Source organism: Aotus nancymaae, unplaced genomic scaffold (genome assembly GCF_030222135.1).
Source record: "Aotus nancymaae isolate 86718 unplaced genomic scaffold, 86718_ANA_hifiasm-v0.15.2.pri h1tg000089l, whole genome shotgun sequence".
Lineage (NCBI taxonomy): Eukaryota > Metazoa > Chordata > Mammalia > Primates > Aotidae > Aotus > Aotus nancymaae.
Window position 1 is genome coordinate 21,593,557 of NW_026988504.1, and position 139,460 is coordinate 21,733,016.

General features: G+C 52.1%; 4 protein-coding genes, 3 long non-coding RNA genes and 1 other non-coding gene across 18 annotated transcripts in view; 2 read left to right on the forward strand and 6 right to left on the reverse strand.

Annotated features, from left to right (window-relative positions):
* The first annotated feature begins 4,735 nt into the window (after positions 1–4,735).
* On the forward strand, positions 4,736–57,034 carry MAP3K14 (mitogen-activated protein kinase kinase kinase 14). The gene is made up of 16 exons (XM_064369326.1): positions 4,736–4,817; positions 31,409–31,684; positions 33,122–33,191; positions 34,734–34,944; positions 35,051–35,719; positions 37,146–37,283; positions 44,927–45,056; positions 45,280–45,411; positions 45,928–46,032; positions 49,070–49,233; positions 49,678–49,828; positions 52,423–52,776; positions 52,982–53,088; positions 53,507–53,651; positions 54,921–55,021; positions 55,355–57,034. Exons 2-16 carry the CDS (start codon positions 31,429–31,431, stop codon positions 55,517–55,519), a joined length of 2,898 nt encoding a protein of 965 aa, XP_064225396.1. The 5' UTR covers positions 4,736–4,817; positions 31,409–31,428; the 3' UTR covers positions 55,520–57,034.
* Positions 44,705–46,608, reverse strand: LOC110568996 (uncharacterized). The gene is made up of 2 exons (XR_002479139.2): positions 45,895–46,608; positions 44,705–45,175 (listed from the first exon to the last, which is right to left on the reverse strand). It is a non-coding gene; the product is annotated as an uncharacterized LOC110568996 (long non-coding RNA).
* On the reverse strand, positions 50,839–57,997 carry LOC135271658 (uncharacterized). Of its 4 annotated transcripts, none has more exons than XR_010339793.1 (4): positions 57,415–57,997; positions 52,726–55,479; positions 52,044–52,440; positions 50,839–51,049 (listed from the first exon to the last, which is right to left on the reverse strand). It is a non-coding gene; the product is annotated as an uncharacterized LOC135271658 (long non-coding RNA). The 4 variants fall into 4 exon arrangements; XR_010339794.1 differs by having other exon boundaries at positions 52,044–52,177; positions 52,330–55,479; XR_010339792.1 differs by having other exon boundaries at positions 52,044–53,938; positions 55,292–55,479; positions 57,415–57,996.
* An 84-nt stretch (positions 57,998–58,081) lies between these two features.
* On the reverse strand, positions 58,082–76,917 carry LOC135271659 (uncharacterized). Of its 2 annotated transcripts, XR_010339796.1 has the most exons (4): positions 76,832–76,917; positions 66,307–66,664; positions 65,347–65,430; positions 58,082–58,867 (listed from the first exon to the last, which is right to left on the reverse strand). It is a non-coding gene; the product is annotated as an uncharacterized LOC135271659 (long non-coding RNA). The 2 variants fall into 2 exon arrangements; XR_010339795.1 differs by lacking the exon at positions 76,832–76,917 and having other exon boundaries at positions 66,307–67,135.
* Positions 63,348–66,355, forward strand: SPATA32 (spermatogenesis associated 32). The gene is made up of 4 exons (XM_064369327.1): positions 63,348–63,427; positions 64,162–64,201; positions 64,495–65,450; positions 66,024–66,355. Exons 1-4 carry the CDS (start codon positions 63,423–63,425, stop codon positions 66,061–66,063), a joined length of 1,041 nt encoding a protein of 346 aa, XP_064225397.1. The 5' UTR covers positions 63,348–63,422; the 3' UTR covers positions 66,064–66,355.
* Positions 76,918–77,488: 571 nt separating the features above from the next.
* On the reverse strand, positions 77,489–103,202 carry FMNL1 (formin like 1). 5 transcript variants are annotated; one of them, XM_064369632.1, is made up of 28 exons: positions 102,833–102,906; positions 94,206–94,289; positions 92,460–92,543; positions 91,612–91,685; positions 91,180–91,263; positions 90,712–90,840; positions 90,133–90,150; positions 88,733–88,841; positions 87,304–87,380; positions 87,035–87,128; positions 86,081–86,155; positions 85,657–85,767; positions 84,199–84,348; positions 83,577–83,678; positions 83,170–83,422; positions 82,641–82,937; positions 82,313–82,437; positions 81,453–81,655; positions 80,795–81,029; positions 80,576–80,644; positions 79,913–79,993; positions 79,704–79,833; positions 79,394–79,557; positions 79,080–79,181; positions 78,840–78,935; positions 78,483–78,603; positions 78,188–78,287; positions 77,862–77,941 (listed from the first exon to the last, which is right to left on the reverse strand). In XM_064369632.1, the coding sequence occupies exons 1-27, from the start codon at positions 102,875–102,877 to the stop codon at positions 78,196–78,198; spliced, it is 3,204 nt and encodes a 1,067-aa protein (XP_064225702.1). In that variant the 5' UTR covers positions 102,878–102,906; the 3' UTR covers positions 77,862–77,941; positions 78,188–78,195. The 5 variants fall into 5 exon arrangements, with proteins under 5 accessions (XP_021529371.2, XP_064225700.1, XP_064225702.1 ...); XM_064369631.1 differs by having other exon boundaries at positions 92,430–92,543; XM_064369633.1 differs by lacking the exon at positions 102,833–102,906 and adding an exon at positions 95,649–95,670 and having other exon boundaries at positions 92,430–92,543.
* A 19,966-nt stretch (positions 103,203–123,168) lies between these two features.
* Positions 123,169–123,332, reverse strand: LOC135271744 (U1 spliceosomal RNA). The gene has a single exon (XR_010339878.1). It is a non-coding gene; the product is annotated as a U1 spliceosomal RNA (small nuclear RNA).
* A 15,063-nt stretch (positions 123,333–138,395) lies between these two features.
* HEXIM2 (HEXIM P-TEFb complex subunit 2) overlaps positions 138,396–139,460 on the reverse strand; it is a 9,864-nt gene continuing 8,799 nt past the window's right edge. For all 3 annotated transcript variants that reach the window (XM_012444054.2, XM_012444056.2, XM_012444055.2), the window contains exon 3: positions 138,396–139,420. In XM_012444054.2, coding sequence (XP_012299477.1) covers positions 138,626–139,420 — 795 coding nt within the window. In that variant the 3' untranslated portion in view covers positions 138,396–138,625. The remainder of the gene's footprint in view (positions 139,421–139,460) is intronic.

Sequence of the window (139,460 nt, forward strand, 5' to 3'; positions counted from 1 at the left end):
CCAACTTGGCCAATGTGGTGAAACCCCGTCTCTACTAAAAATAAAAAAATGTAGCTGGGCATGGTGGCGCATGCCTGTAGTCCCAGCTACCGACAGGCTGAGGCAGGAGAATCACTTGAACCGGGGAGGCGGAGGTTGCAGTGAGCTGAGATCACGCCACTGCACTCCAGCCTGGGCAACAGAGCCAGACTCCGCCTCAGAAAAAAACAAAAACACAACAGCCAACTCGGGGGATGAGTAGCCCTGATTTATACTGTTTGCCAACTTCCATGGTGTAAACACTCCTAGCATGTCCAATTTCAAGCCACCAATATGAGATCACTGATCGCAGACTAGGAAGAGAGAATGGATCACACTTCTGCCTGCATCCATTTCCTCTCTGCCTCCCTGACCCCTCCACAGACCTCTGGGCTGACAGCAGCAATGGGGCAGGTCCGAGCTGGAAGGGCAGCAACAGCACTGTGGCTGCAACTTCAGGCAGTCCCGAAGGGGAAAAGAAAAACTGCTCTCCTCCAGGAACATCTCCCCCACCCACAGTCCCCAGTCATCTCTTATCTCAGCCTCACATCTGAATTCTCAAGTGTAACTTCAGAATCTCATAGTAATTTGGGGCCTGCGATCTAGAGACATTCAGATGACTCATCAGCCACTTTCTCGCTGGACATGGCTCAGCACCGTAAACCTTGCTGACTAAGGCAATAAAAACCAGAATATAACTTCCTTTCTTCCAAGGAAACAGAAGAGGAAAAACGATCCAAGGATAGTTTTCTCTCACTGATTTACTCACTCTTCATCACTCTCCTACAGAACTGTGGGGCAGTTGGCACGCTGTAAGCCTGAAGTCTCTCTGCAGAGCCCACCATGCAGGAGGGCGGGGGCTCTGGAGTCAGACCTGGTTTGAATCCTGGGTCTCCTGTTACAGCAAAGTGACACTGGGCAAGTTACATCCGTCTGAGCTTCAGTTTGCTCATCAGTGAAATGGGACAGTAATACTACCTGCTCTATGGGGTTAGACTGTAAGCGTTCTCAACTGGGGACAATTTTGCTTCCTTGGTGTGACATCTAGCAATGTTCAGAGACATTTATTGTCACATTGGGTCGGTGGGCAAGTGCTATGGGTATCTAGTAGACAGAGGCCAGGAAAGCTTTTAAACATCCTCCAATGATACGGTTTGGCTGTGGCCCCACCGAAATCTCATCTCGACGCCAGGTGCAGTGGCTCATGCCTGTAATCCCAGCACTTTGGGAGGTCAAGGCAGGTGGATCACTTGAGGTCAGAAGTTCAAGACCTGCCTGGCCTACATAGTGAAACCCTGTCTCCACTAAAAATATAAAAATTAGCTGGGCGTGGTGACACACACCTATAGGCCCAGCTGCTCAGGAGGCTGAGGCAAGAGAATCACTTGAACCCAGGAGGAGGAGGTTGCAGTGAGCTGAGATCATGCCACTGCACTCCAGCCTGAGTGACAGAGCGAGAGTCTGTCTCAAAAAAGAAGGAAAAAAAAAAATCTCATCTTGTAGCTCCCATAATTTTCCCATGTTGTGGGAGGGACCCCGTGGGAGATCACTGAATCACAGGGGCAGTTTCTCCCATACTATTCTGGTGGTAGTGCATAAGTGTCGTGAAATCTGATGTTTTTATGAGGGGTTTCCCCTTTCGCTTGGCTCTCATCATTCTCTCTTGTTGGCTGTCATGTAAGACATGCCTTTTGCCTTCTGCCATGGTTGTGAGGCTTCCCCAGCCACGTGGAGTTGTGACTCCATTAAACTTCTTTCCTTTATAAATTACCCAGTCTCAGGTATGTCTTTATCAGCAGCGTGAAAATGGACTAACACAAGACCCCTCCCCCAACAATGAATTATCCAACCCCAAATGTCTATAGTGCCAGGTTGAGAAACCCCAGCCTAGAGGGAACATTCAGTGGGATTATACACATGAAGTACTCTAAGTCTGTCTGCTTACTTTTTGTAAGCTCTCAGAAAACAAGCTGCGATTCTTTTGGAATAGCACAGTCTCACCCTTCTATTTCCAGACCTGAAATGGATGGGATGTGAAAACCCTTGAGTACTGAGAGCCTAGTTCACTACTCCAGGTGTGAGTCATCTTGCAAATGTCAATTCCTTGTATTTAAAGCAGAGCTGAGACTGCACAAGTAACTCTGGGCCAGAAGCTTTCCCAAGTTGTCTCGGGAAACAACCTTAGGCTGAGAGGGAATAATTTTGTCCCGAAGCTCTCCTTCCAGGAGGTTCAAGCATTTCAAGACTCAGAGACACCACACTGCTCACTCTGGGTGGGTGTATGGTTTCCACCTCACCCACTCACAGTGGGGCTTGGGAAGACCTCAGAAAAGTAGCTCAAACTCAGAGGCCTTGCTTATCCCAAATATCTTCCTTACCAGTGTGCAGTGGTTTGATCCTCCCCTGCAACCTGATGTGACATTCCTTCTCCAGAGTTGCAGTTTAGGGTCAACACAGTTCACTCTCTCCGATTAATACACATTAGTGTTCGTGGATGGATTTAGAGGCAGATCATCTTTATGGGGTAGGTGGGGGTGTGCAGGGGACCCAGGACCAGAGGTGTCAAGAGAATCTGGGCAAAGTACCGAGGCACTGGGTGTTTTAAAGGAATGTGAAAGAGAAAAGGCAAAGGCAAGTCAGGGAGCGTCTGCAGAATTTGGAGGTATGCCCACGTCTTTCCTGAGAAGTGCTGTGCCCAGAGGCAAACAGGTGGTGGGAGAGACAATAAGGGCATCCAAGATTGCTGATACCAACCTGTACCTCTGGCCAAGCTCCACCTCTCCTGAGTCACTGAAATGCAAAACCTTGGGGGTGGAAAGAGATTTGGGGGCCACCAGTCCAGCTTCTTTCTTGCCTGCCATCTCCCAGCTGGTCAGTGGCAGAGCCAGGGTGGGAACCAGAGACTGCTTGGCTCTGAAGCACGGGTTCTATGGGAACCGCAGCCTCAAATGCTCCACGGGCCAGACAGGTGACATAAGGTTAGATGGTTGGGTAAAAAACAGAGGGGCGGGAGCTGTAAGGAAACACAGGCTCTGCTCTAAGGCATTCAAATTCAAATTTTAAAAAATATTGGGCCAGCCAAACAAAGCATATTTCTGGCCTGGGTGAGTGGATGAGGCCCTCAGGTTGTGAGTTTTTGACCACTGCCTAATAAAATGGTCTTCCCTATCCCCCCAGCAGAGATGACTGGCACAGGTATCCAGAAAACAGCTTTCAGCTTTGGACTGTCTATAAAGTAGTCCCAAGCAGATGGTGGTCTTCGCGCACACACTTTCAGAGATGGGGTGTTCCTTTTCCAGACGGCCTTAGGTGGGGCCTGCCTATCACTGGACTACAGCCACTAACCACACCTGCCACGGACCCTTGATGGAAGTGGGATGCCCAGGATAGGAGCACATCTTTTATTTTGCAAGCAAAAAAATTTAAGTTTTGATTTATTTTAAAGACTGCCTCACTCTGTTACCCAGGCTGGAGTGCAGTGGCATGATCACGGCTCACTGTAGCCTCAAACTCTTGGGCTCAAGCAATCCTCCTGCTTTGGCCTCCCCTCTAGCTGGGGCTGCAGGTGCAAACGACCATGACCGGCTTATTCTTTCATTTTTTGCAAAGATGTGGTCTCCGCTATATTGCCCAGGCTGTTCTCCAACTCCTGGCCTCAAGCGATCCTCCTGCCTTAGCCCCCCAAAGCGCTGGGAGGAGTGAGCCACCACGCCCGGCCTGGAATTTATTACAAATAAAATACTAGCTCAGTGTGGAAACACTAGGTAATTCAGATGAGCAAAAGTTAGAAAAAATTTCCATACCTTCCCTACTCCCCACCCCCGACCCCCATTCAGAAAGAAGCACTGTTGACACCTCGATGCATATTCCGAACTCCAGGTCCTTTCTTTGCATACATTAAGCTCTCAGCCTCTTGCCGCCTTTATGGTCTGCAAACCCATCGAGCAGATGCTTTGCTCAGCGCTCGTACCACGCTGCTTCTCCGGCGGTGGAAGGGGTGTACCACGCACCCACACGCTCTCTTTGTACCTGGGTTACAACCCACAGGTATGGCCCATCTAGGCCCTTGGCTCCCCAAGCTTCTCGAGGGCAGACACTGTAACCTTCTTTACTCATTCCAGGAACTCTACAGCACCAGACACACAGTAAGAGTTCAATAAAAACGTCTCTACCCCTACCAGCTCCCGCCTCAGCCGCCACCGCCTGGCTGCAGAGAGGAAGCGGAACGCGCACGACCCGCGAGGGAGAGCGCCTCGCTGTCTCCAAGGTAACCGAAGTCAGAGGCTGGGAGTGCCCACGCATGCGCACACTTGCCCTTCCTTCCCGTAACCTCGAGAAGAACGCAGCCGGTAAGACTGCCAGAAGCCGAGGGCGCATGTGTGGTTCCACCAACACCCGAGGCGCCTCCGCCTTCTGTCAGTCCGCCCACCCAGCAGCCTCCCCTCTACAAACATCGTCCGGAAATAGTGCCCATTTCTGGAAACCAGACCTCGTTAACCAATCATTGCTAGGGAGTAGGAAGACGGGCTTACCAGGACGGGCCGTCTCATTGGCTGGCTTGGGGAAGTGGGCGGGGCCACGGGTCGCAGTGCGGCCAAAGAGAGGCGCGAAGTGAGACAAAGTTTCAGCCGTCGGGGAAGGCGTGGCCCCAGCGGCGACCTAGAAGGCGAGGGGGCGGAGCCCGGGGCCGGGGCGGGGTGATCGCGGGCCCGGAGCTCAGCGGTCGGCTGCCGGCGGCGGGAGATCGCGGGCGAGCGGAGCGCTACACTCGCTTGGTTGGGGAGATCGGCGCTCGGCCGGTAGGTGACGGGGCGGGACCCTGAGACCCGGAGCGGGCGCCCAGGGAGCGGCGGGGATGGATCACCCTTCAGCCCTGGGATGGGCTGCGGCCTGGCCCCTCGCCCCGGAGCAGTGGGGTAGGCTGCCGGGCTAGCGCAGCCCGACGTACCCCGTTCGACCCACTCGCCGCGGTCCGCAGGCGCGCCCTCGCACGCGCTGCCGGCGCCGCGCTCGCCCCGGGCCTCCAGGCCGCGCACTCCCGCCAGCCACACGTTGGTCCCGAGCGCGCGCAGAGGCGGCCTGCTTCCCCTTCACTAGCTCCCCGCGCCGCCGCCAGGGCCGTCTGCGCTGCCCGCCTGCTGTGCGCCCGTGTGCTCCCAGGATGGGGCTCGCCTGGCGCGGGGAGGACGTATCTGCTACTGGAGTGCGTCCTCTCATCTGCCCTGGCGTGAAACCCTCCTGGCCTTTCCTGGGAAGTTCTCAGGTCACACACCTCAAGGCAGGGAGCAGGAGCTGACTGAGCCTGTCCTCAGCAAGCAGCGGGGCAGTGCGGGGCGCCCGCAGCATCCTCCCTCCGCCCCCTAACCCCAGTCCTCTTCTGTAATTCTTCTGGGCTCTCCAACTCGGGACTTTATCTGTTGGTTCAGATATAATATTCCCATCTTGGAAGCCCATCGTGGCCCTGGCATCTTGCAGCCACCGGGCAACAAGCAGACAGGGGCCACTTGTACCGTTTCCCACCTGCCCAGGAGACTTCTTAGTGCTGGATAACTTCAGAAAAAATGAAAAAATGTTTCCTTCCTAGTTGAGGTTAAAAAGTTGCTTTCGGCCCTAAAGGGTGGACTGGAGGTATGAATGAAGGAGAGGATAACTGGTGAAAATGTACATACATCAGCAAAGTAAATGGCAAAATTACTTTTGATCACTGGAGACAATGAACACCAGTGACTTAATTAAGGACTTTAAAAGCACGTGAAATTAAATGATGAGAGTGAGGTCACGATATAAAATAGCAGTCTGGAGTTTATTCCAGGAAAAATGTTGAAAACCCCTTGACTAGAAACATGGTCGTTTTGAAAGATTAGAAAGAGGTAGTATGTTAACATTAGTGATGTATTTTCTACTTAGTGTCTTCATACCTGTAACAGCGAGGCGCTCATACCTGTAACCTCTGTTTTTTTTTCTTCAGATGGCTGTGTGGTAAGATAGATTGTAGTGTCCTGTTTTATAGGTGAGGCACCTGAGGCAGGTGTGAATGGAGGGGAGTGGTATATATCTTGCCTGATCCCCCATAGCTGGGACTAAGGATGAGTCTTTCCCAGGATCCTAGATCAGGACCACATTATAGAATTCAGATGCAGATAGGAGGGAGAAGTTTTTGGTGTGGTTTTTATACTCTTAAGGTGAGAGGACACTTCAAAAGTGGTTGCCTTGCTTTGGTTGTGTTTGGATTTACTCTTGGTGTTTTTTAAGTGATGTCAATCAGTTCCTTTGGAGCGATGCCAGACCTCTGAATTTTTGACACCTTTCAGACATCCTCATTTATTTTGAAGGGTGTGGAGAACTTCTCAGAAGATCTCAAAATAAAAGTAATTGTCTCTGACTCTAATTTTAGAGATAAGTATCCAGGTATATGTACCAGCACTTTGTGAAATCAGACAGCAAGACACTGCCAAGCTTTGGGTCGTCTTCTGAGTGTTTTCTGATGATGAGGAGTAGTTCTGAAGGGGAGTTTTTGCCACTGGTATTGTCTGTTAAGAGTTTGTGGGAGCGGCACCACAGAGACCCTGCCAAATCAGTCTCCCTCTATTAAACAAAAATGTCTGGTTGGGCTGTTTCGCCTCAACAGATGAAGGTTTGGTTCCTCATTTTGGTTCTCCTGTCGAACACTGACTCCTTTGTGATCTGCCTGGAATGTGTGTATATCATTCATTGCTGAGAAGATGGCTTGCGCTGATTGGTTGTCCAGCCCTAGGCAACTGTTGTGATTTTTTTTGTTGAGTGATAACAGTTCATCCCTGGCTAGGGTCTGGTGAGAGATCTGTGGAGATGTGAGAGTGAAAGCTTTATCCAGGGTTGTTTTCTTCGTTGCTGGCACCTTCTCAACAGTGTTGTATCACTTTGGCCTGTGAAGGCACTTTTAACTTCCTATTTTTTTTCCTGTCTCAATGGACAGCACATGGGCTTTCCTAACAAGCCTGCCTGCCTCGATGAAGAGCTGACAGATTCATATTGGTTGGTTTGACAGATGTCTCTCTGGGGGGAAAGTTCAGAAATCTTAAAAGCAAAATCAGTCCTCAATAAAAAGTCTATGTCAGCCCGATATGCATATAGGCAGCGTATTTCTACTGATGGCTTCCATCATCTCAAGGTTGTTGTTTTTTTCCTGGCAAAAGGTTAAAATGCAAGTAAAATTCTGCTTTCGTGATTAATAAGTCACTACCGCAGTTGTGTCTGATGCTTCCTGTTTGCCCCATTTTAGTATTTCAGTTAAACTGGAAACATCTGAGCATTATGGGCACTGTTGATGGCACCAGTGTGAAATTGGTGGGCAGGGGACAATTTGATGTCAGTGGATTTAGGGAGCTCTAAGGATGTCAGCCCCTCTGGTCTCCACACACCAGGATTCCCTAGTAAGGGAACAGAATGAAGCTGTGCATATGCAACAGCTGGGGTGAGCATTCAAAGTGATGCATGTGTGAAGGTTTTGCATTTACTGGGTGATGCTGGCTGAAATGCTAAAAGCAGTAGCCTAGAAGGGGAAGGTCAGACGTAGAGCAAATTGTAGCGGAACATTTCTGTTGAGCTGAGCAGGACATTGAAATATAAGATCCTTCGTTCTGGGCTTAGGACTGCCTGAATGACAATTCAGAAAAAGTCATTTTTCTTCAGTGGCCGGTGCGCTCTTTGTCTTCTACTTTAAACGAGCCTCTTCCCTTCTGCTTTTCTACATTTCTTAATCCCTCAGCTCCCTGATAGAAATCCCTTGAGATTATGTGGCATCAAGAATAATTCTGTGGCCAGTCTTTGTATTTTTACCCAATACTCATGTGAAGACAGGCAGGGACAAAATCAGAAAAGTGAAGCCTCATAAGGAGAAATACACAGAATTGCTCAAAATCTAAACCCTCTTTTCTTGACATCTAGATCACTGCTTTTATTACTAACTTGTTCATGAAACGATAAGGATTTTCTTCCCCAAACATGCCAATTTTGAATATAACAAAACCAGGGTAGCAGCTGTATTCATTTAGTGTACCAATCAATTATTAATTGATATTGATTGTTACTGAATAAAAGGCTAAAAGATGAATAGCCTGCTGCCTGGACAAGTATGCTTGTGCCCATTTTCCAGATGTAGAAACGAAGGCAGACAGCCCGTGATTTGTCCAGAGCAACAGCGCAAGTCCATGGTATCTCCGTGTCGCATGTGGTGGCTGAGGCTGTCAGGTCAGAGAGACCTGGGTCAGGTCAAGGTCTGCCACTGTCTGCCTGTGTGCCCGCAGGCAAATCACTTCACTTCTGTAATCATCAGGTGCCTCGTCTGTGAATGGGATCAGAAGTACTTCGTGGGGCTGTTTTGAGTAGAAAATGAGAGGATATATGTAAAGTGCTGACCCCAGTGCCCAGCACAGAACATAGCGGCTGTAACTGTTGTTGTTATTGGTGGTGGTGGTGGTAGTAGTAGTCGTAGTAATAGCAGTAGTAGTTGCCAATTACTGCATTGTGACTAAACCTGTTTTCTGTAAGATGATGTCAAGAAGGGTCAGACTGCCTGACAGCCCAGAGTCATTTTCTTGTGGGACAGTTCTTCAGTCTGAAAGTTTCAGCTGTCAGGTTCTCCCTGTCTTAGCACTATATACTGCCCTCGCCGTACTCCAGATGAGCCTACCAAGGGCCAGGCTCTGCCCAGTTGACAGTTTCAACTCTGAGCTGGAGACACAGCTGGGCCTGTCTAGGGGCTTCCTGCATCCCACATGTGATCAAGTAGGTTCCTGCATTAACCCTGGAGGTGAGGAAAGGGAAAATACTGTGTGGCATGTAGGTCAGCAAGGACTTGTTCTTTGGGGGATGAAGAGGGAGCATTTGGTTCTGTAGGGTAAAGTTCCCACTACCACATGGCATCCCCAGCTCACCACCCTTTCTCTCTCATAAAGATGTCTTTGTCAGCTTCTCTCCAGGACTATGTCTGGGGCCCAGAATCTGCAGTCAGAGACTTGCAGATTTCCCTTTAAATATCACAAGAAGCCAGGTGTGGTGGTGTACGTTTCTATAGTCCCAGCTACTTGAGAGGCTGAGGCGGGAGGATCACTTGAGCCCAGGAGGTCAAGAAGCTATGGGCAACATAGCGAGACCCCATCTCTCAAAAGAAAAACATTTTTTTTTAATCTCACAAGGGGAAAAAACAGTTTCATATTCTATTTTAAAGGCTTTTTTTTCCCTTTAAAACAAAATAAATATATAGGCTCTCACCAGGCTGCCGTTCCCTTTAAATAACATTTTGTTTTCTCTTGGGGAAGCTGACTTGATGGCCGAAGAGTCATTTCTAAAGTGAAGCTAGTTTTTAGAAAAAATAGATCACCGGATGTCAAGCCTCGTGTGGAGCTCGGTTCAGATGAAAATGAAACCAGCAGGCCTGGCCTGGCAGCTCTGCACTTGACTTCAGGCTGGAGGCGACAGGCAGAGTGTGCCTGGACCTTGCTCCATAACTGGTTGGCCCCACAGACTGCATTTGATAGATGCCTTAGTCATTTTCCAAGCAGCTTTGCTTAGGTGAGCAGAGCACTTTCCCTGGAAGGTGAGTCACCCATGCAGGGGTGTAGGTGACAGGCGATTTATTCCCCAGCACAGTTGCAGAGAAAGTCCTTGGTGAGGAGCCCTCTGCCAAAGATCACCCCCATCCCAGTCCCACGGCTATGGAGGGAGAGGGCAGGAGGCAAACAGGAGGCTTCTGGGGCCTGCAGACTGACAGCGGAGGGGGGATCGTGGATGGGGTACAGAGCTCAGATCAGCAGTGTCACTGACTCCTGAGTCCACCCACCTTGAGGGTAGAAAATGGCCTGCTTCCAGTGACAGTCAGCAAAGAAGCAGGACGGGAGCTTTGGCCCCGGGGAGCTGGGAAATCCCTTGGCAGAGAGCAGAGAGACACAAGCCCTATTTGGTGTGAAAGACCTTTTGGGAACGCTTTTCCACCTGCCTCCTTTTCAGCCACCTGAGTTGGAGGCTCTGCAGAGCTCCAGTGATTGGAAGGCTAGATTAAACCCTGGATTTCAAGAAGCTTCAGGAATTCCAAGCCTGCCACCACCTCAGTTGTCTACACTTCTAGGACCAGGATTTGGACCCAGAAAGAAGCAGCAAGGGAACACCTGAGCCATCCCCCCGCCACCCGCCCCAGTTTGTGGTTACTGCGGCTTCTCCTGGCCCTCTTTTCACTAAAGCCACTATCAGGTGCCCATTAAAGCAGAGATTTCCTTCAGACACTGTTCTGGACTAGTGCAGTTGGTGTTGAACTTGACCACTTATGATTGGGAACACCTACAATGTTCAGGACCACCTTCAAGGAGGGCTTGACTTGAATGAAGCTGCAGCAGAGAAATGGTTATTCTCTTGCAAATGATCTTGTTCCCTGTCGTAGGCAGACTCCCCCCGCCACTCCCCCAGCTCCTGTACCCATACCCCATCACTCTGGACCAACCAGCAGTCGCTTCCTGCTGGCACAGCTAAGTAACTTTAACCCCACTGTCCAGAGAGAGCTATTAGGATTACAGCCTGGACATGATTGTTCCCATTTTTTGCAATAAGAAAATGCAGAAGAGAAAATGGTGGCCCAAGAAAGGCAAGTGGGTTGCCCAAGCCCACTCAGCTAGTTAATGGCAGAGCCTGGACTGTAAAACCCAGACTCTTTTCATTGTGCTCTGCTGCCAGGGGATGAAGGAACTAGTCCTGTAGCAGGACTTTTTCTTTTAGTAGCTCCTCCCTTTATTCCCTACCCCAGCCCTATCACTCTCAGCCTTTCTGCAAGCTCTGCCAGGCCTGGGAAGGGTGGAGCCACAGCAGCTGCTGCCCTGGGTCTAAGAAAAAGTAAACAGAAAGCTATTTGTTTACGCTGTCTTATACCACAAGGTTCATGTAATCAGAAGGAGGTCAAGGTTGATAAGAAAATACAATTCTGGGCAGGGTTACCAGGAAGTCTCAAAGGTTGCCCACACCTTTAGGGCACTTTCCTACCAAGCCAAGCAGTATCTCACCTAGCATGGTAGAGTGGGTATTCAGTAACTTTCAATGATTGATTACAGGGTTCCAAACCCACAGTGCACGAAACTCTTCTGCACCTTTCTTCTGTGCAGGAGGGGCATGCAGGTGGCCAGAAAGTCCAAAGTAACTACTCTGGGTGTTATCCTAGCCCGTCTGCCTGGCTCTCTTCTCAGTGAGAGGCTCTTCCCTGTGGGCGAAGCGTGATGTCATATCTGGATGGTGGCACCTGTAAGTGCAGAGAATTATTGTAGCCGAAATCCACCACCCACCTTCTACCGACATTGATGTTTACTTTTACTGGGCCAGAATTAAAAGGTAGGTGTTTCTGGTCGATACTAGTGATAGCCAGGAGGCTTGGGAGAAAAAGGAGGCTTAGCCAGCCTCCAATGAGGATGTGGTTGCCAATTAAGATTACAAATGGAGTCCTTCAGCCAAGGGAGTTAATTGGACAAACCAGGCTCCTTGAGTCCTGCCCATCAGTCTCCACTGGCAGATACTGTGCCTGGAGAGGCAGGAATAGCTTTGTAAAGGTCAATGTGAAGGGTAGAGTCCTGCACCACCCCCCTCTAGCTTGTATTAGATACATGCAAATATATGCAAATCTGAGCCCACTTGGGTGTTGTCCTGTTCAGAAGGGTTATCGTCTCAAGCCATTAGAAGTAATTGGATCTCTAGGTCAGCATTTGGGAAAAAGGATGGCAGGAGCGGCTCTGCAGTCAGTTTGCAGGGCACCTATTTATGGGAGTGCAGTTAGAATATAGCCACCAAGCTGTGACTCCCTCCCCTCTAGCCTGCCAGGTGATTGGACAGTGTGGACACATGTGTTCCTGTCCAGCCAGGCTTCAGAGCCTGTGGCACTCATTTATTCCTCAGAAGTGTGTCTGTCCTTTCACTCAGGAACACTTACCAAGTGTGTCAAATGGGCTAGCTTCTGCTAGGTGCTAGAAAACCAAACACAATTGAGGCACCACCCTGGAGGACCTCACCACGGCACGGGGAAGCTGGGCATGGAAGCAGACACCTCACGGCCCTGCTGCTGGGCAGGAGCCATGACTGTAGGAGCTGGAGGGAGCGAGGAGGCCACCATGCACAGCCCAGTGGCCCTCCTTGTCCAGCCTGAGCCAGTGCTAACACAGGTGTAAGCATCTCGGATTCTGCAGGTGCCTGGGTGGAACCCCCTTGCCATTTCTCTCATCCTGGGGTCCTGTACCACTTGTCAGCTTGGAGTGGGAGCTTGGTAACAATTGGGAAACTTCAGCACTCTGGGGGAAAGAAGTACATTTTCAGAATCCGAGGGACAGTCAGGAGAAATGTGCTCATATGTCACTTGGGCACAGTGGCTCATGCCTGTAATCCCAGTGACTTGGGAGGCTAAGGCAGGAGGATTGCTTTTTAGCCCAAGAGTTAGAGACCAGCCTGGACAACATAGTGAGACCCACCTCCAAAAAAAATTTTTTTTTTGAGACGGAGTTTCGCTCTTGTTACCTAGGCTGGAATGCAATGGCGCGATCTCGGCTCACTGCAACCTCCGCCTCCTGGGTTCAGGCAATTCTCCTGCCTCAGCCTCCTGAGTAGCTGGGATTACAGGCATGCGCCACCATGCCCAGCTAATTTTTTTTATTTTTAGTAGAGACGGGGTTTCACCATGTTGACCAGGATGGTCTCAATCTCTTGACCTCGTGATCCACCCGCCTCGGCCTCCCAAAGTGCTAGGATTACAGGTGTGAGCCACTGTGCCCGGCCTCCAAAAAATTTTTTAAAAACTAGCTGGGTATGGCCAGGTGCAGTGGCTCACATCTATAATCCCATCACTTTGGGAGGCCAAGACAGGCAGATCACTTGAGGCCAGGAGGTCAAAACCAGCCTGGCCAACATGGTGAAACGCTGTCTCTACTAAAAATACAAAAATTAGCCAGGCATGGTGGTGGGCGTCTGTAATCCCAGCTACTTGGGAGACTGAGGCATGAGAATCACTTGAACCTGGGAGGCAGAGGTTACAGTGAACCATGATTGCACCACTGCACTCCAGCCTGGGTGACAGAGAGAGACTTTGTCTCAAAAGAAAAATTAGCTGGGCATGGTGGTGCATACTTGTAATCCTAGCTACTTCAGAGGCTGAGGTGGGAGAATCACTTGAGCTCAGGAGTTGGAGGCTGTAGTGAGCTGTGGGCGACCACTGCATTCCAGCCTGGGTGACAGAGCAAGACCTCTTCTCAAAACAGAAAATATGGTTTAAAGTAGAATCAAACAGTGTGTAGCCAGCTAATAGACATGACTGGCCACCTCCCAACCTTCCAGGCAGGAATTGAGAGGGCAGTGACCACACTGGCACGTCCCATGGGCTTGGTACCACTAGAGAGTTGTGGGCAGGTAGATCAAGGCAGTGCTTCTAGGTAACTGGGTTCAGCATTCCAAGAAGGCCTTTCAAGGGTTTCAACAGCAAAAGCTCTTGGTCATCCTCATATTCCTGCTGGCCAGCACAGTTCCTGAAACACGGTAGCCACTGGTTAAGTATTTGCTGTTGAGTGAAAGTACAAGACTTGAATCCAAACTCCTCCTGCTAGGCCCCCTGCTGGCCTGGGGGAGGACAAGACAGCCACAGGCTGTTTCATGGTTTACCCTCTTTTACCAAGGAATCATGTGAGATCCTCTGAGAATATTGCTCCTCATGCCCCATGTCCCCAGCCCTTTTCTCCCTTCCCGGGGAGGACAAGAATATGACCCCTTGTTACAAAGGGACCCCTCTTATGTCCTCAAGTGGCTTACTCGGGCCAGCTTGTCAAGGAGCATGTGGGGCAGCATCTGAAACGAGGCCAAGGTCAAGGTTCCCCTGCCGCAGGGTGGAGCTGGACCTGTGCCTCCTTCCATGCGCTGGAAGCCTTCCGTGGAAAGCCAAGCTCTTTGGGTTTCTTGTTTATTCTGAAGTTCCTCAAACTAGTTCCTCAATTTCAGAACCAGTCACCAGTGACTACAATGAACTTGAATTCTCCTATACAGGGAGCCTGAGCCTGTCTTCATCTCTGAACACAGGTAGACGCTGCTTGAAGCCACTCCCATCTCTGAAAACCAGATTTCTAAACCCAGAAAAGAGCGGTGGGTGGTTGTATTTCAGCAAGATTGACCGTAGCCTAGGGAACTTCTTGCCCAGAATCTACCCTGAAAGGTTAAATAAGGAGAGTTGTTTTTCACAACCAAAATGCTACTTCTAACGATGATCTCAAAGCTTGGCAAGATCACAAAGTACGTTTTGACTCATCAAAGAAACTGGCTGTGTTTCACATGATTTTAGTGTCAAGGGCAATTTATGGCCTTGTAATCTTCGGAAATTGGTCATTGTTAAGTGGTCTACATGGCAGGCCCCACTTAATCAGAATATTCAGTTACACAAAATACCCTAACTTGCAGATTTCAATGACACTTGAAAAAAAATTTTTTTTTTTCTTGAGATGGAGTCTTGCTGTGTCGCCAGGCTTAAGTACAGTGGCATGATCTCAGCTCACTGTAACCTCTGCCTCCCAGGTTCAAGTGACTGCCCTTCTCAGCCTCCTGAGTAGCTGGGACTACAGGCATGCGCCACCATGCCCAGCTAATTTTTGTATTTTTAGTAGAGATGGGGTTTCTCCACGTTGACCAGGATAGTCTCAATCTTTTGACCTTGTGATCTGCCCACCTCGGCCTCCCAAAGTGCTGGGATTACAGGTGTGAGCCACCACGCCTGGCCGACACTTGAAAATTTTTTAATTTTTCTTTTTTTTCTTTTTCTTCTTTTTAGTTTTTGAGATAGAGTCTCACTCTGATGGCCAGGCTGGTGTGCAGTGGTGCGATCTTGGCTCACTGCATCCTCTGCCTCCCAAGTTCAAGTGATTCTCATGCCTCAGCCTGAGTAACTGGGATTACAGGTGCCCACCACCACGCCTGGCTAATTTTTGTATTTTTAGTGGAGATGGCATTTTGCCATGTTGCCCAGGCTGATCTCAATCTCCCAACCTCAGGTAATCCACCTGCCTCGGCCTCCCAAAGTGCTGGGATTACAGGCGTGAGCCACCCTTCCCAGCCTGAAAATTTTTTTATACAACATACATTAAACATTCCTTGCTGCTTATTGTATAAAATTAAGTGCACACGTGGCAAGTTTTTATCTCACTACTACTTTGCCCCACTTGTTGTCCTGCATTCCAATTCCATGTTGGGCCTCTGTGGACCCACGATGCTCCCTGTGGCATCTTTTCTATTTGCTGTTGGCTCTCTCTGTGCAAAGGCTTTGAAGGTTGAATTGAAAATACCATTGTAATACTTCTCTTTTAAAGCTTATAAAATGCCCTATATCATGGGCCTGGGGACAAAGTACTGATAAAATCTATGAAGATAGCAAATGATGCTCAAGTCTTTGTTATAAAAAGAATGGTAAGTAGGCTCAAGAAGCCTGGGGCCAGACTTTGTAAAATGAATGGCAAATTTGCATTTGTTGTAGAGTTTCTCCTTGGGATGGGCTCGGCTTTGCCAGGCCTGGATAGGCTGAGAACACAGGCCCACCGCAAGTCCCCTTGTGTCTTTTTCTTCCCTGTTGTCATTTTAAAGTTGCTTTTTCTGGAACACAGGCTGGCTGTAGTTCATTCCTCCTAATGAAGGTGCTTCCTCCCAGGCCAGTCCCTGGGTTTCTCACTAACAAACCTTTGACTTGTGACAGCTTCTGCATCTGGGTCCCAATTTTTAAAGCTTAGATCTTTTGGAAGTAGATAGAGTGTCATGGTTAAGAGTATGAGCTTTGACATAAAAGTCCCTTGTGCAAATCCTGCTGCTACCACTTCCCTGCTACATGGCCTTGGGCAAATTACTTGGCCTACTGAGGCCCAGTTTCTTCTTCCTTGTAGAGGGATAACATTAGTGCCTTGTGCACAGAGTTGTGAGGATTCGAGAAAAAAATGCATGCATTACCTAATACATAGCAAATAATAATAGCTGCCATTATTCATTTGTATGATTATTAGCAACCAGCATGTAATTATGTGTATACAAATAGCAGATTGTTGTAACACCCAAAGATGACCACAGGACAACTAATTTCAGCTTTAGCTGCCAAGGAATTGTGGGTTCCAGTTCTTCATGGAGAGCTGAGGCACTGCCAGTGGAGACAAAAGCCAAATGGGGTGTGCAGAATGCTCTTCAAAGAACATCTTCCGCCGGGCGTGTGGTTCATGCCTGTAATCCCAGGACTTTGGGAGGCCGAGGTGGGTGGATCACGAGGTCCGGAGTTCGACACCAGCCTGACCAATATGGTGAAACCCCTTTTCTACTAAAAATACAAAAATTAGCTGGGTGTGGTGGCGCATGCCTGTAATCCCAGTTACTCAGAAGGCTGAGGCAGGAGAATCGCTTGAACCCAGGAGGTGGAGATTGCAGTGAGCTGAGATTGTGCCACTGCACTCCAGCCTGATGACAGAGCAAGACTCTATCTCAAAAAACAAAACAAAGCAAAAACAACATCTTCATGGGTTCTTGCCGACCTCTCTGTCCCTCTGCTATCAGGATTCTCCTCTTTCTCCTTTGACCGCATCTGTTCCAGACTTTCTATCTGATGTCAGGACTGCTAGCTAGAAGCTGTGGGAGGTGGGTTTCAGCTCCTCATAGCAGCAACTTTCAAGCAACTTATACTTGTAGACTGTGGCTCACATCTATAATCCCAGCACTTTGGGAGTCTGAGGTGGGCAGATCACTTGAGACAAAGAGTTCGAGACCAGCCTGGCCAAGATGGCAAAACCCATCTCTACAAAAGAATAAATAAAATTGGGCCGGGCGCGGTGGCTCACGCTTGTAATCCCAGCACTTTGGGAGGCCAAGGCGGGTGGATCACGAGGTCAAGAGATCGAGACCATCCTGGTCAACATGGTGAAACCCCGTCTCTACTAAAAATACAAAAAATTAGCTGGGTATAGTGGCGCGTGCCTGTAGTCCCAGCTACTCAGGAGGCTGAGGCAGGAGAATTGCCTGAACCCAGGAGGTGGAGGTTGCAGTGAGCCGAGATCGCGCCATTGCACTCTAGCCTGGGTAACGAGTGAAACTCCGTCTCCAAAAAAAAAAAAGAATAAATAAAATTAGCCAGGCATGGTGGTACATGTCTGTAATCCCAGCTACTTGAGTGACTGAGGCATGAGAATAGCTTGAACCCGGGAGGTGAAGGTTGCAGTGAGCCGAGATCGTGCCACTGCACTCCAGCCTGGGTGACAGTGAGACTCTATCTCACAAGAAAAGAAACAGAAAACAGAAAAACTTTACACTTCGGTCATGCGAAGGTCTGACTACTCATCTTGTAGCAGCTTCCGTCTCACTGGAGGTTCCGCTGCTGTTTACAGAATGCCCACTGCCTGCCAGTTACTGTGCTGTGTAATTTAAACATCATTCCTTGCATTGAGTCAACCTGTAAAATTCTGTCATGTAGGTTTAAGGATCCCTATATTACAGATGAGACTCCTGAGTCTCAAATAAGTGACCTGCCCATGGTCACACACCAGAGTATTGAGAAACTTAAGATTCAAACTCAGATCTTCTGATTCCAAGGCCATCCTGTCATGTAGCTGAATGGCCATTCCTCAGGATTAGTACGTAATATGTTGGAATAAATGGGCTTTTCTGGTCCTAAGGTCATTTTGATTCCTTTATGATTTATCTATCCATCTACCCATTTTCTCCTCATCTAGACTATAAGCATGTTGAAGGCAAGGATAGCATCTTCACAGCGAATAACTACTATAATGTTTGGAAACCACCCATGCTTAACCTCCGACGCTGCCCGCTTCTCTGACACATAGAAGCAGGAGAAAAGAGAGAACCCACTAACAAAAGATCACCCAGAAATTCTAATTCCAGGAGTTTACCACCGAGGATTCCTTCTACAAGTACACATAAATGTGAATAAGAGTAGGGCTTTTTGCATTATTACTTATAAGTGAAAAATTTGAAACAAAGTTTATTCATAGAAGAACAGGTGGGAAAATGATGGTGCATCTGTACCATGCAATCTTATGGAGCCTTAAAAAGAATGAAATAGAGACCGGCCATGGTGGCTCATGCCTGTAATCCCAGCACTTTGGGAGGCCAAGGTGGGTGGGTTGTTTGAGGTCAGGAGTTCAAGACCAGCCTGACCAACATGGTGAAACCCCATCTCTACTGAATATATAAAAATTAACCAGGCATAGTGGCAGGCACCTGTTATCCCAGCTGCTCAGAAGGCTGAGGCAAGAGAATCACTTGAACTTGGGAGATGGAAGTTGCAGTGAGCCGAAAACAGGCCACTGCACTCCAGCCTGGGCAACAGAGCGAGATTCTGTCTCAAAAAAAAAAAAATAATAAGAGAATGAAATAGATCTCCATGTGCTGAGATGAAATAGTATTCATAATATCTTGTTAAGTAAAAGATGCAAATTGTATGATATTACATCTGTATAAATCCCATATTTCTTTTAAAAATAGTCCCAAACTATATGTTTGTATATGTATAGTAGTTAGAGCTAGAAGGATTTACGTGAAACTTAAGTGTTTTTTATGTTGCAAGGAGGAAATGGTGCTGGGATTTTTTTTTCTATATACAATTTTGTTTACATTTTTATAATGAACAAGTATTATTTCGGTATTTGGAAAAAAGAAAAATCGGGACGGAGTTTCACTCTGTCACCCAGGCTGGGGTACAGTGGTGCAGTCTCGGCTCACTGCAACCTCTGCTTCCTGGGCTCAAGCGATTCTCCTGCCTCAGCCTCCCAAGTAGCTGGGATTACTGGTGCCCACCACCATACCCAGCTAATTTTTGTATTTTTAGTAGAGACGGGATTTCCCCATGTTGGCCAGGTTGGTCTTGAACTCCTGACCTCAAGTGATCCACACGCCTCGGCCTCCCAAAGTGATGAGACTACAGGTGTGAGCCACCACACCTGGCCTGAAATAAAAATTGTAAGCAAGGTTAAAGATCATATATAAGAAAGATAGGAGAGGCTATTTAGGACAACTGGCCTCCCTTGGGTTTCCCAGACTGGAACTAACCCTGTGCTCCCATCCCTTTGTGCAAGCAGTTGAGGAAGGGCTGGGTTTTTTCTCTCTGGTCCACTTCTGCTGTTTTTCACTCTTTATGGGGCCACTCGTGCCCAGGGGCATCCAGTACATCCAGCACTAGTGAGGGCCTGTAACCACACATGCATTTGCCATTGGATAAATCAAAGCAGGAAGCAATGCCCATCTTCTGAGCACCTTCCTATGTCTTGAGTCACAACTGATAAAACTCTCAGTCCCCAGTGGAGAAGAAGGGAGGAATGAAATGAAAACCAAAACCAGGAAGGGCAAGCTTGCCCATCTTGAGCCTTCCGTTTTAGCAGCCCAGCTGCCAGAACTCAGGGACCAGAACAGAAGAGCCACAGACGTTCTGTGAAGCTTCCTGCCTGCACATGGGTGTGTGCTTGTGTGTGTGTGCATATGCATGTGCAGGGTTAGAGAAAGCAGCTCATTACGTATTTATAAAGCCCCAGTATCAAGTGTGGACCCAATGCCTCCTAAATTCTCATCCCATGCATGCCAAGAGATTCTTCTTTAGTTACAGTTGTTTTCATGATAAAAAGTAATACTTGGCCCAGTGCGATGGCTCACGCCTATAATCGCAGCACTTTGGGAGGCTGAGGCAGGTGGATCACCTGAGGTCAGGAGTTCGAGACCAGCCTGGCCAACATGGTGAAACCCTGTCTCTACTAAAAATACAAAAATTAGGTGGGCATGGTGGCAGATGCCTGTAATCCCAGCTGCTCAGGAGGCTGAGGCAGGAGAATCTCTTGAACCCAAGAGACAGAGGTTGCAGTGAGCTGAGATTGCGCCATTGCACTGGGTAACAAAGTGAGACTCCATCTCATAAAAAGAAAAACAATAGTAAAAATAAATAAAAGTAATACCTACAGAGTAAATCAGTGGAGGGAGATACAAGAAACTGTTAACGGGGATCTCCCTAGAGGAATGGGGGAAGGGAGGGAAGGACTCATGCTTTTCACAACACCGTTCTGTATTTTTTTTAAAACCACTTAGAAACATTACCTGTTAAAAATGAGAACCAAGGCCGGGCGCAGTGGCTCATTCCTGTAATCCCAGCACTTTGGGAGGCTGAAGTGGGTGAATCTCGTGAGCTCAGGAGTTCAAGACCAGCCTAGGAACCATGGCAAAACCTGTCTCTACCAAAAGTACAAAAAAGTAGCCAAGCGTGCTGGCACGCACCTGTCCCAGCTACTCGGGAGACTGAAATGGGAGGATCACTAAAGCCTGGGAGGCGGAGGTTACAGTGAGCTGAGATCGTGTCACTGCACTCCAACCAGGGTGATGGAGTGAGACTGCATCTCAAAAAGAAAAAAATGAGAACTGAGAAAATGAATACATGCTCACTGAAAAAGTGGAAAAATTAGAACAGTATAAAAATAAATATTAAACCATTCATAAGGCCACCACCAAAAAAGAACCATTGCTATATGACTGTGCTAGGTGTCTCCATTTTTATAAATGTCATTGTAATATACAGACACGTGTATATAGGGTCATACTTTAGATATACTTCTGTATCTTCTTTCTACTGATATAATATCCCATTTTTCCATATTGTTAAAATGATTTATAAACATTTGTAATGATGTTCCATGATTTATTTAATAATTATTCTTCCCTTGTAATTATACTTTTTGTTGTTCCAGTTTTTTACTGTTATAGAAATACTGTGAACTTTTTTTGAGACAGGATCTCACTCTGTTGTCCATGCTGGAGTGCAGTGGAGTGATCATGGCTCACTGCAGCCTCAAACTCCTAGACTAAAGGGATCCTCCCACCTCAGCCTCCTAAGTAGCTAGGACTACAGGCACATGCAACTGTGCTCAGCTAATTTTTGTATTTTTTTGTAAAGATGGGATCTCACTATATTGCCCAGGCTGGTCTCAAACTCCTGGGCTGAAGCCATCCTCCTGCCTTAGCCTCCCAAAGTGCTGGTATTACAGGCATGAGCCACCACGCTCAGCCCTGAACATCTTTGATTATGCTCTTTTCTGTTTTTTTTTTTATTTGTTCCCTACCGAGATTGCAATTCTGTGAGTTGTGCACCCAAAAAGTGGGTGTCTTTACTTGATAGGATGCTTTATTGTGCCCGGAGTTCCTTCATCTACATTATTTCCTTGAATGAGTAAAAGGGAGTGGGGGCGTGATTAAGGAGCAGGAGGAAGGTAAGGAGAGTGGAGACCAGGTGCTGTGGGCAGGCAGAAAAGGAGGCGGTTATGCAGCAGAGCTGATGGGAGGGGCTTCCTGGGTGGAGGCTGAGCCTTGCGTCTGAAAGACAAGCAGGATGTATGGGGTGGCCCACACAACAGCATGGCACACGTCGGGCCCAGAGACTTGAGTAGCCAAGGGGTTGTGGAACAATCCGATTGGCCAAAGCCAAACTCTGTGTTTGGGAAAACAGTGGCCAGAAAGATTATGGACAACAGAGTTGGGACTGAGCCCATAAGCAGTGCAGAGCCAGCAGATATCTTTGAGCTTGAGGTTGTCTTAAGCACACAATGTTTCAGGATTCGCTCAGCACTCCAGGATGGGAGGGCAGAGAGAAGCTGGAAGTGGATAAGACCAATGCCAATAGAATAGTTGTGAGAGAATTGCCCTCACATCCAAAGGGGACTTGTAGACAGTAGTTTCTGTACGGCTAGGGCTGGCCAGCCATCCTCAGGCATTTGTTGGGAATGGAGGACAGTCGGAAACTTCACCCCATAAATTGTACTTACCCTGCAGTTTGACCTGTGGAATTGGCAGCAAGACTGAGTTTTGTTGTTGTTGTTGTTGTTGTTGTTTGAGATGGCATCTCGCTCTGTTGCCCAGGCTAGAATGCAGTGGCGTGATCTCGGCTTACAGCAACCTCCACCTCCAGGTTCAAGCGATTCTCTCACCTCAGCTTCCCAAGTATCTGGGATTACAGATGCACACCACTATACGTGTATTTTTAGTAGAGACGGGGTTTCACCATGTTGGCCAGGCTGGTCTCGAACTCCCAACCTCAAGTGCTCCGCCTGCCTCAGCCTCCCAAAGTGCTGGGATTACAGGTGTGAGCCACCACGCCTGGCCAAGACTGAGTTTTGGAGGGCATATCAGATTTGTTTCTTTTTAATAATTGATCTGTAAGATTTTAATTATTAATGTACCTTCACATTTCATATCCTCCTTAATGGGAAATGCTTATGCAGAAATTGCTCTCTTGGGAAGCAGGCTTCAAGCTGGCCACTGAGTCCAGTTTTGCGGTTCCTCCGGCTACATTTCACTCACAATGCCTGAAAGCAGGCCCCAGTAAGGCCCCTTCCTCCTTCCTCAGACATCTGTTTCTATGTCCCAGTGATCACGTGGCCACCCTCCCTCAAGCCTTTCAGAAGACTGTCACTTGTCAGATTGTTGGTTCAGGCCGGCGGGGGGGACGGGGGGGGGCTCTGTACCAATGGCAAGATTTTCTTTTCTTTTTTATTTTTCTTTTCTCTTTATAAAGATGCAGTCTTGTTATATTATACAAGCTGATCTCAAATTCCCAGGCTCAAGTGATCCTCTTGCCTCAGCCTCCCAAAATGCTGGGATTACAGGGATGAGCCACTGTGCCTGTGGGTTCTGTCATCTGGAACTTAACCCCCAAGAGTCTGTGAGGAATGTGGAATTATACCCCCCTCACTCATATGAGAATTTAAACCCTGGGGGTATATGAGGGCCAAGTGTGTGTCCATGGTCTGATACCTGAACTTCATCTGCAGCCTCCTTTCCTGGGAGTGCCTGACTTACACTTACAGTGACAACTTCAAGCTGCTAGTGATTCCTGCATAGACTCACCTCTGTGCCTTACCTTTTGCCATCCCCTCTCCCAGAACACCCTCTCCTTTTTCTTGGGCAGGTCTTGCTCACTGCTTGAGACTCAGCCCAGGCATCACCTCCTGGGCTGGACTAGGTGTCCCTCTGTGTTCCCGTCCCATCTGCTGTGTGTCTGTGTCTCTCCCTGCATCCCTGTATTGTACTCAACTCTTCTAACTTCTTATCTCTTTCCCCCAGTAGACTGTAAGATCCTCAAGGGACAGTGTCTTCTTCCTCAGTGTATTGCTAGCACTTGGCACAGGGCCCAACACCTAGCAGACCCAGTACATACCCAGGGACTGCCATGCATAAGATCCTTGCTCTGCAGCTAAACAGGACACTCTGGGGCCAAGACCTTACTCAACATGAAGCCCCAGCCTGCCTCCAGTCATTGGATTTGGAGGCGCTTTGTTGGGTGCCTAGAACTCTAGAAGTAATTATATCTTTTTGTCTTAAGTATTTTGTCTGATAGGAATATTACCTTTTTTTGGTTAATATTGGCCTGGCACATCTCTTTCTACCTCTTTTTTCCAACTTTTCTGGATAATTTTGGTTTGTTTCTTTTAGTCAGCATCTAACTGGATCTTTTAAAATCCTATCCAATTGGCTATTTTGTAATCTACTCACGTGTATTGTAGTTAATGACATGTTAATATTTTGCCTTATTTCTGCCATCTTAACTTGTGTTTTTAATTTTATATTTATTGTCCGTTTTGCATCTTTTTTCCGCCTTTCCTTGACTTTTATCAGATTGAGAGCATTTTCTATTTTTCCTTCTTTACCCTTCTGGTCTGAATTCTATTTCTGTTATTTTAGTCATTACTCTTAAATCAACATATATATTTAACTGTAATTTTTTCTAATAAAATTTAAACGTTTTTCTACATAAAGTCCCCAAAAAGGCAGGATCATATTACTTTTTACCTACTGAACAATCCATTTTACCCTTCTTCCTTATTATTAGTGTCTAGATTCTCATGTTTTAAAATTATTTAAACTGGCCAGGTGTGGTGGCTCATGCCTGTAATCCCAGCACTTTCAGAGACCAAGGCAGGCAGATTACCTGAGGTCAGGAGTTCAAGACCAGCCTGGCCAACATTGGGAAATCCTCTCTCTACAAAAAATACAAAAATTAGCCAGGCATGGTGGTACATGCCTGTAATCCCAGCTACTGGGGAGACTGTGGCAGGAGAATCACTTGAACTGGCTGAGGTTGTAGTGAGCTGAGATCACACCACTGCACTCCAACCTGGGCGACAGAGCAAGACTCCATGTCAAAAAAAAAATAAGATTTAAACTAATTTTTCATATTCAACTATTAATTATATTGACCAACATATTGTATGAGTTCCTGTGCCTACCATTGTTTGTTTTTTTTTTTTCTGGTTTACTTTTCTTCTTTGCAAAGCATATCCTTCAGTGGTTCTTTCAGTGAAGGCAGTGCCACCTTATCCAGAACTCCTGTTTGTATACGTGTATATTACAGGTGGATTTGTTTGATCATTTCAAGAAAATGAAATGACCTGTTAAAACTAATCAAGTTAAGTCATAACACGCCAGGAGGATATACTGATGTGACTGAACTAGAAGTCTGACAAATTGATGTCTGATTCAGCCCTGAATGATGAGACCCCCTCGTCGGTTAGGGGTCTTGTTTTGCTTCCTGGCTACATGGGCTAAGAAATTATTACCAACAGTAGATAGGCAGATGCTAGGGGTAGTAGTATCCACATGGGTAATAATACTGCTCAGTTCCTGGATGTTCTAGATGCCTCTGCCAACCAGATTTTATTCTAGGAAGGAACTGGAGATCCTTGGGTCCCAAGAGAATGGGCCAAGAGTGTCCTGGCTTGAGTCCATCCAACTCCATGTTGGATGCTCTAATTGTATAAATTAAGCCTCATTTGTTCCTGTAGGTAATGTAGCTCTCTAAGCCTTAATTTTTTCATCTGTAAAATGGAGATAATATTGCCAACCTTGCAGGTTTAGTGTGGAATGCATCAGCAAGGCAGATAAAGTTCCTGGCACAGTGCCCCATACACAGAAGACATTTATGGACAGTAGTGGGCTGTTACATTCCCTGGCACTTGGGAAACACTCATTGAATATTACAGAGTGGATGCAGAAGCCTACCATAAAAGGCTTCATTGATAAAGGATAAGTGAGATCTGGGCAGACACTGATAAGGAAGGAAGACAAGCAGGCACTCCCTGTGCGAGGAACAGGGTGGACAGAAGAAGAGAATCGGAGGCTTGCTCAGTGACAGTGATGCCCTGTTCAGGCAAGTGAGGGATCAGTCTGGAACAAACTGGGGGAAGGGCTGCAGGAAGGGCAGAGAGGGTAGAAAGGGGAGTGAGCATGTATGGGGACTTCTAGGTCCGCCTGGCCAGATGGCTGTTTTGCCAGGCCAGCTTGCTCTGCCTAACACTTGCCCTTAGTTCCCTTCCTTTTTTTTTTTTTTTTTTTTTTGAGACAGGGTCTTGCTCTGTTGCCCAGACTGTGGAGTGCAGTGGTGCAATCATAGCTCACTGCAGCTTTGACCTCCCAGGCTCAAGCAATCCTGCTTCAGGCTCCCAAGTAGCTAGGACTACAGGCATGTGCCACCATGCCTGGCTTATATTTTAATTTTTTGTAGCAATGAAGTCTCACTATGTTGGCCAGGCTGGTGTCAAACTCCTGGCCTCAAGTGATCCTCCTGCCTTGGCCTCCCAAAGTGCTGAGATTACAGGCGTGAGCGACCATGCTGGGCCCAGCCCCTCGCTTTGGATAGGTAGAGGCTTGCCTAGTGTGACCTGGTGGCCAGGCAAGCTGAAGGTTTAAAAGAGGAAGTCGGGAGAAGATTGGTTTTTAACCAATATCTTATTAAGGAAGTTGAGTCATTCTACTTCTGCTATTTATCCCCTCTGGGCATTCTGAGAAGGACAAGTTTTTACTTCCAGATGAAATAGTCATGAGAGGGATTTGCCCTGACCCCTTGCAGGCATTTTCAAGATGGCCCTATAAGACAGATTTTTATTTCGCTTTTGTGCATGGAGAATCAAGCCTCCAAGTATTGAATGAACTAGGTAAGGCTCAAGATACCTTGGCTATTTGGTGCTGAACAGAGAAGTCCCATCGTCTCAGTGATGGCTTTTAGTAGCCTGGTGACAGACACAGGAATGAACATTCATTTAGCCTCTTCTGTTGGCCAGTCAACCCGATTGGCATTTCATGTACTCTTCTTCATTCGGTCCTCAAAACAGCACTGAAGAAGCTAAGAGAAGAAACTCAGAGAAGTGAAGTGGCCAGCTCAAGGTTTAGATGTCGGCTTCAGAGGCAGCAGCCTACATTCAGCCCCACCTCTGCAACCTGCAACTGCATAACTCTTGGTGTGCTATTAAACTTCCCTAAGCCATATCTTCATGTCTGAAAATGAGATGACAGTAGGTGCTTCGTAAATATTGACACTTAGTGTTCTGAACTGGAGTCATCCGGTCCTCATAATCCTGACAGATGGAACCTCATTCTCAGAACTTGAAGGTTCCAAAAGATTTCCTAAGCCACTGGTTTCCAAACTCTTCTTGGAGAACTAGGATTTTGTAGAGGTTCTCGGTGGATGAAGGGACACTGAGCGTGTGGAGCTCTTTCAGCTAGGGCAGCAGTTTCTAATGTGAGTTACATGCCAGTTGCATGCATCTAGTTCTTTTAGTTGTTGGAAGTTAGGTATGATTTCATTTGACAAAAGTGGCCCCATTGCTCTTATTAAAAAATAAAACAAAACCATACTTGCTAAGACTAGAACCTATAACTTCTGGTTCTCAGTCTGGCATTTTTACTATGATGTGTTTGCTGTTAGGTTATCATCTTTGAAGATCAACATTTATGCTTTTGTACTTTCCAGTGAATCAAAAATTTGTTTACCATAAACCCCATTCCTAGGAACAGAAATTTTGCTGTCAGAGAAAACATCACTGTCATCACCTCAGAACAGCACCGTCCAGGAGAACGTTCTGCGGTGCCTTCGGCACTGTTGGGTGTGGTAGCTAGTGTAACAGGAACTGATTTTAAAATTTTACTTCATTTTAATTAAATGTAAATGGCCACATGTTGCTAGTGGCTACCATTTTGGACAGTGTTGCCTTGAGTATAGAGCAGGGGTCAGGCAGCAGTCCCTGGCCCTTTGGCATCGGAATCATCCAGAGAACTCGTCAAAAGTACAGATTCTGGGCCTAATGCCCAGTGTCTCTGGTTCAGCAGGCCTAGGAGGAATGCATTTTAAGAACTTATCTGGTTATTATAATCTGTGGTTAGATTGAAAACTGCCCCATAGGAGAGCTCTTCCTCGGAGTGGAAGAACAGAGCCAGAATCAGGCTCTATTTAGCCCCAACCCTGATCTTCCAGGGAGACTTGAGCAACCTTCTGGAGAATGGCAGTCCCTGGGAGAACCTGTTGAAAGCTATGGACCAAGTCTTCCCTGGAAAAATGCAAATTATATTTTCCTCCCTGAATCCATCCTTGAACCCAGATTAAGAACTCCTCATACAGCTATGCCCAGGGGTTGATCCCAGTAATTCCTGTCCCCAGCCTTCTCTAGGAGGTCATTGAGGCATCACAGAAGAAAGAACCAACAGTGTCTATGTATTGGGCCTCAAAGATTATGGGGTGAATTCTGCTCCTTTCCTTTCATCTTCTGTTGTGGTAGGCTTGTGGGTGAGCCAGGTGGGTTTGGCTGTTGCCACTGCTCATGTCCTCAACTCATGCAGAGAGCAGAGGGCCCAATGCATCTGGAGCCTGAATGAAGCTGGGGAGAGTGGGCTGAGGAATGGATCAGGAGTTTGACTTGCCTTCAAAGGTGGAGACATAACTGGCACCCACTTCGTCCTCCCCACACGCTGCAGGAGGTAGAAAGGGCAAAGCCCCAGGGCCACGAGCTGGGGTGACAGCCAGAGGCCAAAGTCCAGGGCTGGGCAGGCCCCCTAGCCAGCAGTCCTGGGCTTAGTACAGAAACATGATTTTTATAGACCCGAACGCAAATTGAAGTGGGGAAGGAGGAAGGGAGCAAGTGCGCCTGTGTGTGTGAATGTCTGCATATGTCTGCGTATGCATGTGTGTCTGTGTGTGCATGTGTGTCTGTGTGGGAGGTGGTGTTTGGGGATAGCCACTGTCAGGCCAGTGTCCCAAGAAGAGCCTCTTGAACTCGGAGGCTGTCGGTGATGGTCTGAGTCATGGTGATGTGGCATAGGAAAGCCAGCCACAGGATGGCTTTACAGCTCCCAGGCTGTGATTTGTGCCCCTGGGAGGTGAGGGTCAGCCTGTTTTCCCCATGCCCTTCACAAGTTCAGCTGCCATCTGCTGGGTCAGCTTCTCAGCAGCCTCCTTGTTACTGTCTGCCTGCCAGGCTGTGGGATGAGTCATTGGGGAACTGCAAAGGAGGCTCTGAGTGTGGCTGCCTCACCCTCAGCTTCCACTTCTCTGGGAAGAGGGAAGCCTGGTGTGCTCACTGAGAGGGGATCAGGGCCCTGGGCAGCTGCCCACCTAACACCAAGATGAAAGGACAATCTGGGACTCGGGATGCCTTGCAGCCCCTCTGGAGCTCTAGCTCAGGATGACCTATCCAGAAGCCTCAGTTAGGCCATGCCAGGTAGAGACAGGTTATCAGAGCCCCCGCACAGCTGGATCTTCAGCAGCCACGTGCCCTCAGAGCAGCGACTGCACCATCTGGCCTCATTTTTCTCATTCATCAGGCAGGACTCTCTCTTCATCCTCAGCACTCAGGATCATCCTATCTCCAAAGGTTATGGAAAAGCACTCTTTGTCCTTTTAGTCCTGCGTTCAGCCAGTGTCCGCTGCCTGGTCTGTGCCCCCTGTGCTATGCGTTGTGGAGGCACGGTGTTCAGAGCCCCTCCACTGCCCTCAGGAGCCTGTTGACCAGGGAGGACCTTAGTGTCCCCTCCTGCATTTGCCTGTAACCCAGGAGCTTGGGGAGTGGGCAGCATAGCCTAAAGAACCTGGGGTCTGGGTCCTGGCCATACCCCATCACACCCAGGCTGTGTGACCTTGGGCAAATCTCCACTGAAATAGGCCTCAGCTTCTTCAAATAGAAATGCGGAGGTCAAAGTCACTTCAAGCTCCCTGTGAGCATTCCAGACTGCTGTTAGGTTTGGAGACTTTTTGGTCTGTTGTTAAGATCTCGTTTCCCCTGGTGAAGAGGCTGAGAAAGGTAGGATCGACTCTGGGCTTAGGTCAGTTTCTTTTTTGGAGGTAGAGTGGTTTGGGGAGGTGTGTGGTGGGATGAAAGTACAGTTACAGGCCGGGCACGGTGGCTCAGCCTGTAATCCCAGCATTTTGGGAGGCCAAGGTGGGTGGATCACCTGAGGTCGGGAGTTCAAGACCAGCCTGACCAACATGGAGAAACTCCATCTCTACTAAAAATACAAAAATTAGCCGGGTATGGTGGCACATGCCTATAATCCCAGCTACTCGGGAGGCTGAGGCAGGAGAATCACCTGGGAGGCAGAAGTTGCAGTGAGCCAAGATGTCGTACCATTGCACTCCAGCCTGGGAAACAAGAACAGAACTCCATCTCGAAAAAAAAAAAGAAAGTATAGTTACAAGAAACATAGCCAGCCTTGAAGGACTTTTGCCTAATTGGATGTCAGAACACCCCTTAGACTTTTATTTTCTTTTAGAGACAGAATCTTGTTCTGTCATTCAGGGTGGAGAATGCAGTGGTGCAGTCTCAACTCACTGCAGCCTTAACCTCCTGGGTTCAAGCATTCCTCCCACCGAAACTTCCAGAGTAGCTGGGACTACAGCCACATGCTACCACCCTGGCTAATTTTTTTGTATTTTTTGTAGAGGTGGGGTTCCACCATGTTGCCCAGGCTGATCTTGAACTCATGGGCTCAAGTGATCCTCCTGCCTCAACTTCCCAAAGTGCTAGGATTACAGGCATGGGCCACTGTGCGCAGCCCCCTCAGACTTCTTAAGATCATCAGCTAACAGTGAGGCCACCCATTCGACCTCCTCAGCATCTGGCCTTTGGAACTAAATCCAGGCGCCCTTGCAAAAAGCTGGAGCTGCTCTGAGTTCAGAGCCAGGAGACCCTTGAAGACGGAGATGCAAGGACTAATCAATACTGAACAACAAACCCCACCGCAGCCCCCAGTCAAGCTGGCAGAGCCTTTCATAGCCATTGAGGTGGGAAGACCAGTGAGGCAGATTCAGAAGGAGGAGGGCTTCAGCCTAGTGCCTCAGCTTCCCACCATCTCACTCAGTCCTCAGGCCTCACAGGGAAAAAGGCCAGAGGCCTTAGAGTTCAGCTTCAAGTGGTAAGTCTCTCTGCCCCAGAAGCAGAAAGTGATCCAGGGTTCACAGAGTTACCACAGGGAAAACCTCTGTTAGTAGCAGCTGTAAGACAAACCTACCATCAGACACCAATTATTAAAAATCTGTCTGCATTTGGGACCTTCTCAGGCTGTGTCTAAAGCAAGTCACGCCTGAGAGGGGCCCCTACCCTTTAAAAACTCTCAGTCTTTAAACAGGTTTCCAAATGGTAACCGTCTCAAATCAGTGCTGTTCTCTTTTTTGCCAGTTCCAGTCTGCAGGCTGTTTGCACAGATTGTCGGCAACTCCGGGCTGCTCTTCTTTGCAGCTTCCTGGGGCTGGGCAAGACAGAACCCAGAGAGAAGTGAATTCTTGTGCTTTGTTCTTTATTTCTAGAGATATAGGTTGGTGTTAGGACCTTTCATATAAATTCTACTCCTGATGTTGCCTGAATGAAAAATGATACCTAGAAGTTTTCAGCCAATGAGTTTGAAGTTAGAGGAGGAAGCATGTTAGTTCCTTCTGGAGAGCCACTGACAGATGCATTGGGCAAGGAACCACGTGCTGAGCACCATTTGCAGGCTGAGTTTTAGACTTTGTAGGTCACATGCACACACACACACACACATATATACACACACATCTACCTCCTGCTAAGAAACGGAATATAACCTTGATTCTCTCCACTTGGAGAAAATTCGCTGTGGATGGTGTGAGTCAACATGTCCTCTCCAAAGGCAGGGCTTATGTGGAGTCAGTGAGGCTGTGGTTTTGGAGTCTGGTACTCACCACCCTGTCCTGGGGATGCAAAGTTGCCATAAAACAAACAACAGAAAAAGATTCAGCCACTATAAAGGCAGGAAAAAACCAACCGAGACATTTGCCCCACGCTGTCCTAGAGGGAGTGGGCTGGCATGGCATCCTTGCTGGACACAGTGGAGGGGGCGATTTATGAGGTGGTGCTGGGAGGACCAGGGGCCTGTGCTATGTGGAACATGTGTAGCTGTTGAGAAGTCAACTCTGTTACCCTTGAGGATGTTTGGAGGATGAGTACGTGTGGCATAAAGACGCAGAGACCCTTTGCCCCTGCCTTTCTCCCACAACCCACGGCTGGCCTGTGTTCCCCCAGGTCTGGGATTCTAAGTGACCTGCTCTGTGTTTGGTCTCTCTCAGGGTGAGCATGAGCCTGGGAGATGGCAGTGATGGAAATGGCCTGTCCAGGTGCCCCTGGCTCAGCAGTGGGGCAGCAGAAGGAACTCCCCAAAGCCAAAGAGAAGACGCCACCACTGGGGAAGAAACAGAGCTCTGTCTACAAGCTTGAGGCTGTGGAGAAGAGCCCTGTGTTCTGTGGAAAATGGGAGATCCTGAACGACGTGATTACCAAGGGCACAGCCAAGGAAGGATCTGAGGCGGGGCCAGCTGCCATCTCTATCATCGCCCAGGCTGAGTGTAGGGGCATGGGGTTGTTGTGGGCATGGGGCAGGTGGGTGGCTGGGCCCAGGGGTTCCCTATGGAAGAGAGAGGTTCGTGTCACTGCTAGATAAGATTCTCACGAGACACACCGAGAATCAGTGGCAAGTGGGGTTGTAAAAATGCACAGATGGTGAATGTGGTGAGTGGAGGCTGTGCCCAGCATGGCTGGAGCAGGGGAAGAGGTGAAAGGCAGGAGCACTTGGGACGCTGCAGAATCATCAAGCTGGCCATCAACCTTCTGCGGTGACCTTGAGCAGCCCGAGTGTCTGGAGAGGCCCCAGACAGGAAAGGCCAGGTCTCCTGGAAAGCCCCGCCGGGGCCTGTAGGCCCTTCACCACCTTCTACCTAGAGGCGGCCTAACCCCCAGGAATGAGCATCGTGCTCTTGAGCCTGCTGGGCCAGTCCCGGGGCGGGCAGCCATGGCAGGGTGAGGCCTGGTCTGGTCCTTTCTGCTTCTACTCATGATGCCTCATGATGACTAGTAATGGTGGCTTCCCTTGGAGACAGAAACTCCTAGGAGGGCTGGGTAGGGCCAGGAGTCCTCTCAACACCTTCCCTCAACCCGGGAGGCTTCTTGAGTTGGAACCTGGAGAGCTGGACAGCCATGCAGGCGTTTCTCCACACACACACATCCTGCCCGCGTCTCCCACTTCCTCCTGGTTGGTTTTTGAGGAGAGATGAGAGAATAAAAACTAAGATGCAGTGAGTGACATATTAATTTTTTTTTGGAGGTGGAGTCTCACTCTGGAGTGCAGTGGCGTGGTCTCGGCTCACTGCAACCTCTGCCTCCCGGGTTCAAGCAATTCTCCTGCCTCAGCCTCCCGAGTAGCTGGGATTACAGGCATGTGCCACCATGCCCCGCTAATCTTTTGTAATTTTAGTAGAGACAGGGTTTCACCGTGTTAGCCAGGATGGTCTCGATCTCCTGACCTCATGATCTGCACGCCTCAGCCTCCCAAAGTGCTGGGATTACAGGTGTGAGCCACGACACATAGCCATAATTTTTTAAAAAAACATACACATACATATATCCACACTTATATATACATACAAATATAAATATATAATAGCTGATATTTATCGAGCCGTTTTTCCTATGAGCCAGCCACTGTGTTGAGTGTTTTCTGTAGATCATCTTACTTCACTTTAAAGGAAGTGAGGCAGGCGCCCTATGATCCCCATGCTATAGGCATGGCTATTTCAGAGCAGGTGGCCGGGCCGTGGTCTGCTGTTGACCAATAAGCTGAGAAGCAGGGGAGACAGTGCAGGAAGGAGGCGTTGGTGGGGAGGGGACTGCCAGACAGGGGTTGTCTGCAAAGGAGGGGAAGGAAAGGGATCTCTGAGACAGCTCTCCCCTAAGTGCTGAATTCCTCTTCTTTCTCCTCTCTGCTAATGGAACTCTTTTTCCTTTAGGCGAGAATAGCCAAGAGTTCAGCCCCACCTTTTCAGAACGCATTTTCATCGCTGGGTCCAAACAGTACAGGTAAGGGGGAGAGAAGCCTGAGTGGGAAGGCGGGGTCCCAGCGTCCTTGTCCCCAGTGCTTGCCTGGGCCGCTCCTGCTGACCCCGGGCTCCCCTGCTCAGCACCTGTGCTTCAGCTCCTGGAACTCGCCCAGGCTTTCCTGGCTGAGCCGCTCTCTCAGCCAAATAAGCTTTTCAAAGGCTTTTCACAGCTTGTGGCTGACTGCCTCTGGGCCACATCAACTTGACATTTTATTTTTGTTCTCCTCAGAGTCCTTAATGCACCCCCTCGTTTCCCATCAACAGGGAGGGTGCTGGGAACCAGAGCTGCTTCCCCCCGCTGCGTGGCCGTCAGCACAGGGCAGTGGGCCTTTCCACTGTCCTCTATGGGAGAAACCTGCTGGCACCTCTTCTCCTGGGAGATACACCGAGTAGGGATGCGGGTGGTGGAAAAGGAGGGGGCAGACCGACTTGGTGGCCTCTTTGGAAAGGAAGCCAGGGTGGGGCACAGTCTTCCCAGGCTCCGCATTCCCCCACAGACGATTTTTGGAACACGAGTTCAAGCTAGAAACAGTTCCCTCCACATCACCAGGCAGGTTTTTGTATCATTGGAGTTTGGAACCTGGTAGTGATAAGACTGTGGGGAGGGCAGCCGCCTTGGAACAAGGAATGCTCAGTGTTTGGTGGGATTCCTTCTGCTCTCCTGGGTGCCTTTTGGCCCAGGGTAGGAGCCTCTGATAGACACGCTTCTTTCAGCTGTCCGAGAGAAGCCTGTAGGCCTCCAGTGGTCCCTGGCACTGCCGTGAGTCTGCCTCCTCTGTGGGGGCAGAAGATGAAGCCAAGGGAGGGTGGCTGAGGCCATGGTCTGCTCCACAGCTGTTCTGTAGCAATCCTTCTGTTGCCAGGCCCTTTAATACCTGGCAGGGATCCCAGGCCAGTTAGAGCCATGGTAGTGATGAGCCCCAAGGCCAGCAGAGAAGAGCAGGCTCTCCGGTACCAGGCAGCAGCCCAGGCTGTCACCTCCCACAGCAGCCAGGGACCCCAGGAACTGAGAGAGTGGAGGTGACCAGCCTCACCTGTTCCTTCGTCCGGAGGCAACAGAAACAAGCTGTGCTCAGTCCAAGCTGAGAGTGCCTGCCATGAGTGTGGCCCCCTTTTGGGAACTCCCCAGGGGCAGCTCACCTTGGAGAGCAGTGAGCAAGCTGTGTCTGCTCCCCCACTCTCCCCAAGAAGTGTGGAGCCTGCACCGCATCACTATAGTAACTAGCACAGCTTCTTGGCAGCTTGCTTTGGGGGCAGACTCTGAGCTAGGCTTTTTAAGTGAATTAAATTATTGAAGCCTCGTCTCCACCCTGCACGGCAGAAAATACCAAACCCATTTTATAAGTGAGATAAGTGAGAAAACTGAGGCTCCTTGGGGTTTAGAAACTTTGCCACGTTCACACAAGGAATGGCAAGCTGGGATTTGGCCTTGGGTCTTCAGGAGCCCAGACACAGCTATCTGCACCATTCCATCTTCCTGCCTCCTCGTGCTTAACATGCAAATCTGTCCCTTTTTTGACAGCCAGTCTGAGAGTCTTGATCAGATCCCCAACAATGTGGCCCATGCTACGGAGGGCAAAATGGCCCATGTGTGTTGGAAGGGAAAGCGTCGCAGCAAAGCCCGTAAGAAACGGAAGAAGAAGAGCTCAAAGTCCCTGGCTCATGCAGGAGTGGCCTTGGCCAAACCCCTCCCCAGGACCCCTGAGCAGGAGAGCTGCACCATCCCAGTGCAGGTGAGACCCTCCGCCCACTGCCCAGACCCCGGGCTCATGCGGCCTCAGAAATGGAGCTGTGCCTTGGGCCTGGCCCTGTGTGCTGACAGCTGTGTTTCCCCTGCAGGAGGATGAGTCTCCACTCGGCGCCCCATATGTTAGAAACACCCCACAGTTCACCAAGCCTCTGAAGGAACCGGGCCTTGGCCAACTCTGTTTCAAGCAGCTCGGCGAGGGCCTACGGCCGGCTGTGCCTCGATCGGAACTCTACAAACTGATCAGCCCCTTGCAGTGTCTGAACCACGTGTGGAAACTGCACCACCCCCAGGCCGGAGGCCCCGTGCCCCCACCCACGCACCCCTTCCCCTATAGCAGACTGCCCCATCCCTTCCCATTCCACCCTCTCCAGCCCTGGAAACCTCACGCCCTAGAGTCCTTCTTCCTGGGCAAACTGGCCTGTGTAGATAGCCAGCGACCCTTGCCTGGCCCACACCTGAGCAAACTGGCCTGTGTAGACAGCCAGAAGCCCCTGCCTGGCCCACACCTGAGCAAACTGGCCTGTGTAGACAGCCAGAAGCCCCTACCTGGCCCACACCTGGAGCCCAGCTGCCCATCTCGCAGTGCCCACGAGAAGTTTTCTGTGGAGGAATACCTGGTGCATGCTCTGCAAGGCAGCGTGAGCTCAGGCCAGGCCCACAGCCTGACCAGCCTGGCCAAGACCTGGGCAGCAGGGAGCTCCAGGCCCCGGGAGCCCAGCCCCAAAACTGAGGACAACGAGGGTGTCCTGCTCACTGAGGTAACTAATCCCCTAGCACCTGTGTATGTCCTTCCACCAGCAACCTGGGGGTATGCTTTTCTGTCTTTATCAGTCACTCATGCCTGTGGTGACAAATCAGACAGTAGGACAATGCTGACTATGGATGGAAAGTGTCACCTCTCACCCACCAACCTCACTTTTCACAGCCTTTTTAGCGTCTTCTGTTCTGAGTTCTTCTGGTTGGTCACCCCTGCTTGCTGAATGTGGGTGCTGCATGAATAATACACATGCTGAGGACCGGGGGAATCAGCCGGGACCCACTGGAGATGTTGTCACGGCCCCCGAGATGGAAGATGGGGACGAGACCCTTTTTCACCACCCACCTCCTTCCCTTTCTCCGCTTGTTCACTTCCCAAATAATTTTATAACTTTAAATGATTTTATCAAACTTTGATTTCTGGGTTTTATTCCAGCCAACCACTTTTTTTTCTTTTAATATATATGTGTTTTAAGACAGAGTCTCACTCTGTCACCCAAGCTGCAATACAGTGGTACAATCATAGCTCACTACAACCTCCATCTTCTGGGTTCAAGCAATCCTCCTGCCTCAGCCTCCCAAGTAGCTGGGACTACAAGCATGCACCACCACACCCAGCTAAATTTTTTTAGTAGAGACAAGGTCTTGCTGTGTTGCCCAGGCTGGTCTCAAACTCCTGGGCTAAAGCAATCCTCACACAGTGGCCTCCAAAAGTGCTGGGATTATAGGTGTGAGCCACTATACCATCTTATTCTATCTACTTTTTTTTTTTTTGAGACAGGGTCTCACTCTGTCATCCAGGCTGGAGTGCAGTGGCACTATATCAACTCACTGGGTTCAAGTGATTTTGCCACATCAGTCTCCCAAGTAGCTGGGACTATAGGTGTGCACCACCATGCCAGGCTAATTTTGTATTTTTTGGTAGAGATAGGGTTTCACCATGTTGGCCAGGCTGGTCTCAAACTCCTAACATCAAGTGATCTGCCCACTTTGACCTCCCAAAGTGCTGGGATTACAGGCATAAGCCACCATGCCCGACCTCTCCATCTACTTTCAATATCATCCTTGACCCTGGCCCCTCTTCACTGCTCCTCCCTTCCCTCCACCTTCTAGCTCCTGAGTTTTGCTTTTTCAGTGTCAAGGTCATTGGCAGTTCGGCTTCTGTCTCACCATCACACGTCTGGGATGTTTTTCATCACAAGGATCAGTGACCACAGCCCATGAACCTTGCCTTCACCTCATTCCTCTACCCCCTCTCTGGTGCTGTCTGGCTCAGAGCCCTGCCTTCGCCCCAGGGCTGCCTGGTTGTGAGGGCTCAGCTCAGCAGTCCTGGCAAGATTACCAGCTGGAGAGCCTTCCTTACTGTAGCCCTGTAGCCCTCTGCTGTCCTGACCACTAAAACCGGCCTCTCTCTCCTGCCAACCCCAGAAACTCAAGCCAGTGGACTATGAGTACCGAGAAGACATCCACTGGGCCACGCAGCAACCCTGCCTGGGCAGAGGCTCCTTCGGAGAGGTGCACAGGATGCAGGACAAGCAGACTGGCTTCCAGTGCGCTGTCAAAAAGGTATGCCAGGGCTGGGGGCTGAGTGAAGAGGGAAGCCAGGAAGGGGTCCTGGGTGTTCCCTCCGCCTTGTCAAGGACAGTCGTGGGGTGGCCGTGCGTCTGACTTGTGACCAGAGCTTGCTGTCAGTAGCCACCCAAGGTTGGCTGGAACGGGAAGGGAGCCTGTCACATGTCCTGGCCTGGCCGCTGCCCTTGGCATGTGTGTGTGTGAGAGGACACGCGGCCTTGGTGTCTCAATACAGCCAGGGCCCTGAGGGGCAAGTCCCAACTTGGAAGGTGCTTTGAGCGTCATGAAATTCGTGCTGCGGTAAAACCCCTGAATCACACAGGGGGCCGCTCCCCGACCTGGGCCAGATGATAGGGAAAGCAGTAGCCTCCACTGTCGGGCACTTCCAGGAGGAGGCCAGCCTCCGTGGGAGCGGGCAGAGCTCTGCCTACCGTCGGCCAGGTGTGCTGCAGTCCTGCAGGGCAGACGCGCTGAGGAGATGAAGCGTGGCAAGAGAGGAAGTCGCTGGCTGGGTGGCAGAACCCGGATTCAGACCAGGTCTGTGTGACCTGAGAGTTCAGCTTTGAACCACTTTTCAGGAAGAAGAGGAAAGAAGATAGACTTGTGGTGCTAGAGTTTTGAGTACAGGCAAAGACGTGAATTGCCTCTCCCACCCCTTCATCTCACTAACATTAGATGTGAGAGCAGAGAGGACGGTGTGGCCTCCTGTCAGATCACACTCTCCGGGCCCTGGGGGGATCGGTGGCGGCTGCAGACCCACAGGCCTCATGGGTGTCAGCCCTGCTCCCCGTCACCAACTTTCCCCCACCCCCAACTCTTAGATCACCTTGATTAGAAGCCACCTTGTACCCAGTCAAAGCTTTCAGCCTCAAAGCCAGCAGCGAGACTTAAGGCATGGTTCTGTGGCCCATCACCTTGGCCCTTTGGGCAGGGTGAAGTAAGCTCAGAGATAAACCTTGTTTCAGGTGGCTTGTGTCAAAGACGCTCCGATCCCCAAAAGGAAAGCAACAAATACAGGTTGAAAACCCGAAATTTGAAGTGCTCCAAATCCAAGGCTTGGAGCACCAACCCGACGCAGCAAATGCTGGCTGTAGCCAGAGCACAGAAGCCTGGCTCACGCTGGCCCCATTCCGAGCAGACACTGCCACCGCTGTCAGGGGTGCCTGTTGCCTCCAGGGGAGAGGAGGCAGCTGGGATGTGAATACACCTGGCTTCCCTGATGTCTGCTTGGGCTGGATGGTCAGACCAGCAAGGGGACTATCTGCAGGTACCACCCCAAACTTCAGACACGCTGCGTCAAATACGAAAGCTCCGCCCTCACCACCCCCGACTGGCCACACGTGCTGAGTGCATGCGTGCTGAGTGTTGAGTGAGTGCGTGCTGAGTTCTTGCCCAGTTCCTGCCAGTGTGGATCATCGTCTTCCACTTGGAGGCTAAGGCCACGTGCCTGACCTGCTCAGCTGCAGTTCCCCTCCCCAGGCTACCGGAGAAGGCTCAGCTGTCCCTCCTGAGAGGTGGTGGGAGGAGGGTGTGAGAGTGTGAAGAGACATGCACCCAGCACTGGGAGCTTAGTCACTGGGCTTCTCAGCTGTTCCCCTGCTGAGGACCTCAGAGTCCCAGGCAATAAGGTAAACAACCCTAATATAGTGGAAGAGCACAAATACTCCATGTCTCGCCCCTCGCACGCGCTGCAAGGCAGTCGGAAAAGCTCCAAGCACAAGGCCTGGACTTCTCAGCACAGGAGCTGCAGCTCAAGCCCACCAGAGCTGGCCACCTGCAGAACCACTTTCTTCCCACCCAGGGGAATTCAGTGGGGATGGCTCTTTGGCAGCCCGCACAGCTGCCTTTGGATAGGCAGACAGCCCCTCCTTTCCCTCAAGGCAGCGGTGTCCTTTAGGGTTTTCGGCTGGAAGAGCATAAGAAACAGTTCCCTGATGAGGGGGTGGGGACCGAGAGGGGGCCAGGCATCAGAGGTCAGGCTGCACATCAGGTCACAGCAAGTCCCCAACACCTCCGATGCTCCTTGGGGAGAATCCAGGTTGTGAGGCGTCACGTAGTGGTGCCAGCACTCCCTTCATCCTCCTTCTAGAACATCCTGATCCAGGTGCTGATTGGCCATGGGTCCAGGCTTTGAGGCAGTTTTTTTGATTATTGTTTTTTTTTGGAGACAAAGTCTCACTCTGTCACCCAGGCTGGAGTGCAGTGGTACGATCTCGGCTCACTGGAACCTCCGCCTCCCATGTCCAAGCAATTCTCCTCCCTCAGCCTCCCGAGTAGCTTGGACTACAGACAACAACGCCATGCCTGACTAATTGTTTTGTATTTTTAGTAGAGATGGGTTTTCACCATGTTGCCCACGCTGGTCTTGAACTCCTGAGCTCAGGCAATTGGCCTCCCAAAGTGCTAGGATTACAGGCATGAGCCACTACGCCCAGCTTTTTCTTTTCTTTTCTTTTCTTTTTTTAAGGTTTTGTTTGATCTTTCTTTTTTTTTTTGAGACAGGATTTTGCTCTTTTGTCCAGGCTGGTATGCAGTGGAATGATCGCAGCCCACTGCAGCATCAGCCCCACAGACCCAAACAACCCTGTCACCTCAGCTTCCCAAGTAGCTGTGACTTCAGACAGCCACCACCACACCCAGCTGATTTTTTATTTTTTGTAGAGGACAGGGTCTCACTATGTTGCCTGAGCAACCTCCCAAAGTGCTGGGATTACAGGTGTGCCCCACCAGGATCCCTTTTTAATAGAGAAAACAGCTACTTATTTACACACACATAAAAAGTCCAGGCTGGGTTCAGTGGCTCATGCTTGTAATCTCAGTACTTTGGGAGGCTGAGGTGGGAGGATTGCTTGAGGCCAGGAGTTGTAGACCAGCCTGGGCAACATAGCAAGATTCCATGTCTACAAAAAAGTTTAAAAAATAAAAAAATAAAAAAGAAATTTTGAAAGTCTAAAAAGATGTCTGACAAAGGGCAGTTACCTCTGAGAATACGATTGGGGAATGGAGACTGCGCTTTTTTGGAATCATTTGAATTCTTTTATAATAAGCCTATATTTGTTTGCAATTAAAAGTAAGATCAAGCCAGGCGCGGTGGCTTGATCTGGCCTCCCAAAGTGCTGGGATTACACCTGTAATCCCAGCACTTTGGGAGGCCAAGGCGGGCAGATCACTTGAGGTCAGGAGTTTGAGACCAGCCTAACCAACATATCGAAATCCCAAAAATATTTTAAAAATTAGCCAGGTGTGGTGGCGTATGCCTGTATTCCCAGCTACTCGGGAGGCTGAGGCAGGAGAATTGCTTGAACTCAGAAAGCAGAGGGTGCAGTGAGCCAAGATTGTGCTATTGCACTCCAGCCCAGGCAACAAAGCAAGACTCCATCTCAAAAAAAAAAAAAAGTGTTTGTGTGTTGCATGTATGGGCAATCACACATTTCTGAAGAATAGTTCATATCATTTACCAGATTCTCAGAGGGGTCTGTAGCCCAAAAAGGGTTAAGAATCCCTCCTTTTAGAACATCTGGCTCAAGTGTGCAGTTCTGGGAGCTTTGCTTTGGCTCTGCCGCTGATCTGGGATAATGTGGCCTTGGCCAAGTCAACCCAGCTGTCACCAAGCACCTGCTCTGTGCCAGACACTGCAGGGGCTGGGAACAGAGATGTGAAATCCATAGGCCTGACCTGAAGGAACTGGAGTTGTAATGAGGGATAAACATTTATATTGGGGCAAAGGTGAGCAACCTTCAGTCCTGGACACGTGTTTAGGAGGAAAACAGCACAGAGATCAAGGGGAGAATACCTCGATGGTGATGAGAAAACAAGGCGGGACCCTCTAATATTCATTGGGCATCTGTGCTCAGTACTGTGGTAGTTCTTTTCACATAATTTATGTTCCTGAAATCTTCAAAAGAATTTATAGAATCGCTCTTACGCCTTTTTTTTTATTGATGGAATAAAACAGATAAGAATACCACAGAAAACAAGAGGGAAGTTCAAGGAGGAAAAAGTGGTCCCCAGTGTCCAGCGTGCAGGCAGTTGAGGGGAGGAAGTGGCTTCTGGATCAGGCAGTAGGCTCATTGCTGAGAATGCTGTCACCTGGGGATGTTCGCTCCTGAATGTATTTTAAAACATTAGCATGGAGGCCACACACAGTGGCTCATGCCTGTAATCTCAACATGTTGGAGGCCAAGGTGGGAGAATCAGTTGAGCCTAGGAGTTCAAGACCAGCCTGGGCAACATGGTGAAACCCCATCTCTACAAAAAATACAAAAGTTAGCTGGGCATGGCACCTATAGTCTCAGCTACTTGGGAGGCTGAGATGGGAGGATTGCTTGAGCTCAGGAAGGTCAAGGCTGCAGTGAGCTGTGATTGTGCCACTGCACTACAGCCTGGCTAACTGAGCAAGACCTTGTCTCAAAAAAAAAAAAAAAGATCAGCATGGAAAGGCCTTCAGGAGGCAGAGTAGCTGGTGGCAGCTCAGGAGTCAGACTTGCCCAAGTAAAAGACTGGCTATTAATCCTTTATACCCAGTGACCTTGGGCTAATTACTTGTCCAGGCTTCGGCTTCCTCGTCTATAAAATAGGGATAATGATCCCACGAGCTTATAGACTATTATAAGATCTAAATAACTAATGCTTAGAATGGGCTTTACCAGGCCAGGCACAGTGGCTTACACCTGTAATCCCAGCACTCTGGGAGGCCAAGGTTGGCAGATCAACTGAAATCAAGAGTTTGAGACCAGCCTCACCAACATGGAGAAACCCCATCTCTACTAAAAATACAAAATTAGCCAGGTGTAGTGGCAGGCACCTATAATCCCAGCTACTCAGGATGCTGAGGCAGGAGAATCGCTTGAACCCAGGAGGCAGAGGTTGCAGTGATCTGAGACTGCAGCATTGCACTCCAGCCTGGGCAAGAAGAGCAAAATGAGAGAGAGAGAGATAAGAAATGAAGAAAAGAAAGGAAGGAAGGAAGGATCAACCTTCACCAGTGCCTGGGAAATGATAAGTGGACATTAGATAGTAGGCAGTCCAGCTCCCTCATTTTACAGATGAGGAACACAGAAGTTCAGAGAGGAGGGTTGGCCAGACGGGCAGCCAGCCTGGCCTGGAAAGCTGGGCTGCTTTCTCCACTGGCACAGACTTCTAAAGCACCTTGTGTTTTGAAGTACCTCCTCCCACCAGCTTTGGTCTGGGTGGTTGGAAATAATTTTAGCATGGCCGGGACACTCTAAGAGGACTTACAGATTTCTACAAAGTTAAAGCCAAGTTTCCCCAACTCCTTTGGATCACAGCCCTGTTAATATCTCAGTCATTGTTTCAGGGCAACCCAGGCCAAAACAAATACCCAACAGTTCTGTTTATGAAGCAATGGGGTCAAGTAATAAGTCTTTATCCTGACAACTTAGTAGCCATTTGAAAAGCAACACATAAGTTGAAAGAAAAAGAGTCCTTCCATTTGCAAACAGCCAGATTATTAATGGGATGTATGCCTTGTGCATTTCAACCCTTGAAATCAGATAGGACACCACCACCTTCATTTCCTATTACACATTTTCTCCTTGAAGTACTTTTAATCACATGACCTCCAAAAACCTGGCTTCATAGAGATACATTATCAAAGGGAATGTCGTGTGATCAAACTTTGAAACTGAACTGTCTCGAGCGAGTAGTTTACCTAGTGTCCTGCAGATGTTGCGGTGGCTTGTTTCTCAGTGTCAGATATCCATTTGGCACCTTCTGAGTTCTCTGCAGTGCCCCGGGCTGCCTCAGCTCAGTTTGGGAGTGGTTAGGCCGAAGACATTTGCTAACAAGTCCTGTGGTTGAATTAGTTCCAACTTAGGTTCAGAGGCTTTTTAAAAAGAGCTGGAAACACAGAGTCAAAGTTCATGGGAGGTGATTAACCAAACCAGATATTAGGTAACCAGAAGGGCGACATTTTCCACTGATAGGCAAAAGTCCAAAAACCCTACAGCGTCAGAGCTGTTTGCCAAGTCAGCAAGTCTGTGGAGATCTCTTCCAAGCTGGTTCTGTTACTGCCAGCGCCCCCTGGCGATGCCACTCAAGGCTTACATGAGAACCATTAGCAGCTGGGAAGGAGGACAAATCAGCCAGGTGCGGTGGCTCACGCCTGTAATCCCAGCACTTTGGGAGGCCGAGGCTGGCAGATCACTTAAGGTCAGGAGTTTGAGACCAGCCTGACTAACATGGTGAAACCCAATCTCTACTAAAAATACAAAAAATTAGCCATGTGTGGTTGTGGTTGCCTGTAATCCCAGCTACTCAGGAGGCTGAGGCAGGAGAATTGCTTGAACCCAGGAGGCAGAGGTTGTAATGACCTGAGATTGTGCCACTGCACTCCAGCCTGGGCAACAGAGTGAGAGTCCGTCAGGTCCGTCTCAGAAAAAAAAAAAAATATCTGAGTGTCACTCTTAAGAATCAGCCTCTCTGATGTGAGCTGGAGGAACTGAGGAGCTAGCATTTCCTGCGTGCCCACTGGTTGCCAGGCGTAGTGTTGGTTACCATCCTTCCAAATCCTTGCTTTACCCAGGAGCAGATACCACCGTCCCTGCTGTTTGGATATGGAAACACATGGATGGGAAGTGTGCCGCCTTGTTTTAAAAGGCCGAGCCAGGATCTAAGCCCAAGATGTTTATATCCAAGGCCTATTTCCTCTCATCAAGTGGCTGGTCCCTCCAGAAAGGAGTGGAGGATCCCAGACCTACCAGTCGGCAGTGGGAGTGGCCTTGGCCAAACCCCTCCACAGAGCCTCCTTATGTCCCCAGATGCCGGGAGACAACTACAAACAGAGTAAACACTGCCCTGTCTATGTGCACGTTTTAGTCCTCTGGGAAATAAATAATTATAAGAGTTAAGAAAAGTGTCGAGGCCAGGCATGATGGCTCACACCTGTAATCCTAGCACTTTGGGAGGCCAGCACAGGTGGATCACAAGGTCAGGAGTTTGAGACCAGCCTGGCCAGCATGGTGAAATCCCATCTCTACTAAAAATAAAAACTAGCCAGGCATGGTGGTGTGTGCCTGTAGTCCCAGCTACTCGGGAGGCTGAGGCAGGAGAATCGCTTGAATCTGGGAGGTGGAGGTTGCAGTGAGCAGAGATCATACCACTGCACTCCAGATTGGGCAACAGAGCAAGACTGTCTCAAAAAAAAAAAGAAAAAGAAAAGAAAGAAAAAAGGGCACCTGATGGAGTCCATCCAAATCTTGGTTCTTGACCAATAAGTCAGAAACCCAGCTTCTGAGAGTAGACATGGATGCTGATAAGCAAAAGGTCCCACATCCTAGAAATTGCCCAGACATTTAGCTGGAAGAAAAAATGTTCTGCGTTTGGCAGATATGAGGGCGGGCAGCATGCCAGCAGCCTGGATGAGGAATGCAGTATGGCTGTTTTTGCACATGGTCAGCACTGCAGAACTTTAATTAAGTACAAGGAGTTGCTCCTCAAACTAAGAGCACAGGATACACAATTCAGCCTCTGAGGGTCCAGCAGGCCCCCCAGGCTCCTGCATCGCTACTGGAAACATCAGCAGCCTCTGTGTATGGAGCACCAACGTCCTGCCAGGATCTAGGGACTCCGCTCTGGTCCCCTCTCCCTGTCTCACAGCTGCCTCTGGGCCCTTGCAGGTGCGGCTAGAAGCGTTTCGGGCAGAGGAGCTGATGGCATGTGCAGGATTGACCTCGCCCAGAATTGTCCCTTTGTATGGAGCTGTGAGGGAAGGACCTTGGGTCAACATCTTCATGGAGCTGCTGGAAGGTAAGGAGCCAAGTCCCACTCTTTCTTCAGATTCAGGGCCAAGGGTTCCCCCCTGAGTCTTGCCCAAGTTGCCCTTGGTCGCTGATCCATCCATGGTGAACCTCTTGACCCAGCGGCATCTGCAGGAAAGGCCTGCTGTCCACCGCCTGCCCTGTGCTCTTGCCCTTGGCTGGCATGGAGGCCAGGGCAAGCCTCATGTAAAGCCTGACCCTTGGTCTCCTAGGTGGCTCCCTGGGCCAACTGGTCAAGGAGCAGGGCCGTCTCCCAGAGGACCGGGCCCTCTACTACCTGGGCCAGGCCCTGGAGGGGCTGGAATACCTCCACTCACGAAGGATTCTGCATGGGGACGTCAAAGGTAAGACTCAGGCCCTGAAGCCCTGCTCCCCAGCAGGCTCTTCCCTCACACCATCCTGCCTGATCTCCTCCCAGTTCTGGGCTGGCCTGGTCATCTCCAGTGGCGGGCCTGAGTCAGGCTGACAGGGCTGTGCCTGTAGGAAGGGGAATGATGCTCTCCAAGCCCGTAACCTAGCACTGGAATTTCTGGAAATGGTGGCCACGGAGAACCTAAGGTCAAGCTCCCACCCACTGGTGACCCCTGGCATGGGGTTGGGGTAGGCCAGCAGAGTGGCAGCATTCCCCAGAGTAAACCCCGCTCCTGTCCCCTCGCCCTCAGAGATCCCGCCTGCCTCTAGCCTGAATTGACGCCCTCCTCCCTTCCTCCACGACTAATGAAACTAAGTCAGAAGCAGCAGCTGCCACGTGGGGTCAGCCAGAAAATTATGTCACTGGAGGGCAGGCCGAACCGAGCCTGGGTGGGCTGGGACCCGGCATGACTCACCTGTTCCTCTTCCTCCCCGGGGCGGCCTGGCAGCTGACAACGTGCTCCTGTCCAGCGATGGGAGCCATGCAGCCCTCTGTGACTTTGGCCATGCTGTGCGTCTTCAACCTGATGGCCTGGGGAAGTCCTTGCTCACAGGTAAGGCCCCCCACCAACTGCCCTGCCTCCCAGTGCATTCATTCCCCAAATGCCTTCCATGCTTTCCACAATGGGAATTGAGATGTGAACACTTAGGTCCACCTGTGTGTTTCAGTCCCACAACCAGCCTGGGTGATTATCGGGTTTTCTTGTTATGAGTAAATGCAATAATGAATATCAGGTGCTCATTGCTGATGCTCCTGTACACAGGGAAGGGAAGGGAAAGGCTGAGTGACTCTCCCTAGATCCCAGGCCTCTGCTTTGGAGCCCCTGTGGCTCCACACCTCTTGTCTGGCCTTTTCAGGGGAGTGCCCTGCCAGCCAGTGACCCCAGCTCTCCTGCACCTCTGAGCACAGTTGGCTGGAAGCCCAGTGGGCAGGCTAACCAAGGGGCCTTACCTGTGAGCAAGGACTTGCCCAGGCTAACCGCTGGGCTCTAAAGCCAGTGAAATATCTCTTTAACTTCTCTGATGATTAAAATAATCCATGCCTACTGTACAGTACAGGGTTAAGCATACAAAAGAGACAGCCCAGGCACGGTGGCTCACGCCTGTAATCCCAACACTTTGGGAGGCCAAGGCGGGCAGATCACGAAGTCAAAAGATCGAGACCAGCCTGGCCAACATAGTGAAACCCTGTGTCTACTAAAATATAAAAATTAGCTGGGTGTGGTGGTGTGCGCCTGTAGTCCTAGCTACTAGGGAGGCTGAGGCAGAAGAATTGCTCGAACCCGGGAGGCGGAGGCTGCAGTGAGCCGAGATCATACCACTGCACTCCAGCCTGGCACCTGGCGACAGAGCGAGACTCTGTCTCAAAAAAAAAAAAAAAAGAGGTAGAACAGAATTCTCACTATTCCTCTTACCCAGAAAAAGAATCACCAGTTTTTTTTTTTTTTTTTTTTTGAGATAGAGTCTCACTCTCTCACCCAGGCTGGAATGCAGTGGCACAATCTCAGCTCACTGCAACCTCCGCCTCCCAGGATCAAGCAATTCTCCTGCCTCAGCCTCCCAAGTAGCTGAGATTACAGGCACACGCTACCATGCCCAGCTAATTTTTGTGTTTTTAGTAGAGATGGGGTTTTGCCATGTTGGCCAGGCTGGTCTTGAACTCCAGACCTCAGGCGACCCGCCTGCCTCAGCCTCCCAAAGTGCTGGGATTACAGGCGTGAGCCTCCACGCCTGGCCGAATCACAAATATTTTAGATAACTCCTTCCAGGCGTTTGTTTTCCCTGTGCCTAGTTAGGGCCATCATAACACAATTTTGTGCCCTGCTTTTTTCATTTATAGCATTAAGAAAAATGATTTCATTCTGACCAACGGAAAGAGAATCTTTTGGAAGTATATGATTGTTGTTAAAGGACTGTGTTGGGAATTCTGAAGATGTAAATTAATATGGACACTTGACCTCCACCCATGTTATTTTAAGCCCTTTTAAAATAACTTTAGTGGGCTTTTTCTTATTACAAAAAATATATATATCTTTTCTAATTTTTTAAATTTTTGTATGTTGCCTGGGCTGGTCTCAAATTCCTGGATTCAAGCAATCCTCTCACCTTGGTCTCCCAAAGTGCTAGAATTAGAGGCAGGAGCCACTGCCTGACCCTTTTTTCTAGTATCTTTTTTTTTTTTTTTTTTTTTGAGACAGAGTCTTGCTCTATTGCCCAGGCTGGAGTACATGGCGTGATCCTGGCTCACCGTAACCTCCACCTCCCAGGTTCAAGTGATTCTCCTGCCTCAGCCTCCCAAGTAACTGGGATTACAGGCGCATGCCACCACATCCAGCTAATTTTTATATTTTTAGTAGAGATGGGGTTTCACTGTGTTGATCAGGCTGGTCTCAAACTCCTGACTTTGTAATCTACCCACCTCTGCCTTCCAAAGTGCTGGGATTACAGGCATGAGCCACCGCGCCCAGTCTTTTCTAGTATCTTTTGAAGAAAGTAGGGCTAAGCAAAAATTGTAAATACAAATCACCAGGAAAAAAACTTGTTCACATCTGCCATCTATCCTTTCAGTCTTTTACGCATATAAGTTTTCTATTACTATTTTTAAATTTCCCTTACTAGTATTTCAGGAACATCATACCAGTAATTAGCCTCCTACAACCTAATTTGTAATGTCCAGCCCCTACCCCATTTTCCATTTTTTTTTTTTTTTTTTTGAGACGCAGTCTCACTCTGTCACCCAGGCTGGACTACAACCTCCGCCTCCTGGGTTCAAGCAGTTCTCTGCCTCAGCCTCCCGAGTAGCTGGGATTACAGGCACGTGCCACCATGCCTAGCTAATTTTGGTATTTTTAGTAGAGATGGGTTTCACCATCTTGGCCTGGCTGGTCTTGAACTCACGACTTCGTGATCTACCTGCCTCAGCCTCCCAAAGTGCTAGGATTACAGGCATGAGCCACCGTGCCTGGCCTACCTGCCCCACTTTCAAAAAGCACTTTAAGGGTTTGGTCCAAAGGGCAGAGTCCACATCACAGATGCTCTATTGCTTTGTACAAGTTCCCAGCAGAGTCCCCCCTCAGCTCCTCGCTACAAGTTTGACTTGAAGACTTTATTTCTATATTTAAAGTACTTTTTTTTTTTTTTTTTTTTGAGATGGAGTCTCACTCTGTCGCCAGGCTGGAGTGCAGTGGTGCGATCCTGGCTGTAATCCCAGCACTTTGGGAGGCCAAGGTGGGCGGGTCAGGAGTTCAAGACCAGCCTGGCCAACATAGTGAAACCCTGTCTCTACTAAAGATACAAAAATTAGCTGGGTGTGGTGGCTTGCGCCTGTAGTCCCAGCTACTCAGGAGACTGAGGCAGGAGAATCAGTTGAGCATGAGAACCAGAGGTTGCAATGAGCCAACATCGCGCCACTGCACTCCAGCCTGGGCGACAGAGCATGACTCTGTCTCAAATAACGAAAAAAATAATAAAATAAAAAGTACTTTAACAGTGACAAATTCAAGATACCCCAAGGATTAACTGGGGTGGCCACTCCCTAGGCTTCTTCCCTTCAGCATTTCAGGTGACTTTTTGTCTCCTCCGCCTTCTCAGGGGACTACATCCCTGGCACAGAGACCCACATGGCGCCAGAAGTGGTGCTGGGCAGGCGCTGCGGTGCCAAGGTGGACGTCTGGAGCAGTTGCTGCATGATGCTGCACATGCTCAATGGCTGCCATCCCTGGACTCAGTTCTTCCGGGGGCCGCTCTGCCTCAAGGTGGGTGCCGGCACCTGGCATCACCAACAGGGGGTGCTGCAGGGCCTCGAGGGGCTGCTCTGCGGGAGCAGATGGAGCAGGGGGAGGCCTGGTCATCTATGTGGGATCCTAATTCAAATACTTGCCACCCAAATCTGAGGGGTACAAGGGGAGATCCAGCTGCGGGAGCTCACCAAGTTTATCGCAGGTGAGAGCTCTCTTCTGTCCATACCCTGGACTCCTCTCCCGTGGACATCTTGCTGCCTGGCCCTGGCCTGTTTCTACTGGCTCCATTTTTCCCTTTCCTAGGAAAAGTGTCCTCACTGCAGCCCAGACCCCTCCATTCCTTGAGCTAGACCCCAGCACAGCAGGAGCAGGGGCCAGCGGGGGTTGCGCAGAGCAATAACAGCCGGGTACCCGGAAATGAGGAAAGGCAGGCCTCACCTGTTGTCTTCTTCCCCCCAGATTGCCAGCGAGCCTCCGCCTGTGAGGGAGATCCCACCCTCCTGCACCCCTCTCACAGCCCAAGCCCTCCAAGAGGGGCTGAGGAAAGAGCCCATCCACCGCGCGTCTGCGGCAGAGCTGGGAGGGAAGGTCAGCCGAGCGTTACAGCAGGGTAAGGAGAGCCCCACGCTGGCTGACCCGGGGGCGGGGGACGGAGAGCCATGGTGGAAGAGGAGGCAGATGAGTGCAGGTCCAGAGCAAGGCACCCCTCAGACCCTTAGTTTCCTCTCTGGAGTATAGTGGTGCAGCAACCTCGGGGTTGTTGGGAGATTTCGGCAGTGCCACGCCTTGACGCAGAAGCAGCACTCAGGAGATGGGGAGAGAAAACTCACACACAAACCCAAAGTGCTTTTTCTGTTCTCCCACTCAACTACAATCAACCCAGAAGACTCCTGTGACCACATGTGTGGAGATTTCCACCCACCAAGCCAGCAATCAGTTCTGCAGCAGACACCAGCTGGGTGTCCTCTAATTCAGTTCTGTTCCAACACTGTCTACCTGGAGATAGCATCAGATCCCACAGGAGGGCTCAGTCCCCAAGACGGCCCCTGCTTCCCATGCCAGTCGCAGGCCCCATGTGTTTACCTGTGCTTCTGACCAACTGGCTGTAAATCAGGGACGCCACGACTCCCTCCTTGGGATTGATTAATTTGCGGACTGGCTCACGGAACTCAGGGCAACTCCTCCTTACATTTACCAGTTTAGTAGAAAGGATATTACAACAGGTACAAATGAAGAGATGCAGAGGGCAAGGCGTGTGGGAGGGGGTGTGGAATTCCAGGGCTCGCTCCCTTTCAGGAGCCTCCACGTGCCCAGCTACCAGAAGCTTCTGAACCCTGTCCTCTTGGAGCTTTTGGGTTTTTGTAGAGGCTTCATTACGTAGGCATGATTGAATAAATCACTGGCCATTGGTGAACAGCCTAACCCTCAGTGCCCTTCCCTCCAGTATGTGGGATGGTCGGATGAAAGTCCCAACCCTCTAATCCTGCCTCTGTCTCTCTGATGAGCAGCGCCCATCCTGAAGCTACCTACGGGCACCCAGCCTCCAGGCAATCCATTAGCACATAAAAAGAGATCACTTTAAAGACTAAGGCTTTTAGGAGTTATATGCCAGAAATGGGGTTAAAGACAAAATATATGTTTACTAGTATCACAAGGGTTATGATGTGTAAAGGGAACTCAAACTCACTAGGAATCCAAGAATACAAAATAAAGCCAGGCTGGACGCAGTGGCTCACACCTGTAATCCCAGCACTTTGGGAGGCTGGGGCAGAAAGATCACTTGAGGCCAGGAGTTCAAGATCAGCCTGGGCAACACAGCAAGACCCTTTCTCTGCAAAAAAAAAAGAAAAGGAAAAAAAAATTAGCCAGGCATGGTGGTACATGCCTGTAGTCCCAGATACGCAGGAGGTGGGAGGATTGCTTGAGCCTGGGAGGTGAAGGCTACAGTGAGCCGTGATTGCCCCACTCCACTGCAGCCTGGGCAACAGAGTGAGACCCTGACTCAAAAAATAAATAAATAAGGCCAGGTAACACTCGAGAGCTATTCGACTGGAAAAAAGCAGAAAGTTGGTGGGATATGGGGCTGTTGGGACCCCTCAGGTCCTGCTGATGGGCATGTGGACAAGGCTATCCACTCTGGAGGACACCAGACCAAGGACCTCTAGCCCTGGGTGCACTGGCAAAGGAATGCCAGCAGATCCCTACGGGGACATGCCTGAGGATGTGCATACAGCTTCCTTTGTGGGAGGGGAGTAGGGTGCGACGGGTCCCTCACTGGGAGGATGGAGACATAAAAGGTGGAGGAAGCTGCGTGGAGCGCCACGCAGTTAAAGCAACTGGGTGTTCACAGAGCAGCATGGACGGCTCCTAAAGCTGTGGTGCTGAGTGAAAAGAACCCGACACAGAATGGGACCCAGAACATAATGCCTGTTTGGTAAACTAAAAATAGATCAATAGCCAGGCATGGTGGCACATGTCTGTAGTCCCAGCCACTCAGGAGGCTGAGGTAGAAGGATCGCTTGAGCCCAGGAGTTGGAGTCCAGCCTGGGCAACATGGTGAGACCTCGTGTCTAAAAAATAAAAAAGGATAAATAACACACATTTTGCAAGGATACAACCCAATCAAAAATGACACGTCAAACATAATAGAATGACATCTCAGGGATGGTACAGAAAGGCCGTGGTTATAGGAATGACAACGAAATAAAGAAAATCAGAGAGCTCTTGCACCTCCCCAAAGACAGCTGGTAGTGATAATGATGAAGGTGGTCCCAGGGCTGAGCTCTCCCCACGCCAGGACAAACGGTGCCTGGGGAAATACTGACCGAGAGACCGTGGTTCCAGGAGGCCACTTTGGGAACTCGAGTTGGTGTAGCCCCAGGGCTGTCTTTCAATCTTCTCTTTCTTGTTAACAAAGTCATCTGGGACTGATTCTAGTTTTTGAATTTGCTACTGATACCTAAAAGGAAAATGGAATCAAAGACAGAAATACAGTTCTATCCCTGTTACACTGGGACCATCTTATTCAGGAAGCCTCCTGTGGAGACCACCAGGCTGCCCTCTGAAGTCACCTCCCATGGTGGCCCGGGGCAGGGTCTTCCCTCTCTTCACCTCCAGCCTGCTGCACTCAGGAGAGGCCGCTCCCGCCTGGCCTGCCACCTGTGCACAGCACGCTTCCCCTCACCAGTGTCCTCTCTGTCCTAGTGGGAGGTCTGAAGAGCCCTTGGAGGGGAGAATATAAAGAACCAAGACATCCACTGCTACATGAAGCCAATTATCACCAGACGTTCCACGCCCAGCCAAGGGAGCTCTCGCCAGGCGTCCCAGGGCCCCAGCCAGCCGAGGAGACGACAGGCAGAGCCCCTGAGCTCCAGCCTCCTCTCCCACCGGAACCCCCAGAGCCAAACAAGTCTCCTCCCTTGACTTTGAGCAAAGAGGAGTCTGGGATGTGGGAACCCTTACCTCTGTCCTCCCTGGACCCGGCCCCTGCCAGAAACCCCAGCTCACCAGAGCGGAAAGCAACCTTCCCGGAGCAGGAGCTGCAGCAGCTGGAAATAGGTATGGGCAGCCGTGGTTGCAGCCCTGAGCACTGGCCCTGGGCTGCCCCCGGAGGCCAGCGCGTCTCCTCTTTACCCGTGGTGTGGACTTCCTTCCAGCCCCTTCCCCAGCAGCTCAGCTTCTACAGACTGTGCAGGAAGAACCCCTGAAAACACAGCCAGCCTCCTCCCAGTCTTTCACAGCCATCTTCCACTTTTCCCTGCAGAATTATTCCTGAACAGCCTGTCCCAGCCATTTTCCCTGGAGGAGCAGGAGCAAATTCTCTCATGTCTCAGCATCGACAGCTTCTCCCTGTCAGATGACAGCGAGAAGGTGAGCGGGTTGTGGCCCGAGATCCATGGCTCCAGGGGTATGGTCCCCCTGGCCCTGGCACAGAGCAAGTAGCTTTGTGTCCAGCTAGTGAATGGACTCTGTGCAAGTAGTGGGTAAAGGGAGGGTGATGGGGGTCACCCCTTCCTTCTGGTAGGGGTCCTCACTAGGGTGGGGCAGGTGGTCGTGGTTTCTCAGAGTGACAGAAACCATGAAAATCTACCCTCCTGGGATTAGTGAATGTGTTTTGCTACCAGAGATAATGGGGAAGCAGGCCTTGGTCCCCCATGGTGGCAGCTGAGGGCATGAGCAGCTCCTCACCCCTGGAGAGCCCAGGGCCCCTTTGCCCCAAATGAGACCCAACTGGAGGTGGATCCCGGAGCCCAAGGGCATAAGTCTGTGCCCACCCTTGTTGTTTCAGAACCCATCCAAGGCCTCTCAAAGCTCGAGGGACACCCTGAGCTCAGGCGTACACTCCTGGAGCAGCCAGGCCGAGGCTCGAAGCTCCAGCTGGAACATGGTGCTGGCCCGGGGGCGGCCCACCGACACCCCAAGCTATTTCAATGGTACAGTCCAACTCACCTGCTCGGCAGCCCCCATGGCAGCTGATCTGCCTGGAGCTAGACAGCCATTGAGGGATTGTGTCTCCCCTCCCCTGGCACAGGTGGGGAGAGGAAGGCCCCTGGTCCCAGAACTTGAGGTTCCTGGCCAGTAAGTTGGGTTTTCAGCAAAGGTCCTGATCACCCACAAGCCCTTCCTGATAGGGCAGTGAGGGACCATCATCCCCGCACTGGTTGCTGATGGAGTCCCAGAAGGCCCCACTAGCTTGGGGAGGAGAGCAGTCTCTCTTGACCTGGAGTCAGGAAAATGAGCAATTAACCACATCTAAAGGGAAAAGGAATGGGACCCATGAGCGTTTTCATCAAAAACTCAGCAAAAGGAATCCCTCTGTGGGATTTGAGGTCAGATGAGAAAGACAACATAATTCCTTCATTTTCACGCTTGATTGCATACGTTATGTTGTGACTTTGCTAGACAAGGCCTTCATCAGCTCGGAGTTCTCTGGCCCTCTCCAGGGCAGTGTGACTCATGACATCAGGCCCCCATGGCTGGCCAAAGGCCACTTCAACTCAGGGAGCAATCTAAGTTGCTCATAATCTAAGAATCTTTGTGTTGAGTTCCTTTCTGCTTTGCATCCAAATTGAAATACAACTTCCCCATAGGAGCCAACCCCGGCTCTTCACAATGTTCAGGCCGAATACCCAGTGTTGACAGCCAGGAGGAACTAGCAGGTGTATAACTTTAGGGCTGTCCCAGCCTGAATTTTTTTTTTCTTATAAAATGCAGCTGTGTAGCTGGGCGTGGTGGCTCATGCCTGTAATTCCAGCACTTTGGGAGGCCGAGGCAGGTGGATCACGTGAGGTCAGGAGTTAGAGACCAGCCTGGCCAACATGGTGAAACCCCATCTCTACTAAAAATACAAAAATTAGCTGGGTGTGGTGGCACATGCCTATAACCCCAGCTACTCGGGAAGCTAAGGCAGGAGAATCACTTGAAGCTGGGAGTCGGAGGTTGCAGTGAGCCGAGATCGTGCCACTGTACTCCAGCTGGGACGACAGAATGAGACTCCATCTCAAAAAAAACAAAACAAAAAATGCAGCTGTGCTTAGACCAGTCTAAATTTCATCTCTGCTGCTTCGTCATAGCCAGACCTGCTCCCCTCTTACGTAGGGCAGAAAGACTTTTAACAAAAAGGTTCCCCAGCCCCTGCCAGGACCCTGGTCCTTGGGGAGCCAGCAGCTGCTCTCCTGACTGTCACCTTGCCTGCCTTCTAGGTGTGAAAATCCAAATACAGTCTCTCAATGGTGAACACCTGCACATCCGGGAGTTCCACCGAGTCAAGGTGGGAGACATCGCCACTGGCATCAGTAGCCAGGTAAGGGGCAGGTACACTCTGACGGGCAGAGACCCAGAAGCCAGTGCATCTGTCCCCACACTCCAGGAGAAAGGCTTTCAAAGTAGAATGGCACTCTAGGGAATAGTTGGACTTGGCCTCAGACGTCCCCCAGGGCCTTAAAGCAAGAGTGGCAGGTAGAGATGTCCTCCGGACCCACCCTTGGGCCAAGTGGGATTCTCTGAGCCTCTGGAATGCCAGACACACAGTGCTCTTAGGGCCCCTGGTCTGGCTGTAGGGAGATGTCTTTACCTTTCTATGTGGCTTCTGAGTCCCATGCCATGCTCTCAGCCCACTGGTTTGCTCCACCTTTAGATCCCAGCTGCAGCCTTCAGCTTGGTGACCAAAGACGGGCAGCCTGTTCGCTACGACATGGAGGTGCCAGACTCGGGCATCGACCTGCAGTGCACGCTGGCCCCCGACGGCAGCTTCGCCTGGAGCTGGAGGGTCAAGCATGGCCAGCTGGAGAACAGGCCCTAGCCCTGCCCTCCGCCACTGGCTCCACGCTGCCAGAAGCAGCCTTCCCGCTCAGCGCACGATGCTGCCCTGAATCACAGGCTCAGCCACTCCCAGGGATCTGCCAACCCCTGGCTCAGCAGTGGGACCAGAAGCTGGCAGCAGCAAGGTGGGGGTGAGCAGAACGCCTCCCAGGATTTCCCACCTGAGTCCTGCCCCACCCTGCTGGGAAGACACTCTGTCTGCCATGTGAGGAGACAAAGGAGGACGGCAGGAGTTCCCTCGGGGAACAAACAGGATCTTCTCTGCCCTGCTCCAGTCGAGTTGGCCTGACCCGCTTGGATCAGTGACCATTTGCTGGCAGACGGGAGGGCAGCTTCCAGCCTGGGTCAGAAGGGGTGGGCGAGCCCCTCAGCCCCTCACCCTCCAGGCTGGCGTGAGGGTGTTGAGTGTGTAAGGGTTCACGCTCAGGTTCAGTGCAGAACCAGGGCAGAAGGTATGCCCATCCGTACGTTAAGGGGCCCTCTGACCCCCTTGCCTGGCCTCACCTGGCCAGCTCACCCCTTTTGGGTGTAGAGGAAAGGAATGCATGACACTGGGAAGGCTCCCTGGTAGAATACATCGCAGTTCCAGGTTGTGGCAACACAGGTTCTGAGTTGACCTCTGGTTCAGCCAAGGGCCAAAGCAGCTGTGTTAGTGACACGGTTCTCAGTCCCAAACACATGCCCCTGTGCTGCTGGCTATCACTCTGCCCCAGAGCAGCAGCCCGAGCTCCTACAGGCCCAGTACTGCCCCTGGGAAGGTGATAGGATGCACCTGATGGGAGAGGTCTGCAGATGGACATGATCAGTGCTGAAGAAAGCAGACCAGAGACACTCCGGCACCCCAGCCCCACTGTCAGTCTCCAGAGTGCCGGTCCCCCAGAGCACAGCTCAGCATCACACTGGCATTCACCCTGCCCTGCCCCTGGCCGGAGGGTACTGCTGATGGCACTTTGCACTCTGATGACCTCAAAGCACTTTCATGGCTGCCCTCTGGCAGGACAGGGCAGTGGCTCTGCCACAGCACAGCAGGCCAGGAGGTGGGGTGAAGGGACACAGTCTTGAGTTGTCCACATGCATGTGACCCCTCAAACCTCCTCCAGATTTCTCTAAGAATAGCACCCCTTCCCCATTGCCCCAGCTTAGCCTCTTCTCCAGAGCAGCTGCTCAGGACTCACGTAGCATTAAATCAGCTGTGAATTGTCATGGGGTGTCTGCTAGCCTCAACCTCCTGGGGCAGGGACACTGAGACTCCTTAGGAGGCTCATCCCCACATCTTGCCAAGGCAGCCTTTGTCCAGCTGTCCACATCGAGCCAGACTGCTCCCGGGGGGAGAGCCCAGCCCCAGCACATGAAGAACTGCAGCCTTGGTACTGCAGAGTGTGGGTGTAGAGAACTCTGTGAGCAATAAAGTTTGGGGTGATGACAGATGTTTCCAGCCCATGGGAGTCCTCACTCTTGCCTGCTGGTGCTGAACCTCATGACCTTATCAACTGCCTCTTTGCCTTCTTGGTTAAATCTTTTCAAGTCTTCTCCTTGTTTTGGACAAGGACTGTTTGGGCCTTTGAGTGGGGCTGCTTTCCCAGCGCCCCTCCCAGTGCTTCCCGTCCCACCTCTGGGCTATCCATTCAGACCGGTGAGGCAAGATGCCTTGACCAGTGGCATCAGAGAAGTCCCTGGTCAGACACTGCCAAGCCTAGGGGTGGAGGAGGAGGAGGAGGACACCAAAGCCTGCCCACTTGGTACCACTGCCCAGGTCAGTCACCTGTACCACCAGTAGGGAAACAGGGATGGGTTCTGGACCCTGACCAGCCATAGATGCCGGATGCACACCACAGGCCTCCCACCTTCCCCCACGTCCTTGCCCTGGACTCTTACCCGTTTCCGCTGCCTCCTGTGCCCTGCTTGGCGCCAGGGATGAGTGTGGGACCGAGTTCCTTGCTCACGGAGCTGGAGCACACGGAGTGCCTTGTCCAGTCTGGCTCCACACTCCCTATGTGCACAAGTGTGTGTGCGCGCAGCTTGGGTTGGTTGAGTCGGTTCTTGGAAGGGCCCTGGGACCCCGGAAGGGGCAGCAGCCTTGCGTCCGGGCGTGCAGAGCAGGTGCAAGTCTAGTCCAGCCGAGCCAGGCTTACACGCCGCCCGCCTCTTGTTCTGGGCCCTGTGCTGCTGGCTATCCCGAAGCGCGAGTCCCGTCGAGGTCTTCAGAGGCGGGGTTCTGGCTTAGGCCCTCAAGCCTTCGCCTTCCGAGGACGCCTCACTCGGGCAGTCCCCGCCCGCCCGCCTGGAACCTAAATGCAGTTCCTTGCCTGCGGGGTCGCGGCGGGGACGTCACAGAACAGGCGACATCACAGGCACCGGTGCCCCCCAGTCCCCCGGCCAAAGAGCACACTAGAGGCGGAGAGGCAGTATCCACCAGCCCGCTCCCCGCCTCCCAACAGAGCCTCTGTCAGCATGGGGGTGACAGGTGGGAGCAGGCGGGCGCCCGAGGGCGGGGGCGGGGGTGGGAGGGGGAAAGCGAAAGTGAGGGGGGCAGGGCGTTGAGGGGGCGGTCAGGAATCCACCGGGGTCCGTTCCCCTGCTCCCAAACCCCCAGCCCCTGAAAGCCAGGCTGACCCCCTCCAAAGCCCACCCGGTGTCCCTGACTACGGCTCCCAGCCTCAACCCCTGCGTGGTGCACACCCGTGTGTGTGCACGGACACGCATGTACGCCTTGGGGTAGGCGCTGCAGAGTCAGCGGTTCTTGAAGGGGTTGTGAGACCACAGAAGGAGCAGTGGCCTTGTGCACAGGAAACAACTCATGAATTATCCTGAACTGCAGATGCAAAAAATCACGTCCAGTTGTCCCTTCTTAATGCTTGAGGCGCCACAGGCAGGAGCGGCAGTCTTCAACAGATGTTCATTGAGCGCTTCCTTGGTGCCTTGTACTCTTCTCTGAACCAATGAGCCCCCAGCGCCCTGGGTCTCCCCTTACCATAGGGGACCCAGATGGTGGCTTTCTTTTGGGGGTCCTCTCTCCCAGAAGGGCATGGGCCAGCATTCAAAATGGTGAAAAATTAGGCAGGCATGATGGCTCAACGCCTGTAATCCCAACATTTTGGGAGGCAGAGGTGGGAGGATCACATGACGCCAGGAGTTCAAGACCAGCCTAGGCAACATAGTGAGACATTGTCCTCTACAGGAAATGTTTAAAATTAGCCATGTGTGGTGGCATGAGCCTGTAGTCCCATCTACTTGGCAGGCTGAACTGGGAGGCTCACTGAATCCCAGAAGTTAGTGTGCTAAGATGGTGCCACTGCACTCCAGCCTGAGCCACACAGCAAGATCCTGTCTTTAAAAAAAAAAAAAAATTAACCAGAGGTCAGGTGCGGTGGCTGAGGCCTGTAAGGTAAAACATAGGTTGGACTGCCAGGTTTATCATGGAGAGGATTACACTGATGATTTGAATTGGTTGATTTCAGGCCTGAGTAGGACTTTGCCAGAAGAAGGCTTTCCAGGTATGAGAAACAGCATTTGCAAAGGCACTGGGTGCAGAAGGGCTGCCGTACTCTGGGGTAGCTTCGGCTTAGGGTGAGGGACAGGAAGCTGGATGCCAAGAGATGATAAACGAAGGTAGAGATCAGACCAAGAGGCCACATGGAGTCTGGGGGGTGACTAGAGGCAAGTGTGATGTAGCAGGCTCACTCTGAGGCCATTGAAAACTCCAGACTGAAGGGGACATGGTTGCAGTGGTCCTGCTGGAGAGCTAAAGAGATTTAAGACAGTGCAGTGAGCAGCATCCGGGAGCGTGGAGCCAGCCAGACCTGCCTTCGGGTCGTGTGCTGCTGTTAATAGCTGTGTGACCTCATACGCATTTCCTCATCTGTGAGAGGAGAGTCGGGGCCACCTGGGCATAGGGTAGGTATGAAGACTGATTGGCGAAGCACTCAGCGCCGAGTGCAAAAGGGTAGGAAGTCACAGGTTTGTGTTGGCTCTGGTACTGGGAGATGAGGAGGGCATCAGGGGTAGGACGGGCAGGCGCTGCGGAGTGAGGAGGAGTCACGAATGACCCAGGTTTCTCATTTGGGTGAAAGGATGAAGGATGAATGAGGCAAGGAGAGTAGGATATAGAGAGATGAGAGACGAGAAAGGAAGACAGGGGTCAGACAGGCAGAACCGTGGTGGCCACACTTAAGAGTCTGGACATCCAAGGTGTGAACTTGAGGTAAGAAATTAGACCTGGCACGGTGGCTCACGCCTGTAATCCCAACACTTGGGAAGGCCAAGGTGGGAGGATCACTTGAGCTTAAAAGTTTGAGACCAGCCTGGGCAACACAGCAAAATCCTCTTTTTTTTTTTTTTTGAGACAGGGTCTCACTCTGTTGCCCAGGCTGGAATGCAGTGGCACCATCTCAGCTCACTGCAGCCTCCACCTCCCAGGCTCAAGCCATCCTCCCTATCAAAACCTAACAAACACATTACAAGAAAAGAAAATTATACACCAATATCCTTCATGAATATGCATGTGAAAATTCTGAAAAAAGCCAATCAGATTCAACAACATATAAAATGTTGTTGAATCTCATGATAACCAAATGAGATTTATCCCAGTAATGCAAGGCTGATTTAACTTTTAAAAAATCAATTTATAGCTGGGCACAGTGGTTCACACCTGTAATCTAGCACTTTGGGAGGCCAAGGCAGGTGGATAGATTGAGCCCAGGAGTTCGAGACCAGCCTGGGTAATATAACAAGACCCATCTCTACAAAAAATACAAAAATTAGCTGGGTGTGGTGGTGTGCACCTGTAGTCCCAGCTACTCCGGAGGTGAGGTGGGAGGATCACTTGAGACAGGGAGGTGGAGGTTGCTGTAGTCATACCACTGAATTCGAGCCTGGGCAACAGAGTGAGACCGTGTCTCAAAACAAAAAATGTATTTTACCAGAAACAGAATATAAAAATATAAAAGAATTATCACCCAAATAATATAGCATTACTCATATGTTAATGTATTATAACATATGTTATGTATAACACATAGAAAAACCATATGATCATCTCCATAAATGCAGAAAAGGCATTAGGAAAAATCCAGCATCCATTCGTAATTAAAACTAAGCAGGCCAGGTGCGGTGGCTCACACCTGTAATCCCAGCACTTTGGGAGGCTGAGGTGGGTGGATCATGAGGTCAGGAGTTCGAGACCAGCCTGGCCAACATGGTGAAATTCCATCTCTACTAAAAATATAACAACAACAAAAAAAATTAGCTGGGCATGGTGGTGGGCACCTGTAATCCCAGCTACTCAGGAAGCTGAGGCAGGAGAATCATTTAAACCTGGGAGGCAGAGGTTGCAATGAGCCAAGATCGCACCATTCATTGCACTCCAGCCTGAGTAAGAGGGTGAGACTCCATCTCAAAAAAAAAGAAAAAAACTAAGCAAACTAGGAGAGGAAACTTAATGAAGATGCCCAAGCTGATGAAGGGCATCTGTGAAGAAACCTACAGCTAGCATGATACTCAATGGTGAAACGCTAAACACTTTCCCTAACCTCAGAATGAATTGAGGATGTACACACACACTCCTACTCAACATGGTATGAAGACCGTCCCCAGTGCAATTAAGCAAGAAAAGGAAATAAGAGGAACCAGATTGGAAAGGAAGAAGTAAAAGTGTCTTGACTTACACACATTATTATCTATGTAGAAAATCTGATATACGAGACCATCCTGGTCAACATGGTGAAACCCCGTCTCTACTAAAAATACAAAAAATTAGCTGGGCATGGTGGCACGTGCCTGTAATCCCAGCTACTCGGGAGACTAAGGCAGGAGAATTGCGTGAACCCAGGAGGCGGAGGTTGCAGTGAGCCGAGATCGCGCCATTGCATTCCAGCCTGGGTAACAAGAGCGAAACTCCGTCTCGGGGAAAAAAAAAAAAAAAAAAAAAAAAAAATCTGATATAATCCTAAAAAAAAAAAAAAAAACTATGAGAACGAATAAGATTTTAGTATGGTTGCAGGATACGAGATGGCTATATTTCTGTGTACCAGCAACGAACCACTGGAAATTGAAATTGTTTCGGTCAGGCGCAGTGGCTCATGCCGGTAACCCCAGCACTTTGGGAGGCCAAGGTAGGCAAATCATTTGAGGCCAGGAGTTTGAGACCAGCCTTGCCAACATGGTCAAACCCCATCTCTACTAAAAATACAAAAAGTGAGCTGGGCACGGTGGTGCACACCTGTAATCCCAGCTACTTGGGAGGCTGAGGCAGGAGACTCACTTGAACCTGGGAGGCAGAGGTTGCAGTAAGCTGAGATCACGCCACTGCACTCCAGCCTGGATGACAGAATGATACCCTGTCTCAAAAAAAAAAAAAAAAAAAAAAAAAAAGAAAGAAATTATTTCATATACTGCAGAATGTCACTTCAATCCCTAATAAAATATTCCCAAGTCAGGCACAGAGGTCCCAACTTGAGTCAACATCTGACTTTTTCTCCCAGCCCCCAGTGCTGTTAGAGGCTTATGCCACAGTAATTTCTTCTCCTGTCCATACCCAGTTGCTGTTTATGGAGGGGTTGAGGCTGTACGTGTTGATTAAACTGCCAGGGAAATTTTGTAAAGCAAGCAAAGGCCCTGAGGTCAGAAGCCTGGGAAACAGCAGGACCTGGGGCAGGGGAGTTGGAGAGGGAGAAGAGAGACGCATGAGGAAGCCAGGGAAGCATGATGATCAAGGAGGTAGGTGCGGGGTTCTGAAGAGACCACTGAGCTGGCCACTGGGGGCCCGTCCATGGTGGTGCCCCAAAGCCCCGCCACTCTGCTGATACATCCCCAAAACCAGGCTGAAGCAGATGGTCCCTATCCCAAGACCAGCCATGCAAGGACCCCTCCCCACAGCCTCTACATATCTAGGAAGAGACCACAGCACATTCTCATCCTTCCAGTATAATCCTGGGAGCGATTCTTCCCAGCCAGAGCCAGGGCTGTCACTTCCTGCCACACCCCAGGCTGACAGGGAACCACCTTGCATCATGGCAGGGTCATGATGATGGCCCCACCATCAACTCCTATGCATGGCCCTAGGGAGCAGAGAACAGGACAGCCTGGTGCTTCCCACCCACTCAGGGTGAAGAAACAGCTTCTGCTGTAAAAGATACAAGCCTCCAGGGAGGGGTGTGGGGTTGGGGGATGTTCCCGAGGAGTCAGTCTCCCCTGCAGAGGGTGATCTGAGTTCTTAAATCGTCAGATAGGTGCCAGCATCACCTCAGATCACATACCTGGGGTGCAGGCCTTGGCCTGGAGTCAGGGATGGATGATCCAGAGAGAGCAGAAGCCGGCAGAAGAGCAGGAATGGGGAGATGGGGAAGGTTCTCATGGGACTTGATGGGGACTCCATGCAGTTACAGGCTCCTGGGAGTAGTGGGGGTGGGGAAGCCTGGGGAGTTAAGAGTTTCTTGAATCAAACCTGCATTCAAGTCATCACTGCAGCTATGATCAGCGAGGGGGCCTTGGGCAAATGGACCTGTCCTAATTTTTTGTGTTGAATCAATGAGATGAAGCAGGTAAAGTGCCCAAGCTACAGAAGCGCCCGGTCATGGTTGGGGTACTGTCAGCAGTCACGGTTTTGGGGGATGGAGATGGAACAGGGAGCCTCCGAGGAGGCAAGGCAAAGAGTGGAGAGTGGAGGAAGCAGGACTGGAGGATAGGCAAAGGAGCAAGGAGGGCAGAGCAGGACGGTCAGGGAACGGCAGCCAGGAAGGGAGAAAGGGAGGGCGAGAGGAGGTGGCGGCTCTGGAATCCCTCCTGGACTGTCCCCTACCCTGCAGCTCCCTGCGCTCACCTCCTTCCCCCTGCCAGGTACCCATGGATTTCCATGCTGCAGCAAAGGATCAGTGGAGATTGCAGAGATGCGGTGAGAACCATCCCTCATCATCGTAGGGCCTCCCCCGAGCCCTCCAGGACCTCCAGCCTTACCCTCAACACCACCAATCCCCCAGCCTAGGATCTCCCTCCCTTCTGTCATTTCCAAAACCTCCCCAGGGGCAGCATCCAGGCCAAAAGGCTGGGGAGGGCGTGGGGTATCTACCCTCCCCCTCTGTTTCTGCCCTTAGCCCCTGGCATGAAAGGAAGGCTGAGGGGTGGTGGGGCACACCCACGGACGGGATGGGACTAACCCCTGAGAGCTGCCTGGCTTGCTGAGGACAGAGCTGCCCAAGGCGGGGTGGGCAGGCACTGAGGAAGGCGTGGCAGGTGGGTAGGAGGATGTCGCTCTGGGGCTCCCCTGCTGGGGACTAGTGTTCTGGGCACTAGTCCTCAAAATGAGTTGCCCTAGCCTGCCTGCAATGCTTGATAAAAATGAAGGTTCCTGGGCCCTACCTCCAACCAACTGGATTCCTCTTTGGGGGCGGGGCATGAGTTGGCAAGGAGCTTCCTAAACTCACTAAAGTTTCGGAAAACAACTCCAGACTTCCTGGTAGCAGCAGAGTGGGACACCAGGGGAGTGGATGAGCAGGTGGCAGGGTGGTTGGGGGCAGGGGCATCGTGCCAGCCTCTGTTACAAGGCAGAGAGCTTTGAGACCCCCTTCCTGCTGAAGCTGCCACCCACCCCACGGATCCCCATCACCCACTCTGTCTCTTCTGTCCTAGAGATGACTTAAGTCAACACCAGATACAAGAAAAACAGGAGGTAAAAACGGGGGTGTCCTCCTATGGGGAGGTGGTAGGCAAGGGGCAGGGCTCTTCCTTAAGTCCCCACCAGCCCCTACCCTTGACAGTTCTGGGACCCTAGTACCAGGCTGATGAGGGTACACACACACACAGACACACCCCTTCACCAGGCAGGTCCCTGAAAAGGAGGTAGGCAAGGGGGTGATGGGGGGAGACAAGGGCAGGGGAGGGGCAGGGACTCGGGGCCAGGGAGGGCCTCAGGGGCAGGACCTCTAGCTCCCGCCTCCTCAGCTTTGAGGTGAAACATTTCAGCTAGAGGCAGACGCACTAGAGCAGAAGCTCCGACCCAAAGTGGACCTGGCCCCAGACCCAGACCCAGACCCAGACCTGGAGATGGAACCAGTACCGGCTTTACTGGAGTCAGAGCTGTACCCAGCCCTCAAGCCTGAAGCTGAGCTGGACACAGAAGCCAAGTGGAACAAGGAGGCTGGCTTCGAAGGATTCCTGCAGCCATTGTGCAGGATAGAATCCGTCCACTCCAACATGGGGCTGCCTGTGCCGCAGACCTTCAGACCGTGGAGTCTGAATTCAAGCCACCATAGTTCCATGGAGGAGAAACAGGTGTCCGCCAACCACCACTCCATCAGTGCACAGACCTCCAAGCACCTCTTCTGGGCAAACAAGCTCATCCAGACCTCAGAGCACAGCCTGCAGCGGGCCATCCACACGCAGCTCAACACCACCAGCGCAAGCCAGCTCACCAGAGCCCCCGGCCAGGCGGCCGTAGCCACCGACACCCTGTGCTCCGAGGAGCAGCTCCAGACCCCCAACGCCCGCTCAGCTCCTCCAGCCGCAAGCTCCCAGGCGCCACCAAGCCCCCTCCTGCCCTCAGATCTCCCGCCACCCATTGGCCTGACAGAGCTAGTCATCTTTGCATCTGCCCTGGCTGTGGCCTCCTCCAGCAGGATGGACCTGCCCACTTTGGAACACATGATGAAAGCTCCACCCCAGCAGGCTCCGGAGGCTTCCACAGAACCCGTCCTGACCACTGTGGAGGGTCGAGAGCTAGAAAAGCACGCAGAGACCCTGCTGGAAAAACCACGTGAAGCCGGAGCTCCACAGAAATCTTGGAGTCAGGAAGGCAAGAAATTTCCTCACTCTTACCTTGACTTCAGCAAGCCAGGGATCAGGAAAGCCACCATCGAAGGGGAAATGCAGCTTCTCCAGCCACCAGTCACGTCACCTCCACTGCAGGGAGTCAAGGAAGAGTGAGTGAGGCCAGCCCTGCAGCTCCCCCAGAGGGGCTGTGGTGGGACATGGGGGGCTCCTCACAGCCAGGTAGGGGTGGGGACAGTGGAATGAGGGCCTGGGAGCGGACAAGGTGAGCTGTGTGGCTCCACCTCCGTGACCTCGCAAAGGCTGTTGGAACAAGGTTCCAGTGGACTCAGGAACAGAGCCAAGGCGAGGGCTGGAGGAGGCCTGGGGACCAACAAGGGCGAGCCCAGGGGCCTGGGTTCAAAAGGGAAGGACCACGCTGGCATTAGGCAGCTTCCCACCCTGGAGGTCAGGCCTCACCAAGGTCAGAAATGCTCAGGCTGGGGTCTGCCCTGCAGAGAGCCTTTTGGCCCCAACCCTGGGGTCCAGAACACGTCTCTCAAGGGGAGAACGAGGGTGCAGGGCTCTCCAGGACACCTTGCTTTCTGGTGGCGAATGAGCACAGAATGCAGGCAGCAGCAGAAGACCCCTGACCCCTAGTGACCTCCACAGAGGGCCTCTGGGCTCACCCCTCTCCCTCACCCACCCTCTGGAGCCCAAGTGACACTCTGTCTTTTGTGTTGCAGCTCAGTGCCGGGAAAAGAGAAAGGAATCCACTATTGGTGAAAATTCATTTTAAGCTGTCAGCCCCACACATCCCAGAGAAATGACTAGACAGAACCAATAAAGCCTCCAGTGCCGGTCATCGGCTCCGACTTCCGTGCAAAGGCCCCTGGGCCAGGGAGCCCACCTGGCTGCTGTGTCCTGCTCTCAGTTTTTTTTAGGGATGCCACCCCACTTTTTAGCTGTCCCAGCCCCACCTGCCCCCAGAGGGCAGCACCACCCCTGTCCTAGCCACCCATCTGTCACCTGTCACCTGAAGGGTCAGTTCCTCTTCACTCCCTCCTGGTCAGACCTCTAGGACAGCAGAAAGACTTGTGGCTGGTCTTGGGGAGACCTCGGTGTCCTCTGAGGCTTCCGTTTCTTTGACTGTGAAATGTGGCTTCCTCTTGGCCTGAGGCCAGGGGTGTGTTGAGATCCTCTGCAGAGATAGCCTCCTGGGTGTGGGACTGGGCAGGTGGAAAAGTGGGTCTTCAGGGGTTCTTCTTGCCCTCTTCATGGGGAAGGCCTGGCATGGGGAAGGGATGGTGTCCAGGAGCTTGAAGGGGAGGAAAATGAGGCCGAAGGACTGGTCCTCCAGTGGGGCACAGGCTGGGGCTAGAAGTATCTCAAAAACAGGAGAGAGCCCTGTGTCACCCAGATGTGTGCACACAGACACCACCAGCTGCCCAGCACATCACACATACAGCACTCACACACGGTGGAAACAGCACATGCCACACTCGTGTGCCTGTGACCGTGTGTGCCTGTGACCGTCACATGTACCAAACGTACACACAAGGCCGGGCGCGGTGGCTCACTCCTGTAATCCCACACTTTGGGAGGCAGAGGCCAGAAGATCACTTGAGGTCAGGAGTTCGAGACCAGTGTGGCCAACATGGCGAAACCCCCACTCTACTAAAAATACCAAAATTAGCTGGGCGTGGTGGCATGTGCCTGTAGTCCCAGCTACTTGGTAGGCTGAGGCAAGAGGATCTCCTGAACCTGGGAGGCAGAGGTTGCAGTGAGCTGAGATTGCACCACTGCACTCCAGCCTGGGCAACAGAGCATGACTCCATCTCAAAAAAACAAAAGCAGAACAAACAAAAAGCATACAACCACTACAAAGCCTCCCACCCAGGGTTTGACCTTGGAGGCCTGAGAACAGGCAGTGTAGACTGGCTTCTGGCGGCGGAGAGATGGCAGCAAAGGAAGGAAGGGGATTCAGAGCACACGGAGGGACAGGGATGTGGAGAGGGAAGGCTGGGGGAAGGGGGAGGGGAGACCTCACCAAGGCCAAGGCCCCAAGGCCGGGGCTCAGGTTCCCTTCTTTTTTTTTTTGAGACAGAGTTTCGCTCGTTACCCAGGCTGGAGTACAATGGCGCGATCTCGGCTCACCGCAACCTCCGCCTCCTGAGTTCAGGCAATTCTCCTGCCTCAGCCTCCCGAGTAGCTGGGATTACAGGCACGCGCCACCATGCCCAGCTAATTTTTTGTATTTTTAGTAGAGACAGGGTTTCACCATGTTGGCCAGGATGGTCTCGATCTCTTAACCTCGTGATCCACCCGCCTCGGCCTCCCAAAGTGCTGGGATTACAGGCTTGAGCCACCGCGCCTGGCCCTCAGGTTCCCTTCTAAGTGAAAGCCCAGCTTTGGGAGGGGCCAAGGAGAGAAACGCCCAGGGCCTGGAGGGTGGGATTAGGAAGGGGTGAGCAGTTGAGAATGGGCCAGAGCCAGAAGGAGAAGCAGGCAGGAGACAGGAAGGAGGGACAAGGAGGAGCTGCCGAGGTGAGTCTGGGGGCAGTGGGGGCTGGGCCAGGAGCATCGCTGGGCTCTCAGGACTCATCTTTCCACAGCTTGTTTTTAATTAATAGACTTTATTTTTTAGAACAGTTTTAGGTTTGCAGCAAAATTGAGTGGAAAGTACAGAGTTCCCATGTACTCCTGTCCCCACCCACATGCAACCTCCGCCCCAGTATGGACATCCTGCAGTGCTGCATTTGTCACAGCTGACTCATCATCACCACCAAAAGCCCACAGTTCACACTGGGGTTCCCTGTTGGTGTTCTACAGGCTACGGGTTTTTTGTTGTTGTTCTTGTTGTTTTTGAGATGGAGTCTCGCCTTGTCACCCAGGCTGGAGTGCAATGACGGGATCTCAGCTCACTGCAACCCCTCTGTCCGCCTCCTGGGTTCAAGCGATTCTCCTGCCTCAGCCTCCCAAGTGGCTGGGACTACAGGCACCCGCCACCATGTCCAGTTAATTTTTGTATTTTTGTAGAGATGAGGGTTTCACCATGTTGGCCAGGCTGGTCTTGAACTCCTAACTCTAAGTGATCCACCCACCTCAGCCTCCCAACGTGCTGAGATTACAGAGCACTTTACTCTGGAGCCGCTGCGCCTAGCCCGTTCTATAGGTTTTGATTGTAGTATGACAGCTTATTTATTTTTAGCGGTAAATCCTATTTCATTGTCCACTTGTGTCACTGTTTGCTTATCCATTCACCTAATGAAGGACATCTGGGTTGCTGCCAAGTTTTGACAATGATGAATAAAGCTGCTATAAACTTCCATGCGCAGGTTTTTGTGCAGATATGAGTTTTCAAAACATTTGGATAAATACCAAGGAGCAAGATTGCTGGATCACGTGATAAGGGTGTGTTTAGTTTTGTAAGAAACTGCCAAACTGCCTTCCAGATTGGCTGCACCATTCTGCATTCCCACCAGCAATGAAGCAGAGTTCCTGTTGTTCCACATCCTCACCAGTATTTCGTGGTGGTAGCGTTTTGGATTTTGGCATCTGAATAGGTGCGTATTAGTATCTCATTGTTTTAATTTGCAATTTGCTGAACATAAGATGTTGAACATTTTTTCATATGCTTACTTTCGTTTGTATATATTCTTTGGTGAGGTGCCTGTTTAGATCTCTCTCTTTTTTTTTTGGAGACGGAGTTTCGCTCTTGTTACCCAGGCTGGAGTGCAATGGTACGATCTCGGCTCACCACAACCTCCACCTCCTGGGTTCAGCCAATTCTCCTGCCTCAGCCTCCTGAGTAGCTGGGATTACAGGCACGCGCCACCATGCCCAGCTAACTTTTTGTATTAGTAGAGACGGGGTTTCACCATGTTGATCAGGATGGTCTCGATCTCTTGACCTCGTGATCCACCCGCCTCGGCCTCCCAAAGTGCTGGGATTACAGGCTTGAGCCACCGCACCCGGCCTAGATCTCTCTTTTTTTAAGACAAAGTCTCATTCTGTCACCCACGCAGAGTGCAGTGGCTCGTTGCAGCCTTGAACTCCTGGGCTCAAGTGATCCTCACCTCTCAGCCTCCCAAATAGCTGGGACCAAAGGTGTGTGCTACCGTGCCTAGCTAAGCTTTTTATTTTTCGTAGAGATGGGGTCTTGCTTGTTGCCCAGGCTGATCTCAAACTCCTGGCCCCAGGCAATCCTCCCACCTCAGCTTCCTAAAGTGCTGGGATTAAAGGCGTAAGCCACCACACTTGCCTTTTCCCCATTTTTTTAAAATCAGGCTGTTCATTTTCTTACTGAAGGGTTTTGTTTTTTTGTTTTTTGGGACAAGTTTTCTCGCCCTCACCCAGGCTGGAGCACAACGGTGCCATCATGGCTCACTGTAGACTTGAACTTCTGGGCTCAAGCAATCCTCCCTCCTCAGCCACCCAAACTGTCACGATTACAGTACTGAGCCACCATGCCTGGACTTACTGTTGAGTTTTAGGAGTAATTTACATATTTTGGATAACAGTCCTCTATCAAGTGTGTCTTTTGCAAGTATCTTCTCCCAGGCTATGGCTTATCTTCTCATTCTTTTGACATTGTCTTTCACAGAGCAGAGTTTTTAATTTTAATGGAGTCCAGGTTATCAATTATTTCTTTCACAGATTATGTATTTCATGTGTATCTAAAAAGTCATTGCTATACTCACGCTCAATTAGGTTTTCTCCTGTTATCTCAGAGTTGTATAGTTTTGTGTTTTACATGTAGTCTACGATCTACTTTGAGTTAAAGTTTGTGAACTGTGTAGCTCTGTGGTCTAGATTCTTCGTGTGTGTGTATGTGGATAAAGATCCTGTCATTTTCAAACTATGACAGTTTCATTTCTTTTTTTTTTTTTTGAGATGGAGTTTCGCTCGTTACCCAGGCTGGAGTGCAATGGCGCAATCTCGGCTCACCGCAACCTCCGCCTTCTGGGTTCAGGCAATTCTCCTGCCTCAGCCTCCCGAGTAGCTGGGATTACAGGCACGCGCCACCATGCCCAGTTAATTTTTTGTATTTTTAGTAGAGACAGGGTTTCACCATGTTGACCAGGATGGTCTCGATCTCTTGACCTCGTGATCCACCCACCTCAGCCTCCCAAAGTGCCGGAATTACAGGCGTGAGCCACCGCGCCCGGCGACAGTTTTATTTCTTCCTTCCCAATCTTTACATCATTTGTTTCCTTTTCTTGTCTTACTGCATTAGCTAGGACTTCCAGTATGATGTTTAAGGGCAGTGCCTTCTTACTGATCTTAGCAACAAAGCTTTGAGTTTCTCACCACCATTAGGTATCATGTTAGCTGTAGGTATTTTGTAAATGTTTGTTATCAAGTTGAGAAAGTTCCCTTCTATTCCAAATTGGCTGAGAGTTTTTATTATTAATGTGTGTTAAATTTCGTGAAATGCTTTGACTGCATTTATTTATATGATCTTGTGATTTTTCTTCTTTAAGCTGTTGATGTGATGGATTACATTAACTGGTTTTCAAACGTTGAACCAGCCTTGAATTCATGGATGAACCCACTTGGTCATTATGTGTAATTCTTTTTATACATTGTTGAATTAAATTTGCTAATATTTTGGTAAAGATTTTTGTGATCATATTCCTGAGAGAGATTGATTTGTTAATTTTATTTTTTGACAATGTCTTTTTCTGGTTTTGGAATTAAGGCAATGCTGGGCTTAGAGAATGAGTGAGGACATATTCACTTGGCTTCTGTCTTCTGGAAGAGATTGTACAGAATGGATATGATCTCGTCCTTGAATGTTTGGTAGAATTCACCAGTGAGTCCATCTGTTCCTGCTACTTTCTGCTCTGGAAGTTTGTTAATTATCATTGATTCGATTCCATTTATTTAATAAATACAGGCCTATTCAGATTGTCTGTTTCTTCTTGCGTGAGTTTTGGCAGATTGTGCTTTTTGAGGAATTGGTCCATTTCATCTGGGTTATCAAGTATGCAGGCTCAGAGTTGTTTATAACATTCCTTCATTATCCTTTGAATGTCTATGAGATCTACACACATGTAGTCTATGATCTATTTTGAGTTAAAGTTTGTGGATTGTGTAAGCTCTGTGGTCTAGATTCTATTCTTTTTCCCCTCTTTCATATCCCTTTTATTTCTTATATTCTTAATTTGTGTCTTTTCTCCATTTTTATTTCGTTTTGTTAGCCTGGCTATAGTCTTATTGATCTTTTCAAAGAACTAGCTTTTGGTTTTGTTGATTTTCTCTATTTGCTGATTTTCTGCTTTCAAATGTATTGATTTCTGCCCTAGTTTTTATTATTTTAATTCTGCTTACTTTGGATTTAATTTGCTCTTTTTCTAGTTTCCTAAGATAGCAGCTTAATTATTGATTTTAGATCTTTCTCCTTTTCTAAAACATACTTTCAACACCATAAACTTCCCTCTAAGCACTGCTTTTGCTGCATCCTACAAATGTGGAATAAGCTCTATTTTCATCTTCATCAAGTTTGAAATATTTTTAAATTTCTCTTGAGATTTCTTGTTTGATCCATGTATTATTTTGAAAAGTTTGGCCGGGCGCGGTGGCTCAAGCCTGTAATCCCAGCACTTTGGGAGGCCGAGGCGGGTGAATCACGAGGTCAAGAGATCGAGACCATCCTGGCCAACATGGCGAAACCCCGTCTCTACTAAAAACACAAAAATCAGCTGGGCGTGGTGGCGCGTGCCTGTTGTCCCAGCTACTTGGGAGGCTGAGGCAGAACTGCTTGAACCCGGGAGGCAGAGGTTGCAGTGAGCCGAGATTGTGCCACTGCACTCCAGCTTGGCGCCTGGCAACAGAGTGAGACTCTGTCTCAAAAAAAAAAAAAAGAAAGAAAAGTTTGTGTGTGTGTGTGTGTGTGTGTGTGAGAGAGAGAGAGAGAGAGCAAGAGAGAGAGAGAGAGCGAGAGAGAGAGAGAGAGGTTCTCACTTTGTTGCCCAGGCTGTACTGCAGTGGCACAATCTCAGTTCACTACAGCCTTGACCTCCCAGGTTCAAGCAATTCTCCTGCCTCAGCCTCCCGAGTAGCTGGGACTACAGGCACGCGTCACCACGCCCAGCTGATTTTTGTATTTTTAGTAGAGATGGGGTTTCACCATGTTGCACAGGCTAAAACTCCTGAGCTCAAGCTATCCGCCCACCTTGGCCCTCCAAAGTGCTGGATTAATTTATTTTTTTTTCGAGATAGAGTCTCGCTCTGTTGCCCAGGCTGGAGTGCACCTCCATGAGCACGTGAGCCACCGTGCCCCGCCTGCAAGTGTGTTGTTTAATCTCCAAGTATTTGGGGATTTTCCAGCTATCCTTTTGTTATTGACTTCTAGTTTAATTCCCTGAGAGCAGACATTACTTGATTTCTGTTCTTTTAAGTGTTTTAGGTTTCCTGGGGTATTTTTTAAACATGGCAGGTGGGTTTGTATTGGGCTGGGCCCTACCCTCCTACTCCTGGCTTCAGGTCCCTGGACCTGCTTCTCTCTTTGGGTCTCTGCCATCCTGACTCAGCAGCTAGAGTAGAGTTGCAAATTCAGATGCCTTAAGGGAGGCAGAAACTCAAAAGAAGAAAGAGCAGCAGCAGGCGCCTCAGCAGGGAGAAGTGAGCCTCCGGTGAGGGACAGGGTACACCTCCTGCCAAAAGATGCTAACGTCCACCACAAAGGCGGACTGGCATTTGTTGGGCTGGAGCGCTGGACCAGCCTCAGAGCCTGTGACTCTGCCTTTGAGGCAGCAGAGGGCAGAAGACCAAGAGATCTGAGTCATTGTTAAGAACAAACAGGCTGGAGGAGGGTCCTTGTCCCTCACCCAGAGTTGGGGGAATCACTGCCCTAGCCCTTCCCCCAGAGTCCCCTGCAGAGAGGGCTGTGGCACAGCCTCATGTGGAAGACCCTGGGAGGAGGTGGAACTGTACACCCACAGGCCTGGTCCCAGGTCCCCTGGAGTCTGAGTATCTGAATGGGCTGGGCCACTCTGCCCTGTCTCTTCCCTGCCTCTAAGGCCTCCACAGCAGCCTCAAAGGCTGCTCACGTGAGATCCAGCAGAGGAGCAGGCTGGCAGGATGCAGAAAGGGAGGCTGCAGCTGCACACTGCCTGGCAGACCCGGACGGAGCCGGCAGCAGCCATGACCGCAAAGGCTGAGCACACCATGAGGAGGGCCAGAGAAATCCAGGGCCTGTGGTTGCCCATCCAGTAGAGTCAGGTCCAGATGTTGGGTCTCAGAGGTGAAGGCAGGGACCGGAGGCCAGGCCTGGGGGCACTGGGTTTGGGGTAAGACCTGGCTGGCCCTGGCATTTCTCTGCAACCGGTGCAAAGACCTTTCCAACCTGTTTCTCCTGGGGCAGCTTGAGAGGCGAGAATCTGCTGCCCCTGACACCCCAGCAGCTGGCAGGTGAAGGCCCCGGGATTGGGAGTAGGTAATCAAATTAGGAGGTGCTCAGGGAAGAACTACAGAGATTGCCCTCCCTGAAGCTGGGGTCACTGCAGGAAGCCAGTGTTTGCAACCATCCCTCCATGCTTGTCTGATCTGCTCACCTCTACAACCCTAGGGCTTACAAAAATGTGTGTGTGTGTGTGTGTGTGTGTGTGTGTGTGTGTGAAGTGAAGGAGGGAGGAAAGCAAAACTCTGGATTGGTAGATAACTGAATGCAGATATTTAGATGAAGAGATGGATGATGAACAGGATGGAAAAGAAGGTAAAGAAGGAGAAAAAATGGGGGGAAAAAGGTTGGGCACGGTGGCTCACACCTGTAATCCCAACACTTTGGGAGGCTGAGGTGGGAGGATCGCAAGATCAGGAGTTTGAGAATCAGCCTGACCAACATGGTGAAATGCTGTCTCTACTAAAAATACAAAATTCACATATGCACCTATGCAACAATCTTGCATGTTCTCCACATGTGTACCCCAAAACCTAAAATGCAATAAAATAAATAAATAAATAAATAAATAAATAAATAAATAAAAATACAAAATTAGCTGGGCGTGGTGGCAGGTGCCTGTAATCCCAGCTACTCAGGAAGCTGAGGCAAGAGAATCGCTTGAACCCAGAAGGCGGAGGTTGCAGTGAGCCAAGATTGTGCCACTGCACTCCAGCCTGGGCGACAGGGCAAGACTCTGTCTCAAAAAAAAAAGACTGGGGGGGGATCCGAGTTCCCCTGCCTCATGGGGTCTAGGACCATAGGGATAAAGGCAAAAGAAACCACAGCCCCAATGCTCCCCCAAATAACATGTCCTGATATTGGCAGGGCCCCCTCCAAGCAGAATCACTTTATTCATCATCAGCAATGTTCAGTGCCTGCTACATGCCAGGCACCAGCAGGGCTCCAAAGCACTGTAGCTTCAGAGCCAGACTGCCAGACGTGACCTTGGACACCTGACCTTGGATTTTCAATGTTTTTCAAAGATGAGTTTAGGACATGAGGACTGAATGGGCACTTAATATGTACCAATACACAACAGCCACTGCTACTCTTTATATTAAAAGTTTTAGGCTAGACGTGGAGGCTCACATCTGTAATCCCAACAGTTTGGGAGGCCAAGGCAGGAGGATTACTTGAGCCTGAGAGTTCGAGGCCAGCCTGAGCAACATGGCAAAACCCCACCTCTACAACAAATTAAAAAATTATCCAGGCGTGGTGGCATGTACCTGTGATCCCAGCTACTCAGGAGGCTGAGGTGGGCTCTAGCCTGGGCAAAGAGTGAGATTCTGTCTCAAAATAAATAAATAAAAATGTATTAACACCCAGGAGGGAGTTGGAATGAGCCAAGTCATCAGTCCCACCTGAGCTAGAGTGGGCAGCTCTCAGGGTTCCTGTGTGGGCAGTTTGTCTTGCCACCTGTCCCCCTCTACCCTCAGCCTTCCAGGATATCTCCAAAAGGTTCAGCTCCAGCCCAACAGGCACTGTGGACAGCGCAGCAGGAACGCTGCCTTGGGCAATGTGGGTGTCCAGCTGAGTCCACAGGAGACGTGCAAGGCTCTGTGGAAGGCAGGCTTAGATGGTGGGTGCCCCATCCCTGTCCTCTTGTCCTCTCCCACCTCCAGGCATTCTTCTAAAGAATACCTCCCCTGGCCGGGCACAGTGGATCACCTGAGGTCAGGAGTTCGAGACCAGCCTGACAAACATGGAGAAACCCCATCTCTACTAAAAATAAAAATAAAAAATTAGCCAGGCACGGTTGCGCATGCCTATAATCCTAGCTACTTGGGAGGCTTGAGACAGGAGAATCGCTTGAACCTAGGAGGCGGAGGTCGCAGTGAGCTGAGATCGCGCCTTTGCACTCCAGTCTGGGCAACAAGAGCGAAACTCCATCTCAAAAAAAAAAAAAAAAAAAAAAAAAGAATGCCTCCCCTTCCCACAAAATCCTGGCCTGGTCCTATTTTAAAGTTCCCTCTTCCAGGAAGCCTGCCCTGACCAACACACCTATCTCATGGCCTGTAAACGTTGCTGCTGTGTTTATCCTAATCCTGATTTGGGAACCCCCAAGGCAAGGGCCATTTCTCCCCCATTCAAACTGGGGTCTGCCCTTGGCTAGAGGCAGGACTAGATTCTCTAACACCTGGAACTGCCAGCAGACATCTGCAAGGCAGGCCTTCTGCAGGGGCAGGCACCCAGAGCGCTCCTTCTCCCCTCTCCCCAGGTGACCGAATCGTAAGTTTCAGTGACTTCATGGGTGTCCTCGATGACAACCACCACTTGGCTCAGTGCATGGGTGAGGGGCAAGGCTGGTGGAGGAGGATGGGCTTGGCCTGGGGGAGCCCCCTCCTCTCCCTCCTCCACCTTCTCTGCCCTAAGGCCAGGTGAGGAACAGCCAGGTCTGTGGCCCCCAGGGACTGCAGACCCTGTTCTTGGAAATGTTGTTCAAGCTGCTGGGCCAGGGCTTTGTGCCCTCCAAGTTGGCACAGGAGGTAATGAGATGGGCACAACCATACCAGCTCCTGGGCCCAGGATTGGGGGAGCAGACCCTGCTCCGTGCAGGGACTCCTGATGTTCCTGCCCTAGAGACGAGAGCCCTGAATTCTGGGTGTGTTTCCTGGGCCCCAAGCCGCCCTGGGACAAAGACAAAGCAGGGGCTTCCGGCCCTGCTTTGGCTTCTGCGCCTGTGAGACAGAGAGGGCTGGGGCAGGCGGTGTCTGAGGCGGCCGCCCCGCCTGTTTTCTCCAAGCTACTACTTCAAGGAGAGAACTCTGCGGTTCAGCCCAGGCTAGGGGCAGGGGTGGGGCCGGTCCCGCGGCCACGGCCGCTCTGTGCGCTCCCACGCGGGCCTCACCTCCTTCTGCCAGGCGGCGCGCGTCAGCGGCCTCTCCAACTAGGAGCTGGCGCCCTCGCTGCACAAACTGCACAAAGCAGATGCGCCCCCGACGGGGCTGGGGGCGCTGGGACCCGCGGGAGGGGCCACTCCCAGCCATTCACAACCCCCGCCCTCGCCTCCAACCCCCATGACCCGCTCTGACGACCGTCTCCTCCTCTACCTCCTCCTCGGCGCCCGCCCCAGGTGCGCGCCGCCCCTACTATCAGATTCCTAACCTGGAGGGGCCGGAACTCCTGGAACGCAGGATGCGAAGCCCAGCGTCCGCCTTCCCCAGCCCGACCAGCCCGTCCGCCCCTAGATCCGGCTCAACCCGGGGCGGCTCGGCCCTGCCAAGGCGGGCAGGGGAGGAACACGCAGTGAGGGGCGGGACAAGTGCGCGGAGGCGGGACAGACAGATGGGGCGATAGCGGCTGGCGGAGGGCGGGGGCAGGACCGGAAGAAACGGGGGCCGGCAGGCGGAGACGGAGGCGGGACGCGCGGAGAAGTAAAGTGAGATCTCTCCTGGCGTCACTAAGTACTGGGCAGAGCAAAAAGAAAAGGGACCAGATGCCCAGGTAGGAGGCAGGACTGGCGCACACAGTGCGGGGCAGCCGGAAGAACTGCTGCGGGGCTGGCCTGGCGATCTAATTGCAGCTGCCCGCTCGCCCCTGCGCTCGCCCCCTTCGGCCTCCCGCGGGGATCCTGGGCCCGACACCTGAGCCTCCGCGCCCCTCGAAGGGAGCTCCCTCCCCGACAACTCCAGTGGAGAAGCAGCCCTTCTCCCCGGCGCCCGCTGGTTTGCAGAGGCCTGCTAAGAAGAGCTTGCACGAGTAAAGCGTTTCCTGAGCGAAACAGGCTGCGGGTGGCTGCGGCAGGCACGGAGCCGACGCTGATCTTTTGCAAACATCTTTATTAATCTCGTATAAAAATAAGGTCCATGGACGATCCTCGGGGCTGGGGCTTGAGGGGGCGAGGTGCACTTTATAAGTTACAGGCCAGGCTCCCGCTGAGGCTAAGTATGGCTATTTGGAGGGGGCTTTGGGATGAGTGCTGCAAGCAGCATTTGGGGGGAGGAGCGGGCGATGCTGCCCTCTGTGGCCGGAGGAGGATGCACCAGCTCATTTGAGGCGGGCCACAGCGAAGGAGGGGCTGCCCGGCCAGCCGAGCTGAGGACCACCTTCCTTGAGCCTCAGCCTGTCCACCGCCCCACACCCCTGCAGAATCCACCTGCAGAAATAGCGGCTACAGCGAGAGGTCGGAGGTGACCTGCAGCGGCGGACCCGGGGGACGCCGGCGGGCACTGCGGCGGCCTGTGTCAGCGCGGATGTAGGGCTGGTTCCGCAGATCTGGCAGCCAAAGGAGACACATTTACCTTTTAGGAGTCTGCCCGAGCTGGGAGCATCGCTCCAGGGCACAAGCTCAGCCTCCTAAGGACTCAGATTGTGTGCACATGGAGGGGTACCGTTTATATTTGCCAGAACCCCCCCAAAACACATCCCAGCCATGCACTGGCCCAGGAGAAGGCAGCATGCCTCAGTTCCCCCAAGGGTCCTGGGGGCTGCATGGGATCAGAGGCCAGGTTATCTGGATACCTGAGGGGCTAGAGAGGCATCTCTTCTCCCAGGCTGGCCTCACAGAGGAGCCGGGATGTCCGCTTGCCGGTGCGGGCCGTGAAGGGCACCGTCTTGATCACTGAGCGGGGGTGGGGCGGGGCAGGGGGTGGGAGGCAGGTGAAGGGGAGGAGAGAAAGGAAAAAGGAAAGAAAAACAGAAAAAGTAGCAAGAGGCAGTGTGGCAGCCAGTCCCCCAGAGGGTAGGGGATTGGGTCAGAAGACAGCATAGAAGGACAGACTGAGGATAAGACCAAGGCCTGGCCAAGCGCTTTTACCTGTGATGATGTCTTCAATGGCCCCGTCACGGTCACTCTCATAAATGAGTGGCTCCTTCTGCTGCTTCCGTTTCAGCTCAGAGATGAGGTCCATCTGTGGCCGCCGGGCCTTGGGCGGTGACTAGGGGGAATTTATAGCTCCAGCTCCAGGATGCCCCCGCACCACCAAAACCCTCGAATATCTGCCTGGTCCCCCACAGCAAGGACAGCTGGCTTGAGCAGAAGGAACCTTTTCCCATTTCAGGCTCCTGGGGCAGGGTCTGTCTATAACAATGAGGGTGTAGGGGTGGCACCAGAGGGTGATGCGATGCCATGTGTCCCTACAGCCCAGTACCTAGGCCAGGAGCAGCTGCCTACCTTGGGTGCTGAGGGCTCCCCTTTGCCAGGGGTGTCAGCGCCTGCCTCCTGGGCGGCAGCTTCTTTCTTCCACTGTTCCACTTCCTGCTCAGCTTTCTGCGGGCCAAGGCAGTCTCCATGAGGGTAGCCCTCCCTACTGCCCTACCCACCCCCTAAACAGAAGCAGCCCCACCACTTTGCTGTCCAGCGGAAAGGCTTCAGTGCCCTATGGGGCTCCCAGCCTGCCCCAGACCCGAATACCTTGTAGGCCTTAATGAAGCGGCTGAAGAGGGAGAAGAACAGGCCTGGGGATGTGGTCTTGGGGTTCTCTCCAAAGTACTCCACCACGGAATCATAGGCCTCCTGCAAGCACAGCCTGTCAGTTCCCCAGCAGAGACTCTCGCAGCCTGTACCCCTCAGGACACTGGCCATCTGATCCCAGCTCCTCCCAGGCAGTGGCCCCTTGTTCCTGCTGCAGTCCCCCAAGGGGTCCCAGCGATAGCCACACCCCTCCAGGCTGGGCCACCTAGTGCTCCTACATCCCCCACCTCCAGGAGAGGCCGGCCCTGGTGCACCTGAGCTGTCTTGCTATCTGCCAGCAGCTTGTCCATGGTGGGTGAGTTGGCCCTCAGGAACTCCTTGAGCACCACACAGTCATCCTGCCGCACAAACTCCCTCTGTGTCAACTCTAGGCCTCGCTGCAGAGAGCGCACATCCGCCAGGACACTGTCCAGGGACACTAGGCCAGGGATGGGGCGGTATCAGGTCAGTGAATCAGAGAGGCAGCCCCCCCACCACCAATTTAATCCTGTGGCCCCCTAGCTTTCTCCCAACCGACCCCAGCCCATGGCCCTCCCCGCACCCAAGGACCTGTGTGCCCCCCACCTGAGCCCGCCTTGTCCAGGAAGTGCAGGTCGCTGTGGAAGCCTGTGAGCTGCGGGTACTTCTCAGCAATGACCTTCACCAGGTAGTGCAGCAGTGTCTGCTTGCGGTCAGTCGACTTCATCTCCAACAGCTGCACAAGGACCTGTTATCAGCCACAGGCCACCAGCCAGTCCCCTGCCCCAGCCCCCAGGTCGGGGACCCCTCCTCACCGCATCCAGGCTCTGGAGCCGGAAGCCATAGGCTGCCCCACGCTTGCCGCTGTTCATGTAGTTGCCAAAGGCCAGGACGATCTGGGAGAGGCAGGGGAGAGGCTCAGCAGGGTGCCAGGGCTGCGAGGACCACTTGAGTATATCACACAAGGAGGAGAAAAGGTGGCAAGGAGCAGGCCCCACACCCTCAGCCCCCACTGTACTCCTGCACAGGCCCCTCAGAGCCACAGCACATGTACATGTGTGTACACACAGGTCTCACACATGTGCATGGTTAGCACCATGGGCACACCCCATTTTGTCCTCCGCTAGTCTGACCCAAAACTTGTTGCCAGCATCCCCTCCTAGGCTGTGTGGTCGCTGCCTTTCCACCAGCCATTTCTACTGGCTCCTGGGCCCTCCACTGAGCAGGTGAGCTTGCTCTGCTACTTACAGAGCAACCCGAGAGGGGGCTGAGCCCTCCGGCAGGGTCCCAGATGAGCTGCTACAGACAGGGCTGCTGTGGCCATTCCCATTCACCGCCCACCTCAGATTTGTCCTTCTCAGCATGTTCATGAGAAGTGGGAACGTTATCTTGGTTGCACCACAGGTGAGCAGGGCCTGGGTCTCCCTCTCACACTATCCAGAACAGGCAAGAGTGGGTCCCACCTCCTGGCCCCTCACCTCCAGGATCTGGCGGAGTTTGTCAGAGGACTTGATGGACATTGAGGCTGCAATGATGGCATTCAGTTGCTGGGGGTGGGATGGGGGAGGTAAGGTCAGTTGGTGCCTCCTCCATCTGGAGGCTCAAGTACTCCCAGGTTCCCCGCTGCAGCCCAGGCTGAAAGCTGCCTCCTGCCTATCCCCACCCAGGCCACACCACCCTGCCCGTTCCGCCCACACCGGCATGAGCAGCTGGGCTGTGTCCGGGAAGTTGCCCAGGAAGGTGAGTGTGGTCATGCGCTCCGACAGGCGCGGGATGCGGCTGAAGTGCAGCATGAAGCGGTCTTCCTCCGACAGCTCCTCCACGGGCCGCTTCTCCCGCTCAAAGCGGGCAATGAGGCTGCGCTCATACTCCGTGGGCAGGAAGCGCATCAACAGCTCCAGGAAGTCCAGGCCCAGAGCCTGTAGGTCATACCTGTGGGAGGAAGGGGAGGGGAGAGTGGACATCACGCATACGCACCGGTCCCTGGGAGCAGGGCTACCCCTGCCTTGATTGAATAAATGAACTTCAGTATTTTCTGTTTGCCAACAGCTTCAGAGAGCAAGAGATAGGAATGCAGAGAAACTAGGAGCTGCAAAGCCGGGGTTGCCATCATACATCAGTGTAAATCCCACAGCCTGGGTCCTCACAGCTAGGCAAAAAGGCAGGAAGTGGGATGTCCTAATGTAGGCATGGACTCAGTTTTCTCCACCTTAAAATGGGGACAAGGTTCCTGGACCAGGGTTGGAATGAAGCTTGATGAAAGAGCTCACCACTGAAGCTTTTACTAGGATCCGCCTGACAATCCTCCCTAGCAGAGGGGCCGGGCTGCCCTAAGCCCAGGGCAGGGACACTCACGCCTCAATAGCCTGGCAGATGCGCTCGGCCCCCAGGTTGCCCTTCCGCAGCGTGATGGCCAAGTTCTTGGCCCGGTTGGCCTCAATGAGTGTCGCCTTGCTGGGGGCCTTCTGGGCCGCCTTACTCTTGAGAGCACTGATGTCCAGGCTGGGGCCTTGGGACTTGGTCTTGAACTGTTCCTCAAAGTCACTCATGTCCAGCTCCTGAGGGTACAGGGTGAGGAGGTGGAGCGGGGTGGGGCTGGGGGCTGGCACTCTCATGGCTGAGCACGGTGCTGGAGCCACCCATCCATCTGGCCCTGACCAGGCGACCAGCAAAGAACCAGTAATGAAGCCTGACCACAAGCCCTGATGGGAGGCACAGGGGAAGCCCAGGGAGCCTGGAGGAGGAGGGCTGCCCAACCCCGGGACCCAGACTTGGCGCCATGAGAGCTAAAGGAAGAGCTGAACTGGCCAGTGGTCAAAAGGGGAAGGAAAGGACATTCCAGGCAGAGGGAACAGATGGAACAGGGGCAACAATGGTCTGGAGGCAAGAGAACACATCATTTTGGAAAACTGGAAGTGGAATCAGTGGGGCTGAAGCCTTAGTTGTCTGTGGGAAAGTGGAAGGAAGGAGGCCTGGAGGCAGAAGGAGGCAGGTGTGGGGTGCACCTCTCTGCAGGGAGGAGGAAAGGGTATGGGCAGGCAGGATTCTGCCTGTTAGAGGTACCAGTCAGTCTGGCTTCATGCCTATCCCTGGGCCTCCACCTCCTCATCTGTGAAATGGCATGGAGGAAATGACCACCCCCAGTGCCCGGCATGATCCAGGCAAGTCCCCTCTTCCTCCGGTGCCCACAATCCGAGCCAGGCAGGGCCACTCACCTGCAGCACCTTCTCATCGTTGAGCTCTGTGAAGACAGTGCCGGTGATCTGGCTGGGCTTCAGCGCCACCCAGTTCAAGAGTGGCATTCGGAACTTGGTCTGGATGGGCTTCTTGGCCTTCAGTCCTGAGATGGGGAATGGGGGTGGGGGGTAGGGGGAGTGGTGAGCGCTGGAGGTACTGGGGGGAACCTGAGCCCAGGGAAAGCTGATGAGGCAAGCAGGAGGCAGCAAGAGGCCCCCAGACAGAGGACCCTGGAGGACACTGAGGCCCAGGCCCCTTCCTCCATCTCCCCCCAGCACCGGGCCCAAGGTCGTCCACTCCACTCACCTGGGCCCAACTCTGAGCCTGGTCCTCCGAGGGCATCAGGGGGACCTCCCGGAGGCGGCGGCGGCGGAGGCACCGGCCCGTCAGTGCCAGGAGGTGGTGGTGGTGGCGGGGGTGGGGGCGGCAGGTCTCCAGGCAGCGGCGGCGCTGGTGGGGGCTCCGGGCTGCCTGGGAGGGGCGGGGCCTGTGGGGGCGCTGGGGGCGCTGGGGGCGGGGCTTCTTGCGGGGAGGGGAGGCCGGGCAGTGGGGGAGGCGGCGGCGGCGCTGCTCCAGGAGCCGGCTCTGCGGCAAGTGCGAGATCTGAGCCGGCGAGGGCGGAGTGGGGGTGGGGTGGGGGGGTCGGGGGTGAGACACAAGTCAGCTCCCGGGCTTGGGTGGGCTCCTCTCCGCCTCCCCTCTCTACGCATGCGCTCCTCCCTGAGCCAAACCTACAATCCAAACCTCCCTCGCCCAACTCTGCCCGCCACAGATGCCCCCGGGCTCCCCTCCAGACCCTGCCCTGCATCCCCGCCAGCCTGAAGCTCCTGCGCACCTGGGCTGGGGGAGCCGGTGGGCACCCCCGGAGTCGGAGCATCACTGCCGCTAGGAGTTGCCACAGCGACGGGAAGGATCTCGATGGAGACAGCATCCCCGGGCCCCCGCAGGATACGGATTAACCCCTTCTCCTCCAGCTCCTCCACCTTCAGCTCCAGGGCCGAGGGCCGCGTCAGGGCAGCGGGAGGCGCTTTCTCAGGCTCAGGGGGACGCCTGGAGGCGCCCATGGCGGTCGATTCACTGAAGCGCTCCTGCGAGCCCCACAGGAGGGATCAGTGCCCACCAGCAGGCTCCTTGGCACCGAGCCCCCATCCTTTTCCCCTGGGAGGAGGGAGATGTCAAGCCTAGCAGCCGCAGCTGGCCTGTTCTTGGGAGCCCGGCCCACCCCTCACCTCCCAGCCTCACCCGCAGGGTCTCCAACTCCTTGCGCGCCTGGCTTAGCTGTTTTTCCAGTTCCGCAATTTTGGCCATGGATTCGTTCTCCGCGTCCCGAAGCCGCTCTGTCAGCTGTAGCACCGGCACATGGTGAGCTCCGACCCGCAGCCCGGCACTGGCACCGCCGGTGAGGGGGCGGCATCAGGCATGCCTGCCTGGAAGACTGGGGGAGGCTCCCAGATCCGCTCAGCCCAGGTGCCAAGGGTGGGCCGAGCCTGGCACTCGAGCCCAAGCAAATAAGGAGGGGAAACCAAGGCACCAGTGATGCGGAAGGTGGAGGAAGAGGAGGAGACTGAGCTGGGAGGGGCCCCAGTTCAGTTCACCTGGGGTCTGAGCCTGGGTAGAGGAGGGGCCTGCCGTCCTCCCTCATCCAGCGCAGCGAGGGCGCTCACGCACACTCATTGAGAAAGACACCCAACAGATTCAGGCTTTGGATTCAGGCCAGGCTGTGGGATCAGGCAGCCGGCACCTCCAATGCACAGCTAGAACAGTGCCTGCCGCCCAGTGCCCAGTGCCCATGCCCGCGTGGCCCTGTGGCCCGAGTGCCCTGTGGGCCTATGATGTGGGGGCTGGGGTCCGGACCAGCTCTCACCAGCGCCACCTGCTCCTGCAGCTCCTCCATGTGCTCCAGCACAGCGTTCTTGGTCTCCGTGTCCTCCAGCAGCGCTCCCACATCAAAAACATTGTCCAGGTACGCCTGGATCTGCACCTGCAACTTGTCGCTCTCGGTGAGCCGAAGCCTCTGTCCCCAGATGGAAGGAGCAGGGTGAGGCCAGGTATGTGTGTGTGTGGGGGGATGTTTCCAACCTCCCCCCACCACTACCACCCAGAGGAAGGGACCTGAGCCCTAGCCTACTTTTTCTTCATCTTTTAAGATACAATTCATATACCATAAAATTTATTTTAAAGTATACAATTCAGTCATTCTTAGTATAGCCACAAGGTTGTGCAACCATCACCATTAACTAATTCCAGAACATTTTCATCGGCCCAAAAAGAAACCCCACAGGCATCAGCAGTCACTCGCCATTCTCTCCTCCCCCAATCGCTGGCAACCACTAATATACTTTCTGTCTTTATGGATTTACCTATTTCATATAAACCAATCATAGATAGCCAGGCAAGGTGGCTCATGCCTGTAATCCCAGCACTGTGAGAGGCTGAGGCAGGTGGATCACCTGATGTCAGGAGTTCAAGACCAGCCTGGCCAACATGGTGAAACCCTGTCTCTACTAAAAATACAAAAATTAACTGGGTGTGGTGGCAGGCACCTGTTATCCCAGCTACTCGGGAGGCTGAGACAGGAAGATCACTTGAACCCGGGAGGCAGAGGTTGCAGTGTGCCAAGATCGTGCCACTGCACTCCAGCCTGGGTGACAGAGCGAGACTCTGTCTCAAAAAAAAAAGAAGAAGAATCTGTAATAATCGAGTATGTGACCTTTTGTGTCTGGCTTCTTTCACTTAGCATGTTTTCAAGGCTCACTCATGTTGTAGCACATGTCAATATGCTACAAGCCCCTCCTCCAGAAACCTCCCAAAGGAAGCAGGGAAGGAGCTGCGGCTTCTCTGCTCAGGCTGGTCCAGGAAGCACCAAGCTGCTCTGCCCACCTTCCCCAGGGCAGGGACCTCCTCCACGTCCTGAGCCCATCCAGCATGAGCCAACTCCTGCTTCCACCCTGTATCTCTGGGTTCCATGTTATGTGCTGGAGTCAGAGCACCTGTCTGAGGCTGGTGCTCCCACAGCCAGACCCTGGGCCACCTTGACCTGTGCCAGTGCCTGCAAAAACAGCTCCGTACACTGGGGGCCTGGTATGTGCCAGACACTGGTTTATGCATTTAGAGTCGAGATTATCTTCTATGATTCTCCTACTTGACAGATTGCAAAACTGACACAGAGAGAGAAAGAGACCTGTTCAAGGTCACATGACAGAAAATGGCAGAGCCAGGATTTAAACCCAGGTCTGGCTGACCCCAGCACCCGTGCTGCTAACCACTCGGCTGTACTCTGTGGCGGGCAGGCGGTTAAGTCTGGGGGTAGTACAGGGCTCACCTCCAAGTACAGGTCCAGGCCCAAGTGGGTGAATTCATATTGCAGGAAGACACGGAAGTTCATGTTCTCCACCGAGTGTACCACGATGTTGATGAACTGCATGCAGGCCACCTGGGGGCAGGGACGCGGCAGAGCTGTGATCCTCCAGGTGGGGGGTGCTCGGTGCCTGGCACCTCCACTTACCCCAAGCCTCCTTGCTTTTCCAGTTCTCACTCCACCCACTCCCTGCTCTGGCCTGCCCAGTGTTTTACCTCCATGTTCCCTGAGTCCAGCCCCCTGAAGCATCCACCCTTCCCCCACTGACCACTCAGTCCTTACGGCTTTGCTGGGGCAGAGCCCAGTGTCCAGCACCCAGGACTCTAGCTGCTCCCTGCACCCAAGAAGGCCTGGCCCAGGCCTCAGGCTCCTGGGTTCCTGAGCTCACCATGAAGTCAATGTTGCTGTCCTCATTCCGGAAATATTCCATCAGCTTTTCAAAGCGGTGCTGCTCCCCGCACACCTGGGTAAGGAGAACGGCTCCGCTGAGGCCCGGTGACACATGCCCTAAGCTACCTCCTGCTGCCACGCCTGTGCTTCAACAAGCTCCTCTCCAGTTAATTCTAAGTTGGGCCATGTCACTCTTCTGCTCAAAACCTCCACTCCCTCTCAACCTCGCACTCCGCCTCACCTTTTCCACTCTGGCCACACTGGCATCCTGGCACAGTCGCACCCCAGGCCCTTTGCACTTGCTGTTCCAACTGCCTGGTGTGCTCTCACTCCCACGCCAAGTCCCCTGCTTCCTTCCCAGCTTTGCTCAAATCTCACTGGCTCAGTGAGGCCTTCCCTGACCACCCTGCAACCCATTCCCCTCCTGCTGCAACATTGCTGGCATTTTCCCACAGCATTTATCATTTCCTAACACACTGTGTCATTTGCTCATTTATTATATCATTTCTGTCCTTCCCTGTCCTGTTTCCTCTGTTCACTGGTGTGTCCCAGTGCCCTGTTCCTGACACATAGTAGGCACTCAATAAATAGTCATTAAAGGAATGAATGAAGACACCCTGTCTTACGCATCACATCCCACACAGTTACTCCTTGTAAGCCTGTTAGCCAGAGTCCGCAGCTCCCGGAAGCATGGACCAAGGCTCACGTGGATGCGGCAAGGCTGAGTGAGAGGTTCAGCAGGTCCCTGGAGTTGTTCCTACCCCTGCCCAGGTGGTGCCCCTACCTGACCCTGCACCTTCCTTTCAAAACTTCCCCATCCCAGATTGTCCTCTGCGTTTCCCAAATGCCAACCCAATGTTCCCAGCTGCCTCCAGCAGAGGCACCACTGCCAACAACGAGACTCCAAGCAACAGTAGGGGGAAGTGCATGTTTGGGTGAGGGACTCCGGTACCTCCTTGAAGTTGTCAAAGGCGGCAAGGATGATGTCGTGTCCCCCCCGCACCAGGCACACAGCCGCCAGCAGCTCCAGCACCAGAGCCTTGGTTCTAGAGAGAGAAGGGGCAGGTTGTCCCTTGAGAACAGGCAGGACCCGAAGCAAGGGTGGGCACAGGCCTGGCTAGGAGGAGCATAAGGGGTGCGGAATGAGCCCCTGGGACCTTAAGCAAGGGACTCAGTGGGAGAAGACTAGATATGGAGAAAGGTTCGGGGCCTGGACCTCACCTGGGGTTCTTGTTGTTGAGGCTCAGAGCAATCTCATTGACGCAGGCTGGGTGGTTCATGACAAGGCTGAAGCCAGACTGGGGAGAAAGCAGAGGTCAGTGCCTCCAGGAAGGCCCCCTGGGACTTCCAGCACCCCCAGCAGAGTCAGCACTGCGCCACGCTGGTTTTTAACTGCCCTCGAGTTTAGGAAGCTCTTCATATTAAACCACAACTTCTTCTGTGGCCTCCAAAACCTGGCCTTATTATTATTATTATTTTTCTCTTTGAGATGGAATCTCCCTCTGTCACCCAGGCTGGAGTGCAGTGGCGCCATCTCAGCTTACCGCAACCTCTGCCTCCCGGGTTCAAGTGATTCTCCTGCCTCAGCTTCCTGTGTAGCTGGGATTACAGGCACCTGCTACCACACCCAACTAATTTTTTTTGTATTTGTTTTTTTCAGTAGAGACAGGCTTTCACCATATAGGCCAGGCTGGTCTCAAATTCCTGACTTCAGGCGATCTGCCCGCCTCATCCTCCCAAAGTGCTGGGATCACAGGCATGAGCCACTGTGCCTGGCCTGCCTTTATTTGTTTGTTTTGAGACGGAGTCTTGCTGTCTCCCAGGCCAGAGTGCAATGGCGCAATCTCGGCTCACTGCTACCTCCGCCTCCCAGGTTCAAACGATTCTCCTGCCTCAGAACTCCCAGTAGCTGGGATTACAGGCACCTGCCACCGCACCCAGCTCTTTTTGTATTTTTTAGTAGAGACGGGATTTCACCATGTTGGCCAGGCTGGTCTCAAACTCCTGACCTCAGGTGATACACTTCCCTTGGCCTCCCAAAGTGCTGGGATTATAGGCATGAGCCATCACGCCCGGACTATTTTTTTAATTTTCATAGAAATGGGGTCTTGCTATGTTGCCCAGGCTGATCTGGAATTCCTGGGTTCAAGCAATCCTCCCACTTCATCCTCCCAAAGTGCTGGGATTACAGGCATGAGCCACCACACCTGGCCCTTTTTAAATACCTTTGTGTTTCCAAAAGCCAGTGTCAGGCACCTTGGACACCGTGAGGCTGGCCTAAAGGCTGGCTGAGTGAAGGAGAACCCAGCTTCATCAATCAGCCCTCCAAATGAATCAACCCTGAGGCTGCTCTCCCCTGGCCCTCTGTCCAGCCCTTCATGGTAGGCGTGCCCAGTCCCTATGTGAGGCTCCTCCATACCCCAGCCATGGGCAGAGGTACTCAGAGAACCTGACAGATGCAGCAAAAACATGGGCTTCCCCTCAAGACTCATCAGCCTTAAAAGCCCAAGCCAACAGCCCAGATGCCCAAGATCCCCAGCGTGGCAGAGGGTAAAAGGACAGTGGATCCCAGCACCTCAGCAGCTTGTGTAGCCCCCGGTGGGGACAGGCTGGGCTCCCTAGTCCCCCAGTCCCATATCCCCCAGCCAACCTGGTAGTTCATGATGGCTCGTAGGCACATAATGCAGACGTGGACGTCGTCCTTCTGGCTGACGATGCGGGAATTCCGCAAGGCCTTCCTGCTGTGGGCTGGGGTCAGCCTGGGGGGTGGCAGGGAGGAGGCAGTGGGGGTCAGAGCAAGCCCCAGCTTCCTGTTCCCCCACCACTCAGATGGCCTATGGGGTAAGAGGAGGCACATCTGGAACCTGATGGTACCATATCCCAACTACTCAACCAAAGAGGCTGGCTGAGGGCAGGCAGGCTTCCTCAGTCCTTAGACCTGGGGTCTGGCACATCCCCCCTTGAAGGAGAGGGGATGTGGAAGCAAAGACCCTTCCCAGAGACTTAGTGGGGCGAGGGTCTATAGAAGGAAGAGACATGGGAAGGATCGCCACAAGGTGGCGCTCATGGCCACTTGGGCTCATCTTGCAATGTGAGAGGCAGATCTGAATTCCCACTGCCAGGGTCCGGGAGCATCCCAGCTCACCATTTACTAGACGAGTCACTTAATCTCCCTTCCCCTCACTTTCCTCGCTTCTGAAGTAGGAATGCTAACAATAGTACCTTCCTGTCAGGGTTGTTGGGACTATGAAAGGGGCTTAGAACAGTGCCTGGCACATAGTAAGTGCTATATGACTGTACCCCCTCATTCTTCCCCAACGAATGTGTGATGTTTTCATTGTTGCCGAACTGCCAACCAGGACCTCCACATTTCAGTCTACCTGACCATCCTGTCACATTCCCAGTGTCACCAGGAGGCCCCGCCTTCACCTGGCTGAGGCCTCCCCTCCTGCCACGTCACCCTTTCTCGTCATTGTGCTAATATGCCGGAGTCTTCATTCATGCTGTTCCTTCTGCCTGAAATGCCCTTCCCTGTAAGCCTGTATCTGTCTGTAAGACATAGTTCCAGTGTCACCTTTTCTGGGAAGCCTTCCTGATGCCCCAAGTGGTGGCCACATCCCTTCTTAGAGCTCCCAGGCACACTTCCATGACAGCCTGTCACACTAAACTGGCCCTGACTTAGACTGTGGACCCCTGAGGGCAGGGTGACTTGTCTCCTGGGCACCTGCCACCCACCTAATACATACTAAGTGCTAAAAAAAAAGTTTGTTGAATGCATAATTGCATGAATGAACAAATGACTTGTGAAAGTTTGAGGCTTAATATGCAATCAATCCTCTCGACCCAAAGTAGGAAGCTGGGGATCCACAAGACGCTCTAGGGTCAATCTACTGCCTGCTTCCTGCCTCCCAGCAACATGCCCAGTGTTAGGATGGAGGGACCCAGCCATAGCACTGAACCCAGGGACATCAGTTGAATACCTCATCCTACCCCACCACACCCTGGGAGGGAGTCAGCCAGGCATGCACCTGCCTGTAGGTGGCTACGTACCGGGGAGAAGGGGGACACCTGGAGGCCGCATGGGAGAAAACAGGGAATTAGATGCATACAAGAGGGGTCCCTTCTTATCCCAGACCCATCCAGACTCCAACTTCTAGGTGTCCACCACTGATGGCTTTTTTTTTTTTTTTTTTTTTGAGACAGGGCTCACTCTGTCGCCCTGGAGTATAGTGGCGCTATCTCAGCTCACTGCAACCTCCATCCCCCCAACTCAAGCAATTCTCCAACCTCAGCCACCTGAGTCACTGGGATTACAGGCATGCACCACCACACCCGGACAATTTTTGTATTTTAGTAGAGATGGAGTTTCACCATGTTGGCCAGGCTGGTCTCAAACGCCTGTCCTCAAATGATCGGCCCACCTCAGCCTCCCAAAGTGCTGAGATTACAGGTGTGAGCCCTGCGCCCGGCCCCACCCCTGATGGCTTCTGGCGTCCCAAACTCTGTATGAGTCCCTTACTCTGACCCCTAAAGCTTGCTACCCCAAGGGCCCTGGGTGGTCTGGCTAGAAGCAGCAGTGTGGGGCTAAATTATCTGCTCTCCCACGACCCCACCTTGTGGCCCACATACTTGATGGTCAGGTGGCGGCTTTTGGGCACAGAGGAGGGCGGACCCTTGCTGAGGTCTTCCACCGACTGCTCCAGGGGCTTGTTTTTCTCTGAGTTGGAAGCTCCATTGTCTGTGTTCTCCATGTCATACCTGGGGATAGGATGCAACGGGGCTGGAGGCCAACACTGCAGGGGGCGCTTAGGAGGGGGCAGTGGAAGTGCACGGAGAGACAGACCTGCAGGAGACACTAAGGAGCAGGAGGAGGAAGCTGTGTTCTCAGCACTGTGCTTAACATAGTGGTGGAAGAGAGGCCACCCCTCCCCGTCGGGGGCAGGCCTCTGGCAGGGGCATCGCTCAAGGCCAAATGCAGGGTTCCAGGACAGGCTCAGGCTGCCTTGCTTGGAACTGGCCAGGGGAGTGGGTAAGATGCAGGGAGGTGGGGATCAAAGCTCTGAGGAGCAGCATGAGGGTCGGGGACCGGGAGCTTACGTAACGGAGCACTGGGCAAAGGCCAGGTACTCGAGGAGCACATCCAGGCCGCGGTTCTCTTCGTTGAGGAACTCCTGCACCCACCTGTGGGCACGGGGCTATCTAAGCACCAGCCAGGAAGGAGGTCCTGCCCCAGATGGGCACAGAACAGGCACAGCAAGGGCCCCTGGGGTGCCCTTCCCACCCCCAAAGACCCAGTGATATCAGGGGATACTGGGAGACTCAGGCGGGTCCCACAGTCCAGCCACGCCTCAAGGTGCCAGCCACAGCATGGGCAGGAGGGGGAGGGGAAGCTGTCCGGGGCACACCCAGGCAGTGGTCCACAAGCACGGCCTGTGCTGGGGCAGGGGGAGCAGGAAGGGGAAGCTCCAGGGGCTGCCTGGAAGCAGAGCCTTCCTAGGCCCAGAGAGGAAGATCTGAGCCCTCACTCACCCAATGTGGTTCGTCCTCAGGGAGGTCTCCAGCTCCCGTAGCACCTGTGTGGACTCCTGAACTCGCCTCTTAAACTGGGGACCAAGAACAGGGAAGGCTGGGGGGTGGAACCCGGCCTCCCACAGGCCCACCAAGTCCTGAGGCAGCAGGCAGAGCGCCCACCCTCCTCCAACTGGCACCCGTGGCCTTTCATGCTCAGCCTCCCCCACCACCTCCACACACCTGCCCAGCAAAATAGACACTCACTCACAGGCTACGTGTGCTCCCCCATACACAGACACATAGGGTGCACACACCCCCGATACATGGCACACAAGGTATACACATGCACACACACAAAGACGCAGGGTGTGCATACACACACAGCACATGAACACTTATATACATGCACTCTAACTACAGACATAGGCTATCTATCCACACATACACACACACACACACACACACACACACTCTCTCTCTTTCTCTCCTATACATGGACTCAAGGGTACACATAAACAGACACATAAGTGAACAAAGTACACCCATAGTATACACACATACCCCTATGTATGGACATACGGGCTGCATGCATGTATACACACCGTGTAAGTACACAGAATGTGCCCATGTAAGCATGCACAGGATGTACAGAGGAACATGTAAAAGTGCATGCCCAGGGCACTCTCAGTCCCTTACACACACACACACACGCACACACACACACTCGTGCGTGCACCCACACATGCCCATAGAAAGTCTGTACACACAGTTACTCCAGCTGCCCAGAGCTTGGAAGATGTGGGGGAAGGGACAGAGTAAAGAGGGGAGACATGTACCCCCAGGTTGGGCATCCAGTCAGCGGCTACCTTTCGGCTAACCCCACCAGTATCCACGTAGCTCTTCAGCTTCTGGATGTAGGCTGTGGGGGGATTCTTGACTTGAAACCGCTCCTGGGGAGATGGAATGGGGTGTACAGAAAACCAGCCAGAGCAGCCCCAGGGCAAATGACCAGTTCTCGTCCTAATGCTCCATTCTCAGCTGTCATCTGGGGTACCAGGCTTTCTTAGGAGCCTCTGAAATACCAAAGGTATAAACCCAAACAGTCCACCAAGCCACTTTCTTTTCTTTTATTCACTTTTTCTCTTTTCTCACTCTGTGACCCAGGCTGGAGTGCAGTGGCACGATCATAGTTCACGGCAGCCTGCTACTCCCGGTCTCAAGTGATCCTCCCACCTCAGCCTCCCAGGTAGCTGGGACTACAGGTGCGCACCACCACACCTGGCTAACATCAGGTCACTTTAAGACCCCCATCCTAGGCCTAGCCTGCCCTTCCCATATGGCCTCCTAGGCCACAGCCCTGGCATAGCTTTGGGGTGGACTACGAAAGGGTCAGTCCTGCGGTAGGCCCCGCCCTGGGATGGGTAGGAACTCGGTCTAGCCGGTAGGTGGCACCCTTTCCAGACCAAAGCTGGGATACGGTGGGGAAGAACGGCTGGAGGTGCCTCGTGAAGGGGACCCAGCACCTGGGCAGGACTCGGACCCCGGCCCTCCTGCATCCCTGTGTTGACAGGAACATGCGTGCTCCTCTCCTGTGTTCAGCGATGCAATTCCTAACTCCCCCACCCCACCACAAGCTCCAGCAGCCACTCACACAAAGAGGCAGGGACCACAGCAAAGACCCCTCCCCAGACGGGCCCCCACCTCTCCAATCCAAACCCCTCAGATTTGCCAAAAATCCACCTGCTCGGACTTGCACTTCTTCCTGCCCTTTGAGCCCCCAAACCTCTGAGATGCCAGGGCGAGCTTCTCCAAGGGGACCCCTACCACAGCCCCAGAGCCTCCGGGGGCAGCTCCCCACCCTATTCCAACCGCCCAGCCCTTTCCCCTCAACTGCTGCCCAGCCAGCTCTCGCCAGCCACTTCACTAGCAGGAGGCAAAGGCCCAGCCTTGGCTCCCAGGGGAGACTCTCAGCTCCCAGCTCCCCATCCCCGGCCTCTGCAGCCTCCCTCCTTCACAGAATCCCTGCAGCAGCCGGCCCCACCCAGCCCAGCACTGAGAGAGGGTCCTCCCATGGCCAACCACAGCCCTCGAAGCTGGAGGGGTGGGGGCGGCTGAGTGAGCCGAAAGTCCAGGCGCCTGGATGGAGCACCGAGGCAGGGGTCCGCAGTGGCTGGCCTTGGGAGTTGCTAGTTGACTGCAGCTCCTCTGGACTCAAGGCAAAAGGACAGGAATTCCTGTCCCTCCTCCCTCCCTCCCATGGGGCCAGGTGACGATGTCCAACCCCAGGGTTGTCCCCTCCCTTCCCCAGTCCAGAGAGGTTTCTCAGGAAGCTCAGCCACAGCACAGTGACAGTGACTCGGCCCCAGCTGCCCCGGCCAGTGCCCCTGAACCAGCCCTGCCAGCTCCTCTGAAGCCGACCCAGCCCAGCTCATGACTCACAAGGTGTTTTGGGGAGTTCAAGAGAGGGGTACTCTGGAGTCCGCAGATCCCAGCACCCTCCCCAGGTGCCATGCTGGCCACTGAGCAGGGTCTTAGTCCCCTGGGCCCCTGCCTGGTCAGGGTGGGGTGTTGACAGTGGGGAAGACGGGGTGCTGGGCAGTGCTGGCACCCACCTGGTCACAGATGAGCTCCCACTTCTTCTCGTTGTCATACTGGCTCAGCAGCTGGACTTTGTCTGGGGGCAAGTTCATGCAGTTCTGGGGAGAGGGAGGACAAAGGAAGACCCTTGAGCCTGGGGCCCCAACAAGGGGGGAGAGAAGAATGGGCATTTTGGGGGAACCCACTCAGCTCCCTAGGCGGTGTGTGGCCCCATGAATCCTCTCACCCCGGGAGCTAAGTAGCGTTATCCAATGAGAAAGCCAAGGCCAAGCGAGACGGAGCACCCGTCCCAGCGCGACAGCTAGAGGGGATGGCAGGATGTGAGTTCCAGTCTGCCTGTGCTGTGTCACCCCTCATGCTGCCTACCTGTCCCACCTGGTGTGGAGGCAGGCGTGGGGGTTCTCAGCCTACCTCTCTGGGAACTTGAGACACTTCTGGGCTCTAGTTCCCCCATCTGCAGTAAAGGGCATCACCTCTTCCCCCATTCTGGTGGGAAGCTAATGGGGAGCCATCGCCAGCCAGACCCAAGTGTGGCCAGTGACCAGTGTCCCATCTCCACGTGCCACCAGATCCCATGTGTACACAGACCAGGCCCAGGGCACTAGTGCCTCACGAGCACCAGAAAACCTCTGGCGAGGAGGGTGGACAGCAGCCTTCTCCTCCTCCCTCTCCGGCCCCTCCCACCTGGGGGAGAAGGCTGAGAAAGGGAGAGGGCTGTGGGACAGGAGGGTGGCCATGTCAGCAGGCAGGGAGTTCCAGATCATAGCTGCAGGGCCGGGGAGATTTGCGGGGAAGGTCACTTAGCCACAGCACTGGGGAGAAGAGCCAGTGCTCTGGGTCTGTGGTGCGGGCAGCCCAGCTGGGACTCCCCCAGGAACCGAGAAAGGTCAGCAGAGCTCTGCCTGGGTCCTCCTCCCCTGGCCACAGATGACAGAGGCACGGTGCCCCTGCCACCATGGGGCAGGTCAGGGCCAGCCCAGGGCTGCAGAATCAGCCAGGCGTCAATAGCACCAGGGGCTTTTGGGACCCTGGACTTGCCACCATGGGGGCAGGTCAGGGCCAGCCCAGGGCTGCAGAATCAGCCAGGCGTCAATAGCACCAGGGGCTTTTGGGACCCTGAACTTGGCTTGTATCCCTACCAGCCCCAAAAGATGAGGCTGGTTCCCTTCAATTTAGTAAACCCCAGGTTACTGACAGCCTTCTATGTGTCAGGCCAATAAGACGGTTCTTGCCCTCAGGGAGCTCTGAGTTTTTTGATAAGGGTCTCCGTCAGGATGTGGGGGCCCCAAGGGGCTCTGGCCACCAGCCAAGGTGGCCCACGCTCCACAACCTCAGTCATGTGGCTCTGAGCAGAGACCACAGCTGGAGCAGACAGGGAGCCACACCCACCCGAGGCTCCCCAGCCAGCTTCCTCTCGGGGTGCTCAGCCTCGTTCTGGGGCTCCAGCCAGACCTTACCCCCAAAATCACTGCCTCAGGTCAGGCCCAGACAACAGGAAGCTGGGTGCACACAGCCCCCATTGCCCAAGCTTTCCGGCCAGGCCCCGCTGGAGAGGTGAATCTGCCCCTCGGCCAGGCCCCGCCTCCAGCCCTGGGGGGGCGGGGTGGGAGTGCGTCATCCCTCTCCCCCATTGCGAAAGTGAGCCTGGATTGAGGAAACCACCGCTGTCTCATCGGCCACCCTCCCCCAACCCTCCAAGGGCCAGGACAGCTCTTGCTACCACAGGGCCGGGGGGTTCAAAGGAGGCCAGGCCATTGTCTGTCTCTGTCCATCTGTCTGTCTCTCTCTCTGATCCGTCTTGCTGATGATCTCTCTCAGTCACCCCAACGCCACAGGGACAAAGGGTGGGGCAAGGCCGAGGTGGGAGCAAGCTGGAGGAAAAGGACAAAGTGGGGAGACAGGGCCAGCAGTGCCAGGGAAACTGAGCCGTGGCCAGCACAGAAAACAGAGATGGCGGCCAGGGAGCGAGGGGACGGCTGAGCCCAGCACGGGGCCGCAGAGGGGACAGCCACTTCCCAACATGGATCCTTCCAGGCCCTCACCGCCCGGGACCTTTTTGGTTCTGGAATGGCCCCAGCGGCACTTCTAGAGGCAGTAACTAGTCATAATGACGTCCGCAACAGTCAGGTAGCCAGCTCCGCCCCAATGCCTACTGTGCAAGCCACCGCTTGGAGCCCTGCATGCCGACGACCGCCTTCCATCCTCACTGCCATCACTGGCACCATTAACATTCCCATCTCACAGGTGCAGGCACGGATTCGTTTAGTGACCTGGCCAAGGTTACAAAGCCAGTAAGAGGAGAGCGGAGCTGGCTCTGAGCCTGGAGCCGACTCTAAGCCACAGCCCGGTCCACTCCCCCAGAGTAGCCCCTAGTCGCTACTGCGGAGGGGAGGCCTCTGCTGGGGCCTGGGGCACCTGTCTGAACAGTGATGGAGGGCAGGCCACCCGTGCCCCTTCCCCACCTGGGCCTTCTCAGGCCCCCAGGCCCACATGCCAGCCTGCCAGACAGGCTAAATTTAGGCTTAGAAATCAGAAATAGCTCTGACAGCACCGAACACTAATTAGCAGCTGCTCCTCAGCTGTGGCTGTGCCCACCAAGGCTGGGCACTCCAGGGAGCAGGAGAGGGGCCATCAGTTGCCAGTCACTCAGGGTGGGGTGACGCCACCCTAAAAACAGGAACAGACCCCCAGACCCAGGACCTTCAGCAAGGCAGCGCCACCATGGGGTGGGGGGCTGGGGGACACATGGAGGTTGGCTGGCAGTGCTCAGGTGGGAGGGGAGGGGCTGGCAGTCCAGGTGGGCATGATACCTGCCTCCTGAGGGGCTGGGGAGGGGCAGCTGTGAGCTACCACGTGGAGGACCCAGAGCTGGCTTCAAAAGACCAGGCTCTGGGTCCAACTAATTCTACAGCTTCTTTGCCCCCTTGGACCTCAGCTTTCTCCTCCATAAAATGGGCACACTCCCTCACTGGAGCCTCACACTCACAGAGCTCCTGGAACACTCAGTGAGAAGATGAGTTTGGATGTGACAAAGCTCTTCAGTGGCCTGACATTAAGAAGAAGCACTTCACAGATGCAGGAGCGGTGGAGGGGCAGGGATCCATGGAAGGCCCCAGGGTCGGGGATGGTAGGGTGAGCAGAAGTTTGTGAAAACATCCAGAAACACGGACTTGTCTCCAAGGCTTTGGCCAAAGCTTAACCAGCCTCCAGCCTCCTTTCCCTGCTGCCTTTAGTGCTTTGGGTCAGACGAGGAAACAAACAGGATTCATCTTTTAGGGTGTGGCCAAGAAAAGGAGCTGACTCCCTCCATCTTTCTATTAAAATGTGTGGGGACCATTCTCCCCCCTCCCTGCCCTGGGTGTGAGAGGGGACCCACAGCACCCAGTCACCTAAGACAAGCCCCCAAAAGACCCTGCTAAGAGCCCTTCCCACACACACACACCAGTGCTGACTTCTGACACGGCATCCCAGGAGGCTGAAGGGGCTGCGTTCACATCTGGACACAGCCACATCCTAGGGTTTCGCTTTCAGTTTCAGCTTAGCTCCCAGTCCACCTGACCACCTCTCCCCATGGCCTGGCCCTTCAAGCCCGAGGGAACCCCTGAACTTGGACACCAATCCCAGTCTCAGGCCAGCCCCACAGGCGTTCCTCAACCCGATGGGCCCCGAAGCTGAGCCTGTGCCCAGCCCCCACCCCCCATCCATCTCCTGCCACCTGCCCACCTCTATATGGTCAGAAGCTGAGCCTGTGCCCAGCCCCCATCCCCCATCCATCTCCCGCCACCTGCCTACCTCTATATGGTCAGAAGCTGAGCCTGTGCCCAGCCCCCACCCCCCATCCATCTCCTGCCACCTGCCCACCTCTATATGGTCTCAACCTTAGTTTTAGTGCTCTCGGTGCATCGCCAAAAACAATCGATTTTATCCACTTTTAAAAATTCTGGCATGTAGATTTTCTGGAGCTCTTATAAGCAATCCCAGGCTTACAGGAGGGCTATGAGGGGACCCAGCCCCAGCCCTAGGATCAGGTGCTGAGGACCCAAAGAGCTAACAGCTTCTCCCATCAGCATTCAAGGGTCCCCACGGCAGAGACAAGGGCAGGCAGGGTGGAAGCCACTGCCTGTGTCATCCAGGCTGGTAGGAGGAAAACAATACTGACAGCAGTAACAATAACAAATGCTCCTCAGACGCGTTCTTCAACTCGGAGTTAAGCTCTCAGTCCCCAAACACGCAGTGCCAGGTGCCATTCTAAGCTTTATGTCAACACTCATTTAAACCCCAACAAGCCTCCAGAATAGAAACTGTCATAATCCCTATTTCACAAATGGGAAACTGAGGCTTGAAGATGTTAAGGTGCTTGCGCAGGGTGGCCTTGGTGGCAAACTGGCAAGGAAGACTCAGCTTCTTCCAAAGAAGGAGCACCCGGGGAACAGGAAATGTGGGTCCTGGCCCCCAGGGGTCTTCTGCAGGCAGCCTGGCCCAGGCTGAGGAACCAGGAACAGCCAGCCCCACTTCCTGCCACCCAGAGCCCCACGCTTCCTGTTGTTGCCCACGGAGCTCTTACTCACTGGGGAACCCCCCCCCCACAGCACACCCTCTCTCAGGGGGAAGTGGAGGCCTCCCCTCCCCCTCCCATGTGCACACTGCTACCGTTAGCACCACCACCGCCCCACCCTCCAGGAGAGGTGGGCCCTCCCTCCGGCGGTTTCCGGCCACCAGGCAGTTTTCGGTCTGGGCCCCACTGCTGCTGACCTGCATAACGTGGGGAGGCTGCCGGGCCCTCCTGGCTAAGGATCTGGGGCTCCTGGGGCGTGCACGGCAACCTCGGGTGGTCTTGGTAGCAGAGGTGGAGGAAGGGGAGAGGCAGGGTCTGGGCTCCCTCTGCTAGATGGGCCCTGAGATGGAGAGGACCCGATCAGCTCCAGCTTTATCCCCTTCCTCACAGTGGAGGGCGGTTACTGAGCACCTGCTCTGTGCCAGTCACTGCGATAAGTCCTCTATTTCACCCTCTCGACAATCCTAGGAGGCCAGCAGATGCCACCATTATTCTCTTTTTACAGGTGAGGAAAACTACAGCTCAGACAAGTTAAGTAACTTGTCCAGGGTCACGCAGGTAGTGACGAAAATGAATCTCAACCCCAAACATCATGACTCCAAAGTTCAGGAATCTGCCCTGCCTTTCCCTTAAGTAACCCCTGCCCCCTCAAAGGGTACCCAAGCCACTAACATAGGGCTCCATGTTCCCAGGAAAAATGCAGAGGTGGCCCCGAGAGCACCTGCTCCTGCCTGTCTCACCCAGCTCTCTGCCAGCCAGCCCCAGATGTCACTGTGAATCATGCCCACCACATCCGCGGCTTTCCAGGGTTCGAGTGCCAGCCCTGCCTGCTGGGAATGTCACCCCTTGCCTCTGCCCAGCCCAACATCAGATCACATGGCCACAGCCCCCCTGAGATCTTCTGTCCTGGAAGTGGGAGGTGTAGGGCCTGAGCGACCCCGTGGCTCCATCCCTGAACCCCACACTTCATCTGCCCTGTCCCAGAGGTGGGAGTGGCCAGGGGGACAACACCTCCTGCTCTTTACCAGCAGCCCCAGAGGAAAGGGCCCTGTCTGGAAGCAGGACTGCAGGCCCACAACCCACGTGGGGCCAGCCTGACCTCCCCACACAGCCTGGCCAGGCACCCAGACCCCTGAGCACAAGCTAAGAGCACCCATCAGGCAAACTCCTCTCCACTGCTACTGGCTGCCAGCATCGCTCTTGGCCTCCACACACCACCCCTGACACTTTCCCTTGATCCCTCTGCCGCAAGGTTATGGAATTCTCCCTGCCTGGCAGATCAGGGGTGTCCCAGGTCCAGGTGTAAGCGTGGCCCTTCTGGCAGGCCTGGAAAGGTCGCCTTGTCACCCCAGTCCCTGACCCTGCATGCCTCACAGGGGAAGGCATGAAGGTGCTGGAAGACACCCAGCCTTGGGCATGGGCGTAGGAGAGGCGAGAGCTTGGCGCCCCGCCGGCTGGTGTTCCCACCATCACAGCAGGCCCGTGGGGCTGGGCAGCCATCGCTCCTCCACCGTTGCTAAGGCAGCAGCCAGAAACCCTGGTTCAACCTGCTCTTTCTCCCCACACCCATTTTAAGCAGGGGGCACCCCTTTCTTTCACAGCTTTCTTGGAAAGGTAGCCCCCCATCACCCACTCTTGCATGGGAGAAGGGCTCCCTGCACCTCCTGTCTGGCCGTGGGTGGGGACACCCTTCACCCACAAGAGGGGTCCCACAGCCAGGAGAGGGAGGAGGGTCTAGGGCATCAGAATCCCACTTCCCACCAGGGACAAAAGGGGAAGGAAAAGGGTCCCTGAGACCGATGGACTAGATCCCCAAGGGCAGGACTGTGCTTCTCCCATCGAGACTGCAGACCCCTGACGGCGGTGGGCCCATCCCCTCAGCAATCTAAGGTTCTTCTCCTCTTAGACATCGACCGAGGACAGGACTCGGCTCTGGGCATGGCGGTTCAGGTTGGGGTTCAGATAGTGACCCACTCTGCGATACCTGCTGCCAGACCAGAGGGTTGAACCAACTCTTATCCCTGGGCAGCCTCAGGCAGAGGTCAAGGCTGTCACCTGGGGCAGGGCTCATGCCCCTGCTGGTGGGGAATGAGAGGAACCAGAGTCTTTGCCAAGTGTCCTTAGGTTGAGTTTATCCTGCCCACAACTGGACATAAGACAGACTGAGCCACCACGGGAAGAAGGTATGAACACACTGGGGTTCCTGGGCACCCAGTGGGGGGTAAGCCCTGGTGGGTGCTGCTGCCCTAAATTTCTGCTAGCCACCTCCACTTTCTCCACCAGGACAGCGTCTCTGACCCATCTGTGGATGTGCCCCCTCCACATCCTGGTACTCAGGGACTCCCAGTGGCAGACTCAGCCAATCAATTACAGCCACAAATCCAAGCAGGGCAATCAAGCCCTACACACACATCAGAACCTCCCCGTTTGACTTGTGGATTTTCCCCAGGTCTGAATTATTCAAGGGAGCCTCCCCATCACCATGCTAAACAGAACAGATTGGAACCGGGACCTCACCCCAAGAGCCCACCTCCTCATCCATAGACACACACTTGGGGGAAAGACAGACCCATGTCCCTCCAACCAGGCTGGCAGGGGTCCAAGGACCCATCACCAATGCAGGCTCCCCGATGGCCCCCAGTGTCTGTGTCTCCTCATTCTCCTCCCTCCCCCATCTGCTCAGCTCAGCTTAGCTTTGTGAAGCCCTGGGCTTGGGGAGCAGGGAGCAGGGCAGGTGCGGGGATGGAGAAGTCAGGGGCCAGCCTGGTGTGAGGCATCCCTCAGTGTCCCTGCCCTCTCCTAATCAAGCAAGGTGTCTTCACAAGGTGGACCCCACGCCACCCCATAGCTCCTCCAGACCGCCCCCAGCCTTCTCTTGGGAGGGGACTGAAGCCAACATCTTCTGGAACTGTTAGGAGGCGACCCTCTGGGGCCATGCTGAGGATCCAGCACGTTTGGCCTAATGACTGGCCAGGGGAGAGGAAATGATGTCAAGGAGGTGGAGGGCCACCAACTGAGCCAGCACCCTCTGCGGCCTGCACCTCCATCGAGGCCCCACCCTCAGACCTGCAGGGCCTGTCTGCACAGATGGGAAATGCATCTGGGAGAAGGCATAGCCTCATTCGCCTGTCACTCAGCGTCCAGCAAGGGAAGGCTGACAGTAGGCAGGCCACCAGGCAATTAGTTAGAGAAGGGAACCAGGACCAGGGCGTGGGGTGGTGGCGGGAGTGAGAATGAGCAGCCCTGCCCTCCCTACTTTGACCTCATGCAGGGTCTTGGGGACCCCTGAGTCTGCTCTGGAGCCCCCACCCCACTGAACATGTTGACTGTTTCCAGGCTGGCCCGAGCTGATGGTTTCCTCCCCAGTGGCCTATTCCCCGGGCCCCCCGCCAATTCCCCAGGTAGGCAACAGTGTGGGGTGGTTCCAGATTTTGCTCCACCCCTAGCCAGGGCGACCCACCCGTCCTGACCCCACCCTCCCTCATCTTACTCCCTTCAGAGGCTTGGAAGGGACGCCCCAAGATAAAGACCCACAGGCACCCTGGCTCTGGCATATGGCGGGGGAGAAACACAGATGCCTCCCGTGATCCGCCAACCCGACTCCCGCAGCCCAGGCGCCCAACAAATCAGGACCCGACACCTCCAGCAGGTCTCCCACTCCCGGGAGATTGTAACCCTTTCATCTTTGACCTCAGACACAGAAAGGCAGATGCCCCAGACCCACGCCCGGTGGCTGGGCCTGCGTGCAGTGGGGAAGGGGGCGACCTGGGACCCCTGTGCGTGCCCCGCTCCCAACTTCCTCACAAGACACATCTGTTTAGACCTTTAGACCCAGGGTGGGTGGAGGTGTCTTAGGGAGGCAGACCGGGCGATTACTGAAGAAAGTTTTGGGGGGAGAGTGCTAAGTCACTCTGAAAAAAAGCCACCGTCGCTCCCACCCCCTGGAGGGGGCAACCGCCAGACCCGGGATCTCCAAGCGGCACCTGAGTCCCCGGGGGCGGGGACGCGCGCCCAGCCCCTGACCAGCCCCTGCCGCGCCCCTGCCGCCCCCCGCCCGCGGCCGGCGCACCTCCGGGTCGCACTCACCAGGACGCGGTTGAACCTCTCCTCCAGCTCTCCCGCCGCGGGCATCGGCTGCTTGGGGGGCGCGGGCTGTTTGGGGGGCGGCGCGGCGGGACCGGCGGGCTGCTCGGCGCTGCCGGCCGCGTTGCCCATGGTGGTCCCCACCCAGCCGGCCAGGCGCCTCCAGCCTCGGAAATCCAGCTTTCCGGGGGACAGGGACGAGGCTCCTGGCCCGGGGGGACGAGGGGGCAGAGGCTGGCGGCGGCGGCGGCAGGGGTCTCGGCGGCGGGGGGCGCTCGGCTCAGCGGCGCGCAGGGGCCGGGGCGCGGCGTCCCATCGGGGCGGCCCCGTCCGAGGAACCGGGCGGCGAGCTGCAGGGTGGGGGGAGGAAGTCAGGCTGCAGGCCGCCGGGGCCAGAGGGCTGGGCCGGGGGCAGGAAGCTGCGGCGCGGGCTCCCCCCTCGGCGATTTTCGAACTTCTGCTGTCGCTCCCCGTGCGCGCAAACCGCAGTTCGCCGCCGCCGCCGCCGCCGCCGCCGCCGCCGCGCACCCAGCCCCAGGGGGGCGGGCTGGAGGGAGGGGACGGGCGCCGGGCGCCGGCCGGGGGACCGCCGCAGCCATGGCGGGCGGGGAGGGGGCTGCCGAGCCGCTTCACCTGCCGCAGAGGGGGCGGCCGGCGCTGCTTCACCTGCCGGAGCGGGAGGCCACCGAGGAGAGGCCGAGGCGGCGGCGCGCTCGGCGGCGCCTCCGGGTCCTAGAACCGCATCCTCCCGGTCGCCCGGGGCGAGGGATTGGCCGGGTCTGGGTGAAGGGGGTCACGGGGCACCTCTCCTCCGCGCCTAGGATCTCAGCCACTGCAAGCGCGGCTCGGAGACCCACGGTGGCGCAGCATTGGCGCTCCAGGGCTGCGTCCCCCTCTCGGGTCCCCGACTGAGAAGGTGGAAACCCCCTTCCAGGCCCCCCACCTCTTATTTCTCTCCTCCTCTGCTTAGCCCAGAGAGGAGCTGAGGACCGGGGGGGAGCCATCTGCAAACAGGAACTCCTAGACAGGGTGGGGGGCGCCAACGCAGGCCAGCAGAGACCCCTGCCACCTGTCCCACCTCGACCAAACCTTGCGCCTGTGCGGGGCATCCCTAGTGGCTTTAGAATGGGGGCACCTATGGAAGAGGGGGGCTGCGAGAAGCTGGGCCCGCCAAGGTGGTCCCAAGGAGGAGTGGGGGGTTGCGGAAAGGAGGATGAGAGCCAGCTGCAAGGCTGAAAAAGGAGCCGACACCGCAGAGGTGGGAAAAGGAATCTTGACGCTGTCACCGCTGGGGACCTAGGGTGGCCTCTCACCTTGGAGAATAACAATCTCTGATGTCTGCTAATGACAGAAATACTTCCAGAGCTCTTTCATACATCCGGACAATGACCAGAGAAGGTAAGTATTGATAGCCTTATTTTAGAGATGGGGAAACTGAGGCTGAGAGTAGGTAAGTGAGCTGTCCAAGGGCACTCAGCTAATAAACGGCAGAAGCAGGCCTCCTCACTGTCTACCTCCGAAAACGACACTGGCTTGGAGTTGCTGTCCTGGCCCTCCACTGCCCATCTCATGCAGGGTAGGAGAGTATGGGGGATAACCTAAGGGCTGGGACCCCATCTATAGCCTGAATTTGAGACTCTCGGTTGCTCCTCTCATTCCCCATTTAATGTGTGGGGATCCCCAGCTGGTCCCTCCCTACACTTCCAGGGCACTGAGGAGGGAGGGCCTGCTGAAGGAGCCCAGATTAGCTCTAGGCCAGGTCAGGAGCCTAAGTGTCGCCTCCCTGACAGCGTCCTCCTCCTTCTGCCCTTACATGCAGAGACACTGACAAGACTTGAAGCAAGAGACAGAAAGTTAACATCTCATCTGGACGAAGACCCTAGAAGGAGCCAGCCCCTTCCCCCAGGCTGACCTGGTTTAAGCCTTTCTTCTGCCAAGGTCACCAGCACCCCAGATGAGCGAGAGATGTAATCACTGGTTTCGTGCCCTGATCGGGGACCTCCAAGGTGAGTCAAAGCAGGATTCTCCTTGGGCATGCAGGGAAAACCATCCATTCCCTGCCCACTGCCATCTCCTCCCTCCCAGACAGACCAGAGCCTTGCCCTTGGGTCCTTGCCCTTGAGATTAGCTAGGACCTCCTCCTCTTCTTCTCCTTCTTTTCTTCCTCCTCTTCCTCTTCCTCCTCCTTCTTCTGTCTCTATAAGATAACTGTTGTGGAAGACTTTTTCTTTTTTTTTTTTTTAAGATGGAGTCTCTCTCTGTCACTCAGGCTGGAGTGCAGTGGTGCAATCTCAGCTCGCTGCAACCTCCACCTTCCAGGTTCAAGCGATTCTCCTGCCTCAGCCTTATGAGTAGTGGAACTGCAGGCACCTGCCACCATGCCCAGCTAATTTTTGTATTTTTAGTAGGGACTGGGTTTTGCTATGTTAGTCAAACAGGTCTCAAACTTCTGGCCTCAAGTGATCCACCCACCTCGGCCTCCCAAAGTGCTGGGATTACAGGCCTGAGCCACTGCGCCCAGCCTGGAAGACTTTTTATAATGAAAAAAATTTTTTTTTAAGAATGTATTTCCTGATTCCTCAATAGCTGTCTCTTTCAATTGAACAATAAACCTTTACTTAGCACCAGCTGTGTTCCCATCACTGCACTCAGTCCTGAGGATTCTGTAGCAGATGAGAAATGACCCTGTCCTTGGTCTGCTTGCAGCCTAGCGAGGGACAGACTTTCAACCTATCTGGGAGCATGGCTGCTTCAAGTCAGCCTATGGGACCAGCTGTTCGTGCTTCCTGTTGCCCAGAACTACTTCTGTAAGGGGGAAAGAGAAGGGTAGGAGCGTGTCCTGCAGCTGGAAACCCAAGCCAGGCAGGGAGCCACCAAGGTAGTAGTTGCCAGCCTGTATCCACAATCTTTGGGACTCTTCACATTGCCAGCCACTCTTCACCCAAGGCCTGGTGGAAATAAAGCTGGACTAAGTAACACCTCTCCTGTGGAAAATTATTGTTTCTGCAAGCCGACATTCAATCTCTCTCTCTCTCTCTCTCTCTCTCTCTCTCTCTCTCTCTCTCATGCTGATCAGAACTGTGAGTTACAAAAAAAATAAATAAATGAGAAGATGTAATCAATTATTACATAGTAAATTTCATTGGCTTGGCAGGAGATATCTTTCCCATCTTGGCCCACAGAGGAGGAAATCCTAGAAGGAATGACTGGTGTGGGACCAACACATTGGTGGGTCTGTGCTACCCCCTACTGGTCGCAGGTGATATGACAGCCAAGACAGGTCAAGGCTTCCAGCAGCGATGGAGTCACCACAGCGGTGACATATCTGGACTGTTGTCACCTTCAGTGGAGGGATTGTGCAGTCACTGGGGATATTCAGAACCCACATGATTGAGAAGAATTCACCAGGGATCTCTTCCCTCCCTTTCGCCATTACTCAGTAGGAGCCTCCTTAAAAAAGGGAAAAGGGGCAGGGTGTGATGGCTCATGCCTGTAATCCCAGCACTTTGGGAGGCTGAGGCGGACGGATCACCTGAGGTCAGGAGCTTGAGACCAGCCTGGCCAACATGGCGAAACCTCCATCTCTACTAAAAATACAAAATACTAGCCGGGCGCGTTGGTGCACGCCTGAAATCCCAGCTACTCGGGAGGCTGAGGCAGGAGAATCGCTTGAACCCAGAAGCCAGAGGTTGCAGTGAGCCGAGATTGCACCATTGCACTCCAGCCTGGGCAACAAAGTGAGACTCTGTCTAAATAAAAGAAAAAGGAAAAAGGGGCTGAGTGCAGTGGCTCACACCTGTAATCCCAACTCTTTGGGAGGGTGAGGAGGAAGGATCACTAGAATCCAGGAGTTCAAGACCAGCCTGGGCAACATGGCAAGACCCCATCTCTACAAAAAACAGCTGGGCATGATAGTGCACACCTGCAGTGCCAGCTACTGGAGAGGCTGAGGTGGGAAGATTGTTTGAGCCTGGAAGGTCAGGGCTGCAGAGAGCAAAGAATCACATCACTGCATCCAGCCTGGGCAACAGAGCAAGATCCTGCCTCAAAAAAAAAAAAAAAAAAAAAAAAAAGGTTATTACACAGTTCAAAAATGAAGCAAAGCCCAAAAGCATGTGCAAAGAAAGTAAAGTCTCTCCTGGCCGGGAGCCACACCTGTAACCTCAGCACTGTGGGAGGCTGAGGTGGGTGGATCACTTGAGGTCAGGAGTTCAAGACCAGCCTGGCTAACATGGTGAAACCAAGTCTCTACTAAAACTACAAAAAATTAACTGGGCATAGTGGCGGGCACCTATAATCCCAGCTACTCGAGAGGCTGAGGCAGGAGAATCGCTTGAACCCAGGAGGCAGAGGTTGCAGTAAGCTGAGATCACACCACTGCACTCCAACCTGGGCAACAGAGCAAGACTGTCAAGAAAGAAAGAAAGAGAAAGAGAGAGAGAAAGAGAGAGATCTCCTGAGGCAACTACTCTTAATAGTTTGTTTGTTTTTACAATCCTAATTCTTTTTTTTTTTTTTTTGAGATGGAGTCTCACTCTATTGTCCAGGCTGGAGTGCAGTGGCACGACCTCAGCTCACTGCAACCTCCACCTCCCAGGTTCAAGCAATTCTCCTGGCTCAGCCTTCCAAGTAGCTGGGATTACAGGCACCCGCCACCATGCCCAGCTATTTTTTTTTTTTTTTTTTTTTTTTGAGACAGAGTCTCCCTCTGTTGCCCAGGCTGGAGTGCAGTGGCGCAATCTTGGCTCACTGCAACCTCTGCCTCCCGGGTTCAACCAATTCTCCTGCCTTAGCCTCCCAAGTAGCTGGGACTACAGGTACCCACCACCACGCCCAGCTAATTTTTGTATTTTTAGTAGAGATAGGGTTTTGCCATGTTGGCCAGGCTGGTCTTGAACCCCTGACCTGAAGTGATCCACCTGTCTCAGCCACCCAAAGTGCTGGGATTACAGGCGTGAGTCACCATGCCCAACCTCTGAACAATTTTAACATGTCTTTGCAGAAATATTTGGAGCATATGCTGGATGTGTCCGTGTGTGTGTGTGTGTGTTTGACACAAATGATAGCTACACTCTACACTGTTCAGCACCTGCTATTTTCATGTAATAATGTACCTGCCTGTAGATAGTCGACATAGTCTTCCATCATACGGTGTGGCACAATTTACTCACCATTCCCCTCCTAGTAGATATTTAGGTGTGTCTGCCTTTTATTACTACAAACAATGCTAATTGCAGGAAATATCTTGGTACACATATTTGTAGACATATGTGTGTGTGTAAAATAATATTTTTTTAGATGGAGTCTCGCTCTGTCGCCCAGGCTGGAGTGCAAAGGTACAATCTCGGCTCACTGCAACCTCCACCTCCCGGGTTCAAGCGATTATAGGCGTGAGCCACCGCATCCAGCCAAATAAATTTGTAAGTATGACAATTCTGGGTCAAAGATTATGTGCTCTTAAATTTTTTATAGATTTTTCACACAATTGCCCTCCAAAAATTGTGTACTAATTTACAACCCCCAACAACGTATGAGATCACCTGTTTCCCCAAACCCTCACAAGCATGTTATTATCAGGCCTTTTGATCTTAGGTAATGACTCTTTAAAAGTCCTGGGTGCAGAGCAGGTGATATCTGTCTTTTTCTTTGGGCAGCAGGTTTCTCCAAGGCAGGGGCTGTGTTTCTCATCCCTGCATCCCCAGTGCAGGATGTGGCACCAACCATCCTTGGTAGTTACTCAAGAACTATTTGCTGAATATTGAGTGAAAGAAACAGAGCTGCATTTTGGCAGGCCCAGAGGGAGGGGTCAAAGGTTAGATTTGAGCAGGAGGCCTGCTCTTTAAGGCCACAGTCTCTTCCAGACCCTGGTCAAGCCTTTGCCCCAAATCCAAAAGCCCTCCTCTTGCAGGAGCCTCCCAGGTTGCAAGGTCTGACGTTGAAGGCCCAAAACTCCCTGGCCAGCTTTCACCCAGCTCTGCTGCATTCCAGGCATGGACCCCATCGTCCCCAAGCTGCCTGAGAACTGGAAACAAACTAGGTGTTCAGCTTTAGGGGATCAGTTAAAACACTGTCCAGTAAAACACTATCTGCAATGATGAAAATGTTCTCACTCTGCGCTGTCCAATGTGGCAGCCACTGGCCACTCATAGCTACTAAGTACTCAAGCTGTAGCTAGTTCAACCAGGGAAATGAATACATTTTACTTAATTTAGCTGGATGTGGTGGCTCACACCTGTAATCCCAGCACTTTGTGAGGCCAAGGCGGGTGGATCACAAGGTCAGGAGTTCAAGACCAGCCTGGCCAAGATCGTGAAACCTCATCTCTACTAAAAATACAAAAATTAGCCAGGCATGGTGGTGAGCACCTGTAATCCCAGCCACTCAGGAGACTGAGGCAGAGAATTGCTTGAACCCAGGAGGCAGAGGTTGCAGTGAGCCGAGATTGTGCCACTGCACTCCAGCCTGGGCGACAGAGTAAGACTCCGTCTCAAAAAAAAAAAAGAAAAGAAAAGAAAAGAAAAAATTAGCCATATATGGTGACATGCTCCTGTAGTCCCGGCTGCTCGGGAAGCTGAGGTAGGAAGGTTGCTTGAGCTGGAGAAGTCAAGGCTGCACAGAGCTGAGATCACACCACTGCACTCCTGCCTGTGTGACACAGAGACTGTCTCAAAAATAAATAAATAAAAGGTGGCTGGGCACATGGGACTGTAATCCCAGCACTTTGGGAGACCAAGGCAGGCAGATCACTCGAGGCCGTGAGTTTGAGACCAGCCTGTCCAACAAGGTAAAACCCCGTCTCTACTAAAAATTAAAAAATTAGCTGGCTGTGGTGGTGCGTGCCTGTAGTCCCAGCTACTAGGGAGGCTGAGGCAGAAGAATCACTTGAATCCAGGAGGCAGAGGTTGCAGTGAGCCAAAATTGCACCACTGCACTCCAGCCTGGGCAACAGAGTGAGACTTCCTCTCAAAAAAAAAAAAAGGTAAATTAAAATAAAAGCTAATTGCTTGGTAGCTAACCATGGAGGGCTGCTCTTTCCTTCTTCTTGGCAACTTGTGATGTCACTACACTATTCTTTCTATGTAACTCACTAGAGGACAGCCCGAGTGAACAGACCAGCAAACACCGCAAGAGCCACGCCCCAATGACACAGGGTCCCAAATTCGGCCATGCATCACAATCAGAATTTGCAGGGAGCACGGTCAGGGATCTGTGTCTTTTACAGTCCTCCAGGTAGCTCAGGCAGGTACTGACCTGTCCTTATCAATGCTTCCCAGTGAAGAGAGGACAGGCTCCATGTCCCAGGTACATAGTCCTTCCCTTTAGACAGCAGTCATCACTGACGTCTTCTGAGTACCAACGCTGTGCCAGATGCTGAGGCTCTCTACATGTTATTTGAAGGCAAACAGCATCCCGGCCGGCAGGGAAGCCTCCACTGAGCTCAGCGTCCTCTGGAGTGACAGGCTTATTCAAGGTCATATTGCTGGTAAATGTCGGAACTAGGATCTGAATCGTCATGAACTCCCTGAACCTCCATTTTCTTCTCTGAAAAAAAAAAATAGTAACAGGATTTTATTGAATTATTTTGAATATTAAATAGAATGTCATGTAAAGCACTTAGCAGAGACTTATTTCCAGCGATAAGGTGGACTATATATGTTCAGAAAAACTCCTGTGGTACAAAACAGCTAGAAATGCTAGATAAAAGATTAAAATGTGTATGGGTCTCTTCCTTCCTTCCTTCCTCTTTCTTTCTTTCTTTCTTTTTGATGGAGTCTCACTGTGTTGCCCAGGCTGGAGTGCAGTGTTGCCATCTCAGCTCACTGCAACCTCCGCCTCCAGGTAACTCAGGCAGTTACTGACCTGTCCTTGTCAGTGCTTCCCGGTGAAGAGAGGACAGGCTCCATGTCCCAGGTACATACCTGTCTCTACAAAAAAATACTTAAAATTAGCCATATATGGTAGTACCCACCTGTAGTCCCAGCTACCCAGGGTGGCTGAGGTGGGAGGATCACTTGAGCCCAGTGAGCAGAGGCTGCAACGAGCCAAGATCATGCTGCCACACTCCAGCCTGGATGACAGAGCAAGACCTTGTCTCAAAAAAAGTTTTAAAAAGAAAGAAGGCTGGACACGGTGGCTCATGCCTGTAATCCCAGCACTTTGGGAGGCCAAGGTGGGCCGAGGTTAGGAGTTGGAGACCAGCCTGAACAACATGGAGAAACCTCATCTCTACTAGAAATGCAAAATTAGGCAGGTGTGGTGGTGCATGCTTGTAATCCCAGCTACTCAGGAGGCTGAAGCAGGAGAATTGCTTGGACCCGGTAGGCGGAGGTTGTGGTGGGTCGAGATCACGCCATCGCACTCCAGCCTGGGCAACAAGAGCGACACTCTGTCGAAAGCAAAGCAAAGAAAGAGAGAGAGAGAGAGGGAGGGAGGGAGGGAGTAAGGGGCCAGGTGTGGTGGCTCACACCTGTAATCCCAACACTGGGAAGCCGAAGCGGGTGGATCACTTGAGGTCAGGAGTTCAAGACCAGCCTGGCCAAGATGGTGAAACCCCATCTCTACTAAAAATACAAAAATTAGCCAGGCAGGCATGGTGGTGGGTGCCTATAATCCCAGATACTGGGGAGGCCGAGGCAGGGAATCGCTCGAACTCAGGAGGTGGAGGTTGCAGTGAACCGAGATCACGCCACTCTTAAAAAAAAAAAAAAAAAAGGAAAGAAGGAAGGAAGGAAGGGTCAAGGGAGCCCAAAAGGTGATATCCTTGGGTAGTAATGGAAAAATCATCCACCCTTCAGAGAGCGATGGTAGGGATACTTGCTTACCTCAATCTATCAATAAGATAAATCCATTCTACAGTTGTATGTACCTAATAACATAGCTTCAAAAATCATAAAACAGAAATAGTAGGAAAAATAGACAAATCTACCAATGGAAGATTTAATTCACCTCCCTCTGGAATTGGTACATCAAGCAGACAAAAAATTCAGTAAAGCTTTAGAAGATTTGAGCAATGTAATCAGCAAGCATAATCTAATAGAATATTTTAAATACTCCAGCTCAAACAGTTTGTGAACACACTTTTATTTTCAGACACACACGGACCATTTACAAAAATGACCACATATCGGATCATAAAGCAGTGTCCATCAGCTCAAAAAATCATACAGACCACATTCTCTAACAGCAATATAATTAAATTAGAAATCAACAATATTTAAAAATAACCCTGGCTGGGCGCAGTGGCTCACGCCTGCAATCCCGGCACTTCGGGAGACTGAGGTGGGCAGATCGCTTGTGGTCAGGAGTTCGAGACCAGCCTGGCCAACATAGCGAAACTCCATCTCTACCAAAACTACCAAAATTAGCTGGGTGTGGTGACAGGCACCTGTAATCCCAGCTACTCAGGAGGCTGAGGCAGGAGAATCACTTGAAACCGGGAGGCAGAGGTTGCAGTGAGCTGAGACTGTGCCACTGCCCTCCAACCTGGGCGACACAGTGAGACTCCATCTCAAAAAACAAACAAACAAACTAGGGCAGATGAGGTCCATCCAATCTGCAGCCAAATAGACTGCGACTCACAGATGCCCAGAGCTGCTGAGCTGAGAGGAGAGAGTGGACTAAGGGACCCCCCCCCAGAAAACCCAGGTCCATTCTCAGGGCTAGGGGAACAGAGCGTGGCATCTGGCAGGTGTTTGATGAATGCTAACAGAAGGAACAATTATGGAAGACCCGCTGAACACCACGCGCTGGGCCTGTGAAAGGGTCTCGTTAGTTTCATCCTTGTGGCAATACATCCAGGTTGGTGTTACTAGTCCCATTATTTCATTAAGATGTGGAGACTGGGGCACTGAGCAGCTTAGCGACATATCCAAGGTCAAGAAAACGGCAGAGTCCTAGCCAGAGCAATCAGACAAGAGATAGAAATAAAGGGCTTCCAAACTGGTAAAGAAGAAGTCAAACTGTCGCTGTTCAGCAGTCATATGATCATATACCTAGAAAACCCTAAAGATTCATCCAAAAAGCTTCTAGATTTAATAAATTCAGTAAAGTTTCAGGATACAAAATCAGTGTGCACCAATCAGTAGCACTGCTATATACCAACAATGACCAAGCTGAGAACCAAATCAAGAACCCAACCTTTTTTACAACTGCTGCAAAAAATAATAACAAAATACTTAGGAATATACCTAACCAAGGAGGCGAAAGAGCTTCATAAGGAAAGCTACAAAACACTGCTGAAATAAATCACAGATGACACAAACAATTGGAAACACATTTCATGCTCACGAATGGTTAGAATCAATATTGTGAAAATGACTACACTGCCTAAAGGAATCCAAAAATTCAGTGCAATTCCCATCAAAATACCATCATCATTCCTCACAGAACTAGAAAAAACAATCCCAAAATTCATATGGAACCAAAAAAGAGCCTTCAGAGCCAAAGCAAATGCTAAGCAAAAAGAACCAATCTGGTGGCATCACATTACCTAACTTCAAACTATACTATAAGGCCACAGTCACCAAAACAGCATGGCACTGGTGTAAAAACAGGCACATAGACCAATGGAACGGAATAGAGAACCGAGAAATAAAGCCAGACACTTACAGCCAACTGATTTTTAACAATGCAAACAAAAACATAAAATGGGGAAAGACACCCTATTCAACAAATGGCTGGGATAATTGGCAAGCCACACTTGGAAGAATGAAACTGGATTCTCATCTCTCACCTTATACAAAGATCAGCTCAAGATGAATCAAACACTTAAATCTAAGACGTGAAACTATAAAAATGCTAGAAGATAACATTTGAAAAACTCTTCTAAATGTTGGCTTCAGCCAAGACTTCATGACCAAGAACCCAAAAGCAAACACAACAAAAGCAAAGATAAATAGATGAGACGGCAAAAGAAATAATCAGCAGAGTAAACAGACAACCCACAGAGTGGGAGAGAATCTTCGCAAACTATGCATCTGACAAAGGACACTTGTACACACGTTTATAGCAGCACAATTCACAACTGCAGATATATGGAACTAGCCCAAATACCCATCAATCAATGAGTGGCTAAAGAAAATGTTATATATATGTGTGTGTGTATATACGTATACGTATATACGTATTACACACACAGACATAAGAGGTATATCTGTATATATATGTATACACACACACACACACCCTGGAATATTAGCCATAAAAAGGAACAAAATCATGGCCTTTGCAGCAACCTGGATGGAGTTGGAGACCATTGTTCTAAGCAAAGTAACTCAGAAATGGAAAACCAAACATATGTTCTCACTTATAAGAGAACACAAAGGCATAAGAATGAACAATGGACTTTGGAGACTCTAGGGGAAGGCTGGGAGGGGGATGAGGGATAGAAGACTACATACTTAGTGGAGGCCGGGCGCGGTGGCTCACGCCTGTAATCCCAGTACTTTGGAAGGCTGAGGCGGGCGGATCACAAGGTCAAGAGATTGAGACCATCCTGGTCAACATGGTGAAATCCCGTATCTACTAAGAATACAAAATTAGCTGGGTGTGGTGACGTGCGCCTGTAGTCCCAGCTACTCGGGAGGCTGAGGCAGGAGAATAGCTTGAACCCAGGAGGTAGAGGTTGCAGTGAGCTGAGATCACGCCACTGCACTCCAATCTGGACAAAAGGAGTAAAACTCCATATCAAAGAAAAAAAAAAAAAACTACACAGTACAAGCTCAGTTGAGGGGTGCACCAAAATCTCAGAAATCACCACGAAAAAATATATCCGTGGCCAGGTGTGGTGGCTCATGCCTGTAATTCCAGCACTTTGGGAGGCCAAGGCAGGTGGATTGCCTGAGGTCAGGAGTTCAAGACCAGCCTGGCCAACATGGTGAAACCCAGTCTCTACTAAAAATACAAAAACAATTAGCCAGGCATGGTGCCAGGCACCTGTAATCCCAGCTACTCAGGAGGCTGAGGCAAGGGAACTGTTTGAACCAGGGAGGTGGAGTTTGCAGTCAGCCAAGATCGCGCCACTGCACTACAGCCTCGGTGAAAGAGCAAGACTCCATCTCAAAAAAAAAAAAAAGAATGCATCCATGTAACCAAATACCACCTGCTCCCCAAAAGCCTATTGAAATAATTTTTTTAAAGAACAGGAAACAATAACTCCGGGGAAAAAAGAAAAAGAAAAAGAAAATGGCAGAGCCAAGAAAATAACCCAGAAATTGGGACCTGGCTCTTCCCACTGTTTCCGCTGTACCAGGGACAACCAGTTTCCAGATATCTGCCTCCCAACAGCCAGCCAATGCAGAGGTCCCTGTGACGAAAGCCAAGCAAGGCCAGGCCTTGGGCAAGCAGTTGAACCTCTTTGCTCATTATTCCATAACTTTTTTTTTTTTGAGACAGAGTCCCACTCTGTCACCCAGGCTGTGTCACCCAGGCTGTGTCATCCAGGCTGGAATGCAATGGCCCAATCTTGGCTCACTGTAACCTCCGCCTCCCGGATTCAAGCAATTCTCCTGCCTTAGCCTCCCGAGTAGTTGGAATTACAGACACATGCCACCACACCCAGCTAATTTTTGTATTTTTAGTACAGACTGGGTTTTGCCATGTTGACCAGGCTAGTCTTAAACTCCCGACCACAAGTAATCCTCCCCCCTCAGCCTCCCAAAGTGCTGGGATTACAGACATGAGCCACTGAGCCTGGCCATTACTCCATCACTGTTAATGGAGGGCCAACTGCATGCCCAGTGCCAAGGGACAGAGAAGAATTAGACCCCAGACTGCCCAAAAACAGCTCACAGTCTAGGAAAGGAGTATGAGGGGTCTCTGTTTGCCCTAAGGCCACTGAGGAAGAAACACTGAGTCCAGAACTACTCCTGACATAATTCTACCTGGACAGCCACTGGTCAGGGTCAGAGACTCAGGGCTGCCCTCCTGGGTTGTTGAAGGAGGCAAAGTTGAAACCACTAGAAGGTGGGGCTCTCCAGGGAAAAGAACAATTCCAGGCATCCCATCTGATGACAGGAGCTGGGAGAACGTCTTCGCTGAGATGCGGGAAGTATACAAGAAAGACCAGGACCAGGCCAGGCTTGGTGGCTCAGGTCTGTAATCCCAGCACTTTGGGAGGCTGAGGTGGGCAGATCACCTGAGGTCAGGAGTTTTCGAGACCAGCCTGACCAACATGATGAAACCCTGCCTCTACTAAAAATACAAAAATAAGCCAGATGTGGTGGTAGGTGCCTGTAATCCCAGCTACCTGGGAGGCTAAGGCAGGAGAATCACTTGAACCCAGGAGGCAGAGGCTGCAGTGAGCTGAGATCGTGCCACTGCACTCCAGCCTGGGCGATACAGTGAGACTCCGTCTCAAAAAAAAAGAAAGAAAACGAAAGACCAGGACCAGCAGAATTTTCCTGACAAGCCACCACCTGCAAAGCTGGCTCCACAGTGGGTCCACCTCTGTACCTCCCAGAGCAGCTGGCATTCTGTCATTTTTGATGAAGGAGATGGGTGGAGACTGGGACAGCCAAGCATGGCCTTCTGTGGTTTCAGGGAGAAAGGCGGGTGAGCCAGTCCATTGCCCTGAGAAGAGGTCAAGAGGACGAAGACTACGAAAGCGACTGAGTTGGGCAATTAGGGTGTCCCCAGAGACCTTCAAAACACAATACTTTCAATAGCAGCTGCTGAAATTTCAAAGGCAAGTTTGGAAGCGGGAGGGGAAGAAGGCGAGAGAGAGGGCAGAGCCTAAGCCAGGCATCAGGCTTTATTTTTATTTTTATTTCGAGACAAGAGTCTCGCTCTTTCACCAGGATGGAGTGCAGTGGCACAATCTCTGCTCACCAACCTCCGCCTCCTGGGTTCAAGTGATTCTCCTGCCTCAGGCTCCCAAGTAGCTGGGACTACAGGCGCGTGCCACCACGCCCGGCTAATTTTTGTGTTTTTACTAGAGATGGGGTTTCACCATGTTGGCCAGTATGGTCTCAATCTCTTGACCTCATGATCTGCCTGCCTCAGCCTCCCAAAGTGCTGAGCCTCCCAAAGTGCAGCCACCGCACCCAGCCTAATGATGTCATTCTTAACCTGTTTTGAAAATCTAATTTTTTGACAGACAACTCAGGGGTTAATCCTCAGAGGTTCAGAAGTTCCATGAATCCCTTAAAGTGGAGAACTCCACCCAAAGAATATAATACTGCTTAAATTTGCACCAGGGAGGCATAGCCTGAATCTATGCATAAGGAAATACCAGACAAACCTCAAATAGGTGCATTCGATTAAAAGGAAAAAGGTGTAGGGGAGTCCTACTCTGAAAAAATGTCATGAAAGGTAAAAAAGATGAGGAATTGCTCTAGATTAAATACCAGGCCGGGCACAGTGGCTCATGCCTGTAATCCCAGCACTTTGGGAGGCTGAGTTGGGCAGATCACCTAATGCCAGAAGTTCGAGACCAGCCTGGCCAACATGGCGAAACCCCACTGAAAATACAAAAATTAGCTGGGCATGATTGCGCATACCTGTAATCCCAGCTACTTGGGAGGCTGAGGCAGGAGAATCGCTTGAACCCGGGAGGCGGAGGTTGCAGTGAGCCGAGATCACGCCGCTGCACACTAGCCTGGGCAACAAGAACAAAACTTGGTCTCAAAAAAAATAAAAATAGGGCCGGGCGCGGTGGCTCACGCCTATAATCCCAGCACTTTGGGAGGCCAAGGCGGGTGGATCACGAGGTCAAGAGATTGAGACCATCCTGGTCAACAAGGTGAAACCCCATCTCTACTAAAAAATACAAAAATTAGCTGGGCATGGTGGTGCACGCCTGTAATTCCAGCTACTCGGGAGGCTGAGGCAGGAGAATTGCTTGAACCCAGGAGGCGGAGGTTGTGGTGAGCCGAGATCGCACCATTGCACTCCAGCCTGGGTAACAAGAGCAAGACTCCATCTCAAAAAATAAAAAAATAAAAATAAAAATAAATAAAGGCCGGGCGCGGTGGCTCAAGCCTGTAATCCCAGCACTTTGGGAGGCCGAGGCGGGTGGATCACGAGGTCAAGAGATCGAGACCATCCTGGTCAACATGGTGAAACCCCGTCTCTACTAATACAAAAAATTAGCTGGGCACGGTGGTGCGTGCCTGTAGTCCCAGCTACTCAGGAGGCTGAGGCAGGAGAATTGCCTGAACCTAGGAGGCGGAGGTTGCGGTGAGCCGAGATCGCGCCATTGCACTCCAGCCTGGGTAACAAGAGTGAAACTCCGCCTCAAAAAAAAAAAAAAATAAATAAATAAATAAATAAATAAATAAATAAATAAAAAAGAAGCCTAAAGATCCGAATGTGGTGGCTCATGCCTGAAATCCCGGCACTTTGGGAAGCTGAGGCAGGAGGACTGCTTGAGCCCAGGAGTTCAAGACCAGCCTGGGCAACGTAGGGAGACCTCCATCTCTACAAAAAATAGTAAAACAGCTGGACACAGTGGCTCATGCCTGTAATCTCACCACTTGGAGGTTGAGGTGGGCAGATCAGCCTTGGCAACATAGCGAGATTTCATTTCTTAAAGAAGAAAATAAAAATTACCCAGGTGTGGTGGCATGCGGCTGTATTCCCAGCTAGTCAAGAGGCTGAGGTGAGAGGCTCTCTTGAGCCCAGGAAGTAGAGGCTGCATTGAGCTGTGATCATGCCACTGCACTCCAGCCTGGGTGACACACTGAGACACTGTCTCAAAACAAAACAAAAAAAAGGCCGGGTGCAGTGGCTCATGCCTGTAATCCCAGCACTTTGGGAGGCCGAGGAGAGTGGATCACAAGGTCAAGAGATCGAGATCATCCTGGCCAACATGGTGAAACCCCATCTCTACTGAAAATACAAAAATTAGCTGGGCGTGGTGGCAGACGCCTGTAATTTCAGCTACTTGGGAGGCTGAGGCAGAAGAATCGCTTGAATCTGGGAGGCTAAGGTTGCAGTGAGCTGAGATCGCACCACTGTACTCCAGCCTGGGCGACAGAGTAAGACTCTGTCTCAAGAAAGGAAGGAAGGGAGGGAGGGAAAGAGAAGAGAGAAAGAGAGAAAGAAAGAACTACCCAAACCAGGAGCTCCCTAAAGTGAGTGGCTTCATCCTACTCTTTTTCCCCAGCGCTGGCCCTCGGTCAGTGTCCTTGTTGAACAGGGTAGTGTTAGGGGCACAGGTGGCGGCCGGAAGGGCAGAGGCCCTCCGCTTAGGGACATTCCTCAGCTCGCAACATTTTCTGATCCGACAGCTGGGAAGGCCGCAGAGCCAGGCCAGGAGTGACTCACCCTCGGAGCTACCAGGGCGGTGGAGGAGCCCTGTCCCGCAGAGAGGGCCCCAGCCGGCAGGTGCCGCTGTTGAGCCAGCTCTGGTAGAACCTGCTGAGGCTCAGCCGGGCCCTGGAGCCGGTCAGCCCACGGTTTTCTGCCAGAACCCAGCCCCCGCAGGATCTGTGAGCAGCCTCACTCTTCTTTGCCCCCATCTAGCCTCCGGCTCCCAGGCCTACAGCTTCCCCGCATTCCCGCCGCCATCACAGAAGCCCCAAGGCAACTCCTTGGGATAAAGCCAAGTGGAGGAGCGGAGGAGGGCAGGAAGAGGCTTCAATCCTTGGCCCTAAAATCTAAGCTGCAAATTAATCCTCCCCCTTTATTCCACCCCATCTCCCGCTCTCCCTCCTCCCCCTCTCCCTCTCCTCCCCCTCCTCCTCCTCTTCCTCCTCCTCCTCCTCATCTAGGCTTTCAAAACACACACCTCCCCAGCCCATCCCCCAGCCTAGGTCTTTTTGTGGGAGTTGTGGGTCCTGGACCCCAGTTCCTTCTGCTGGATCCGGAGATCAGGGTAGAGCTGGAGAAAGGGTGACAGGGTGCTGTGACATTGTTTCTTCCCTGTCTAGGAAGGAATTGCTCTCGCAGCTCCTCTGCAGTCGTGGGGGCTGGGGAGCTGGCCCTTTAGGCTCTCCTCTGACCTACTCAAACTCAGGATGAATAGGGCCTAGAGAGGTCATTTTGTCCATCCCCTGGCTCCAGGAAGGAACATAACCATGCGAAGTTCTTCCAATCCTACATACGTTCACTAATTCCTTCAACAGCCCTTCACTGAGACTCGATATGTGCGAGTACCAGGAGCTTTACCTAATGCTTAAAGCACCTTAAATTCTCCCTAGGACCATCAGAGATGGGTACTATCACGCTAAATTGACTTGTCCGAAGATCCAGTTCAATCCAGGGCTTCTCTGTGACTCCTTCCAACCCATGCAGTGGAATTCATCTCATTCAGCTTTGGGGCTGCCAGTGCACCTCAAATAATATCCCAGTTACTTGTCTCATTGGCTTGTAATGATTTGTCTTCATGGGATCCTCCCACACACCTCGATTACAAGACGGTGCCAGACCACAGCAACTAGGGAGAGTGAAGCCTGGAAGTTCTGCACTAGCCCTCACTATGTGGCCTTAAAGTTCCCTAACTTCGGCCAGGCACAGTGGCTCACACCTGTAATCCCAGCACTTTGGGAGGCCAAGGTGGGCAGATCACAAGGTCAGGAATTCAAGACCAGCCTGGCCAATATGGGGAAACCCCATCTCTACTAAAAATACAAAAATTAACTGGGCGGGCCGGGCACGGTGGCTCACGCCTGTAATCCTAGCACTTTGGAAGGCCGAGGCAGGTGGATCACGAGGTCAAGAGATCGAGACCATCCTGGTCAACATGGTGAAACCTCGTCTCTACTAAAAATACAAAAAATTAGCTGGGCATGGTGGTGCATGCCTGTAATCCCAGCTACTCAGGAGGCTGAGGCAGGAGAATTGCCTGAACCCAGGAGGCGGAGGTTGCGGTGAGCCGAGATCACGCCATTGCACTCCAGCCTGGGTAACAAGAGTGAAACTCCGTCTCAAAAAAAAAAAAAATTAACCGGGTATGGTGGCGGGCGCCTGTAATCCCAGCTACTTGGGAGGTTGAGGCAAGAGAATCGCTTGAACCTCAGGAGGCAGAGGTTGCAGTGAGCCAAGATCACGCCACTGCACTCGAACCTGGGTGACAAAGCGAGACTCCATCTCAAAAAAAAAAAAAAGAAAGAAAAGGAAGTTGCCTTCTTCGAGTTCAATTTCTTATCTGTAAACAGGGTTAATAGCAATACCTTCCTCATGGTGTTGATGTGCAGGTAAAATAAAAAGATGAGATAAAGGCTGGGCGCAGTGGCTCATGACTATAATCCCAGCCCTTTGGGAGGCCAAGGCTGGCAGATCGCTTGAGATCAGTAGTTTGAGACCAGCCTGGCCAACATGGTAAAACCTCATCTACTAAAAATACAAAAATAAGCCAGGCATGGTGGCATGTGCCTGTAATCCCAGCTCTTGGGAGGCTGAGGCATGAGAATCATTTGAACCCAGGAGACGGAGGTTACCGTGAGCTGAGAGCCAAGATTGTGTGATTGCACTCCAGCCTGGGTGACAGAACTAGACTCTGTCTCAACAAAAAAAAAAAAAAAAAAAAAAGGAGGGCTCGGATGGTTCTGGGTACAGATAGAGTTGTTTCTCTTTTTTTTTTTTTATTTGCTTCTTTCGTGAGACAGGGTCTCACTCTTGTCCAGGGTGGAGTGCTATGGTGAAGCCTCAGCTCACTGCAGTTTCTGCCTCCCAGGCTCAAGCAATCCTCCCACCTCAGCATCCCAAGCAGCTGGAACCACAGGCACGTGCCACTGTGTCCAGCTAATTTTTTGTATTTTCAGTAGAGACAGTGTTTCACCATGTTGCCCAGGCTGGTCTTGAACTCCTGGACTCAAGTGATCTGCCCGCCTTGGCCCCTGAAAAGTGATAGGGCTACAGGCATGAGCCACCGTGCCCAGCCAGTTGTTTCTTCATTGGGTGTGGTCACTCAGATGTGTTGACTATGAAAATTCATTAAGCTGTACACTTACTATTTATCTACTTTTTTGTATAAAGTTTATACATTTCTATAAAAAATTACCCTTAATATAAAAAAAGACAAAGACGAATTGAGTTACATGTATTACATAAATAAATCTTAAAACGTTTTAAGTAAGCAGCAAGTTATAAGATTTCGATGGCCGGGTGCAGTGGCTCACGACTGTAATCCCAGCACTTTGGGAGGCTGAGGCGGGTGGATCACCTGAGGTCAGCAGTTTGAGACCAGCCTAGCCAACATGGTGAAACTGGTCTCTACTAAAAATACAAAAAATTAGCCAGGCATGGTGGCGGGCGCCTGTGATCCCAGCTACTCGGGAGGCTGAGGTGGGAGAATCGCTTGAACCCAGGAGGCAGAGGTTGCAGTGAGCTGAGATCGCACCACTGCACTCCAGCCTAGGTGACAAAGTGAGACTCCATCTCAAAAAAAAAAAAGATTTTGGTAGTATGATTCATAGAAATTTTTTAAGTGCTTAACACTACGTATTATTTAAGCATTCATACCTAGGTAGTACAAATAAAAGACGTGCAGCGGGCTGGGCACGGTGGTTCACGCCTGTCATCACAGCACTTTGGGAGGCTGAGGTGGGTGGATCAGCTGAGGCCAGGTGTTACAGACCAGCCTGGCCAACATGGTGAAATCTCATCTCTACTAAAAATACAAAAATTAGCTGGGTGTGGTGGCCAGGTGCCTGTAATCCCAGCTACTAGGGAGGCTGAGGCAGGAGAGTTACTTGAACCCGGGAGGCAGAGGTTGCGGTGAGCCAAGATCACACCATTGCACTCCAGCCTGGGCGACAGAGTGAGACTGTGTCTCAAAAAAAAAAAAAAAAGAAAATGCAGAGGGGTGATAAACACTGAAGGCAGAGGTTTTCTTTCAGTGGGAAAGAAGGAATTGAGATATGCACCAAGGAAAAAGTTTCAGAAGTTTTTCTAGGCTGGGAGTGGTGATTCTTGTCTATAATCCTAGCCATTTTGGGAGGCTGAAGTAGGAGGATCACTTGAGGTCAGGAGTTTGACTCCAGCCTGGACAACATAGTGACACCCCATCTCTACAAAAAATTTAAAAATTAACCAGGCTTGGTAGTGTGTACCTGTAGTGCTAGCTACTCTGGAGGCTGACGCTGGAAGACTGCTTAAGCCCAGGAGTTGGAGGTTGCACTGAGCTGTGATCAAGCCACTTCACTCCAGCCTGGGCAACAGAGTGAGACTCTGTCTCTAAAAAATTTTTAAGTATTTCTAGCTTAATTTTTTAAGCTGGATGGTTCTTATCATGGGTGTTCATTTTATTATTCTAAATACTTTATATTTTTCTGATTAATATAGTTAAAAGAACTCTCAGTAAAAGAAAGAAAGAGAGAGAGAAAGAACAAAAAGAAGAGAAAAGAAAGGGAGGAAGGGAGGAAATTATGTTTTGTTTTGTTTTGTTTTTTTTTATTCAGGGGAAAGCACGAATGCAGTCCCCCACTATCACAAAGTATGCAGTCGAGTGTCCCACATTTGGGGATATTGCAGGGGTCAGCACATCCAGAGTGCAATGGATAAGCCTCACCCTGGGAAAACCACCTTCGTGATCATGGTAGCTCCCCTGCCAGGTAAGTATGATGTCTTATTTATCTTCGTCTTTCCAGCATCTCCAACCCAGTGCTGACACTCAGCAAGTGCTTGGTGAATGAAAGATCACTTGAACACTTGGCCAGTAAAGTTTCAGAACCAGGGTTTGATGCCAGACCCTCCTATGCCAGATCCCAAGTCCAGAGCCTTCCCTACTCTTCCGCAACCGAGGTTGGGAGGTGACTGGAGAGGGAGAGCAATAGTAGAGGCCCCAACCTGACTCAGCAGCATGCGCATCTGAACTGAACTACAGAATTACCAAATTACAGGGCACAGTGGAAGAACAAAACTTCATTTATCAGAACTCTGCAAATTCAGGGCCTGGCACGGTGTCTCACGCCTGTAATCCCAACACTTTGGGAGGCCGAGGCGAGCTGATCACTTGAGGTCAGGAGTTCAAGACCAGCCTGGCCAACATGGCACTTTGGCAGGCCGAGGTGGGCAGATCAAGAGATCAGGAGTTCAAGACCAGTCAGACCAACACGGTGAAACCCCGTCGCTACTAAAAATACAAAAATTGGCCCGGTGCGGTGGCTCACGCCTGTAATCCCAGCACTTTGGGAGGCCGAGGCGGGTGGATCACGAGATCAAGAGATCGAGACCATCCTGGTCAACATGGTGAAACCCCGTCTCTACTAAAAATACAAAAAATTAGCTGGGCATGGTGGCGCGTGCCTGTAATCCCAGCTACTCGGGAGGCTGAGGCAGGAGAATTGCCTGAACCCAGGAGGCGGAGGTTGCGGTGAGCCGAGATCGCGCCATTGCACTCCAGCCTGGGTAACAAGAGCAAAACTCTGTCTCAAAAAAATAAAAATCAAAAAAATAAAATAAAATAAAATAAAATAAAAATACAAAAATTAGCTGGGCATGGTGGTGCATGCCTATAATCCCAGCTACTCAGGCAGCTGAGACAGATTTGCTTGAACCCGGACCTGAGGGGCAGAGGTTGCAGTGAGCTGAGATTGAGCCACTGCACTCCAGCCTGGGCAACAAAGTGAGACCCTGTCCCAAAAAAAAAAACAAAACACACAACAATTAGCCGGACATGGTGGCAGGCACCTGACCTGCTCAAATCTTTTAATAATTTGATCTTAGGCCGGGCACAGTGGCTCACACCTGTAATCCCAGCACTTTGGGAGGCAGAGGCAGGCGGATCATGAGGTCAAGAGATCCAGACCATTCTGGCCAAGAAGGTGAAACCCATCTCCAGTAAAATACAAAAACTAGCTGGGCCTGGTGGCTCGTGCCTGTAGTCCCAGCTACTACGGAGGCTGAGGCAAGAGAATCACTTGAACCTGGGAGGCAGAGGTTGCAGTGAGCTGAGATCGCACCACTGCACTCCAGCCTGGCACCTGGCGACACAGTGAGACTCTGTCTCAAAAAAATAATAATAATAATAATAATAATTTGATCTTGACTGGAAACCTTTTCAGATTTGCCTATGTGATAGATGTAGCTCGACCCACTGGGCTCTTTTACATTACTGCATTGTCCTCTTCATGGGACAAAAAAGAAGAGGGGGCTCGCTAAGCCAAGGTCTTACCCACAGAGCTTGTGGCATCGCTTTGAACGGTGCAAGAAAATCAACAAGCAGCCTTCGGCACATTAAGTCTGCAAGCAGAGATGCCACTAATTGCAGACGCATTCTATCCTTTATTAGGCCTCATGTGGAATGCAGCCTCTGAGAAAAGCACTTCTCACCACTCAAAACCCACCGAAGCATGCCCAGCCCTGAGCGGGGCATCTAGGAATGCAAACTGAGCTGCCTCTGCAGCCGAGAGCAGAGCTAACCGCATAATGAGCACACTGGAGGGGATTCACAGGCTTTGAGGATTGTTTTGAAGGAAGAGAAATAGGTCCTACTTCTGTGAGAGGCTGATTATTCCTTTAATGCCAATCAGAGCTAATAGTTTGAAGGGTGGTGAACAGCACTGGCGGTGGTGGAAGCCACGAGAAGCCCATCTGGTTACCGCATCATCACACACCTGTCCACACAGCAGATTTCTCACCCTGACTGATACGCATTCAAGCAAGGTCTCTGCTGGGCCACAGTGAGGAAGGCAGAGGTGTGACTGTACTGAATGGTAACAAAATGACAATTCTTTTCCAAAATGCTCTTGTTCACACTTTCCACTCAGACTGTCCTCTTGCTACCAGCAACCCCCTCACCAGGCAGGCTGAAATCAGTTAGTCACTCATGTATCCATTTAATATTTAACAAAAAGCCATTTATGCCAGCCACTGGGTTAGCCACTGGGGTGACAGTGATGACCAAGAGGGTCCCTACCCTCAGGGTCTTGGAGTCAAGCTAACAGATCATTAGGATTCGGGGTGATTAGGATGATGATAGAGGGAAATATGGAAGCCAGGGCCCAGAGAACAGTGGGGCTGGCTACTTACCTTTCCCAGCCCCTCCCTAGCAGGTGCCCAGCTTGCCAATCATGCCAACACCTGCCTCCCAAACTCACTCCTCTGGGTCTTTACCCTGACATTCTGTTGGTGATGCACCTTCCTAACCCTACCTGACCCCAAACCGCTGCTCCTCCCCCAAGATCCAGCTCAAAATGATAAGCCCCAAATTCAGGAGGGAAGTTCATCTAGAAGGATGCAATCAGGCTGGGCATGGTGGCTCACGCCTATAATCTCAGCACTTTGGGAAGCCGAGGCTGGCAGATCAACTGAGGTCAGGAGTTCAAGACCAGCCTGGCCAACATGGTCTCTACTAAAAAAAGAAATACAGGCTGGGCGCGATGGCTCATGCCTGTAATCCCAGCACTTTGGGAGGCAAAGGTGGGAGGATCACGAGATCAAGAGATCGAGACCATCCTGGCCAACACGGTGAAACACCATCTCCACTAAAAATACAAAAATTTGCTGGGCATAGTGACGCACGCCTATAGTCCCAGCTACCTAGGAGGCTGAGGCAGGAGAATTGCTCGAACCTGGGAGTTGGAGGTTGCAGTGAACCGAGATCATGCCACTGCACTCCAGCCTGGGCAAAACAGCGAGACTCCATCTCAAAAAAATAAAAATTGCAAGGCTGGGCACAGTGGCTTACGCCTGTAATCCCAGCACTTTGGGAGGCCGAGATGGGTGGATCACCTGAGATCAGGAGCTCGAGACCAGCCTGGCCAACATGGTGACAGCTTATCTCTAAAAAAAAAAATTAAAAAAATAAATAAATAATACAACCAGGGAAGAAAACCTTGGGGACAATTTTGGGGAGGGAGGGGTACTATTTTTAATGTTTTATTTCCTAAGCAAGAGGTTTATTCTATTATTGTACATATGCCTTTCTGTGTCTGAAATATTTCAGCATAATATATTTCCAGAAGAAATTTCATTCAATCTACACCTCCATCTTTAGCCCTACCTCCTGCTATATTTCCTTGTGTCAAGAATCAAGCTCGAAATTCCCTTACTGTCAGTCAAAAGCAACTTTGTGTTTCTACAGATGCATGGAAATGATTGTCACCAAGCTAGGATCCCTATTACTTCTAGGTGGGGGAGTGCAATTAGGGAGCAGAATAATGCTGGGGCTTCAACAATCACCACAAGGTTGCCATTTTTTTCTTCTTACACACAGCATTAAATGTTGCTACTTCTTAAACCCGTGATGGGTACATAGGTGTTTTAGTAGAGATGGGGTTTCACTGGGGAACATGGCAAAACCCCATCAATATTTTAGCCATAAATACAAAATTTTGCGTAAAATATTGTATAATATTTTATAGCTAAATATATATACATATATATATATTTTTTTTTGAGACGGAGTATTTCTCTTGCCACCCAGACTGGAGTGCAGTGGAGCAATCTTGGCTCACTGCAACCTCTGTCTCCCAAGTTCAAGCGATTCTCCTGCCTCAGTCTCCGAATAGCTGGGATTACAGGCATGCACCACCACACCCAGCTAATTTTATATTTTTGGTAGAGACGGGGTTTCAACCATGTTGGCCAGGATGGTCTTGATCTCTTGACCTTGTGATCTACCCACCTCAGCCTCCCAAAGTGCTGAGATTACAGGCATGAGCCACCACGCCCAGCCTAAAATATTGTATGTCTAAAATATCATATAAGAAATTAAACATTTGAAAAGCAACTCTGGGCGGGGCAGGGTGGTTCACGCCTATAATCCCAGCACTTTGGGAGGCTGAGGCAAGTGGATCACTTGAGATCAAGAGTTCAAGATCAGCCTGGCCAACACAGTGAAACCCCATCTCTACCAAAAATATAAATAATTAGCTGGGTGCAGTGGCATGCACCTGTAGTCCCAGCTACTTGGAAGGCTGAAGCAGGAGAGTCACTTGAACCCAGGAGGCAGAGGTTGCAGTGAGCCGAGATCGCACCACTGCACTCCAGCCTGGGTGACACAGCTAGACTCTATGTCAAAAAATTTAAAAATACGGCCAGGAGCGGTGGCTCACGCCTGTAATCCTAGCACTTTGGGAGGCCAAGGTGGGTGGATCACCTGAGGTCAGCAGTTCAAGACCAGCCTGGGCATCATGGTGAAACCCCATCTTAAAAAAAAAAAAAATTAAAAATACAAATACAAATACAAAAATCAGCCAAGTGTCATGGTACATGCCTGTAATCCCAGGTACTGTGGAGGCTGAGGCAGGAGAATTGCTTGAATCTGAGAGGCAAAGGTTACAGTGGGCCAAGACAGTGCCACTGAACTCCAGCCTAGGTGACAGAGCAAAACTCTGACAAAAAAAGAAAAACGAAAAGCAACTCTGTCCAGAATAAGAGGGGAGGAGGAGGGAAGAAGGAAGGGAAAAAGGGAAAAGGGGTTGGGCACAGTGGTTCACATCTATAATCTCAGCACTTTGGGAGGCCAGGGTGGGAGAATTGATTGAGGCCAGAAGTTTGAGACCAGCCCGGGCAACATAGCAAGACCCCATCTCTATGACAAAATAAAAGGAAGGAAAAAGAAAGATAGAAGGTAGCAGTTGATGCAATTGGTAAGGAAGAGTAAAGAGGTAGCTCTCTGCTAGGCATGGAGGGGACATTAAGTAATCAGGCTTGGCTGCTGGTGTAGAGAGCAGCCACAGAGACTGGAGGCTGTGTCTTGATGTAGTGAGCAATACGGGGTGGCTGAGCAGGATGCTGCAGCTGGGCTGCCTGGGCTCAACTCTTGATGTGACCTTTTTTTTTCTTTTTTTTTAGACGGAGTCTTGCTCTGTCGCCAGGCTGGAGTGCAGTGGCTCAGTCTGGGCTCACTGCAACCTCTGCCTCCCGGGTTCAAGCAATTCTTCCACCTCAGCCTTCTGAGTAGCTGGGACTACAGGCGCATGCCAAACACCCGGCTAATTTTTGTATTTTTAGTAGAAACAGGGTTTCACCATGTTGGCCGGGATGGTCTCGACCTCTTGACCTCTCAATCCACCTGTCTCAGCCTCCCAAAGTGCTGGGATTACAGGTGTGAGCCACCGCACCCGGCCTTTTTTTTCTTTAAATAGAGACGAGGTCTCACCAGCTCAGGCTGGTCTCCAACTCCTGAGCTCAATTGATCCTCCCACCTCAGCCTCCCGAAGTGCTAAGATTACAAGTATGAGTCACCACACCCACCCCTGATGAGACTTCTTATTAGTGATGTGACTTTGGACACCTTACTTCAATTTCTTTATTCTGCAAAATGCTGATGGGAATCAAATGAGATGAATTACTGACTGGGTAATTTATTTTTTTTTTTTAAAAGAGAGATTTATTTGGCTTATGGTTCTGGGGGATGAGAAGTCCAAGATCAAGGGGCCACCATCTGGTGAGGGCCTCGTTGCTGCGTCATAATATGACAGAAGCCATCAAATGGTGAAAGTATGCAAGACAGAGAGAGGGAATCTGCCAAGCTTAAACCTTTTATCAGGACCCAGTCCCACAACTAACCCACTTCCTTGACAATGGCATTGATCCATTCCTGAGGACAGAGCCCTCAGGACCTAATCCCCTCTTCAATGCCTCACTTCTTAATAGTGTCACAATGGGCCAGGAGCAGTGGCTCATGCCTGTAATCCCAGCACTTTGGTAGGCTGAGGAGGGTGGATCACCTGAGGTCAGGAGTTTGAGACCAGCCTGGCCAGCATGGTGAAACCCTATCTCTACTAAAAATACAAAAATTAGCTGGGTGTGTTGGCACATGCCTGTAATCCCAGCTACATGGGAGGCTGAGGCAGGAAAATTCCTTGAACTTGGGAGGCGGAGATTGCCATGACCCAAGATTGTGCCATTGCACTGCAGCCTGTGCAACAGTTCCACTGTGACAACAGTGAAACTCTGTCTAAAATATATATATATAGTCACAATGGCAATTAAATCCTAACACCAGTTTTGGTGTTATAAAATATATATGACTATATATATGACACTATATATATATATATATATATATGACTTTATATATATATATATATATATATATATATATATATAGTCACAATGGCAATTACATCCTAACACCAGTTTTGGTGTTATAAAAAATATATGACTATATATATGACACTATATATATATATATATATATGACTTTATATATATATATATATATATATATATATATATATATAGTCACAATGGCAATTACATCCTAACACCGGTTTTGGAGGGGACATTCAAGCCATACCATAATGGTTGGCATCAAGCAAGTGCTGGATATTGTTATTGCTTGTGTTATTACCTATAAGTCACATGACCCTAAACAAATAATTTCAGATTTCCAAAAGACAGTCTTCCCACTCATGAAATGGATCTCACCATATCACCCAAATAAATTCATATGAATGAAAGCACTTTGAATATTCCAAAGTGCCTTATAAATGACAGTTATTGTTTAAAAATAAAACTACTGGCCGGACGTGTTGGCTCAAGTCTGTAATCCCAGCACTTTGGGTGGCCAAGGCGGGTGGATCACCTGAGGCCAGGAGTTAGAGACCAGCCTGGCCAACATGGTGAAACCCCATCTCTTCTAAAAATACAAAAATTCCCCAGGTGTGGTGGTGCGTGCCTGTAATCCTAGCTACTGGGGAGATTGTGGCAGGAGAATCACTTGAACCTAGGAGGTGGAGGTTGCAGTGAGCCAAGATCATGCCACTGCACTCCAGCCTAGGTGGTAAGAGTAAAACTTCATCTCAAAAAAATAAAAATAAACAAATAAAATAAAATAAGATTACCAGCTTGGGCTTGGTGGTGAAACCCCATCTCTACCAAAAATACAAAAATAAGCCAGATGTCATGGCACATGCCTGTGGTACCAGCTACTCAGGAGGCTGAGGTGGGAGAATTGCTGGAGCCCAGGAAATCGAGGCTGCAGTAAGCTGATCATGCTACTGCACTCCAGCCTGGGTGACAGTGAGACCCTGTCTCAAAAAAGGAAACTATGAAAAGATCAGAAGAGGCTGGTGTAGTGGCTCACACCTGTAATCCCAGCACTTTGGGAGGCCAAAACGGGTGGATCATGAGGTCAGGAGTTCAAGACCAGCCTGACCAACATGGAGAAATCCCTCTCTACTGAAAATACAAAATTAGCCAGGCGTGTTGGTGCGTGCCTGTAATCCCAGCTACTCCGGAGGCTGAAGCAGGATAATCGCTTGAACCCAGGAGGTGGAGGTTTCGTTGAGCAGAGATTTCGCCATTGTACTCCAGCCTGGGCAACAAGAGCAAAACTCTGTCTCAAAAAAAAAAAAAAAAATAGCTGAGCTTGGTGGTGCATGCCTGTAATCCCAGCTACTCAGGAGGCTGAGGTAGAACTGCTTGAACCCGGGAGGCAGAGGTTTCAGTGAGCCGAGATCATGCCATTGCACTCCAGTCTGGGCGACAATAGCAAAACTCGGTCTCGAAAAAAAAAGAGGAGTGTGAGGAATTTGGACACAAAGACCCACATGCATGGAGGGAAGACGGCCATGTGAAAACAAGCAATTGAAGCCATGCATTGACAAGTCAAAGAATGCCAAAGATTGCCAGCAAACCATTAGAAGCTAAAAACAGGCAAGGAAGGCCAGGTACGGCGGCTGATGCCTGGAATCCCAGTTCTTTGGCAGGCCAAGGTGGGAAGGTTTCATGAGGCCAGGAGTTCGAGACTAGCCTGGGCATCATAGCAATACCCTGTCTCTATACATAAAAATAAAAAAGCCGGGCCAGGCTCAGTGGCTCACGCTTGTAATCCCAGCACTTTGGGAGGTTGAGGCAGGTGGATCACGAGGTCAAGAGATCGAGACCATCCTGGCCAATATGGTGAAACCCCGTCTCTACTAAAAATACAAAAATTAACCAGACAAGGTAGTGCGCGCCTGCAATCCCAGCTACTCGGGAGGAAGAGGCAGGAGAATCACTTGAACGCGGGAGGCGGAGGTTGCAGTGAGCCGAGATCGTGCCATTATACTCCAGCCTGGGCAACAAGAATGAAACTCCATCTCAAAAATATAAATAAATAAAATAAATAGATAAGGAAGGATCTTTCTCCTACCGGTTTCAAAGAAAGCGTGGCCCTACCGACGACTCCTTGATTTCAGACTTCTGACTTCCAGAACTGTGAAACAATACATTTCCATTGTTCTAAACCACTCGGGAGTACTTTATTATAGCAACCTTTGGAAACAAATACACCCAGTCAGTATCTGTTGAATGAACAAATGGTGCTGTTTGTTTGCTTCCTGATGAGCCAAGGCATCTTTCCACCAGGAGAGGGGGATGTGTGTGTCCAGGCAGGACAATGGAAAGGTGCCTGGCCTGCTCTGCGGCGGGTAGTGAGCTGCAGTGAGCCAGGTAAGGCAGAATTATTATTTTTCTTTTTTGAGACGGAATCTTGCTGTGTTGCCCCCGGCTAGAGTGCAGTGGCACAATCTCAGCTCACTGCAACCTCCTCCGCCTCCCGGGTTCAAGCAATTCTCCTGCCTCAGCCTCCTGAGTAGCTGGGATTACAGGTGCACACCACCACGCCTGGCTAATTTTTGTATTTTTAGTAGAGATGGGTTTTACCATGTTGGCCAGGCTGGTCTCAAACTCCTGAGCTCAAGTAATCCACCCATCTCAGCCTCCCAAAGTGCTGGAATTACGGGCATGAGCCACTGCACCCAGCCCACAGCAGGATTTGAACCTGGGCCGTCCAACACCAGTCTGTGCTTTCAACCTCTGCACTTGCCAAGACCTTGGAGTAACTCAGCTAGCTCTAGAGAACCCTCCCTGTCCTGACCTCCAAGTGGTCTCCTTCCTCCCCACCTCTGCTCTGAGTGAAGCAGAAGAAATGGATGGGGCTGGGATAATCAAGAAGGTACTAAAGAGGAAGCAAGGATAGCATTTGATTCTGAAACTCTCAGTGAGCTCATACATAGCACTCCCGCCCATGTATGCCACCAGCAGGAGGCCTGGGGTAAACCCCCGTGCAAAGGCCCCCTTGCCTGGAAAGGGCAAAAGTCATCATGCATGCGTGCGCGCAAACACACACACACACACACACACACACACACACACCCCGGGGCAGGGCGTCGTGCTGTTGTGGCAATGAAGCAATAGTTCCTTGCTAGGCAGAATTTCAGAATCTGATTGCTGAAGGGGAACTCAGCATGTTTTCTGGTCTGACCTCCTGCCCTTTCACAGGCACCCTAGCACATCCACTGATGGGAGCCAGGAGTCTCTGGGGACAACCTGACTAACCCCCAGCTGAGTGGTGGAAATTCCTCCTTCCACTTTAGCCTGAGCTCTGCCCATTTCCTGGTCTGCCCTCTAAGGCTCTCCTGTCTGGTATCTAAACCCTGGAGGTCATGCCATCTTGGAATCCTCCTAGGGATGTGGGCAGGTGCGAGGAACCCCACACCTGGGACTCCTGGTCAGGGCAAGCTGGGCAGAGAAAACCTCTGCAGCTCTCTGAACTCTGGTTCTCAGCCCTGGCTGTACCTGAGCAACCCCCAGGAAGCCTCAAAAATCCCAGAACAATTAAATCAGAAATTCTGGGCATGGAACCCAGGCAGTGGAACTGTGAAAACTTTCCCAGGTGATTCCAATGGGAAGTCACATTGAGAAGCAGTGATTTCTTGAACATAAGAGTTCTACAAAGGAAGGGAAGCTGGACCCTGGCAAGGTGGAAAGCAGCGAGAAGGCAGTCTTAGGGAAAGGCTTCCAGAAAAGTAGAATGTCTGGTAGAGATAGGATCTTAAAAAAATAAATAGGCTGGTCACGGTGGCTCACGCCTGTAATCCCAGCACTTTTGGAGGCCAAGGTGGGCGGATCACAAGGTCAGGAGATCAAGACCATCCTGGCCAACATGGTGAAATTCCATCTCTACAAAAATTACCCGGGGGTGGTGGTGTGTGCCTGTAATTCCAGCTACTTGGGAGGCTGAGGCAGGAAAATCGCTTGAACCCAGGAGGCAGAGGTTGCAGTGAGCGGAGATCGCACCACTGCACTCCAGCCTGGCGACAGAGTGAGATTCCGTCTCAAAAAAAAAAAAAAAAAAGAGACAGAGAAGGGAGGGAGACAGAGAGAATTCCCAAGAACCACCTTGTAATGGAGCTACTCAGGATTACACAATGTCCTGAAAGTAGTAAACTGTATGGCTGCTTCCATCTCAGTGCACCTCCCACACAGCTGGCACTTGGCTAAGTCTTTAATTTATCTCTTTGAAGATAGGAGAGCGCGGTGGTCAAGGGCTCAAACTGCAATCAGAGAACTGGCTAGGGCTCTAGTATGGCAGGAATTGTGTGGCCTTGGGCAAGTTTCTCAACCTTTTTGAGCTGAAGTTTCTTCATCTCCTGTGTAGGACCCCAAATCCCACAGTATTAATCACATCGTCCCCACCTTCACTGCCTGGACTCACAGGGAGGAGGCAGGAGGTCAAAGGGGTGGTAGTCCAGGCAGCGAGTTCCAGGTAGAAGCCGCTTGGCCAGGGATGGGTCCTGGAGGATGCAAGATCCTAGACTGGCCTGAGACCCCCTCCCATCCCCTTGAACAAATGAGGAAAGGGAGCCCCTGAGTGAGAAGCAGAACTGGGATGGATCACAGTGCTCAGGACTCCTAGTCCAGTGCTCTCTCTACAACAGCACTCTCGGGGAGTCTGTGTGTTTCAGGCACAGGCACCAGGACACCAGAGAGTTTTCCCCTCAAGATTCTACCAACAGAATATCCAGAATGAGTAAATCCATAGAGGCTGGGTGCGGTGGCTCACGCCTGTAATCCCAGCACATTGGGAGCCCAAGGTGGCAGATAACCTGAGGTTGGGAGTTCGAGACCAGCATGACCAACATGGAGAAACCCTGTCTCTACTAAAAATACAAAATTAGTCAGGCGTAGTAACACATGCCTGTAATCCCAGCTACTCGGGAGGCTGAGGCAGGAGAATCGCTTGAACCTGGAAGGTAGAGGCTGCGGTGAGTCGAGATTGCATCATTGCACTCCAGCCTGGGCAACAAGAATGAGACTCTGTTTCAAAAAAAAAAAAAAAATCAAGAAAGAAAGAAAAGAATGAAAAATAGGCCGGGTACGGTGGCTCACCCATGTAATCCCAGCACTTTGGGAGGCTGAGATGGGCGGATCACCTGAGGTCAGGAATTTTCAGGACCAGCCCTGTCTCTACTAAAAATACAAATATTAGCCAGGCGTGGTGTTGGGCACCTGTAATCCCAGCTACTCAAGAGGCTGAGGCAGGAGAATTGCTTGAACCCCGGAGAGCAGAGGTTGCAGTGAGCCAAGATAGAGTCACTGCACTCCAGCCTGGGCAACAGTGAGACCCTATCTCAAAAAAAAAAAAAAAAAAAAAAAAGAATGAAATGAAAAATAATGGTACCAGTAGCTAAGAGTGGACAAGTGCTAGAGGGGTAGGGGAGATAAGAGGAGGGGCTGAGGGCTGGGAGAGGGGAAGACTTGGCAGAAACAGGTAAAGTTGAGGTGGTGGAAGGGTTTGAGGGAGGGTCCCAGCTGCAGGTGAAGGTAGTCTGGAGGAAGCTGACTTCGAACCCTTGGCCTACAGGGGAGAAGCAGAAGGAGCAGGACTCAGGGAAGGCCCTTGCAGCCTGGGCTGTTAGCCTCCTCTCCGACTGGAAGGTCCTGGTTGGGGGCAGGGCTGCATCCTTTGAGCTGTTTCACTTTCAGAGCGACATCACAGGTGGATGGTTCTTTTAAAAACCCTGGCACCAATGGAATGAAATGGAACACGTAGGCAGCAGGAAGATTCGCCGCCGCCGCCCACACCAGGGAAGTGAGGCTGGCACTGGGCTCTGTGTGTGCCACCTCCAGGCAGCCAGGAGACTCCCCAGGGCAGAAGGGGCCTGCCCAGCACCCATGGCAGCTTCAGCACTTGCAGAGGGCAGAACCCCTTGGGGCATGGGGTGGGGGAAGGGAATGGGTGAGCATCACGGGCTCCTTTGTCAGACCCAGGAAGGAAGCTACCGGAAGTAGGGGGATGCGAAGCTCCCTCCGGAATGTATGCCCCCCTCTCCTCTCCCCTCCCCACATGCACAGCCCCTGCACATGCTCAGTGTGCCCATGAATTGGGTTGGTTGGGGGAGGGCACTGGCTGGCACCCCCACTTAAAGGGCCAGTGCCACACTTGCCTGTTCCCAACAGGGCAATGGGACCTGGCCACCTTTTCCCCTATACCGTTACTTCCCTTAGGACCCCCTTCCCTCTCTGGCAGCTTCCTCCTGCCCCACCCCACCAACCTCTGCCCACCCCTCTCCTTCATTCCCTGACCCCATTGCAGGCAGGGTGTGTACACGGGGCACAGGAGTTTCCAACTGGGGTCGGGGAGTTCCTGCCGGGGAGGAAAGAGGGATCCTAAGCCAGGCTGGGCAGGAATGGTGGGAGGTTTCAACAGCCACTCCCGTGAAACATGTGTTCTCTGCACTTCCCTCCCTGGCTCAGGTGACTAAGAGGGTCCCAGAAAGCACAGGGCATTAGGGCAGCTCTGGAAAGGCCCAGGGAGGCTGTGTCCAGGCCCAACTTCCCTAGCTAAGGGCATGTGATGTGGGGGTGGGGGTGTCTTGTAAACTGGAGCCGCCACCATTGCAGTGGGCGGAGTGGAGGCCCAGGCTTCAAGACCAAGCAGCAGGTGTGGGAACAACTGGAAGCAAAAGGGGTGGGGCGCCGAGGGACCCAGGCCTGGCTCCCACCCGCAGCTGAGCCCATTCTCTCCAGTGCTGACCCCCAGCTCCTCCCTGCACACCCCTTACCCAGGAGTCAGGGAGCCAGGCGGGTGGAGGGGAGGTGCAGATAGGGACCCTCTTCACGGACCCCTCCCGTTTGGGTTCAGGCCCTCCCACACTCCCGGTTCACATCCTCTCCTTTGTTCTCTTCTTGCCCCACCCGACCTGCAGCCTGGAGGAAAATTAACCCACCGAGGTGCTGCTCTATTTGCACCCTTCAGCCTTTTATGTGTAAGGGGGATGTTGGGGAAGCAGCTGGCAGCTTTCCTGCCTCCAGACTCCTCAGCTTCTGGGCCAAGAAGGGCCAAACTCTTGACCTGCACCCACTGGCAATGCGCCCCCATCGCCCTCACCCACACCCCTCCCCCCACACTCCAGCAGTCCTCTGGAATCTACTCTCACCTCCTAGACACACACACACACACACACACACACACACACACACACACACACACACACACAGAGGCACCTCCGGGTAAACAACCTTTGTCCACCTTTGTCCTGGGCCTCCTCTTTCCCTCAGGCTCCATGCTTAGGAATGCAGCTGGGAGGCTGCCAGCAAAGACCAAGGGGCCTCTGGGTCCCAGGCTAGCACCCCACTGCACCTCACAGGGGCAGGCAGGCCTCCAAAGGCTCTCCTGGAATCCAAAAAGCCACTTCCTCGCTAAGCCTCTGGTTTCCCATCTGCAAAGTGGGGATGATGATTCCTGCTGCCCTTCCTGACTGAGCTGTCTGAGGACCCAGGCTTCTAGGGGCAGGTACCCCAGGAAGGGATTTTGCTTTCTCTTGAAACCCATGCGTTCCTAGAATCTGTTCTGTGTTTCATTGTAGAAGGCTCTGGCCAGGCCTGGGTGTGGCGGGACAGAAACGAAAGTCGTCCTGGCAACACACAGGATTTCATCAACATTTCCATCCCTGGGCTGAGTCTTGTCTTGCCCAATGTGGCCTGTCAAGATGAGGGCCTGGAAGGGAAGCTAGGTTGAGCCGCCAGGCCTCTGCCCCTCCCCTTGCCTGGTGGCAGAGCCAGCACTAGCTCACTGGTGAGTTGACTAATTTCCTCTGCCACCACTAGTTATCCCTGTTCATTGCTGCCTGACACCAACGCCTGCCTGCCAAGGGTACCAGGAGGGGATGGAAAAGACAGGGTGTCTGGGGAAGGGTGGGCCTGAGTGTGAAGGAGTGAGTGAGCTCGTTCTCAGAGCCCGGTGCTGGCTGGTGGTATCTGCGTTACTCAGGCTGACCCAGCTCTCTCTGATGTACAGACAGGCTAGGGCCTCACACACTTCACAGGGAATTCACACCCATGTGGTGAGGCGGAGAGGAGCAGGACGCACAGATGCATGGCAGGCACCAGGAGAACCAGGCTGCTCTGCTCTAAGGGGATCCATGCGCTGCCCGCCTCTGCCTCTTGACTTTATTTCCTATCAGGAGAGCATCTCCCTTAGTACCCTCGGGAGGTAAGGGGACAAACACAAACATGTGATGACTAACCTTGGGCCCAACCCCCTGCAGAGAGGGGTCACGGTTGGGGGGTGTTAAGAACAAAGAGACAGAAGGCACCCAGATCCCTCCCACTTCAGTGTTTAAACTGCGAGGAGGAGAATACAGGGAGCTCAGAAGCAAACTCTCAAGGAATCCCTGGGCCTGGGCCTTCTCCAAAACCCCCGCTCTCTCTCTTCCAGGGAAAGCTCGAAGCTCCTCACAGCGATCTGGCTGAAACTGGGGGCTCCTGACTGAGCTCCCTCCCACCTAGAAAACCTTCCATGCAGCTGATTGCTCCAACACCAACAGAGCAGGATTCAGGTAACTTGGAGACCTTGGCACGCCAGGCTTGGGACAGCGGGGACTGGGGCCCCACTCAGACCTCTGTGGGGCAAATGTTTTGTTTCTCAGAACAGCCCAAGTGAAATCAATCCTAGACACTCGCCATTTGGTCCCACCAAGACCATTTAATTTCTCTGTAAAAAGTAAGCTGACACGGAAGAACCAACTGTGAAAATGGTGAGGTGGGAGTCTGAATAGATTTAGCTGTTCTCAGGGGGCGCAGGGTGTTGAGGGTGGTTTTCATCTGCCGCCTGCCTCCTTGAGACCCAGCTGACCTGAGTGTGCATGAAATAAGACCACCTCCTTGTGTCCACCAGGCTCGGGGGCACCCCTAGGTACCCGGCTCCTCATCACAGCGGCAGCCCTCTCGGTTCCACGTCTGGTTCTCCTGCCGAAGCCTCTGGTTCTCAGTCCGGAGCCTCTCGACCTCGGCGGCCAGCTCCTCCACCTGGCGGCAGGACTGCTGGCCCGTGCATGCCTGCAGCTGCTGCAGCCTCCTGGTCTCCTCCTCGGCCTGCGACAGCCGCTTCTCCAGCTCCAGGTAGTCTCGCACCAGCTCCTGCTTGCTGCGGCCATGCAGGCTCTCGGTGCGGAAGCGCTCGTAAGCCTCGGAGAAGTCCCTCTGCTGGAACTCGCCGTGCACTTGGCCCTGCCCGTCATTGTCCCCGGCCTCACTCTCCCCACTGGAACCTGGGTGGGAGACCCCAGGGGGCACATCCAAGTTGGGCTCTTCTGGGTCTCGGTCATTCATCAGGAACTGGGTGGTGTTGTAGGGGGCCACGGGCTGGCCTTTGGCGAACATCTGCTCTCGGACCCGGGACGCCCTCTGGCTCTGCCTCTCATCCCGCTGTTGTTTCTCAGCCCAGCTCAGCTCCAGGTAGGGCCGCCAGTGCCGTCTGCGCTTCGACGGCCGCCGACGGTGTTTCTTCCGGGCCAATACGGCCTCTGCTGAGCAGCCCCCTGAGCTCTGGGTCCAGGGACTCCTACTGTTCCAGCCCAGGCCTCCAACAGCGCCAGCAAAATCTTCATCCTCTGAGTGGCTCTCCATCCGGGGTGTCAGAGGCAGGGAACCACCAGAGTCATGAGGCTCAGGGGGTATTTGGGGGCTCCCTGGGGCACCAGAGGTCTAAAAAGAGAGAGGAGGAAGAAGGATGGATCAGACAGCC

Bases quoted from the DNA above. Each gene is read 5' to 3' on its own strand.
- MAP3K14 (XM_064369326.1), top strand. From the start codon at position 31,429: ATGGCAGTGATGGAAATGGCCTGTCCAGGTGCCCCTGGCTCAGCAGTG. The intron at 45,412-45,927 runs GTAAGACTCAGG...GCGGCCTGGCAG, and splicing joins TCTGCATGGGGACGTCAAAG to CTGACAACGTGCTCCTGTCC. The intron at 53,089-53,506 runs GTGAGCGGGTTG...TTGTTGTTTCAG, and splicing joins TGTCAGATGACAGCGAGAAG to AACCCATCCAAGGCCTCTCA.
- SPATA32 (XM_064369327.1), top strand. The intron at 64,202-64,494 runs GTAAAAACGGGG...GAAACATTTCAG, and splicing joins AGATACAAGAAAAACAGGAG to CTAGAGGCAGACGCACTAGA. The intron at 65,451-66,023 runs GTGAGTGAGGCC...TTTGTGTTGCAG, and splicing joins CTGCAGGGAGTCAAGGAAGA to CTCAGTGCCGGGAAAAGAGA.
- FMNL1 (XM_064369630.1), bottom strand. From the start codon at position 102,961: ATGGGCAACGCGGCCGGCAGCGCCGAGCAGCCCGCCGGTCCCGCCGCG. The intron at 94,290-102,832 runs GTGAGTGCGACC...CCCTCTCCCCAG, and splicing joins AGAGGTTCAACCGCGTCCTG to AACTGCATGAACTTGCCCCC. The intron at 90,841-91,179 runs GTAAGCTCCCGG...TCCTATCCCCAG, and splicing joins TTTGCCCAGTGCTCCGTTAC to GTATGACATGGAGAACACAG.